The following is a 121896-nucleotide window of genomic DNA, read 5'->3' on the forward strand; positions in this document are numbered from 1 at the left end:
TTGTGACTGGCAGAGGGTCACAGCTAGACGCCCTGGAACATCTGTCTTGATTGCTGGAGTCGGGTGGTGTAGGATACACAGGAGTTTGGATTTCTAGCCGCTTTCCTGTTTTGGTTTCAGACTCAGAGATTGGTGGGTGTAAATCTAGAGCTCTATTTATTCAGGTTTGTTAAAAAAAAAAAAGAAAAGAAAATAAATAAAAATCAGACAGGCAGCTGGAGAAATCCATACCCAAGTTCAACATCTGGGAAATTCGATCGACACCTATCATACGCCAATCCAGACGGCTGAAAATGGAGAAGATTAAGAAAACAAGCAAAAAGGCTGCACGCTCGCCTCACACCTCCAGGGTCAGGGGTTCGATTCCCGCCATGACCCTGTGTGTGTGGAGTTTGCATGTTCTCCCCGTGCTGCGGGGGTTTCCTCCGGGTACTCCGGTTTCCTCCCCCAGTCCAAAGACATGCATGGTAGGCTGATTGGCGTTTCCGTAGTGTACGAAAGGGTGTGTATGTGATTGTGCCCTGTGATGGATTGGCACCCTGTCCAGGATGTACCCTGCCTTGTGCTCCCTGCTCCCTAGGATAGGCTCCAGGTTCCCCACGACCCAGTAGGATAAGCGGTATACCCCCAACCTTTTAGGATAAGTGGTATACCCCCAGCCCTGTAGGATAAGCGGTGTACCCCCAACCTTTTAGGATAAGTGGAATACCCCCAGCCCTGTAGGATAAGTGGAATACCCCCAACCTTTTAGGATAAGCGGTATACCCCCAGCCCTGGCGGTGTGAGGTGAACATGCTAACCACTAATCCACCTTGTATTTTCCCATAACAGCACGCCATGTCATGTTCGATTCCTAACTCATCAACACGTACCGTTGTACAAAACAGTTATTTATATAGAGATGGAAATGTACTGGTCCTTATTATTACTGGAGCCAACTTGGCACCTAACTGGAGATGATCGTTCCTTCCGATGCCCGCTGCTCTCTGTAATCTTCAGTAACGGAACTCGATTTCTCCCGCATCAGCGCACTCAGCAAGTAGCTGTGGAAAGATGTAGAGCTGTTGTGGATAATACGTCTCATTTACAGCCCGGTTGTTCCGAGAGGGGGAGAAAATAGATTCCACACTTTGACTATGACTAATCCAAAATTCAATTAAACCTATAAGCTCAGACTTGAGCTTGCTCAAGGCTCATTCAGAATGTGCTCAGTGCTAGGAGCTGGAAATACAACAGTGGGAATTATGCCGAGTCGATGATCCGTGGTGTCATAGCGTCTCTGCAGAGATATTTGTTGACCATGTGATTAGAAGGCGTACACGACTTACAGAAAACCCACAAAATCAATACAGGGCTCAGCACGAGCGTCCAAGTATCCAAAGTATATTTATCGGCCTGTCGTGTTGAGAGACGATGTTGATATGCGAGGCGCCTTGGCCTTGAAATCGGATTATGAACAAGGAAGAGAAGGTTTTTTTTTGTTGTTTTTTTTTTTTTTTTTAACACTTCATGCAAATCAATATAATAAGGACAGGGGTAATTATTTTATCGGTTAACTTTGGTATAAATATCAACCCAAGGTTCACGCACTACCTCACACGCTACAATTTAAGAATGAAGTGAAATACAGTATACGATCAGTACCTTTTGACTAATATGTTGAACTCTCTATTATGTAAGGAGTAAACGGTTCATGTTGTGCTGATATCCCACCGCAAATTGCTAAGAATGACAGTTTTGAACGTATATTTTTTATCCATTTATAGTTACATTTTATAGTTAGATCCTTCCAGAAATATTCCGTAATCATCTCCTTACAGAAAACGTCACCATTTTAATGCTTACGCGTGATTTTGAACCCGTTTACGTGACGCGTCCTACATACGACTATGGACCGTACAAAGATGACCCGTTTCCTGTCTGATGACAGGATTCGATTTGCCGGTTGTCTTTTCAAAAGCCTTGCGGTTGTGTATGGAAGCACCATTTTCAAACTTTTCCACCTTGTTACTTTTTTTCCCCCCGTTGTTGTTTGTTAAAAAAAAAAAAAGAATGTTTCTTGGCCTGACCTTACAAATCAAGCCCTCGCATCCTGTATAAAAGCAGTTTATTTCGATTATGCGTGTGCATGGTATTTAGCTGAACAACATAATTCTGCTCTGATTGCCAAAGTGCGCGGCTCAAGGTTGGGCCACTTAGCATAATTAGCAAGTACTTTATCACAAAAGCACTCGATCGTGGGCTTGAAAACGTTCCAATTAATGTGAAGTATGTGAGAAGCCCTTTTTTATTGTAGGTCAACAAACTGAGTGGTCGCGTATTCGTCATTGTTTAAAAACCGCCATTACAGAAGAACTTGATTTATACCAGGAAGTATGGAATCTATCCAGTAAATGGAAAGGGAAAAAAAAAACAAAACACAACCCACCCTGAACAACTTGCGTTATAATCTTTATAATTAAGATCGGATCTCCGTGACGTCCGAGATTTATTCTGTAATGAAATTCTGAGTAGGATTTAGCCCTGACTTCATCTCGGCCTAAATAAAGCGATGCGGCGGCACTTTAGTTCTTCAGTCTTTCCAGCGCCGTTACGCTGGTTTGAAAGAACGTCCTGGCAGGAAAGAGACCTCATGGTGTAGAGATGTCTGTAATCCGACGACGACCCGGCGCCGAGTTGCTACTCTTTTGCTCGAATATCACCGTTATTACTCATGCGGTTAGAAATGCCATGGAAGTTTGCGTCACCCTCGCTCGACTCTCCAAGCGCAAACAGAGACGTACAATCAGCCAGGACCAATGCGAATAATGCACTGGATGTAATGCGCTTGTTAGATCACGATCATGGAAAACGCTCCGCGAAAGAACGCCATTCGGTCGCCTCTATCTTCCAGGAAGGAGGCATTCGAGTCATTTGCAAATAAAACCGCCCGAATAAGCGCCCCTCCACCGACACACACCCACATACCTACCCATAAAAGCCCTCAGGATGCAATTGGATGTGTGTTTGTGCGAGATACAGGCTCGCTCGCCACAGCTCATGAGCTCAGAGGTATGAAAGTTGGCACGGTCTGCTCTGACAAGCAACATCATTGACTGTAGAGAAAGAAAGAAAGAAAAAGAGAGGGGGGGGGGGGTTACTTGCGAGAGCTTCCCATCTAACCGTGTTCCCATTTATTACTTTTTCTCTTTAAGTGCAAATCTGTGGCGTTACAAGTGACTTATGGTGGCTGAGATTGTCGGAATGTAGAGCACGCTCAAGGGGAGACAAAGCACTTTGTTTCTGGCATCAAATTATTTAGCATTTTGTAAAACTCCAAACGAGGACGCATTACTTCCTCCATCTGGAAGCACGTTTCCAACACAGCGACTACAGTAACTAAACAGTGCTTCATCACACCAGCCCGTCTCTGATTATCCAACCTCAGCTGAGGTACATAAACATCTCATAAACATCACTTATAGCATGTACGTTAACTCGGATTCGTGGTTTGATGTTGTTTTTCTCTGTTCTCAACCTTTTTTTTTTTTTCCCCCTGCAGACTGATTCGCAGTAACCTGCTGAGCACCGCGTGCCAAGAGGAGCCTAATTTTCAGGATGGCCATTATCAAGCTTTTGAGGCAGCAAACTAATAAGCCTGTGTGAGCACTACGCCAAGCTGACGCTGCTGAAACAAGCAATTTATACTCACTCTGGTGGACGGAGACTCCGGTCAGGAGCCAAGTGGGGCGCCATGCAAAGACAAAGAAGAATGAGGTACAGAGAGGACGGAGCGGTTAACTTTGTTTGGATTGGGCCGATCTTCTATTCCGTCAAATCTTGGATTTGTACTTGTTCATTTATACATTTTTAACCACTAGTGAATTGGGCTCCTGAGTGGTCCGAAAGCGTTCACCATCATAGCCATGCCTGTCTGGGAGTCCAAGAGAGCCTGTACAATCGCCTGTGCTCTTCGGGTACGAGGAGCGTACTCGTGCTGCCCTGTCGATCCCACTGACACTAGACAATCATGGACGTCTGCGAGTTCATGTGAGCACTTTTTGAGCACGTTTGAGCCTTCACCCTGCCTTGTTGATAGCTCGGATATGATAGGAGGACTGGCTGAGGGGAGGGGCGTGGGGGGAATTAGCAGGTGATTAAATTACGGATTGGGAAAATGGCGGAAATTACTACGTAAACAATTATCCAATCACCAACTGTCTAATGCTTCTCCCTTACATTTCAGCAAGCTGACTCTCGACATTTTTTTTCCCCCGTAAACGTAAAAGACAAAAAGTAAGACAGTTTTATTCCACTCATCACGTCTCCCTGCAACTACGCGTTGAAAAATCACATTAAATAAAAATTCATAAAAGAACACCACGTCGTAATCGTTTATCCATTTAGAGTTGCATTCCATGTTTATGAGACTAGTCAGTTCTGCTTATTTCCTGTACATCATAGCAGCTACAACCAAACAAACCAAAAATTAGCTCGATTACCTTCTTTTTTTCCCCATCACAGCGAGATTTACTCTCACTGTCCCCTTTTAAACACTTCTTAGCCATCTTCCCATCTTCCACAATCGTCACAAAAGACGGAACTCAGATGCTCACATGTGCAGTAGTTTTGGCTTTGATTCACAAGACGCACACCCACGCAGCGCTGTGTATTTATTTAACTGACGTCTCGGTAAAAGTAACACTGTGATTCATTAGCATTCGTGACTCATTTCGGAGCAGCATGTTAAACGTTGAAGCGAGGAAGGTGTTTTTGTCAGGGCTGATTTGCAAAATTATAGCCCTGAGAGAATTGTTATGTAAGTATTATGCATAATAAAAATCATCATGGGGAAAAAAAAGAAAGAAAGAAAGAAAGAAAGAAAGAAAGAAAAAAAAAGCAACTCCTACCACTCCTAAATATTGCTCGTATTTGGCTTCAGGTTGTCTGATTGAATCAGTTTTTACCTCACTGTCCATCTGTCCACGTCACCGTCTTTTCTATAATACCCCGAGAGTGCACTTGACCAAGCTGTACAGCTCTGCACTGAACTCCTCGTCATGTCCCGCCTCACTGTTGGTCGATATCGGTCATATAAAGAGGAATTAAACACCCGGTCTCATGCCGTTTTAGGAAAATAACCAACTTTAGCTTGGCGGTAGTAACTCCACATCATCACACTGCCCTGTCGTTGATTATTTTCCTACGACAGCACACCCTAAAGTGTTCTATTCCATAGGGGTTCATATAGAGACTAGAATAAGAACGACAGCCCGTGCTTTTTGTCCGTTTTATGTTGTGGAACGTCTGCGAAATAAGTACGTTCCTGCTCTCACTTGTATCAAAACAGCTATAAACCGTCGTCCCTTCACCGCACCTGTCTCGAACGTTTCTCACCGGAGACTCCTTCCATCAAATCCCCTCGCAGGAAATTCACAAGTTACTATAGAAACAGTCAAGAACGAGCGGTTTAATATGAAGCTGTGAGTTCTAGGTGAGGGCTGCGGTTACAGAGAACTAATCAATACCTTCCGACCAATCAGAATCGAGAATTCGACAACGTCGCGGTATAAGCGGTTAGCGGTTCCGTTCCGCGTGCTTGCACGATTAGGTCGCTTAGTTTCTTGTTCTTAGCTCGGGCTGGGTTTTGAAAATGGACGAACCACCGTGTTGTTGCGGCCCCTGCTTGTGCTGTAAACTAGCTTTGAGCGCGTCATCGGCTACGACTGTACGTCCGTGAACGACAGAACTTCATTGCTTAAGCGAAGGAGACAAAACATTTGGCCATTCCAGCACCTTCAAAACGCACGGCGCACGCTGCTGTTCGGATTATTTATAGAAAGTTTAACGCTGGGAGATGGAACAAAGAGGTCTCGCGGTGTTCTGGGAAATGCCACGTTTCATTTTTCACCCTCGATTCGGGACAAAACATCGCATCACCTGCACATCAGGGAACTAAAAACGCTCTTGATCTATATTGTCAGGCGCTGACGGGATCCCTGCTGCGTCGGAAAGGCAGCAAACATCAGAGTGCCAGGAGGGAGAGGTGGCCATAATGCCAGCTCGGGGGAACTTTCTCAAATACACAGCAGACGGTCTGTTAGACAGCGATGAAAGGGCTTGGGGGGATAAAAATAGAAGTACAAAAAGAAAGCTGTCAGTGGAAAGAAGTTTAAAAAAAAAAAATACAGGAATCATCCAAGTTTGGACTTATGATCTGTTTTTTTGAAACGGACCACAGGCTGTATATCGCCCCATGGTTCTCCACCACACGGTGCCGTCTGGCCTTTCGCAATTACACCGGGATCGCTTTATTTCTTCAGAGAGCTGGAAGTCCTTGGTCAGCCATCAGTGCGTGGATTCTTAATCACTGGCCTTGAGTAAATGTTGCATGGTCTAAAGATATTTTAATGACCTGCCTTGTGCCTACGAAGCTCACAAGGGGGCGAATAGGTGGTTAATTGAAGTGTCACTCAGTCCTGTATCATCCTCCTCTTGCAGGAACGATCGGTGCCTTCCTTTGTGCGTTACAAAGTAAGACAGAGAGAAAAACGCTGACACGACAACACTACAGACAGAATACTACATCTGTATCGAAGGATGAAAACACTCGGTGTTGCGCTTTTATAGGAAAATGATCAGCAACGGGGTGGTGTGGATTATTTTTATATTAACTGCACGTTCCGATGGGATCTAGTCCTTTCACACCACAACTTTCTTTATTCAAGAAGGACACATGGTACGTTTGATCCATTTATAGTTGTGGGACGTTCGTGAGACAAGTTTTCACCCCCCCCCCCCCCCCCATGCAATCAATTTACAGTGTTTATGGTGGCCGAGAAGTGCAAAACAAAACCGGAATCCTAAATCTAAAAACAAATGAACGAATGCGAAAACTAATGAACGAATGCGAAAACTAATGAACGAATGCGGAAACAAATGAACGAATGCGGAAACAAATTAACAGATGCGAAAACTAATAAAAAATGCGAAAACTAATGAACGAATGCGAAAACTAATAACAAATGCGAAAACTAATAACGAATGCGAAAACTAATAACAAACGCGAAAACATAAATGCGAAAACTAATGAACGAATGCCAAAACTAATAATAAATGTGAAAACTAATGAATGAATGCGAAAACTAATAACAAATGCGAAAACTAATGAACGAATGCGAAAATGAAAACTAATGAACGAATGCGAAAACTAATAACAAATGCAAAAACTAATGAACGAATGTGAAAACTAATAACAAATGCGAAAACTAATAACAAATGCGAAAACTAATAACAAATGCAAAAACTAATGAATGAATGTGAAAACAAAAACTAATGAACAAATGCGAAAACTAATAACAAATGCGAAAACTAATGAACGAATGCGAAAACTAATAACAAATGCGAAAACTAATGAACGAATGCGAAAACTAATGAACGAATGTGAAAACAAAAACTAATGAACGAATGTGAAAACAAAAACTAATGAACGAATGTGAAAACAAAAACTAATGAACGAATGTGAAAACAAAAACTAATGAACGAATGTGAAAACAAAAACTAATGAACAAATGCGAAAATGAAAACTAATGAACGAATGTGAAAACAAAAACTAATGAACAAATGCAAAAATGAAAACTAATGAACGAATGTGAAAACAAAAACTAATGAACGAATGTGAAAACAAAAACTAATGAACGAATGCGAAAATGAAAACTAATGAACGAATGTGAAAACAAAAACTAATGAACAAATGCGAAAATGAAAACTAATGAATGAATGTGAAAACAAAAACTAATGAACGAATGTGAAAACAAAAACTAATGAACGAATGCGAAAATGAAAACAAATGAACGAATGCGAAAACTAATGAACGAATGCGAAAATGAAAACTAATGAACGAATGTGAAAACAAAAACTAATGAACAAATGCGAAAATGAAAACTAATGAACGAATGTGAAAACAAAAACTAATGAACAAATGCGAAAATGAAAACTAATGAACGAATGTGAAAACAAAAACTAATGAACAAATGCGAAAATGAAAACTAATGAATGAATGTGAAAACAAAAACTAATGAACGAATGTGAAAACAAAAACTAATGAACGAATGCGAAAATGAAAACAAATGAACGAATGCGAAAACTAATGAACGAATGCGAAAATGAAAACTAATGAACGAATGCGAAAACAAAAACTAATGAACGAATGTGAAAACAAAAACTAATGAACGAATGTGAAAACAAAAACTAATGAACGAATGCGAAAATGAAAACAAATGAACGAATGCGAAAACAAAAACTAATGAACGAATGTGAAAACAAAAACTAATGAACGAATGTGAAAACAAAAACTAATGAACGAATGTGAAAACAAAAACTAATGAACGAATGTGAAAACAAAAACTAATGAACGAATGCGAAAACAAAAACTAATGAACAAATGCGAAAATGAAAACTAATGAACGAATGTGAAAACAAAAACTAATGAACAAATGCGAAAATGAAAACTAATGAACGAATGTGAAAACAAAAACTAATGAACGAATGTGAAAACAAAAACTAATGAACGAATGCGAAAATGAAAACTAATGAACGAATGTGAAAACAAAAACTAATGAACAAATGCGAAAATGAAAACTAATGAATGAATGTGAAAACAAAAACTAATGAACGAATGTGAAAACAAAAACTAATGAACGAATGCGAAAATGAAAACAAATGAACGAATGCGAAAACTAATGAACGAATGCGAAAATGAAAACTAATGAACGAATGTGAAAACAAAAACTAATGAACAAATGCGAAAATGAAAACTAATGAACGAATGTGAAAACAAAAACTAATGAACAAATGCGAAAATGAAAACTAATGAACGAATGTGAAAACAAAAACTAATGAACAAATGCGAAAATGAAAACTAATGAATGAATGTGAAAACAAAAACTAATGAACGAATGTGAAAACAAAAACTAATGAACGAATGCGAAAATGAAAACAAATGAACGAATGCGAAAACTAATGAACGAATGCGAAAATGAAAACTAATGAACGAATGCGAAAATGAAAACTAATGAACGAATGCGAAAATGAAAACTAATGAACGAATGCGAAAACAAAAACTAATGAACGAATGTGAAAACAAAAACTAATGAACGAATGTGAAAACAAAAACTAATGAACGAATGCGAAAATGAAAACAAATGAACGAATGCGAAAACTAATGAACGAATGCGAAAACTAATAACAAATGCGAAAACTAATGAACGAATGCGAAAACGAAAACTAATAACAAATGTGAAAACTAATGAACGAATGCGAAACAAAAACTAATGAACAAATGCAACAACAAATTAACAGATGCGAAAACTAATAACAAATGCGAAAACTAATGAACGAATGCGAAAACAAATGAACGAATGCGAAAACAAAAACTAATGAACGAATGTGAAAACAAAAACTAATGAACGAATGCGAAAACAAAAACTAATGAACGAATGCGAAAACAAAAACTAATGAACGAATGCGAAAACAAAAACTAATGAACGAATGCGGAAACAAAAACTAATGAACGAATGTGAAAACAAAAACTAATGAACGAATGTGAAAACAAAAACTAATGAACGAATGCGAAAACTAATAACAAATGCGAAAACTAATAACAAATGCAAAAACTAATGAATGAATGTGAAAACAAAAACTAATGAACAAATGCGAAAACTAATAACAAATGCGAAAACTAATGAACGAATGCGAAAACTAATAACAAATGCGAAAACTAATGAACGAATGCGAAAACTAATGAACGAATGCGAAAACTAATGAACGAATGTGAAAACAAAAACTAATGAACGAATGTGAAAACAAAAACTAATGAACGAATGTGAAAACAAAAACTAATGAACAAATGCGAAAATGAAAACTAATGAACGAATGTGAAAACAAAAACTAATGAACAAATGCGAAAATGAAAACTAATGAATGAATGTGAAAACAAAAACTAATGAACGAATGTGAAAACAAAAACTAATGAATGAATGCGAAAATGAAAACAAATGAACGAATGCGAAAACTAATGAACGAATGCGAAAATGAAAACTAATGAACGAATGCGAAAACAAAAACTAATGAACGAATGTGAAAACAAAAACTAATGAACGAATGCGAAAACTAATGAACGAATGTGAAAACAAAAACTAATGAACGAATGTGAAAACAAAAACTAATGAACGAATGTGAAAACAAAAACTAATGAACAAATGCGAAAATGAAAACTAATGAACGAATGTGAAAACAAAAACTAATGAACAAATGCGAAAATGAAAACTAATGAATGAATGTGAAAACAAAAACTAATGAACGAATGTGAAAACAAAAACTAATGAATGAATGCGAAAATGAAAACAAATGAACGAATGCGAAAACTAATGAACGAATGCGAAAATGAAAACTAATGAACGAATGCGAAAACAAAAACTAATGAACGAATGTGAAAACAAAAACTAATGAACGAATGTGAAAACAAAAACTAATGAACGAATGCGAAAATGAAAACAAATGAACGAATGCGAAAACAAAAACTAATGAACGAATGTGAAAACAAAAACTAATGAACGAATGTGAAAACAAAAACTAATGAACGAATGCGAAAATGAAAACAAATGAACGAATGCGAAAACTAATGAACGAATGCGAAAACTAATAACAAATGCGAAAACTAATGAACGAATGCGAAAACGAAAACTAATAACAAATGTGAAAACTAATGAACGAATGCGAAACAAAAACTAATGAACAAATGCAACAACAAATTAACAGATGCGAAAACTAATAACAAATGCGAAAACTAATGAACGAATGCGAAAACTAATGAACAGATGCGAAAACTAATGAACGAATGCGAAAACAAATGAACGAATGCGAAAACAAAAACTAATGAATGAATGTGAAAACAAAAACTAATGAACGAATGCGGAAACTAAAACTAATGAACGAATGCGAAAACAAATGAACGAATGCGAAAACTAATGAACGAATGCGAAAACAAAAACTAATGAACGAATGTGAAAACAAAAACTAATGAACGAATGTGAAAACAAAAACTAATGAACGAATGCGAAAATGAAAACAAATGAACGAATGCGAAAACTAATGAACGAATGTGAAAACTAATAACAAATGCGAAAACTAATGAACGAATGCGAAAACGAAAACTAATAACAAATGTGAAAACTAATGAACGAATGCGAAACAAAAACTAATGAACAAATGCGAAAACAAATTAACAGATGCGAAAACTAATAACAAATGCGAAAACTAATGAACGAATGCGAAAACAAAAACTAATGAACGAATGTGAAAACAAAAACTAATGAACGAATGCGAAAACAAAGGAACGAATACGAAAACTAACAAATGTGAAAACGAATGAACGAATCCAACAAAATAAATCCGAAAGCGGCCCGCGTACGGTGCATTGTGACTCCTAAGATATCGGTGCTCTGTAGCGTCGACGTGTAACCGTCGAAAAGTCGAGGTTGAAAAGCTGTGATTTTATTCTCACCCCAAAGGAAACTAACATCAGCGACTCTTCTAAGAGGCTTAATACAAGATTTAATATCACCTGAGACAGCGAGACGCCTTAATAATTAAAGATGGAGCCAGATCAGATATACATCATTCCTGATCATGATCGACAGCAGCACAAATCTTTTTAAAACACTGTTCATGCATTCATATTCAGTACTTTCTATATAGTAGAGTGCATTCGTTTTCGGGCTTTACCATATTAACGTCCCCGTAGGGTTGAGACTCTGGGCCTCGGTGCGCATGAAACAGACCAATTATTCACCGCAGTAGTTCTAAATCCACAAGAGGACATTCTTACAACAGGGTAAACATTGTTACCCATAATCCTCCTTGTTTTTTTTTTTGTTCGTTTTTTTTTTTTTTAGGGACTGCTGTTTATTTGTATTTTTTATAAACACACCTTCATAGTGCCTCGAGATATTCCATCTTAAATAAAGAACACTGGTTTCTTTCGGAGCGGCGAACGCCTGCGAGCCTTTTTGCATAAATTATCCGATCCGTGAAGAGAAAAGGATTCCATCGTCGATATTTGTACAGCTTCACACCACGCTGTTTTTTTTTTTTTCCCCTAACCCCGTCCTCTTGCTCGCTCGCGCGCAACTCTCCACAGACTCTCCACTGCGTTGTTCTTCGAATGCGAGGATTTAACAGAACGCAACGCCGACTCTAGAGGGTTCTAGTTCTTCAGTCAGAGGGAATTTCGACTGAAATCGTTCCACGCATATACACCGTAGCCGAGCGAAATACATATTTATGAACGCCGAGAAGTCATCTCGAGTCATCCGAGGTCCCCGGCTCCGGCTTCGGAAAAGGAAACGTTCTTTAGAACGCTTGGATCGTTTTCGCTCCTGACCTGCGTCAGTGTGTTGCGAGTTGCACGACTTTATTTAACTCTGAAAATCTGCTTGCTGTTACCTAATGTCAAACATTTATTACGGTACGATACATATCAAAGAGTTACACCACAGCGCCGTGGAATCCTGCGTCCCGATTGGTCAGAAGGTATCGATTCGTTTTCTGTAAGGAGACGTTTACGTAAACGTTGACGGAAGGAGTCTCCAGTGTCAGCGCTTTGTGACGGTCAGACGTAACGCTGTAAATCAGTCAGAGTTCACGCCTTGTGCGTTCTCTATAACGTGATGAGCTGAATTTAAAAATAATAATTATATATTTTTTTTATTATTAACTTGATAAACAGGCTGTTTTGGGGGATGAATGTTTCTAGCGTGAGTCATAACTTGTTTCCACTACAACTTTAATAAATAAATCACACTGACCTGTTGTTCATGATTTTCCAGTGACGGAACACTGGAAGAGTTTTAGAACTTACACGACAGCATTATAAAGTCGTATCAACCAGAGCTGTGTCGTTTAATCGGCTGTTAATGAATCATAAAATTCTAATCGCTAAAACATTTAGCACATGCATTATTCAAAGAAATATTCCCTTTTATTTTATTTTTATTTTATTTATTTATTTATTTTTTTTTTTTTTTGCTGCACTTTGTTTGCAGTTAAAACTGACAACCCTGCCAGCTTGATTAGGAATTTCATTGAAATGTTTTATTCATAAATAAATACACCCCCTTTGGTTTCTGGATTTTTAAATAAATGTCTGTTGAATGAATGAAGTGGACCTGTTGAATGAAGAACCTCCAACCTCCACGATTAGGATTTCCAAACAACAACAACAACAACAACAACAACAACAACAAAAAGCACATAGGCTACATGGAGACATGGAAAGAGTTTCTCTGGAGCATGCAAATAATCCATTTAGAAGAGGATCACACACACACACACACACACACACACACACACACTAAACAATAATAAAATGTAAAAAAAAAAAAAAAAAAAAAAGGCGAGACGACAGAGCAAAAGAGGTGATGAAAATGCATTATCCATCCAATTCACTCAACTCTGGAGCTGTGTGATGTTCTACAGGTGTAAAAGCAGGTGTCAATTAACATCACGTGGGTTCCAGGAGTACACGCGCAGGCTTTATTTATTTATTTAAATAAATAAATGTAAAAAAAAAAAAAAATGAGAGCAGAGTTGAAAATGACAGAGTATGACTAATCGTGATCACCAGACTATTTTGGGCGTTTGTTAAATATATATATATTATTTATTTATTTATTTATTTTTAATCCCTGACGAGGTAAGAAGGAGCCATTCAGTGAGTCGTTCAGCGAGTCGGTTCTTCGACAGCGAATCTTTGAGTCGGAACTTGAAAGAATAGTGGAGAGAAAGCAGGCAAACTTGGAACAAACTGAATGAAACTCTGGAAAGGTTGAAGCAGGGGATGAAGGTGGTGATGGAACACTAGAGATGACAACTGGATAACGAAAATAGCTAGATGCATGTACCTAAATGTAAACATCCAGTCTCGTTCGTTTCACCTTAAGGATCAAACTGCTTGACAATTGCATGTAAGTGCATGCTTTAATGGCACTTGAAGCATCGAATGCATCACTGCTATTTGATCGAGTTATTTATTTATTTATTTATTTATTTATTTATTTGTACTGATTTGTTGTTGGCGGCGCGCGCGCACTCTCCTTCCTGCGCCCCAAACTCCGTTCAGGTCCAGAGCATGAACTTAAGTGTAACCCCCCCCCCCCCCCTGCCCCGCGCGCGCCCGCGCTCGTGCGCCTGCCTGTGGGTTTCGCTCCTGCATCCGCGCGCGTCCGTTAACCACCCCCCCCCCCTTCTCCATCCCCCCCGCGTGCGCCTCAGTTAAGCGCTGCTTCACCGCGCGCGACGCGTCTCTCCTCGCCTTCCACTCTCCCCTCCTCTCCTGTCCTCCGCGCAGCGCGTGTGCATCTCTTCTCCTGTCCTCTCGCCGGAGCGCGCGAGCAGAGAGAGTGAGAGAGTGAGAGTGACGGAGCGCGTGGTGCGCGTGAGACACTGCGCGAATCGCAAACCCGCACAACACACCCGAGCTCCACGAGCCCAGTGAATTCTACCGGAAGAAGAGAACACGCATGCAGACGTGATACGGGACGGTTTGGGGTTTTCTGAGAAAGCAGCCCGAAAGCGGAAACTCAACTCCGAGCTCGCGAGTCCGTTCTTCTCCAGAAGAAGAAGAAGAACAAGAAGAGATGTTGTCTCTGTTCTCATCCTTTCTTCTGCTTGTCCTCTTGCTCTCAGGTTTCGGTAAGTGCACGGACACTTCATTCTCCATTCATCATTCATCATGCAATCCATAGCTCTAGTTTGTATTGTGTGTGTGTGTGTGTGTGTGTGTGTGTGTGTGTGTTTTGTTTTGTGGACAGGATTGCGCCTGATATCTTTTGCGCCGCGAGCGCCTTCCTTGTCGTCATCTCCATGTCAGAGGAAAAGTGGCTTGGAGTGAAAATGATTGAGTTTGCAATGAGGGTTGAATGATGCACAATTCAAGCAGTGGTTTGAATTTGTACATTTGTTAGACCATGGGGTTTTTTAAATTTTATATATATATATATATATATATATATATATATATATATATATATATATATTTATTTATTTATTTGCTGGAGGAAACATCAGTGCATATTCTTCTCTAGTCACACCTTCATCCACATCATGCATAAAAAAATAAATAAATAATAAAAACATCAGGTTCAGATCCATATGTGTGCAAATCTCGGCTCTGTCATCTGAAACGTCATTGTAGTTTATGCATGAGATCCACGTCACGGTTCGATTTCTACAACATCTCTGCTGCCTCATATCTCCAGAGTCCTGGGTTCGATCCCAGGCTCGGGTTGCTGTCTGTGCATCTGCTCTTCTCCGATGTCGGTTTCCTTCAGGTTCTTCTCCGGATTCCTCCACCCTCCCAAAATCATACAGATAGGCAGAGTGCTAAATTGCCCCTGGGTGTGTGTGTGTATAAATATGTACATTGTGCCCAATCTGTATTCTGAATTCTCCCGCCTTGCTCCCAGTGTTCCTGGGATAGGCTCCGGATCAGCATGTACGCCAGATGAATCAGAACCAGATTTCATCTATCATCAGCTGTAAAGCGGTATGAATCAGTATCACAAACATGTTCGCTTGCTGTTATTTAGAACTTTCCTTTCTGATAAATGATCTTGACATCCATGTTCAAGTTCATCAGTTCAGGTCTACATGAGGTTTTGGGTATATATATATATATATATATATATATATATTGTGTATGTGTATCATACATATACATACATCAGTGGAATCCAGATACTCGTTAAGCGCTGAGACACTTGCTTCGAATGAAATGAAGAAGTAGAAAAACAATACCCTTTTGTGTGCATGTGTGTGTGTGTGTGTGTGTGTGTGTGTGTGTTACAACTGCATAGTAGCTGAAATCTGAAGTCTGACTCGCATCAAATCTAATCCCAGATACTGATTTTCCTCAGCTTTAGATGTGCATCTGCTCCATATCAGATGCAGATTTGTGAAAAATCTTCAGATTTCTGCTGCTATCCAGTTGTACCACACACACACACACACACATGGGTTTGTTTGCATTGTGATTCCTTTCTGATAGCTGAAACAATGACCTACTTAAATTAAAGTATGTGGTTTTATATATATATAAAACGATATATATATATATATATATATATATGCTCAATGATGCTTACAATACTAGTTTTGTAACTAGCAAGTAGAAGTTTCTGGAAATCAGAATGACTTAGAATTATCTCTCTCTTTCGGGGCGTATTCTTGACACCACAGAAGCCGACATGATCCAAACATCCTGCTGCTTTTATGTATGTATTTATTTATTTATTTATTTTATGTCTTCTTTTTTTTTTTATCTCCTTCCAATTGTCTTACTTTTAAACTACAATTGCTTTTCCTCTCAGCGGCGTTGTTATGTTCTATTTGTTGATCTTTTTTTTTTTTTTTGGTCTCTTTTTTTCTTCCCTTCCCAGGCTCAGTGTGTACTATAGGAGAAGCGATACGCCACTGAGCAAACCCAATTAAAGTGGAACACAGTAGAAAGTCCTAATTCGAAGCTGACACGTGCAATAAAGCTTTTAATGCCGCCTCCGTTCTCAGGCGCACGGGCGCTCTACATCAAATCTCCAGAGAGCGCTTTTATTACAACTTTCACGGGTGTATATGTGCAGAGACGTTCAGGCTAACAGGAGAGGTTTTATAATCCACGTTTCCGAGACATTGAGATGTCGCGAAGGAGCACGAGGGTTGGATTTCACACAGCTGGTTTATGTACGTTCGTATTCATATTCACATTAAGGACGCAATTCAGAAATATAGCTAATCAGTTGTTCATTAAGCTCCTTGCCCAAGGTCTCTCGAGTAATCTTAATTAAGGCAAAGACACCGTAATTGTCTTCCACGCTTGTGTTTTTTTTTTTTTTTTTAAACCTATTTATGTGAAACTAATTTACAGTGAATTTTTGATGTAGCCGTCTCATTATATAATACGTTCACAGCCTCCTTTCTCCAAACCGTTAGCGCTAGACGTTGTCGTCTTGGTGCAAAATCAAAACCAAATCCTGTCTCCGTCTGGGTTTTCAAACACGAACCGGTGACCGCAAAGTCGTGCCATTTAAAAAAAAATTTTTACAGCTTTTTTTCCTACTTCCTGTCCCCTTTAGCGCTTAGAACTTAATGTTTTCGCCTTCGTTTACTCTCGATAATCATAACACGCTCGTGTTAAACTCGCCTCGCAAACGCAGAATTCCTAAATCACGACGATCTCCTAAATCTCCCAGCTCTTCACGTCTGTTTCGTGCGTTGTACGGAGTCAGTCCAGCTTTCTAACGTGTAGCTAGCGCCCTGACTAGCTTGCTAAGTAGCTAGCAGAATCAATAGAGCGAGGACGCAAATTTCGAACGTTTTCTTGGTCGTGGTCCGAGTTCTTAGCAGCTTAAGTTGAAAACTGAATCGGTTAGCAACGCATTGATTTCATGGGCTTTGAAGGGCTATACTTGAACCGCAGCTAAGCTAATAGCCTGTAAGGCGGCAACAGGGATTTACTATAAAGGGAATACTGAGATGAAGTTGATGAGGATTAAATATTGTTAAATATGACTATTTCTATATCGGTGTACTCACAAATGGGGGATATGTTCTGAATATTTCATGTTCTAATTAAATAAATCAGTCGTTCTGCCTGTTAAAGCAGTATTAGGGTCGTACTTTGGAATTTAATGCCTAGGAACTAAGAAAAACCCCGTTTCTGCTCGGACAGTTGCCGAAACCGTCTGTTCACCGAGCGGCGTGAAATCAAAATGGCCGCTCACAGCGTCAACTTTAAACATGGCAGCAGTTCTTACCTTTTAAATAAGTTCTGCTGTACAGTATGTACAAGCATTCATTTTAGATGAATCAACATACACACACTTGTTAAATCTGTTTGGAGGAAAATATACATCACTCGGCACGGTTAGCCGGCTAGCTTGTCGCTAACACGAGACACACCATGGAGGCATCCATGTTGTTTTCCGCACTTTGGCGCTCGGACACGCAGACTCGTAAATGCCGTAATTATGACTTGTATGCAGTATAACAAACGACAAACACGCGCCTTTTTAATTGTCCGGAAAATTCTGGCGTATTTCTTTAAGGATATCACATTTCTTCAGAGACGGATGTTCCCTTACGGGTGTTCTGTGAAACTTTAAGCGATAGCAGGTCTTAGCAGATCTAAGGTGAAAACATTAAGAACACTCTCTAGCTCATAACATACATGTTTAACCTTTTCTATTCCTGGCTCCAGGGTCTTTTAAACCCGGTGTTGAACGAACCGATGTTATACTGGTGCCGGGACCGAATAATAGCATGTACGCGAACTTGCGCTTAAAATAAATACAAATGCTAAAGTTTTTTTGTAAGTTGAACAAAGTAAAGACCTTTAGACCTGGAAAAGCCACGGGACACTTTATTTATGTATTTATTTATTTATTTATTTATGAATGTTTCAATTCGTGACCAAGATGTTCCAGAGACCTGAAGCTCGATAGCTTCAACTGAACACACACATAGAGTATATATTTAGCCTATTAATGCCACTTTTTACAGTTCTTTTGCTTTGTTCTTGTTGTTGTCATCCATTTATAAGCGTTTCCTTAGTTCATTAAAGACTGCACATTGTTCCATGGAAGTGCTTTATCGTAAACACTTTGGATGTATGAGATTTGGAGTGACGGAGATTTGTGTTCGAATCGGTCGGGGTGTGAAAGCAGACCCAGTCGACGCCACGGATATCTCCGCAGCAATAAGACGTTCCCTAGCGTGCTGCGGATGTAGATCCTGCACGTTTCTCCGTGTTATGGCAGATCCACCCGGTCGTTCCCGGCCCTCGTTCTCCCTCTACTCTCGCCATACTCGTTTATTTTATTTGCCTGCGGTGGATTTTTTTTTTAAATGACAGTGAATCGAAGGCATAAACCTTTTAAGAGCATTGCTTGCCTTCGATCCATTGTAGTAACTGTTGAAAAAGTCCTGCACGCAACCCAGGCACTTCGGTGCATTATGAAAAGCTATCAGGTGCACCCGACTGAACGGTCTGCATCTCTACAAGCCTCCTGGGATATCGCCCCCCTCCATCTCGCAAATCCTTGTGTTACAGACAGGGTTTATTTAGCATCTGCTGACAGCACAATGTGAGCACTGTGGCTGGGAAAACATAAGCGCAGGACTTGTTCGTGTGATCCGACACATCTTCCAGAGACCACATCCTCCATCTGAGCCTTTTATCCGTGGCGTGACTGTGCAAGTGCAGAAACGAAAGAGACACTTTGTTGTTTTTTTTTTTTTTTTTTTTTTTTTTTTTTTTTTAAAAAAGATGAAAATGGAAGGACTTTGATAAAGATTTGACTCTCTGCGGACCCCCTGGCGCTCTCTCCATGATCCACAATCACAACTTGATGTCCTTAGTGTAGCCAGAGAGGCAGCGCTGGATTGGATTTCCTGCCATCCTCCTCTGCAGCTCTCTGATTGCTGCTGAGTTCCTGAAGGGATCGTGTTAACTGCTTAAGTGTCAGAAAAAAAAAAAGCGCCGGCGTTGACAGCAGCGCTTCTCCGCCTTTTTAGTTCCTCAGCCCACGCGCTGACAATGCCAGCAATGAGATGATGTCGATGTCCCTGCTGACAATTAAAGCAGGCGTTTATCGGACACGTAGCTGTAGCTCCTCATCCTGCCAAGGCTGGGTTTTTTTAATTTTTTTTTTTTAGGAATTTTGTGTAAAGCTTTTCAAACATACCTTGTAAAGATGGGAATGAATAGAAGCATGGAAACACCATGTATTCTAAGAGTACTGCGTTCATTTGGTTAGTACATGGCTGGAATTTTAGGTGTAAGGAATGAAACGCTCAGTGTCCTGATATCATAAAGAAAATAATCCGTGACGGTGTTAGCGTGGCTAGAAAACCGTGCTTTTATTCCACATATACCACAGCGAATTGCCAACGATTCCATCTGGAGAACTTTTATCCATTTATAGGTACAGTTCAAGTGGTGGAACATCTATGAAGCAAGCGTGTTAGAATCTGTAAAGCGGTTGATTGTGGTACTGGAGACTCCTTCCATAAATGTTCAATTAAATTGTTCTTACACAAAAAACGGCATAATGGCGTAATCTGGTCCGCCATACGGTCGGCTAGCTTGTTCTGAAAACGCTAAAGTTCTCCTCTCTGTGTTCTCGAAACAGATGAAAATGAAGCGCCACGTTCGTCGACGTCGATAGTCGTACTCCGAGTAAGCAGGTACACCGTCTTTCGTTTTCCTGTCACCACGCTGTTCCCTCCCCCATCCGCCTGCTCAGACGGCGCTGCCGGCCGCATCCTCTCTCCATGTGTTTGCGGTTGTGTAATTTGATCCCAGCCCAGACCGATTAGTCCATAAATAAGTCAGGAGAAAATAATAACAGACGAGCAGGAGATGCAGGGGCGGCTCGGTGCCATCGGCTCTCCGTCTGAATCGTCGAGTGCATCTCGGCTGATTACGCCGCAGGTAAAAAAAAATGGCCTCCAAATTGACATGCAACACAAATAAAACGAGCGAGACGAACCATGCGGCAAAGACTATTCAAATCCGAGAGCGAAGTTCAATAATGGGAGTCGCCGAAGACGATTGATTGGAGCTTTCTATCAGTATGCGTCGTAATCCTGGTGTACAAAAGGACCGATTCTGGATGGTGCTTTGAAGGCCATCGTACACATTATCTACAAAGCTCCTATTTGACACAATCTGCCTTGTTTTGTTTCTTTTATCAAAACCTTTCCATTTTCCTCTCCGACTCTTTTTTGAGGTTTTTGTGCATTTGTCACTTCTTTTCTATGCAGCCAGTAATCCGATTGTTCATGTCCTCGTCATTTGCTGGAGGGAGTAGTTTCAAGGAACATCAGAACGACTTTATTCCGCAGCTTTGCGCTCTATATTGCGACAATGAATCACCGAGACGCCTCCGCCGTATTCGTCCAGCGTCGCAATCGGTTGTTATATGGTCTTCCCTGGCAGAGGCTGAGAGAGTAAATAAGCTGGTAAAACGTGCTGACAGCCTTGTTAAATTCTGCACAGGACGAGGTGAGGAAGACGTATTTTGCGTTGCGGGATGGGAGGCACTGTGAAGGATTTGGCTGCTGATTTGATAAGGGCTTCGGTGTCTCTGGGAATTGTGTGACAGAGCTCGGAATTACGGCCAGATTGACTTGGCTGTGTCTCTCCGGTTTGACACTGATTGCGTGATGCAGGAGGCCTGAGAACAGCGATAGTGGCATTCAGAGGTGGGGGTGGGGGCTGGAGGGGGGTAACACTGGAGCACCAAGTACAAGCACCAAGCCTTGTAGAGAAGAGAAGAGTTATCTTGAACGTCTCTGCCTCTGCTTTAACACGAAGGAACAGTGGAATTTGATGGCATATTGTGATGGAAAAGCAAAAGCTACTGCCATGGGAGCTTGTAATAATTGTTCTCTGCATGCAGCTTTGAACTGCATAGATCTGGGGTGGTGGGGGGGGGGGGGGGATGTCATTTCTCTAAAGGACGTCTTTAATAATGTTCTTGCAGCAAAAAAAAAAAGGTTTGCTGTCAAAAGAAGGGAACATTCTGAAATTACTCAGGTCTGCTGAGGTCATCTCAGATTGCCAGAAGTTATGAGGTTCTCTTCTTCAAAACAACTTCTGCCTGAATGAAGGACTACCATTTAAAGAATACTCCACTTTTTTTTTTTTTTATTTGATCTAATATCTCTGCACTGTGTCTGTTGCCATTACCCGAGACGATCGTTTTTAATTTCCTGTCCAACCAAACAACGCAAATCCAATTTGCTGCAAAATGACTTGACGTCTAGGGGTAATAAGTAAAGAATAAAACCTTCAGTGTCACATTGTTCTAGGGGAAAATAAATCAACGGTGGGTTCATCGTACAATTCCAAAGTCGATTCGTTTCCAATAACTTTCCCAATATCTTGATGCATATCGTGTATCGTAGAAACGTCGTGAAATATCGTGCCATGTCGCCTAGCTTTGTTGGCTCTTTTCTCAGTCCATGGAAGTACACTGAACAAATGTTACCTGTGCCAAACAGCAGCAACGGCAATACAACTCTTTCGTAATGTAGTTCTCTAGGGACCTTCTGCTTTGTCTGTTGTTCATAACACACAGTGGTGGCTCAGTGGTTAAAGCTGGGGTGTCCAGTCATATCCAGAAAGGGCCGCAGGGTGTGGGTGTGGCTTCCAAGTGTGGCTTCTGCTTGGTTGGAATGAAAACCTGCGCACACACACCGGCTCTTTCCGGATAAGATTGCCCATCCCTGGGTTAAAGGGTTACTGATCAGAAGGTCAGGAGTTCAAGCCTCAGCACTACCAAGATACCACTGTTGGTCCCTTGGGCAAGGCCTTTAACCCTCAACTGCTCAGTCGTATAAATGAGATCGACGTAAGTCGCTCTGGATAAGGGGGTCTGCCAAATGCCATAAATCTAAATCTAAATAAAATTCCCGAAATGTTTCCCCATCCTACACCATCATCTTGGTTTGTAGAAAGCGTGTAAGCCTACAGTTCCGCCACAGCTTCCTCCCACCCGTAAATGACACCATCTGTACATTGAGAAGGACTTGCTTTCAGTGCCTACGCAAATTGCTGTGGCGCTATAAATTTAATCCTGGCACACTTATAATTCAATCAGCCGCATCCATCGGACCACAAATCACACACCCGAGCCAGGCCACATCCGTTTTGACTCACTCGCTTGGCTGCGGACCAAATCTAAATGGCCCGGCTTGAGCTCGTGAACGATGCAGGACCAGATTAGACGAACGCGAGCTTTTTTACGCCAGGACTTGTGTAGCGAATCTCGTTCCGATGAGTTATGCGTCCTGTGAAGTAAACTCTGATCCCAGCAGTTCTCAGCGACAGGAAATGGGCGATTTGATAAACATGTTGGTAAATCTCCTATATATATATATATATATATATATATATGTATATAAACGGTTGTATATTTTATTCCCAGGACTAGAACACATTCATAGATTAGACTTAGATTCTGGATACGGGTTAGAGACCAGGAATCCAGGAGTGAATATAAACGTATGCCTCAAGTTTGACTGGCATTTGAAACTCATCTTTCATAATCGAGAGCGTGTGTTCCATGAGCATGCTAATTACAAGTCTACTGATTAGCAGAAAAGTTCACTGCCTCTGTCCCTGTTAATAAAAAAACAAGGCACCGGGGACCGAACAGTGGCGTCACCTCCGATTCCTGCCATTAAGCTGTCAGTCATCAGGAAACAATCTGTGATAAGTTAGCATGGGAGTTAATTAGCTCGGTAATTCATCAGCGATTTTCTGTGCACAGCAGGAAAGTGGAGAAGTGCATGACTAACTCACCTCCGAGGTAATTTACACTAACAAAAACAACGTTTCCACATTAATCACCAATACGATTTTATTTTTAACTTGAATAATGCAACGTTTGCATCTGAATGTCTTCAGAACTGCCTCCAGTTTTTTGGTTTTTTTTTTTCTTTTCCACTATTCTCTGATGACCAGCTAATGAACCCTACGCTACACCATTAAGATAGCAGGTTTTGCACATTTGAATATAATGAGATTTCTAACATGGAGTCTTTAGACCATCCAATCAACACAGGATGCACTGATTCCCACAGTGAAACCGAACGTGGTCAGTAGTCACCAAACACTTAGAATGCTGCTCTCTCGCTCCTCTGAACAGGTCTTCACCCCTGCCGTGACTCATTCTTGTGGCCCTCAAGTGTGCACTACTTTCTGAATTCCTTTGAAGGTATGTAGCAAGGAGCTTAGCTACGTGATGTAGACAGGCATGAGGTTCCTGTTTCAGTGCCTCAGGGTTCTTCCACATGATTCTCATGGCACTGCTTTCAACCCATCATGCCTGGGGTTATTGGGAGGGGTACGAGTCGGTGACGGTACTGGTGGTGGTGGGGTCTCGCCTGCTTACTTAGAAAAACCGTACACACGCATACTACATGTAAACAGACAAGCAAATAATATAGTAAGTAAATAAATGCTTATTATTTTCCTTTCAGTAGTTTTCTTCTCTTTCTTAAAAAAAATAAATAAATAAAAACCCCAGGTGCTTTGAAAACCTCACAGACACACAGGTTCAGTAAATACAGAGTGCTGTGCACAAACATCTCTAATGGAAATCAGGTGCAAATTATCATCCCCCGACTTGAGGACAGCAGAGTGAAGGGTGATGAAGTGATGCTGTCGCTGAGCGTGATCATCTTTTCAGGCAGAATCATCATGTGATTACAGCTTACAATCAGACCGGGCTAGCAGTGAGAATACAAGCCAGAGCTTTTTTTTGCGTGTGTGTGTGTGTGGCAAACAACCACAAATTATTATTCAGCGACAAGAAACGTAAGCAAATCCTTCATCACTTGTACATAATAAACTGTTTTTTTTCTTCTTCTTCTTCTTCTTCTTCTTCTTCCCAGAACTGCTTCCACTCTGCAGTAAATCCCAGAGCGTTCCTCAGTGCATGTCGAGTAGTTTTAATGAACAGCCAACAAGAATGATTAAAAGTTAGACCAAATTTGTCTCTCGGTGAACATGAATCGCTTTCCCGAGAACAAATCGGCTCGTCAGGGGATTCATCTGTCATCTCCGTGCCTTTGAACATGAAAACCTTAGAACTTTGGTGGACCACAGCGAGCGCTGGAAAGAGAAGGTCAAAGTTGCAGCCTACAGGAAGGTTGCTTTAGAGCCTGCTGAAACACCCCTGGTCCCGGGGATCTCGCAATATCTTTGTCAGTTTGACGGTGTCTGGAGACGCGGAGACATGGAGGGCAATAATAGAGTTAGGGTAGAGTGGTTGAGTGCAGCTGATGGCAAGGAGAACCTGAAGGTCTAGGGTTAGCAAAGAAATGGGTAATATCATCATCTACGAGTATCTAATACATCCCTGTACCTGACCTCGAATTGAGTGGCCAGATCAGATCAACAAATGGAACGCTTCACTCTTCCCCGAGGCAGCCCGAACCTGTCAAGACATTTAAACATGATGCGATGTGATGTGACAGAGTGACTTTGACATATGTTTCCTTTGACATCATTGCCTGAAGTGGAACGAAGACACTGTCTGTCAATTTGTGCGCTGATAACCTCCAGTTCTACCAGGGACTATGCGGAATTCCTGATTCTTGAAGAATCTTTTCCTCGAAACCGTGCAGCAGTTTGACTGGTGATGCGTCTGGCAGAATGAAGCGCCGAGCTCGGGGAGGCTCATTAACTCTGCGCTGTCAGTAGCGCTGCTCTTTGTTTAACCTTCCCGCCCATGAAGGTTCCAGCCTCCACTTTCACAGTCGGCCCGAGACGACGTCTTCATCTTTGAATTACAAGGAACCAGGGCGGTCATTATCTGCACACATTCCGTTAGTTTGTGCCAGAACGGTGCTGCCCCCATGACAGCGCTGTAGCAGATTTTCTCTCTGCACTTGACCAGGCACATTACACTGACACACTCAAAAGAGGAATTCCCCGTAAAAGTCTTCTCGAATACTAAGGGGGTTGAAATTGCGTAAGTGTAGGATGTGTTTGGTTCCATGGAAATCGTACAGTGGTTCAGAGTGATCCCACGGTTCTATATTTCTGTCTTATTATTTTACGAAAATGTACCATTCTACTACCCCCCTCGTAAGAAATAAAACATGTCGATAATTTAACAAAACGATTGTATTGGTACACTAATACATTTACACTAAAAGGCTATTTGGCATGTATAAACACTAAAAGCTAGACTTGCAAGGCAATATGGAAATATGGATTAATATGGAAAGTTCTCAACAAGCTTCAATTAACCCTTATTAGATGGAGGATTCAGTTATGGCTGGACTGAAATTCATATAATGAATTTTCATTAGTTTCAAAGACTGGTCATGCTCTAGAACACTATCATTATTTAAACCAAATGGGGAAAAAATAACACACTGGTATCAGAAAAAATATCAGAGGTAGTCTATGCAGCTAGATCTACTCATATTTCCACAGACCAACATAATTTGGATTGTACGTTTAACTCTTGAAACAACTTTAGGCCTGGAGTCCTTCTGCTCAGACACTTGACTCGACTCACCAGTTAATTATTAGCTTTACACCTGACTCGACTCGCCAGTTAATTGCTAGCTTTACACCTGACTCGACTCGCCAGTTAATTATTAGCTTTACACCTGACTCGACTCGCCAGTTAATTGCTAGCTTTACACCTGACTCGACTCGCCAGTTAATTATTAGCTTTACACCTGCCTCGACTCGCCAGTTAATTGCTAGCTTTACACCTGACTCGACTCGCCAGTTAATTGCTAGCTTTACACCTGACTCGACTCGCCAGTTAATTGTTAGCTTTACACCTGACTCGACTCGCCAGTTAATTGCTAGCTTTACACCTGACTCGACTCGCCAGTTAATTGCTAGCTTTACACCTGACTCGACTCGCCAGTTAATTCAGGTCTATCAAACTGGGGGACACAGTGGCTTAGTGGTCAACATGTTTGCCTCACACTTCCGGGTCAGGGATTCGAATCCCACCTCCGCCCTGTGTCTGTGGAGCTTGCGTGTTCTCCCCGTGCTTCGGTGGCTTCCTCCGGGTACTCTGGTTTCCTCCCCCAAACCAAAGTCCAAATTATCCGTAGTGTGTGAATGTGCGTGCGGCCGTGCCCTTTGAAAAGTTTTTGCACCCCTGTCAGGCTCCCCGTGACCCTGTATAGGATAAGTGGTATGGAAAAATGAATGAATGGTGTGTCAAATTCAAGATCTGGAGGGCAACACTCCTCCAGAGATTTGTGTTTACACATTTCGAAGGCAACAGATCCAGCCCATGACGTCCCCTGAGAATGAACTAATGTGTTGAATCAGGTGTGTTAAATGAGGTAGAAAGATAAACTCTGCAGCACTGCAGCGCTCCAGGCCTGGAGTCTGACACCAGTTGTTGTAGAGCATGACCATTATTCGAGACTAATGAAAATTCATTCATTAATCGAGTCCATTATTGGACTAGATTGTCCTGACGTAAACTCACTCATAAAAATATTTTATTAGTCCATTTTAAGTTAAGCCTGATCCACCCTGAGCCGTCCATTCAAGAATTATAGGGAGGAATGAGAAAAGTGATACGAAAGTTTTAAGTCTAGCTCTTCCGAAGGCGCATGTTATGGACCCAAGGCAGGGTGTCTTTTGTTAAGGTTGTGGCTTATTGATCAGAAGGTCAGGGGTTCGAGCTGGCACTGTTAGGCCCTTGAACCTTTAACCCTATCTACTCCAAGGGTGCCACATCATGGCTGACGCTGCGCTCTGACCCCAGCTTCCTAACAAACTGGGATATGTAATGTCTATGTAAATATAGTCGTCGTCTTCTTGGGTACTTTGCAAAGACCAGGTACGATCTTTACGGTTCTGTTCATACCGAATAAAGATGGTAGAGGACAGGAGGACCCGGAGTTGTCAGATATACTTCCTATTTCTCCAGCACCAGTCGTAGCTCTCCTGCATTGTCACATCAGCAGTGCTGGGAACATGCCAGTATTCTGAACGAGTGGGATGCAAGTTATGCCTCTGTTATTTCCTCCACATGCCACCAGCTGGAGGAGAAAGGCCCTTTCATATGGCCGTGTTAGCCATGTTGGACAAGCGCGGCTTTGAACTTTGGCTTTTGCTGCCAGGCAACAGAAGCAAGTCAGCAAAACTGTGGCTAAACATGGCCAAGAAGAGGCTGTGCGGTGCATGAAAATGAGTGTCTTTTGGAGTTCAGGAATTTGAATTTGCTCAAGTACTAGGTCTTGCTCTCGTGTTTTCAGGGGAGCTGATAGCTTTATGATAATTAAACGATTAACATATATATTGGTGTATACTGTGTGTTTATTCATGCAAATAAGGTTCAAACAATTAAGTACTGGCTTACTTTAATATTTATTGGCAATGCGGTCATAAATGACTAAATATTTATGGATGAGCCAGTCTGGGGCGAAAAATAGCGATCTGCTGGGTTGCTTTAGTGTAACATGTGCGATGCATATCTTATTCTTATAGGCACAGTCATTCTGAGTTTGCATGTTCTCCCCGTGTTTCAGGGGTTTCCTCCGGGTACTCCGGTTTCCTCCCCCAGTCCAAAGGCATGCGTTGTAGGCTGAATGGCACTTCTAAATTATCCAGTGGGTGTGAATGTGTGTGTTTGTGCCTTGCGATGACTTGGCACCCTGTCCAAGCTGTCCCCCGAAAGCAAATTTTGTCATAAAAGCACTAACTGAAGTGCTAACTGAACCGCCTGAGTTCCTTTAGAGCCGACTCTTGTTTTGACAGATACAGTACAAAGCCTCATATTGTCACAGGACTTTTTTTTATTATTATTATTTTTGGTTTTAATGCCCACCATTCGTCGTCGTCGTCATCACCCCCCCCCCCCCCCCCACTGTCAACTGATATGAAAGCCTGTTCATACATCTAATATTTCTGTAGCTCCTCATGTCATATTTCTGATCCTGTTGCTCCCAGTGCGTTACCTGATGAATGGAAGTGGAGAAAAGAGAGAAAATACTGTACTGTATGATATGAACCATTTGCAGCTGTACAGGTGTCGAGCCCTAAGGCAGATAATGATTTTTTTTTTTTTTTTTTTTGAAAGAAATACCAAAGCGTATATACAGCATTTTCAGGACTGTTTCTTTTTCACTTTTGGCAGGCTGGATTGTTCGTAGACGTTCATAGCTCATGTTTTGTGCAAGTGACCAGAAGGTTGTTGGTCAAATGCTACCATTTGAGCAAGAAAGAAAGAAAGAAAGAAAGAAAGACCGCACTATGGCGGTCGATATGGTATAACTTTTATTTAAAGGTACACCGTAGTTACACCATATATTGTCGATTTATAGTCATACTACTATGAATTCTTACACGTGAGGAAAATCACATTGTACATAAGTCACACAGAACGTGATGCAACAGAGTGAAAGACTGAAATCCCAGAGATTTTCTATTGCGCCATCCACACACGGCAAAACGTCACCGCGTACCTGAAAATCCCTCGCTTTGTCTTTTGACTTTTCACTCATATACTCCGGCACTCCAGCCTCCAACTCGCGCGTTTTGGTCAGAGAGTAATCCGATTGATGTGATTGACAAAGTGTTACAGATACTCAAATTGAAACAGGAAGCTTTTAGGAGACATACTAAACTCCAGATTTTACGCGTGTCGATTTGGACTTCTTGGGAATCCACTGGGAAATGTAAAGGAATACACCAGATGCTGAGATTTTCTAACAATGCCCCCCCCCCTCCCACACACACACACACACACACCCCACCCTGCTGGTTGTTCATCCAGAGAATGTCTTATTGGTCCCTTCCAAGTCTCCATCTACCTGTGACTGAATCGAATCCACTCCAGGCGATGTTCAGCGGGTTTCAGTTCTTTTTAAAGCCTTCCATATGTGTGCTCAAGCTATTTTAACGTGTCCCTTGGTGATGAAGATCTGCTCACAGATGTCTGCATTTAACCAGCACATCTTCAGTCCTGTTTAATCGTGTGCTAATGGCTAATAAGTATAACACCTGGGTACTAAAATGAGCAGTCATTTTTAACTGGTGTTTACGTTTCGAATCCTTTTGCTTTGTTAGCTTCATAATTCGGCTTGGATTCCAACCGGAAGTAATTAAACCGAGCGAAAGGTTACGGAACATCTCCGAAAAATCAGGAGGCTTAGTTTGGGCTAAGTTTAGCAGCTCGCACCTACTGTAGAAAAACACCGCAACCCCAAACACGCTGCATATTTGATTCAGTTTGTGCAGACGAATCGTTTCTCATGAAAGTGGACCGAGACCAGTTCTCTCAGACGCTCCGAGAGCCGAACGTGATTCCTGTGTTCTCACTTGCCTAAAAGAACCCAACGGTGAATGGGGCGAATAGGCACACACCAGGGTTCTGTTCAAACAGACTACCGTACGTATGTGAAAGAAACCACTGAGAATTCCGAGCCATTTATACGATTCAGTTTCATCAATATCAGTTCTAACGTTTTTAACACCAGCGGTAGAAGTAACCTTCCCAAAAACTTTCCACTTAAACGCCGTCGCGAAGACTGCCCGAGTCTACGGGGCTCATTTTCGAGTCTTTCTCATGGAAATCGTATCTCCCTCATTAGCCGTGCTCCTATTCTCTTCAACGTTGTGCCAGCCTCTTGAGCTGGAGACGTCGAGTTCCTTCCGCGCACCTTTTGATGTCTTTGGTGTGCCGTTGGCCGCTTTTATGTCCGTCTAGCCTGCATAAGTAAGTGTCCTTCTTTCAATAAATCTCCAAGCTGTCCTAGTTTGTTCGGCCTAATGAGCAGCCTCTTCATGTTCTCATTTCCATCTGATTAGGTTACACGGCGAGCTCGGATTTGTGACATACAGCCCTTCTTTTGATTTTTCTCTTTAGCAGTTTCCCGTCTGTCGGATACGCGAAGACGTACGTTAGAAACGCAGAAGAATCGAGTCGCACGTCCTTAAGCAAAGTCGTGGGGCGATGTGTAATGCCGTCGGAAATTTGACAGTGATTTAAGATGTTGGGTGAAGCCGAGTGAGACATCGATCACATCATGTTTATAGAGCTGAGAGAAAGTCGGTTTCTCTGTGCAACATACTCGGGGGGTTATGCTTTCAAATTACCACAAATTATATGCGTCTGTGTGTGTGCGTGTGTGTGCGTGTGTGTGTGTGTGTGTGTCCAACCCCAGTACTGACCCTGTCTTTGGAGGACAATAAGGACTTTATTACTGTAGCAATATACATTGGAATGTTTCAAATTGTGTGTGTGTGTGTGTGTGTGTGTGTGTGTGTGTGTGTTTTGTGTTAGGAATATAAAGTTTCATTTTCTGAATTATTAAAGCCACTCGTAAGAGAGGGAGAAAAAATTCAGTATTTTAATTTTAATTGAAAAAAAAATAACAAAACCCCTTTTATTTATTTATTTATTTATTTATTTATTTATTTATTTATTTTGGACTGGGAGGGAATTATTTAATATTAATATATCAATATTAATATTAAGCAACCACATCTCTATGACCATCTCAGGGGGTTCTGTTCACTTTGTGCTGCTAATGAATCCTCATTGGAGGAAGAAGAAGAAAAAAGAAAAAAAAGAAAAAGAGGAATGAATAAATAAATAAATAAATGAATAAAAGCACATTTTGTTAATTACTTCATTTGGAGCTCGGGCACTGCCGAAGCTATTGTTGCCAATTAGGAGAGTAATCGTTGAGGGGGACTGGGCTTGATGATTACCGAGCGTGATCCGTGTGAGCCTGCAGCTATGCTTCCGAACGTTCTGAAGGAGATCCGGTTTTGCTAATGCGTCCTGCTTTTCTCCTAGGAGAATCCCCGTGCTTTCCGTTCTCACCTATCGTCTTTCAGGGACAAAAAAAAAAACGCGACGTCCGTTACGCCCGATCCCGCGGTCCGCTTGTCGCTGTGTCGAAGATTATTCTTAACAGTAATCGGAATGAACTCGCTCTTTTATTCTAAGAGAAGAAGGACTTTTGAAGGTCTTATTTCTGATGGCTCAGCGATCTCGCAGATAATCTTTAGTGCATCGTATTACCGTAGCCAAATTCTTCATTAGTTTTATGAGCCATGCTTCATATTTCACAGAGGCTGAAACGGTTACGGCTTGATCCGGCCGAGTCGTACTCGCCTGGCCGGGAAATTACTCCCCGTTCTACCGGCCCTCGTTATGAGCTTCTTTTTTTTATTAACAGGTGACGCAGAGCGCTATCGAGTTTTTGTCCAATTACAGTTTACCTGTGCAGCGCCTGCTTTGATCTCCCTGCTAGAAAGAAAAGGATTTTCGATAGGGCGTATATCAAAAAGAAACTTTTGTCATGTTAAAAGCGTATATCAAAGAGTCGGTCCACTCCAGGGGAAAAACCGTGAGCCGTCTTTTCTCACACTGCTGCGGTAATTTCGCCTGATCAAAAACAAAAAAAGAAAAAAAAAGAAACTTGCGGAAGTTTAATTGATTTTCTCAAGAGGTGCACCTTTTAGTATTTTCAGCGTGGGTGGATTTCTTTCTTCCATCCTGTTTTTGCAGGCGAAGCCTTCCTTTGCCAGCCCTGCACCCGTACGTGTAATTCAAAGAGATGCGTTGCCGATTTAATTAAGCTTCTTTATCGACCATTAGCATTCACCCTTGAGCATGACATCTAGAAGGTATAGAAATTCATTTTTGCGCTGCGCTGAACGACAAGTGGCTGCTCTCGAAAGGTTTAAACGGTTAAACTCCCGTCTTTTGTGAAGAACAACAGTCGCAATCTGGGAAAATCGATGTCGCGTCCTGCAAGGCAGTGGTGGTCAAATTAACCACATTTATTACTGCTGGGGAAAGTTGCAGTTAGTCATGGAAATATTTGTAGATGTATAAACCAGTCACTCCTGGATTTTGTCCTGGAAACCAACGCAAAATCAAATAAACGCTGGAATATTCGGAGGAGCTCGCGATCTTTCGATATTACCGCGGATTCGGGTCTGAGGCGCGTCATGTGACGTCATCACGACGCGCGTTCAGTCGAAGCCCTCTTCGATTCACGCGCGTCGGACACGAGTACAGCGAAAAGGTCTCGTTTACCGACACGCATCGCGCGAAACTGTGATCTCGCCAGTTCGGAGTAGTTTTTCCATAAATAATAATAAATAAAAAACTCCGAGTTGTATCGCAATTCTTTTTTAAACGCTACGTCAAAAGCAAGCATTTTTGGCACAACAGTCACGAACAACTCGGCGAAAATCCTGTACGGACTGATATAAACTTCATCAGCTGATCAAATTTACTTGAAGGACGAAAATTAAAAGTATAAGAAAGATATCTTCCTCAAATTCAACACTGATTGTAGGTCCTGAAGGTAAACAAGGAACTAAGGAACCTGGGGAAAACGATGGCTAAGGCTAACTAGCAATAATAGTTAGACAAGCCAAGTCAAAGTCAAATGTTAGCTCAAATGTTAGCTAGCATGATGATCATACTACTAGCTGAATGCTAAGTACAGTACATGTAGATGGACAACGTATAGTTTTGGGTCTCGTGGTTTCTTCCTGTTATCTCAGAGAGTTCTTCCTTTCAAATACTGCCTCTGGCTCGTTCACTAGCGGCCCGACATACAGATTTCTGTAAAGCTGCTTGGTAACATGAAAAACGGAATTGAATACGTAGCTGCCGCGATGCACAATTCAAAGTGTTCTTAGTAGCAGATAGTTTCGTTAGATTCGGTAGTAATTAAAAACAATCATTTAAAAGCAGACTTGAGTAAGATTTGTATAAAATAGGTCTCTAATGGTTAAAGGGGTGGAGTTGAATAAGATTCGAATGTTGTTGTGTTTTTCTTGTACAAGTTGAACCCGCCCATGTACGCAAAGCTCCACCCCTGAAACTTGAGTTAGCGTGATAACTAGAGCTACGGTTAGCAAGTCAAGTCACGACACCTGCTGGAAAGCCGAGTTATAAACATGCGACGTCTCCTCGTGATCGTTTATGAGGATGTAAATGAGTGTTGTGGGCGTGTCTATAAAATGACTGACATGACGCAAGAAACATTCCGGACTGGATGACAGGTTTTCAGACTTTTTTGGGGTTTTTTTTTCAGCTACATATTATACTTGTTTTGAGACAACGGCTTTAGCTCTTTTTTTTTTTTTTGGTAATCATTTCTACATAATATCCCACTTTATTAGTGCTAATAAGACGCGAAAGCTGTGGATTATTGCGGCTTTAATTACATTAACAAGACGAAGCCATAAGTAAAGCGCCGGATAAGAATGGTGTGTCAACCGACACGTAGGTGTTAGTTCCTCAACTGTCTCCATGCAGACGACCTTCTCGGAGTAGTTTCCCGTTTCCAAAGTTCACCCATCTGCTGAAGGACGCCGCGGTGTCCGCGGTCGTTCGTTTGCACCGACGCTGACGTATTAACCGTGCTAGTTAACCTCAGGAGTCTGGGTTTGATGCACACGTCACGCTTCGGCAACAAAACTACAAGAAGACCATCATGTGATGCTCATGATCCGTTTCTGAAGAATTCAGATGGTGAGGGAAATTTTATGCATTAGAATCATTATGTTCCTTTGTTTTGATTAACAAAAGATAGTAATAACGGCCGCTCGGCTATAAATCCATTACGGGCTTCTTTCTGAGGCGTCTTTTGTCTCGGTGAAATTGTTAACTCGCCAATTACTGGCGAGTGCAGTCTGTTTATCGTGGGCTAATTGAGTAGGACTCAAGGATACTTTTAATATCCTGCTTAATACCGATTTGTACTTGCTTGCAGTCTGTAGGCGAATCGATGCGGAGTGACACTAATGAACTTGAAGGATTTTACGAAAAGTTGCCCATGGTTACAGTTAGCACGACGGGCTTAGTTAGCAGGTGGAGCTTTGCTCGTGACTTCATTCGTATGATATCCGGCGGATTTCTCTCGGGTTTCGCAATCCCTGCGCGTTTAGCCCGAGATCGGTCCGGTTCTGCTGGTTAAAGGGGACGCAGGTTCGTTTTGATCACTCTGCGTGAAGGATCATCGAAGGCAACGGAGTTTGAGTTTTGCATTGCGGTGGACTCGCGCTCTGCGCTTATTTGCACTCTACCATTGTTCGCCCTCGAAACCGCCGACGCTCATTCTTCTCAGACTGAACATCTCGCTCCGTAGGGAAGCTCAGCGAGACCGCTCCGGCGCTGTATCTCTAAGACACCGTTTCGATTTTCCATAAACATCATCGGGCTTTCCGTGTGTCAGTCATCATTTGAAGCGCTGTGGGAGATCTATGGGGTGGCACTCCGACCTTTACACCAGAACTTGGCCACTGAAAGAAACCCTGACCTTTTTAGGTGCTTAGTCTCAGCAGGCTGTCAATTAACTCCAGCCAAAGCGGAGCGTGTGAATAAAGCTCACCTGTAGGACTGTATATGAAAAGGCCTTTTCTTTAATAAAGTATATTTCCGTTAAGGAACTTGGCGAGGTAACTTTAAGAGCCAGTATCATAAAATAGCAGCATAGACTAGTCTAACATATGATTTTTCTCTCTAAAAGGGAGATATATTCGATGCTTTCCTTCCTATTTTTCTTCTTATTCTTAGCAACGAACCTTTAGCACCTCACTGTTAACGCATTTACTTTGTTGGTTGTTTATGAAAATAATGAACGATCGTGTCAAAAAGCTTACAGAAGTTTTAAAACATTAAAAAAAAACAACAACCCCACAACGTTTTATTTTCTCGCGGTGTACCCACAAATACGTTTGGCCCGCATACTGCAACTGAGACTTTGAATTTGATCTGTTGTGACACCTCCAGCGCTTTTGTATTTTGACGTGTGTACGTACGTGGCTTTCGCTCTTGACGGAACGAGATGGCAGAATTATAGGCCGCCCTGTACAGCGCAGCGAATATAATATAATATAATATAATAAAATAAAAAGGACTGTGCAATGAGGGACATTTCAATTCCTTTTTTTTTTCCCCATATATGTGGACAGCTTTCATCCTAAAATTAGCAAAACACGCTCATTAAATTTTAACACGTAATACTGGGTCAAACTTGTGAATTTTTGACATGTACAGACCTCAGTATTATAAGGATCTCTCTTGGTATTTTGGTCAAAAGCGAGTGCTTGCATTCAACTGTGTTTGTATTTACGGCTTTGGGTGTACATTATGGTTTCTATAGTGACGGCATACATAAGGATTTGTACCTGAGAGTCTTCAGGATGGAGAATGTTGCGGTTTCTCCGTCACATGACAAGCCGATTTATTTATTTATTTCTTTCTTTCTTTCTTTATTTGTCTATTCAAGAGAAAAGGAAAAACAAGATGCTAGCGTGGCAGCAACAGCTGATGTACAGTACGGCATGTCACTGCTATGTAGTCGCGCTAACGTAAGTGATAACAGGAACTAACTCGGACGTTTGAATATTGGATACAAACGTGGATATTTCACCACGTTAAATTCTAACTATAAATGGATAACACGCGTTTAATATGTCCTCCTTTAGTAAACATGAATTGTTACTATTTACCAGCAAATTGCTGTGGTATAAAAAGAATAAAAACACTACACTGTATGCTGTTCTAGGCAAATAATCAACTTCACTTTGGCAACAGTTCCTCTGCTTTGACTTGTGCTGCATGACACGATCCCATCACTGATTATTTTCCTATATTAACACTCCTCATCTTATTTTATTTCATACTTCGAGTTCTGCTAGACGGAACGTCAAACCTTCATCTCAGACCGTCTCCTTATAACACTACGATCACGATTTAAGTCACTCATTTGTGCATCATGTGTTCATATTTCCACTATACGTGCCTTAGACATAGCCCTGTTTCAAAGGCTCATTTCCTTTACGTCAGCTCAGTGTGACTTATAAGGACTGGCGCAAAGGACGGTGTGTGTTTTATTTTTATTTATTTTTTTAGACTCGGCACACTCTTCACACACCGAAAGCTCTACCCGTTCTCTCTTCTTCTTGAAGTGTGCTTCTAACTTGTAAGAAGTATATTTATAACATGACGGATGCTTATTAGATGAATCTATTGGATGAATTTCTAAACAGACTCCAGGCTTATCGGTTTGCAACTCGGCGCCGTGACCCGGATCGCGTACTTCCTGTGAGCAGCACCGATCTGATTCATGTCGCAGTGAAACAAAAACAACAAGTTATCCGTTGCTAACGTCCAAGAATGAAGTAGCCTGATTTTTGAGTCCTGGGATGGATTTAGTGCTTTTGGCAGTATGATTTGACGAAATTGGATCCATTATTCATAATGGAAAGAATAGAAGAAAACAGAATCTTGGTAGCGTTTTTAGACTTTTGGACCAGACTTTAAATTGGCAGGAATTTCAATTCTTACAGGAATCGCTGGCTATAATTGATAGTGCACTATTGCCAATTCAAACGTCTACGAAATTGCACAGAAAATCATTGCGTCTGTCAGTGTTTTGGACTAATGAATCGGAGGTGGTGGAATTCGATACGTGGAAGCTTTTTAAACGCCAAACGTGCTCGTATAGAAGTGGCGGCTTGGGGATTTTTCCTTTAAAAGCTTTACGTTTTTGAACAATTGCCAGAAAAAGAGCCGCACTGAGCTAAACGCCGGCTGTTCTCACATGCTGAGGCATTCTTTCCGTCTCCAAATGGACTGCCAAATGAAACAATTCGCTCTAATTATACGTCATGAGGCTGCCGAACGATTAGGTCGCTTTCAAATTTCACGGCTTTGCAGGTAAAGGAACGCGTCCGAGGTTCCTCCTGCTGAGACGTTGAAACGGCAGCTTGCAGATGATGGTCTAAACGTAGGCGCGACGCTAAACCTCGTCTAGAGTGACGCTTTACAAAAAAATAAATGTTTTGCAAGCAGGTGAAACGAGCCGATATTTGTACGTCTGTAGCACTTAATTACCATCGCTCCCGTTTCCCACACGTGGTTGATTTTCCTCACCTCTCCCAGAGCTGCCCTCCTCATTTAATGCATGAACTTGTGCAATAATAATAATAATAATAATAATAATAATAATAATAACGCCGCTTAATTGCAGAAACGATCATTCCGTGTACCACGCGGTGAATTCGCGAGATACGAGGGAATAGTTGTCGAGAGAAGGTGAATCAAAATAAGTAAGACGTGTAATTACAGCAACATTCAGTACTGTCTGAGAAATGACTTTCAGTATGCGCGTATGGAACATGTATTTTTAAATTTATTTCAGTATAGACGTTTACCGGACTGTCGGATCAGCCAATTATATTGGTATGATTACGCAAATTGCTTACGAAGCAGCGAGCATCCATGCTACATGCTACATGCTACAGTAGAATTATCTGTTTATAGACCGGATACTATATACCGAAGCATTCGCGGTGGGACGGCGCACAAGTGACCGAGAGACACTTTCGGTATCTCACAGTATGCCTTAGTTCTTGGAAAATTGCTGTGATGTAAGAGGAATAAAACACTTGGAACGGTAACAGCAGTTCTGCTCCATCACAGCCCTCCACCACTGATAACGTTTCTATAACAACATCCATCCATCCAGTTTCCATCCTGCTTGATCTACACACCTATCCCAGGGAACTCGGGGCACGAGACGGGGGACGCCCCGGACAGGGTGCCAACCTATCGTAGGGTTCACACCTATCGTAGGGACACTAATACACTATGGACGATTTGGATCGGAGGAGTCCACGGAGCTAACCCCCAAAGCATGCGGAGAACATGCGAATTCCGTTCACACGAGGCAGAGGTGGTATTCGAACCCCCTGCCCCAAGTCCGGAGGTGTGAGGCAAAAATTCCTGATTGAACGATTTCATACTGAAGCGATGTTCTATTTTAGTCCACGTCCTGAGCGTGCAGTAAAACTGCACATTCTACACAAAGGATGGTTTACTACATCGCCCGTGTTTTAGCTCCGAACCGCTCAGCCACGTTTCCCACTGCTGCAGCGTTCCCTGGATCAGTTGGGTGGTTAATTCTGCGGCAGAGTGAAAAAAGCGCAACGCGGGTAAGAGTTGTGCTCGACGTGCGTGTAGGAGGACTTGTCAGGATTGATTTATTAAGTCTAGCTCTTTCCCCAAACTGCTGCTAACTTGTCAGTCATGACAAAATGGATGAGTCTCATAGCTCACTGAATCTCGATCGGCGTTTTTTTTTTTCTTTTTTCCCTGGGATGCAGAAATAAGACGCCCGTTTTCATATAATGTTGCGATTTTGATAAATTCAGCTTCACCGCATATGTAACTGAGAGGCTGGTGCTTCCGCGCAGGTCTTTCATCTTCCTTTCCCTCCATGACCTTGTCAGTAATCCTGCCCAGTCTATCGGTGATCCTCAGGCTGGGGTCATCTTCGGGTCAAACTCTTGCCTTCACCAGGGGTGTTCATGTAACCTTTGCTTCGATGGTCCATCTGCATAAAATCGAGTTCGCTTCTGAAGGTTTGGATTAACATTCAACATGAATTGAATTGAACCGCTGTTAACTTTTTCTTGAATGTCTGATGAGAAATAATACTGATGATGTATAGCTTCTAAAGCTAAACGCCTATTAAATGGCACGCTAATCACGATGGGAAATGTTGATCCTCTTTGCTAGCAGATCAGCAAAGCAAGCTAACACACACCCACCGGAGGTTTTAACGCTGGCCGATCTACAACTTCCTCGAAGCTACTTCCTTATTTTTATTTAGAAGAGTACCGTACGGTACATCCGAGGAATCCTTCGAGCCGATCGTTGAGGTAAATTGCGACTTTATCGCTCGCTAGTCTGAACGTAGGGTAAGCCGATCTCCTTCTAATGCATGTCAGGTAATCGTATAGGTCACGTGACTCACTTCCACAGCAAGGGCCCTAATAGTGTTTCCCTCTAGGATGAAAATTCCCAAACCTTCCATTGAGTGCCAGTCCAGGTCAACGTGTGTGTGTGTTTGAGGCAGTCGATACCCAGCACGTGACTTATTTATAACATAACACTTGCTCATGTATTATATATGATATACGATTCCCTTCTTTTTAAGGATATCTATTCACTTATTGTGGATTGAGTCTAACCTAATTGTACAGCGCCTCAGTTTAACCATACAGCATTAAGAAATGGCGTGCATTTGATGGATGAAGACATTAGGAATGAATTAAAATCCTGTACCTGGCATTATGTAATGTATATTTATAGTTTGTTGTGCCCTCGCGTGTATTATTTGGCTTTCTGCTCATCGATCTGGCAGCAGCTGCACTCTCGCACACCGATGTGTGTTTTCAACCGCACTCAAAAGTGATGGAGGACGTAAATCACGGTCATCAGTACCTATTTGCATGCTCCTCACACCTCCGCCAGGAGAAGCAGATCTTTGGCATAGGAAAGGAAGAGAGATTGCTTTTGATTGGTAGGAGTGGTAGATCATTACGCTGCTTAGACTATGGAGTCCACCTTTCTGGATTTTTTTTTTTTTTACTGTGACCTCTGACCCTATGCGTTTCAGACGTCTGCGAGATGATCCTACACCCGTTACTACAGACGTTTCTTTTTCCTTCTTAAGCGAAAACAATACATTTTTTCTAATGTGAGCATTCACTTACATGCTCAATTTACACTTCAAGTGTGACGAATGACTTCTTTTTTACGCCTTTTAAGTCACTCGTTTCGGGGAGCTTGTGCGGTTAAAGTGAGATGTTGATTAAAATGTATCTGTTCTGTGGGACACGAAACATACAAAAATTAAAAACCTTTAGAAATGCTTTATATATATATATATATATATATATATATATATATATATATATATATATAATATATATATATATTGGCTTTTTACTCTCCCATTCTGTCTGTCTTCACTGAGATTTTCTCATTTGGATTTAATATTAGCTTTCATATTGGAACATTTGACTCCTGTTATGTTTTTTTTTTTTATGACTGTGGATATTAGACTGTTGGGTTTTGGGGGAGAAAAAAAACCAAAACCAAAACCAAAAAAACGCTTGCAGTTGTACCTTTTTAAGAAAGATTCTTTTTCGCATGTTCCAGAAAGATACACTACGACAGAATCTCTGCTTTTATTTCCTGATATTTACATCTAGAGGTGTTCAGTAATTTACAACATGGCACGTCTCGTTCGAACCCACCCATTTTGCAAGTGATCAAAAATACTGGAACGTGTGACTGACCAGGTGTTTTCTTGTTGTCCAGGTGTGCCCTGTTCGATCGATTAGTTCCAACGGTTAATAGCTCAGAACGTCCACTCTCGGTTTTCAACCGAGTTCCACCTGTGAAGACTGCATTTATTGTTCCAAAGGATAAACCAACATGAAGATCAGAGAGCTCTCTATGGGAGAAAAGCGAGCCATTTTGAAGCTGAGAAAAGAGGGAGAATCAATCCGAGGCATCGCACAAAAACATTGACCGTAGCCAATACAACGATTCGGAATGTCCCGAAAAAGAAAGAACCCACTGGTGTACCGAGCAACCGGACATGGAACGGGTCAGCCAAGGAAAACGACAACAGCAGCTGATAACAGAAACATTGTGAGAGCTGTGAGAACCCAGAGTGAGCCTCAAAAGTTCTGGAACCAAGATGAACCTCTACCAAAATGATGGAGAAAGAAAGGATCGGAAACGTACACGCTCGTCTGTGAAACACGGTGGAGGTAGCGTCATGGCTTGGGGCTTGCATGGCTGCTTCTGGAACATTCTCACTAATCTTTATTGATGATGGCGCTCATGATCATGCTTGAGAAGTCTACCGGAACGTTCTGTCCTCCACTTTACAGAGAAACGCATCCGAATTAATCAGGAGGAACTCCATCGTGCAGCAAGACAACGATTCAAAACACACTGCCGACTCAACGCAGGACTTCAGTCATTCGTTCATAAGAGGAATAAACCAACATGATGAACCTGAATCCTAACCAGGAACAGGAACGCAATATAGTGCTAATACTTCAAGCCACGAAACACTAACTATGACATGAACGTTTAATAGTAGAACGTCCTGAGACATCTGTGCTCGGGTTACTTTTACCTGAGGAAGATGTAGCTTGTCACATATTTGTACGAAAGCAATTTATTGATTGGTGTTATTTCACCCAGAAAGCAATATTGTGTGCTATTTAGCCGCCTGCTGTTGTAGTATATATTGAATCTGTCATTCAGGGCAGTCGCTGTGCAGCAATTCATTTGCTATTCCAGGAAAAAAAAAAAAAAACAGCTTTTGCCAGAGGACTGCTTGTCATTAACTTAAATTCCGGGCTCGTTTTTTCATAATTTAGGTGCAATGTTTCAGAATGTTTGTATAAAAGGAAAATAAATAAATAAAGGGATCTCATGAGGCAGAGAACGAGATGAGATGGCTCAGAGTAGTGATTTAAAGTGCTTCAGAGAGCGCACTTTCGTTCATTTTTTTTTCTTTCTTTTCTTTCTTCCTTTCATTCGAAGTCCCTGTTGCTAACTGATATCTTCCCCACAGAAAGAGTATTCCCATCATGCACCTCTCTCTCTCTGTCTCTCTCTCTCTGTCTCTCTCTCGCGCGCGCGCTCTCTCTCTCACCCCTTCTATCTCTATCTTGCTGTCTGGCTTTTGTGGAGCTGACATCGCTAAGTGTTGACCCGCAGTGTCCGTGTCAGAAAAACAGATTTTATTTTGCAGCGAGGTTCTGGATCTGACATAAGGTCAGCAGATGAAAGGCGAGTCAAAAGCAAGTTTCTTGGCAGCACCGGCTGCTACATGTGCTTCGGAACGTGCCTTAATACTTCACAAGAACGTGGCGAGGACGGTGTAGGTGTCTAGTAGTGCGAACGCTGAAGCTGTTTAACCACCGGCTCCCGGATCTCTGTAGACATCCTGACTTTCTTAACTTGCACCGGATTACTTCGCTCGAGTGTTTTTTGCGCTCTAAAAAGTAAAGTTCACGCTTCGGTTTTCCCGCCAAATCCCAGATGGGGTGCTTTTAATTACGGTGAAGATCAAACCGTATCATATCATAGCGGCCTTTAGTTTCTCTGGGCACGCTCTTCAGAACCGATCGTCTCCAGTTCTAACACGAGGTCTGTTCTGCCGCTAAACGAGTCGACGATACAAATGAAACTCTGAATCTTTTGCTTGATTCTTTTTATTCTACAGATGAGAGAAACGCCGCGTGCGGATATTTTGGTGTAATTACGCTCTCTCCGGCTGGGTTTTATCCTGGGTTTTCAAAAGATGACGAAAGATGAGAAGAGCAGCCATTTGAGCAGTCTTCCGCTTCAGAGTCGCTCGTTTTTGCATGTGAAAAGACGTCTCTCCAGCCGTAATTGTGTTTATAAGAGTACGCTTTGGTTAACTGGTTGCAGGCTGGAACATATAGCTATGCTTTCCTGAGGTAAAAGAATAAAAAAATGTCGACCTGCAAATGATTTCCTTCAATCACGAGCATCATTTCCTTCCAAACGAATTCAATAACACATCATGTTCTACTGTCTTTCCTCGTCCGACCTCCACGATGTCCTCGTCTTCCCTCTTCAGTGAAATCAGGAAAGCCATCTCTGCACTCGTTCTCTCCGCAACTCATGCGTCTCTGTTCTCGGTGTTTGGCCGAGATCCAGTCCGGCCCGGTGGTTCATGTCAGCTTGACGCTAGAATAGTCTTCTCTTATCTCGGGCCCTGTAGCCAGGAAGCAGGGAAAGTTTGCGAGCTTGTTTCCAGTTGAACATCAGGCGCATGTCAAACCGATGGTGTGTAGCGTTTTGAACACGCAGGTTCGGTGGAGTTGGATTTATTATCTTGGACAGCAGTCTTCTTGGAGGGAAGCTGAAATTTGAAATAGGTGATGTGGAAACATCATGTAGTCATTTATTTTCAGTTCATTTATCAGGAAATATACAAAGCGGTGGTCATTCCTTACGCATGGCATTCTGGGAAAACCTGTAAGATATCAGTGCAGCTGAATTCTCTCTCTCTCTCTCTCTCTATATATATATATATAGTAGAAAATGTAAGAATGCTTCTGAAAGTATGGTATGATCTTGTTTAACCCTTCATGGTGTTGCCATATGGCAATGATTAATTTATCTCCAATTTGTTGATAGGCAATAATATAAAACTAGTATTTTCTGAGGTAACTAGAAAAAAGGGCTTTAATTTTGACACAACAACAACAACAACAACAACAACAACAAAAAAACCCCATGACAGATGACCAGGAAGTGCTGTTTGCATTTCCTTTTCTGCAATTACATGGCACGGTGAAGGTCAACCCCTTTAAAAAAGTTTGTTAACGTTTCAATATTTAGGCAAAACTACTTAAAGGAAAAAAAAAATCGAAACGCCATCTGAGATAAGTTAACATTTGTTTTTTGTCACTGAAACAAGTTGATATATTTGAAGTATTCTGTTAAGTGGTAGAATGTTATTTGTTGCCATATGGCAACAAGATGCGATAATGGATCTGTAGTCATAATGATAGCAGAAATGATGATACGTTCCAGCGTTGTGCACTGTTGCCATACGGTACCAATTTACCTCAGCGATTTAGATAAAGGGAAGGGGAAACCGAGCGGATTTCTCGAAAAATCCTTTTTTTTTTTTTTTTTGTCCTCATCACTGATAAACAAAAGTAACAGGCGTTTAGAAGTCTGCCTCTTCTGTCTGTGCGGTTACAACAGCAGCCGGAGGAAGTGAGGAAAGAGCAACTCTGCTAATGAAAACGCACTGAAGCGGGTTAAAGCAACAAGAACGAGAGCCAAGTGTCTTCAAGAACAATCCCAGTGTGTGTGTGTGTGTGTGTTGGGGCCTCCTCATTTGCATCTGGCGTACTTAAAGAAGAGGATCTCCACAGAATGCAGATTGCCGCACAAAACAAAAGGACGGAATGGAGTTGTTGTTGTTGTTGTTGTTGTTGTGGTCCCTGCCCAGCATTTTCCCATCATTCCTTTCACTCTGGTTCTCCCCCACCCCCCCCTCCACCACCCGTTTGTTTTCTCCCAAGGAGTTTCCTTTATTTGTTGGACGCCTTCCGAGTCAGTTTCGGAGGGTATTGCGCGTGTCGTCTTTATTGACAGGATTTAGCGAGCCGATCTGGCGAATGCAGATCCATCTCATTAATTACGGCAGCCTTTAATTACGCGCAGATGCCGAACGGAGGAATGTGCAGGTGTGTGTCGCTTAATGAAGGACAGCCGTGACGAGGCACGGAAGCAAAGCGCTGCTGTGCGTTCACAATTTTACGCCGATTGCTACACACTTCGGTGTTCCGTTTGAGAGAGCACGCGGCGTTCTGGTACGATGAGCGACGTGGAGCGTGTCCTGATGGAGAAGGACAAATGACATCATAGTAAGACTTCAGATGAATTTCAGTGTCTATAGATAATTGCATCGCGGCGTTTGTAGTTCCTTCGCCGACCTCATCAATGCCTCGTTGTCTGGCACACCAGTGGTTTCTTTTGTTTTTTTCCCTTCTTTTTTTGTTTTCCCCAGGACATTCCAAATTGCAGTAGTGGCTATGCTCAGTGCTTTTGTGCAATAGATTTCCCCCTCGTTTCTCAGCCTCAAACTGTCTTGCTTTTCTCCCCTAGACAGCTCTCCGATCTTCATGTTCGTTTATCCTTTTAAACAACAAATGCCGTCTTCACAGGTGAAACTAAAGAGAGCCGTTCAGAGCTGTACGATCGACTTAGCAGGACACGCCCGGGTAACGAGAAACACCTGCCAGTTCACCTGTTCCAATATTTTTGTTCGCCAACAAAACGTGCTATGTTCTATGTCGTTTAACACATCTGCACATAAATGCCTGAAACTCTAAACTCTCTTCTCATATTCGTCGACAGAACAATTTATAAATACGTTCACGGAAGCCACGATTTTGTGAGAGTATATTATGACATCATTTGTTAACGATAACGATCTAATGCCGTCATATAAATGTCTGTTTCTGTCTGCAATAGAAAGAAACCTCAGCGTCACGTTCTCGTAAAAAAAAAAAAAAACAACAAAATCCTGTTTATTTCACTTAAAAACACACACATCTTCATTTTCAGCGTTTCTAAAATGACTTTGTTTATTTGCTCGTGTGCTAAAGTGCGAATCTGCCTCATCACTCCGTCAGACGATGATGCGCGTGTCAGGAGAGAGTCACGGCGCGACGTGCTAAAGCGTCGGGTGTTACCGCAAGCTTCTGACTAAGGAATAAAACACAGATTTATTTATATATATTTTTTTTTCCCCCTGCAGAGACCCAATACAACTCGCAAACATCCGTCACATCCGCACAGCAATGCCGCCGCGTTCATTTAACTCCTACAGAGGTTAATGAGGCAGCTGGAATTTCAATTAAATTAATTCCGAGTTCAAACCAGGCAGACAGCAAACCAACTCAGTGGGATTAAAACTAATGCTGGGTTAAACATGCTGGTGTTTTTTGTATTTTATTTATTTTACTTACCAAAACTGGAGAAATACTAAAAAAGTTTTATTCCAATAATAAAAAATGTTGTTATTATTATTATTATTATTATCCATCCATCCATTTTCTATATCGCTTATCCTACTGGGTCATGGGGAACCTGGGGTCTATCCTAGGGAGCATCGGGCACAAGGCGGGGTACACCCTGGACGGGGTGCCAATCCATTGCAGGGCACAATCTCATACACTACGGACACTTTGGACACGCCAATCAGCCTACCATGCATGTCTTTGTCTTTGGACTGGAAACCGGAGTACCCGGAGGAAACCCCCGCAGCACGGGGAGAACATGCAAACTCCACACACACAGTTTTTAATTTCATTCACATCTGGTGTTTCCATCCAACGTGTTTATTTATTTATTTATTTTATTTTTTTTTTTTTACATACGCGATATCCCAAAATTTGGCATAAAAATACATGGATGGAAAATTTTTAAAGTTAAACAGTTCCAGATGCTTCCGTTTAAAATACCCGAGACAACCGATCTCTGCCCTTTCTACAACGTGTTCTCTACAAAAGTGTTTTACGGATGTACACTACCCCGTGTTGTATTATATTCATACAGTAAAACGTACAGCATCGTTCACTTTACAGTAAAACTAAGCACCGAAAGCAGGAACAGAACTCTGTGTAGTGAAATCTTCTCTTGGTTTATGCTCGGTAATGCTAGTCAAGCTTAGCTAGCTAGCCTGACATTTTAAAAAAATATTTTTTACAGATTCTTCAGGTAGGATTTTTATTTATTTATTTATTTTTTAAACCTATATTTGGTTATGAAATATAAACATGGAGTGGTGGGGGGCTTTGAAGTAAAAAAATACTGGTATAAATATCTCCTGTGTAAAAAAAAAAACTAAACAAATGCTATGGTTTTGTACGCTGAAATGTTATAAACTCTTAAATTTACTAAAAGTGGAAGAAAGAAATTCGAAGGAAGCATGTAGGAATGTAGGAAAAATGTAGGAAAACATTAGCTAAGGCTAACTAACAACAGTGTTATTCCCAACCTCCTAAACGTTAGCTAGCGTGCTAATAACTCTGACCGTACGAAACTAGCTGAACGCTAATAGCTAGCTTCTGCAGTTGATGAATACAAAGCGTGTGTAGCAGCAGACAGATTTAGACTTGTTCGGAATTTTGATCCGGCTTAAAAACTTTTGAGTGGATTCCTAAATTGCACGTTTACAAGCTATTTTATTGAATAAAAAAAATAAATAATAAAAAATGATAACGCCCTGATCCAGGTGAAAAGGACATCCATGAAAGTGGAATAAAAGAAAATACTAGAGTTAAGTAGAGGATGAAGTGGAACATTCTGTAATGTGGTTGATGAGAGGAAGCCCGTGACCCGGTCTCACACACACACACACACACACGCACGCACACGCGCGCATTCACGAATCGAGTAGGGCTTTGAGAATGGAACGTGACGTGTCTGCTAGAAGGTACGCGGCATTGACAGGACGGTGCCATTTGTGCTCCGCTCTTCGTGTTCTTATTAAAACTGAATCGAGAGAGGGCGAGCGAGATCGATGTCACTCGGTCCGGAGAGCTGCACGAGCTTTAATATAAACACATAATCCATATTTCTCATCTGGAAAGTTTCGAACCTTGCGGTCTTCACCGTGGGCGTCTCCACGGTGCCGCACTCGTCTAACAGCTCCGAGTCCGTCCGTCCACGTCCTGGCACGGATGAGTCCGTTTTCTGCTCGCCGCTCCGTGAGCGATGGCAGGCTCTGGACAGGCGGCAGATGCGAATTGTCAAGCACTTTGTCGAGCTCCTGAATAGATCCCCGTGTGAATTCTAAACACGTCATGTGCGGAGATTCATGTTTACAGGCATGTCGCTAATAGGTTTAAGTACTAAACTCTTAGCAGTACCACGATACGTTGAAGCGGAAGCTGTAGGCTTTGTTGGCGCGTTGATGCCGCCTCAGCAGACATGTCACACGGACATGTCGTTACTATAGAAACAATGATTGAACTTTGAGACAAGAACTGCGATTTGCGCCTGGTTTGGTTCGGCGTTTAATTTATTCACGATGTCACACACCACAGTAGTGGATAATGCCTCATATGAAAAGTAGACGCTCAGGGCTTTTGGAGGTTTTCATCAATATTTCTTTTTTACCTAGCCTGCTAGGTTTAAAAGCTATCATTTGAACTGATCGACAAGCAAACGGCTCGCACCCCTCCCCTTTTTCCTATCGGCCTGCTCAGCAGCAGCTAAACATGGAGTCACGATACTCTATGTACAGAAACCCAACATCGTCCTGATTAATCTTCGAGCAGGCTTGCGAGAAAGGGTTTAACAATATTAAAACGAGCGCGTTTATATAAAGCCGTGTTAGTGGATTAGCCTGTGATCAGATCGCTGCTAACCAAGAGTTACCAAACTGTCCATGGTGGGTTAGTATGGTGGAGATGTGAGAAGCGGCTGACGGGATGAATATTTCGGACTCGAGCAAGCGAGCACCGCGCCAGCTGGTCATCTTGATTTGAAGTTCCAGCCAAGCGAGTGGAGCTTACCGCAGACCGTATCGATTTGACGCTTTCCCAAGAATCATTTTTTTTGTTGTTGTTGCCCTTTTTAATTCATGCTATAATGACCCCCTAGTGAAGTTGCCGAAAGCTCATTAAGTTTGAAATGAAGCTGTACGCTAAGTCAGAGTAGTCGTGAGCGTGCGTAGCCTCCTGAAAGGGCACAGACTGGGCGGGGAGGGAGGAAAAAGGAGTCACTGTTTTTGTTTTTTTGTTGTTTTTTTTTTCCCCCCTCAGGCTGACAGCGATCCGTTAATTAAGCAACCTAATGGCTGTAATTGCACCCATTCATGGCCCCAGCTGCTGAGGTAATGCTAGGTTTGCGGTGCCTGCCAGGATTCAGCTGTCTCTGAGGTGAAAGCACTCGAAGCCCAGGCATGCAGGGGGTCTGTGTTTGACTTTCGCTGCTCCTCCTGGCTCGTATGGCAGCAGCTGCTCCAAGACATTTTCGCCCACGCCGCCCTGCGCCGTCACCTTACCTGGCACTCCGTCTCGATCTGAAAGACGCCTGCCGAGCGACGAACCGCGGGACAATGCCCGAGCAGGTGCTTCGAAACAAAGTCCAAAAACAACACAAACACTGGCATGTTTTTCTCTCCGAATGCAGATCCGGAGCCAGCGCCAGCCGTAATGTCCTGTTGGCAAAAGATGCATGCTAATTAACATCTTGGCACCGTTGACCCGCTTCGATTCCAAGCTAATCCCAAGCTCAGTTTGAGTTTATCCCAAAATTCAGCACGTCGAAAGGATTTCTGACGCTTTCTAGACCTACGCTTCCGAAAAAGTTGGGACAAGTATGGAAAATGCGAATGAAAACAAAGAGGAGTGATTTGTAAATGTCCTTTGTTTTGTTGTATGTAAACAAAAGTAAACAAAACGTATAAAGACAAGGTATTTGAATTTTCAAAAAGAAATGAAATTCACGAAGTAAAACAGGAAGTGATGCGTTAACGGTGCGTTTTCAATATAGTACAGCGTGAATTGAATTTTCGAACGCTTCTTTTCGACGCTCCATACCGTCCCAGCTTTTTCGGAATTTTGGGTTGTATGTTCAAGTAAACTTTTTGAAGGACCAGTTACTTAAAATTCCTTTCTTACAAGACTGAACGGAGACCGCGTATACCTTTTTTAACGCACGACCGTGAGCTTACGTGATTAGCTTACGGCTATCGACAAGACCTCGATTCGAAGCGGTCATGTCTCGCGCTTTACCGCGTTATCGCTCGGATCACGTGAGATTCGCGCCGTTCCGACTCCACGATGCGGAGAATAAACGCGTGTCACTTGTCGTTGCTTCGCGAGTCTGACCGCAGAGGGTAAATGCGACTGTTTGACAGGAGACGCGTTATAGACGCGGCGTATCCGGAAATACATGGGGGGGGGGAGAGAATGAAGATTGACGTGACCACATGGTGTTGTCGTAGGATCGTGAAGAGATGTCAGTTTGAAGATGAGTCTTAATTGAACAAGAAAATGAAATGGATTGCATCTGTCTGTGTCTACAGATGTGCTCGAAGTGATTCAAATAGAAACGCAGGCAAGATGGAAAATGTGAAAACGACGAATGAGATCATGTTGGGTTTTCGAATGAAATTCCGTGCTATTTTTTTTCCCCCCTTCTACCTGCTGATACTGGTGCAGTGGGATTTATCCCTCGCTCATTCGCATTAAAAAAAAAAAAACGTGCCACTACTTTCTCGCTTACTTTCGCATGCTTTCCTGCTCGAACACACCGATCCGGCATTAATGAGCTGATTAACTGACGAGTAATAAAAAGTTCGAGCGAGAGGAGAATTCAATAAGAAGTCAGAAACTCTTCAGAAGGAAGCGCTGCCTCGTGGAAACGGAGAGTAACCTGCGGTAAGCCATTTCCTGTGGCGTGTGGTAATGAGACGTGGCCGAGAGCGATGGTGTCGGATCGTAACGTGTTCGGGGTTGAGCCGGAGAGCAGGACCGGAGCACTCCGAGCCCTGACGGGTGAGCGCCATGCCGATGAAGCTGTCAGGTGGTGTGAACCGCAAGCTCGCACCGCCGAGACGGGGAGAAGTCCGCCGAGGCTGGAGGAACGGAACAAATACGACCCCCTGGTGTTATCTCATCATCCTCTGACATTCTCAAGACACTGGGGTTTGAGAGAGAAGTGCTGAGAAGGTCTTACAGATAATGGTGTTATTGGCGCACCCGGTAAAAAAAAAAAAACAACAACAAAAAAACAACCCAATACTTTGCAGGGTGACGGAAAGAGATGATCTCGAAGAGATTTTCAAGATGAATGACGGTATATTTAATCGTCTTTAAGCGCGCGGACGTATCGAGACGTCTTCTCTTTTCTAGTGTATACACGTAAATTCCTGCCACCTAGTCGTTATATTCTCGGAGAAAATGACGTGCCTGAGCACTGAAAACAAAACAAGACAGGAAGTCGTCGGCCGATGTTTCCTCTACGAGGAAGACGATATCGTCCGTGACCGCTTAGCGTCGATCGTTCTTTTTTTTTTTTTCTTCCCCTCTCGACACACTTAACAACAACGTGATGACTCTATAAAGCGATTAACGCCGTACGTAGCGTCATAAGTGTCCGTGAGCGTACGCGGGTCCGTTTCCGTTCGTTTCGTTTAGCGTAAACCTGTCACAATATCCGACTGAAATGGAAATTCTGTCCTTAATGTAAATACGTTTGATCTGAGGATGATTTGTTTCGTGTTTTCCAGTGTAGCAGGAGAGTTCGACGGTATGGTGGCTTTACTGGACTTTATTGCATTCGAGCTGTTCTAATATATAGATATACTGTATATAAATATATAAATATATGTACTATGAGTCACGCTGTAACTGCGTGTTGGCTGTAAGTGTCATTTTGTTGCCTGTCCAGTCACGATGAAAGAATCATATCTTAGATATAGGATCGAGGTAAGGGGTATTTTTGTTGTTGTTGTTGTTGTTGTTGTTGTTGTTGTTGTGTCTCTGGCTGTGGAACAAGGAAAGGAAAAAAAATAAATAAAACTATCATGATGGTGACCGCTAGTCTACTGACCGGACTTGTCCACCAGGGTATAAATAAATAAGATAGACTCGTAACCTTTTTCTCAGCGAGGTACTGATTCCTCCACCCTTTATGTGTCGGTTGAGTGTTACATGGAGCCAGTTCGGGAACAATCAACACACATGCTGGGACCTGCAGCTAAAGATACACACCTTTCAGTCACGGTCTGAAGGAAAGACACTTTAAATGTAAAATAAATAAAGAAATAAGTAAGCAGGCGAACTCTCCGGCCTCTGCTGAGTCGAGGCATTTGGCACCGAGGGAGATGAGAGTGGGTTTGAGAATAGATGCTTCACCCAGAGCGAGAATCCTGAGATTCAATTTGGTTGAGTGTGTGTGTGTGTGTGTGTGTGTGTGTAGGGGGGAGGTCAGGTAAATCTGATGCATAGTGCAAAAGCTCAGAGTGAAGGCAGGCTGCATGCTTATTTGCCATCTGTCGTCTGCTTGCAATTTTCTCACAGCTCTTACGGAGGACCGGACAGTGTTTGAGAGTGTGTGTGTGTGTGTGTGTGTGTGTGTTTTCTGCACAAATCATCTCATTTTTGTCCTCACCACACTCCAGTTTTGTGGCTTTGCTCTTACATGATGAAAGAAGACCTGAAAGCTTTTTTTTTTTTTTCTTTTGGTCTAAAATTCGGACCCTGCGTACGACACGTTAAAGACGAGCGCTCGGCCGTTTCTCTCTCGAGACGAAGGTCTTGTTGTGAAAAACCCCGAAGTGATTCAAAGTGAAAGTGCAGCGTCAGTGCAGACAGTGAACGGTCACTCTGTGTGTGTGTGTGTGTGTGTGTGTCTGTGGGTGTGTGTGTGTGTGTGTGTGTGTGTGTGTGTGTGAAAGCAAATCACTGGGAAGTAAATGTAAAGTAAATGGGAAGTAAATGAGGAAATACGTGTGGTTTTCCAAGGTTTACTCAGACTTGTTTTTTTGTTTTTTTTTAAATAAATGAAGAAGTCTAAAAGATCTCATTTATTTATTTATTTATTTATTTAGTTATTTATTTATTTATTTATTATATCAAGAGACGTGACGTCATTGAATGAATGCACATTAAAATAAGATAAAAATCGCAATAGATTTCGCAAGAAAAATGATCTGACAAAAGCGCTTAAAAGAAATAAATCCATCGCACAAGAATTATTTGTTTGTTTGTTTGTTTGCTTGTTTGTTTGTTTATTTTAAATAAATGAATAAATAAAAACGTTTCTGACGAGAACGATTTTGGACCAAATAAATCAATAAGTGCAAATGTATTTTTTAACAGAAAAGACTCATTTAAATACATTATGTATTTATTTATTTATTTATTTATTTATGTATTATTAAGGGTTTTTTTTTTTTCCAGTAAGAAAACTTGTTCTTAATAAATAAATAAATAAATACTACTTTTTTTTTCTAGCAAGGAAAAAAACGTTTCAAATAAATGTCGAACAGGTGGAACATGTTTTGTATTTTTCTCATTATTTATTTATTTATTTATTTACTTACTTACTTATTTTATTTTTAGTTGAAGCATTTCTGGCACAACGCAGTGACTCATCCGTATTAAATAATGACACCTCGTATTAAATAATTAATACGAGTAATTCTGCCCGCTCGGTGACGCTCCGAGTGTTCGCTCTATTCTAGCGGCTTTGTTTCCTCTCGAACGCTTATTCGAGTACAGTTTGAAAATCCAACCAAAGAATAATAAAGTGAATCGAGAACTGTTCATTTTATTAGGAACAAAAGTAGTCCTAATCTCACCGTTAAAGGCTTCGTATCAGTCTTTAAGCCCGGCGCGTATACGGTATACACGTTAATATACGTTAATATACGACGTACAGTATACACGTCGGCCCCCCGGGCGTGTGGATGATTCATGCTGGTAATGGGGTTAATGTTGTTAATGGTAAAAATAGAGATTAAACTGGAATACAACAGGAGAAATGACCAGGAACACATGGGAGCGAAAGCGACTCTGGGGGGGAGGGGCATCCACTTTTTCTCCTCTGTCAATCAAAGGCCAATCCTGGGTGTCTGTGAGGGTCTGTTCGAAATAATCCCCAAACCTCACGCAGCTAAATATATATCTCCGCAAAATGGAAGTGACGTGACATGATATCCTGTGGCGGTAGGATAAAAAAAAAAAAACGCTCGATTCGTTCGTAATAAATAAAACATTTCTTAATGTCGCGATAACGCTGTGTAAACAGACACCCGCTAAATGGAGCACAGGAGTACTGGCAATATTTTCCCAATATCATATGAGTTGGATATCACAATATTTCCTCAAATCGATCATCAGCGCGTGTCTAATGTCCTCATGGCCTGAATATAATACTGAGATTATGGCATTACACGGGGGTTTAATAGGATCCACGCCGCAACAAGTAGCGGCCCGGTCGATAACGCAGGCGGAGCCGCGCGCTCCTGACAGAATATAATAAGAGGTTTGTTTCATTAAATTACTGCGTTTCCTTTTGTAGCCGCACAAACCCACATATGAGTATCGATCCTTCTCAAGTCTGATGGCCTGGCGTTCAGTAGCGATTGCTTAGCCCTGCTAAAACACATCGATTGTTTATGGCTCTGCCTCGCAAGGCTGCACGCCTCCAGCTAAAAAGTTTACTCATTAGATCATTTTAATTCCCGCGGAATAACGATTTTCCCATCGTCTTTCCGTTTCGCGCTCTCGCTCGTCTGAAATAATTAGCGCGTTTGCCCCGATCGTTCATTAAGTATTTGCAAATCGAAAAGGAACGCGTCCGCTCGGCTGCTTGGCGTGCGTGGGCCTCGTCTAATTACAGATATCCGTGGTCGATTCTTGCTTTACGGACCTTTTTATAACCCGTTGTTGTTGTTGTTCTGTTTTTGAACGACATCTCACGCGCTCGTTCTATAAAGGTTCCTTGTCCTTTCTGACACATTCTGTTTGATGGCGTTAAATATTTCTGACATGTTAAAGGCATCTTCCTGGGTGCAGATCATATAAACAAAGCTGTGTCTCCGTCGCCATGGCGACGCCGTTCCAACCTGTAGTCCAGCCGACTGCTACAGCGCATCATAGAAATTCAGGGACGGATAAGAAGCGGAACGTTGGAAGGTTATGGACACCAGAACGATGGGATAAATATGGAAATATTCTTGTTTTAATGTGATACCGTCCCCTCCAAAACTATTGGAACGCAAAAGGCCTATTCGCTTGTTTTTAAGGGTTTGAGATCAAATTTCAGCGTTTATTTTTCCTGGGTTTTAAACAACATAGAGCACAGTCTTGTATCAGAGCGGTCGATTTATAGGCGAGCAAAAATACTGGAACACGCCATTGACTTGGGGGGGTGGGGGCGAAGTAGGCGGGGTTTTCCTTGTTACCCAGGTGTGTCCTGTTAGATTGATTGTTTAAACAATAAATCGCTCTGAACGTCTACGCTTGGTTTTAGCCTTCAGGTTCACCTGTGAAGACTGAATATGTTGGTAAAAAGGATAAACCAACATGAAGATCAGAGAGATGCCTATGGGAGAAAAGCAAGCCACTTTGAAGCTGAGAAGAGAAAGGAAAATCAATCTGACAAACTGCACAAAAACTTTGGGGATAGCCAATACAACAACGTGGAATGTCCTGAAAAAGAAAGAACCCACTGACATCGACATCGTCATCGACGCCGCTGACGGTCAGCGTTATACACTAACTCCAAACCCTCCCCAAATTACATCATCTAGGATATAGTACGTGTTAAATCGGACATGTGTGGGCGGAGACAGCGGTGAGAAATCCTCCAGCGCTCAAAACAGGCTCTTCTCCATATTCAGCTAGTTCGCTAGACACCGTTATAGACAGGAATATGTAGAAATGTCTGCTCGGAACACAGGAGTGAACTTAAAACGATAATAACTTACGACAGCTAGGGCACTTTTGAAAACGCTCCGGCTCGCTGGAAGTACACTTTACCTTGGAATATAATAACTGAAAAGAAGCAGAAGGACGTCGTCATGAAAAGACAACCGTGACAGTCGCGGAGAGACAGAAACGCATCTGTTATGTGAACGTTTATTTAAAAAAAATAAATAAATCTTTATCCGTATGCCATTTTCATTTATTTATTTGTTTGTTTATTATTATTATTATTATTATTATTATTATTACTCCCCTTATATCACCTTATTCTTTTTGCAAATTCCCATTCTGTAGCTGTCTGGCGTGTCTCATTTCCCGTTTTCTCTCCGTCCCCGTCTGCTGTAACGACCCTGCTTTTTTTTCTTTCTTTCTTTCTTTTCTTTCCTTTTTTTCTTTTTGTCGTCTGAAACCTTTTTCGAGATCCTCCGAGACGACTTTATATCTGGTGAGGTATTTATGGAAATGAAAAGCCCAGCACTTATTGAGCTATTTGGCAGTTTCAATTAGACTTTTTTTTTCTTTTTTCCCCACTTTAAGTGTTAGTTTTAATTGCTAAGAGCCTGTCTTGACAACAAGAAGCACATTCACTGACAAACTCGGATGAGTTTCGGGGGAACACGGGAAAGCAATAAACGCAATAAATACACTCGAGCGCAGTAAAATGCGTACTTTGTCTGTCTGATTTAATCGCACGAGCATCGGCTTTGCCGCAGAAAACTGTTTTATTTCTGTAAAAAGCGGCAGAGACGGAAGGTTCGTGGTAAAGCTCACTGCCAGTCTTTGTATTTGCCAAATTGATGAGTCTAGACTGGGTTTTTCCTTAAAATTACTTCTTGCCTCTTGGGACGTGTGAAGGGAACAAGCAGGTCGGGAGATACTGGGCATACTTCACTGCGTAAGCCATTTTGGGACATTTTATTGGCTTTAATGCCAAATAGTCTATTGGGTACGAGTTGATTTTTTTAAAAATGGTTTTATTATGAGGTAGTGGCTGTAAGGATTGGACTTGTTTTTAGTATTTAATCCGTACAATGAATAGCCACAAAAACCAAACCACGTCTTTTGGTTTTAACTTCTACAGAGTTCTTCATTTATTATGAAAGACTAATTTTTTTTTTAATTATAACTGGATGTAGTTAGGAGAGAGCCTTAATCAGTTAACTGCTGCAGGCTTTGCATTTCAAAAAAAACTTAATTATAAAGGACTCTTGGTAACTCAAACTAACTCCAACTAAACTTTTTACTTTTAAACTTTTAATGTAACTTTTCGACTCGTCTGTAATGACCGAGCCGGAGAGGACAAGTACAACGCGGACCGTTGCAGGAAGAAACGATCGTGCCATTTGGATTGTTTCTCGTTCACATAACCGTGTAGGGGAACGTGACGAGGAGCTCCTGATCTTCCTCACGTTATCAGTCAGGACGAGTGAAAACAGATCACAGATCACCTCTTATTGCAGGCTCCGGAAGTTTTAAAGCGAGCAGGTTGACGCTTGTAAAAATGAATACGAGCCCTTAATCCTTCACAGTGATATGTTAAAGAAAGTGAGGTTTTAGCGTTAGTATTATTATTACATTATTTAAACCAATCAGGAATAAGATTAAAACCAGTGGACCCATGAGGAGTGGGATATATATATATATATATATATATATATATTAGGCAGCAAGTGAACAGTCAGTTCTTGAAGTTGATGTGTTGGAAGCAGGAAAAATGGGCAAGTGTAAGGATCTGAGCGACTTTGGGAAGAGCCAAATTGTGATGTCTAGACGACCGGGTCAGAGCATGTCCAAAATGGCAGGTCTTACAGGGTATTCCCGGTATGCAGTGGGTAGTACCTACTAAAAGTGGTCCAAGGAAGGATAACCGGTGACCTGGCAACAGGGTCATGAGCACCCAAGGCTCCCAGAAGAGCTACTGTAGCACAAATTGCTGAAAAAGTTCATGCTGGCTCTGATCGAAAGCTGTCGGAACACACGGTCCTAAATTCCCCAGATCTCAATCCGATCGAGCGTCTGGACAAACAAGTCCCGTCCATTGAGGGCCCACCTCGCAACTTACAGGACTTACAGGATTCGCTCCTAACCAGAACCAGGTGCCAGATCCCACAGCACACCTTCAGAAGTCTCGTGGAGTCCGTACCTCGACGGGTCCGAGCTGTTTCGGCGGCACCGACAAGACGGACGCGCTCAATTTCAAGCAGGTGCTTGTAATGTTATGGATGATCGGTGTATAACACCGTGCAGTGGAATGCTCGATTCTGATTGGTCGGGACGTGCGCATTATTTCCATATAACCGCGCTGTAACACGAACGTGCTCCTTCTCGTATCTTCTCGTTTCTATAGTAACCGCTCATACACAAGGCCTCGTACGGAAGACGCTCCACATAATCTACGACTAATAAGAAACGGATTTTAAGTATAACCTGTATAACAAAATTCATTTTTCTGGACTTAGTCCCTCAGATTACTGTATTTTTATTAATAGATTTTCTCAAATAAGTGCGTTTTCTGGAGTTAATGCTTTGGATAATTGCCCCCCCCCCCCCCCCCCTTCTTTTCCGTAGTCCGTGCTCAGCTTTCAGAGCTGCTGTTGTAGAAACTTCACGAACCCCTTCCGACCAATCACAGACAAGAAATGAAATTAAGTTAAGGAAGTTAAGGAAGAATGAAAATGATGAGGCATTCTAAATCCTGGTCTTCTCAGAGTGCAGGTGAGGTATGAAGGTAACTCCAGGCACATCAAAAAAAGGTTTATCTTTCTGGAGAGGAAAATAATAATCCTTTTTTTTTTTTTTTTTTTTTTTTTTTTTAAATGAGGAAGACAAGAAAGAAGCAGAGAAAGAAAGGTTTATTTTATGGTCGAGTGCATGTTAATTAATTGGTCTTGGCTTTCGATTACGGCTCCCGACACCAACCTGCCATCTGTCCGCGGTAATAAAACTGCAAAATAGTACGTTTCCATTGAAATCTGCTCGTGCCGCTGATTCGGATTTTCAGGCTTTTTTTTGTTCCTTCTTCTTTATAGAGTGCGAGACTCGTGATGTGATGATACACGATGTCCTGCGCGCTCGTTTTAGGCCGTGATGAGGAGAGATGTGACGGACGATAGGCCTCGTCACATTCGAGAGCTAAGAAGAGTCCTACTGTAATGGAGTCAGAGACCTTGGGGTGAAAAAGATTAAAGCTTCGGCTGCATCACATCTCACTGCTGCTATGAGAACATGAGCGTGTGTGTGTGTGTGTCAGAGAGAAACACAGGACTGAATATAAAAGACCCGCCAGACAGACAACACGGTGATCTCTGCTCTGCTTTTACATTTGTTTCGTTCAAAGCGAATAAGAAAACAAACGAGCCTGACAAAACCGAACGAGTTGTGAGTCAGCGTTCGTTTCTTCTGACTCTATCTTTCACGCGTCTCGGAGAAACGGCTCGACAATTATCTGCTTTTCCACCGCCAAACAAAAGCTCGTCAGTTGGGCGTTTGACTTTTTGGCAGGGAAGCAAAATAGTCATTAATTCTGCCACAGAGCAAATGGCTATTTGCTGATATTATGCGCGTGCATTTAAAAAACTCGCTCATTTGCATGCACGGCGGCTAGTTCGAGCTCTCGAGCAACATCAACCCCAATAAAATTTTATTCCTCGGATCGCTTTGAGCCGTGCCCCTTTACCCCGTGGCAACATTAGCATAAATACACGGCCCATTTCTCCAGCGTCTTCGTATCGAACCTCCCACGTTAGGCCGTGTAACTCGCGGGTCGCGATAAATTGCTGAAATGCATTCTTAATGCTGCTGTCTGACTGTATTTCTTACTTTTTCTTATTAGCGGTCTCGCCTTTACCGCCGAAAAATGAAATAAATAAACAAACTTTTAAATAGTTCTAAAGCCGTGTAAACTGAAACTCTGTAAGCTTTTCATCAGGTCGATCTAAATCGGTCATAGTCGCCCACACAGGAACATTTTCTTCTCGGCGCGTGCACCTGAGTACATCAAGCGTCTTTCCCGAGAGCACGATGCAACCGAAGACACACGTTGTAGAACTCCGACGTACACGTTTCCGTGCGTTCGGACCCCTTGAGAACAAGCCCGAGGCGACAACGGCGAAGAAAAAGTCTCGAGAGGAATCGGACTCGGCGCTTCCGAGTCTTCAGGGTGAAATCAGACGGCGTAGATTAGATTAGAAGAATCGAGTCGGACGGTACTACGGTACGCGTGTTAAAAGGATGCCCGGATATATAACGAGCAGATATTCATATCGCCGTCGACGTTCACGGGGAAAGTCGCTTGTGGTCAGAATGGAGTTAACGTCGATGCTTCCTGTGCCGCTTGTGTTTTAAAGGCGGCGGTCCGAGACGGGGTCCTTCGACGGACCGCCGTCTAGACGCACGCCTTTTAAACGTGAGATTTTATCGTGCTTTTCACGTGGAGTAAACGCGATAAAGCCGACGTTTATGTGAATCCGACGTGCTCGCTTTGTAAAGAAAACGCGCCCCATGGGATGAAAGATAAGCTGACCTAGCACTCCTTAGCTCGGGTTATTATTCTGTCTATAAGTGTGTCGCTAATTATTTTATGCGTTAAAAGATTTTAGTCCTCAATATGAGGAATGTCTCTGAACAGCATGTGGAAATGTTTTTGTTTTTAAAGGGATGATGCTATCAATTAAATAATAGTGGCATAGTTATGTATGTAATATTGGCTTCTAATGGCAGTCCATAGTTGTTGTTGTTGTTGTTGGTGGTGTTTTTGTTTTTTTGGAGTCTATGAACTACATATACGTTTCAGCATGGCATATTGTGATCCAGTGACGCTGGATTTAATACTGACTGAATACAGATGTGCACAATATGAAACAGGTCCTGGATTTAATTAGCATGCTTCGAAAACATACTAATTATTAGACGTAACTCTAACGATACAAGATTTACAGAAAGTTACTGAATTCAGTATCCAGTCGAGACTGCGTGTCTGTCCGACGTCGTTTGCTTGATAGGATTATTCGATCTGACACCTCGCCCCTCTGGCTCTTCTCCCTGACCTCCCCAGTCTGCCTCTCTGTGCCGTGAGAGAGTGTATTATAGCCGTGGCTCCGGTGGGCCGCTGCCCTGATCCTAATGCCGTGTGTCAGTCCTGGCACTCGTCTGTCCAAACTCATCCATCACACCACGGCACACTCGCAGTGAAACCTGTTCCTTCCCTCATCCACACGCCGCTGAGCCGTGGATCCTGAACGCACTCGTGATGGGTTCACACACCGTCTACTATCTCACACACACACACACTTTAACACAAGCTCACCTGCCTTGTCTGTACTTTCAATCGGATGCATTTTCGGTGCAAATATTCATCCTCAGCTCATCCGTCGAACGTTTCTGACGATCGTCGACTCTGAGATTAGACAGAAAGAATTTCACAAGTTGTTTGGGAAGTTCTATGCAACACGTCGACGGTTCAATGACGTTTCCTTTCTTTTGTCTCATAAGGCTTTTACAATCAGCTCAATTTAACGGACGAGTCGATGGACAGGTGGATTCACTGAAAGATATAGACGATGGTCTTATTTTACCTGTATATTTTTAGATCGATAAGGTTTTACCTGCGGATTCATTGTGGGTCGGAAACAGCCGGATGTTCACAACTCCTCGAGACAGCATGAGGATGAAAATGATTATAGTATACGGGTCGATATTTCCACGAGGAAAGTTGCGTATATTCACACTAGCTTCTTAAGTCGATTTCTGCATGATTATCCAAAAAAGAAGAAGAAGAAAAAAACAACCCACACCTGTGTGTAGTTCATGTTTCCATGGTTACCAGATGTTTCTTGATTTGAAGTACCTGAGACTGTTTTTCAATAGCGTCTGGACCACTGCCAGAGTGAAAGCAAAACCATGGGCGTGAGTGCTGTCTCTTGATTTGGGTTAATCCAATAATCACTTCTATTGTCCCTTACAAGAATATAATCACTGAGCGTGAGGTAAACCCATACCATAAAAACTAAGAATAATTGGACAATAGTCAAAGTTACTTGGGAACTTGTTGCACAAATATATATATATATACATACATACTCATATGCACACATAATACACACACATACACATATTAGAATTATATATATATATATATATATATATATATATACACACACTCATATGCACACATAATACACACACATATATTAAATAAATAAATACACATATTAGAATTATATATATATATATATATATATATATATATATATATATATATATATATATATATATATATATATATATATATACACACACTCATATGCACACATAATACACACACATAATACACACACACACATATATATATATATATATATATATATATATATATACACACACACTCATATGCACACATAATACACACACATATACATATTAGAATTATATATATATATATATATATATATATATATATATGTGTATGTGTGTGTGTGTGTGTGTGTGTGTGTGTGTGTGTGTGTTGATGGATGATACCCCTTTAGTTTTATTCGTTAGTTGTCCCACTTTTCTTTGTTCTCTAACATTATTAAAAATCACTGAACACAGATGTCTTTTGCACACAGCAAGATCAACTCCAAAAGAAATCATCTAATTCACCAGTGACTAATCCCTCCGAGACCGGCGGTCACTTTGGTCACAGTGGCGAAAGATTCGAGAAGCTAACATGCTGACTCAGTGTGTAACTTTGGTCTGAACGACACAAAGATACGTGGCGCAATACTTGTAAGAACCACAAGATCGATGCTTCCCTACTGAGGGTGATCCAGAATAACAGTGAGCAACCATTAATAATAAAAAAATCCATCTGGATTCTGAACTTGCCCCTAGTACTCATTTCATCCACCATCTCTCCTGGCATGTGGGAGAAATAAAAATAAAATAACTTGTTTTCGTAGCACCCGAATGTTCCTGATGGGGCCCGGGACTGGTTATCGTCACTCTGCTATGAGTCATTCAGCATCAGGCCGGTTGCTCTAATGTTGCTGGAATTTTTTGAGAAAAGACATGTGACACTTTCTTCCATTTGTTTTTCCGCTCGAAATCCCCAGCGATGATCTCAGCAAATGGAACTCTAAAGCTCATGCAGAATGTAATGTAAGCTGTCTAGAGTTTATATATATATATATATATATATATATATATATATATATATAGTCCTTTTACACATCACTTGAGGTTTAAACAAGGTTTTGTGCGCACCACCAGGTGTTCGGTGTAAAAAGCTTCTATACGTCTGTTTCGGTTTAGTTAAGTAAACACTAGAAAAACGTTTACGTGCATACTTTTTCCAGATTCTAATTAAACTCTTATGTATAGCAATTAATAAGGACATCGAATTTTTGGCTATACTTAGAACCGTCTAACTTATGCTAGCTACTTATACTTAATGCTAGCTAAGTTGAACCTACATTGAGAGATATCATTTCACGTTCACCTAAAAACCTTCTCTGTTCAACTTGAGGTTATGTGAGAGCGAGACATGAACACCAGTTGAATCTTGTTGACCGGGTCAGGTTATGTTGAGCTACGCTGACTCTCAGGTACTCATATTGGCGCATATTTTACACCAAGAGTCAATATTCGTCTCGTTGTTACCGTCTTTGACTTCCCAAAATACGTGTACGTTGCTCACTGGTTTGTCTTCCTGCAGCACGTTACTCATTGTCTTTACAGTTTCCGATGTCACTTCACCAATCCGCTGGGTTTTTTTTTTAGCCTCTTCATTTTAGCTTGTTTTTTTTTAATTCTGTTCCTAGTAAAAATCTAACATGCCTTTGCAATTCTAAGCTATGTTTATAAAAAAAAATGGTCATTACTGGTTGTTAGGACTCAAAACTGGAGGGCATTTTTAGTATTTCCGCGACTCTTGTTGACCGGGTCAGGGTATGTTGTGCTAACACTCTCAGGCAGTGATGCCAGGCCGGCTCGCGATCATGTTCGGTTTCCTTATTACCATCTTTTCATTTCCTAAACTCTACACACCTGCCTCACTGTTTTGGCTTTTTACAATGCTCATTTATCTTCTATTTGCACATATATATACATATATATATATGTATATTTTTTTTGACCAGGTCAGGTTATTTTGTTCTACAGTACCTCCCAAGTTGTACTGTTGGTGCATGAGAAGAGTCGCTATCATATCCGGGTTCACTATTACCCCCCGCCCCCCCTTGGCGTCCCAAACTCTATGTACCCGCCTCAATGTTTCGGTTTCCTACATTACTCATTTGCTCAATTTATTGTTTATTTATTGCTCCTTATTTACCGTCCCTTGCGACATCTGCATCTTTTCCTTTTTGCGATTCTTAGCCATGTCTAACATAGATCGACGTCACTGTTATCGGTTGTTAGTGTTCAGACGGCGTATGATCGCATATGCCAAGGAAGCCTAGAGAAGTCCTCCGAGAGTGAGGAAGACATAACGCTCACACAAGAGTTTTGCTGTTTAACTTATGGTCAGTTTTCCATACATTTTGGTGAATATTTTCGGCTCATCTAAAGAGGCACGACGTATTTAGGAACGCATAGTTCAAGTTCCGTTATGAATAGACCAATAAACCAATAAACTTTTTTCTTTTCTTTTCTTTTTTTTTTTTTAAATATATCTCCAGTAGTCCTCCTTTTATTATGCTGTGCATGGCAATGGCAATATATCTCCCATCCCTGTGCTAACACTTTAATTAAAACTGTCTATAGATATAAATCCATAGTGCAGAGTTACCGACTAGACTATACGCTCGTTCAAAATTACTTTTAACTTCAACAAGAGCACTTTTTAGAACTTGAATTAACTCGAGGATTTGCAATTACAACCTCGGTTGAGTGGACGTGAGATCGTTTATGTGTGAAAGTTCACGTACAATAAGCTGTCCTTGAGCAGGTTTGAGCTTGGAGATGTGTTCGGACGACAGCTTTGAAAAAAACGGGTGAATCCAGAATCATATCATCATCGCCAATCCAATCCGGTTAACAACAAACCCCTGGTTTTCCTCGTTGCTTGTTCTCCTAGTTGACCATACTTGAGATTTGAAAATTCCGACGACCCCGACGTAGCTGTATACCGCCAGAAACGACCGATAGTTCATTGTAAACAGAGCTTTACTGGTAGATTTGACAATTATTGCTATGACCCATCAGGATCGTTCGCCTCTGTTCATCAGCACTGGCACGGTTCATTTAGAGAAGTTAATTAGCCAGGGCCGAAGCTGCAGCCTGTCTTGACATATGAGACGAAATCAGCTTCGAGTTGACCTTTAACACAAGCAGCGTTACTCAGTCTCAGCAAGTCCATTAATTGTCAACAATCCATCATACATACCGTACAGTCATGCTAAAATTCGACCCAAACACTCATTAATATCAGGACTAGAAGATGAATGATGATTTCCAATGTAAATTCATTACTAGCTCTATTTTCTGAACTGCTTTCAATTTTGAATTAGCTCTTTTTATATATATATATATATATATATATATATATATATATATATATTTTTTTTACCCTCTTAAGTATGTCAAGAATGTTGTAAATGGAGGAGATTACAGCGTATCGGCTGGCTTTTTTCCAAAGTCATAATCCGTTTAGAGCACTAACGGGTGCAAATTGAATACTATTACTCTGATGATTCATGTAAATACTGCTGATACTGTCAAACCTGCCTTTATTGCATTTGTAGCAGGCAGGCAGGAGATTGGAAGGCTGGAAAAGCTCAGGCTACGGTACACTGCTTAGCTTCTACTTAAACGGAGCTTAACGTGGCCGTCGCTCAGCATGTTTGAGGCAGAAGTAGAGTCACTTTAGCTTTTCCGTATCACCTGTCGATAGTATTGTCGTCTCGAAATCTGCTTTCTCACTCGGCTCGCGGGCCGAGAATCCTTTTCTCGAGGAGACGATCCGAACGTCCTCTGTATACTACATCCGTGACGCTTTCACAGCCCTTCAGATCGGACCCGTTCGACTCGGCTGGTAACGCATCCGGCTTTGTTTTCTTTGTTTAAGAGTCTGACACGAGAAAGGAACGTGTTTATTATTTTAGTACTTCTCTTAACTGCGATCTATTTGCACCCCGATCGAGCGTTTCTCAGATTAGCCCAATTACTTGATGTTTTTATTTATTTATTTATTTACTTATTTTTGCTTTTGTTTCTCGGAAGATTGGACCGCATCCGTTCGAAGTGAGCTGCAGATCTGCGCGACTTTCGGAGCCAAACCCGAGACTCCCTATGATTTTCTTCACACCTCCGTATCCCTCGCCGGGAAAGATCTGGCATGTGAGAATTGATGAAAGCCGGGGCGGATGAAACACAGAGCAAATTCGGATCGTCGTACCTTCTCCAGATGAGGACTTCTCTAGGAATAGTCGCGTTATGAACCGTGGTCTGTCAACGGAAACGTCTCTCGCCGGGACATCCAGCAACCTCAAAGCACCAGAACGTAGCTTTATTACTCTAAAACTAGTTGACATGACAAAAAAAAAAAAAAAAAAAAACACCACGGTTTTCACCCTGGGTCTTTTATCTGAATATTACCTCGGAACGATGATTCGGGACGTTCAGATTAACGCTGTCTTATACAGAACCCGCAGCTATCCGGCCTAATTAACACCGAGGGATGAAAACAGCTTGACATATTTAAAACAAGTGTGTGTCGGAGTTTTCCGGATGTATAGCGCGGCAGCTGGTCGAGTGCTTTAGAACCGGGACGGCGAAATCTCTTTAGCGTGGGAGAGGGAGGAGGAAGCTGCCGAGTTTGACAGAATTCATTATGACGTGATTGCCAGGCTGTTGAGCCCGAGCTAATCACCGAAATGTGTGTGTCTAATTGCTGACTTTCAGAGGCCCTGATGGCAATCACAGGGCTGCAGCTGAATGAAAGATTGAGCTGTGATTTCTGTCTGTCGCTGAAGTTTATTTGGGCATGAAGACTATGAGAATAAGTGCGTGGGGGTGTGTGTGTGGGGGGGGGACGACACTTGGGAGCGTACCGTTCCAGAAAAATCCTCAACAGCAGGTCGGTGGTGTGATGAAGCAGAGTTACTATTGCCACCCGACGTTGGTTATTTTCCTATAAGAGCACGTCCTGTAAGTGTTCGGTCGCTCTTAGACAATTACAGCAATTACAATTTTTAATATGTGGAAAAATGGCATCGTACTTTTTATCCATTTCTAGTTACGTTTAATGTTTGCGAAACGTCCGGAAAACAAGATTATCATCGTAGAAGGTCATTCGTTCATTCAATCTTTTCATGTTATTATGTAAAAAAAAAAAAAAAAACACCAAAAAAAACTACAGGTCATTGTAGTTATATCATGTCACTAAGAAACCGTCATGAAGAATGGCGACACTGGAGACTCCTTCCACGACCGTAAAACGAATGTCTTATTACAGAAAGCTTCGCCGTATCGATGGTTTGTTTTCCGCTGTCGATTAAGCACATCGCCTGCCATGCGAGTCCCCGTGAACGAGCCGTTACTATAGAAACGATAACGTATTAGTAACGTGCGCGTTTAAGATAAACCTGTGATTTGCAGCTGCTCTACTGTCAGGTTTGAGAGATCTTATAGAAGATTGAATCGACACCTCCCGTCCAATCAGAATCGAGAACTCGGCTCGTTTGACCTGACGCTTGTGCCTCGTTCCCGAACGCTTTCGGATCTTGACTCGTTGGCTGCAGCTGTCTCACACCTTCTCTGTTGGCGAGGCTCTCGAGTGAGATTTTCAGAGTTCGGCGTAGAGGCTGAGCGGTGGGTGTTTGCGGTTTCCTCATGCCCTCCCACGTCGTAGAGGATTGTTTACATGGATGAAGCCAAGGGCGCTGCCAAGCACGGTTCACTGCAGCTTGACTAGTGTGGTTATGACACTGCCTGTCGTGCTCCTGCACTCCGAGTGTGTGTTTGTGCGTGTGTGTGTGTGTGTGTGACTCGAACTTCCACACCGATTGACATTTCCATTACTCGCGGTCTTGTGCCTCTGTCCGAGTCAGGTAATACCTAGCAAGGGACAGGTTACTTAACCTGTTCCTGTATCCTATCTGACATTTCAGCCCTTTTGATTTTTTTGCCCCAGGAGGAGAACATTAGAGGGTTTCTCAGGCGCTTTTAAACAATAATTATGAGCGGAGGAGGAAATATACCAAGCTGTTTGCATGCTAATCTTTGTTAGTAACTTGTGATCTTCGGTGATCGCCAAGATTTAGTTTGTAATTAAAATTCTCAGTTTTGCTTTTGGTTAAAACTTCTTCCATCGACATGTTTGCCCACGATGCCGTTCCTGTCGGCTACCTGCTGATAGAGGTGCAGCGAGACTTCAACTTTCATGCTAATATCGCTAATAGTGCGTGTAGAACACTAACTAGCCTCTGCTGTACCTTTAGAGCAGCTGTGTCATATAGCTCCATTGCATTCTGGGACTTCTAGATGAATCCAGCTTTCGCACCAACGTCGCCAATACTTTTATTCTGGAATTCTCTTTAATATGATGTCGAACTTCACTGGAAATTGGTGGGTGAGTAAAGAAGCCCTTGCTCTTGTGTTTTTAGGAGCTAGACCTGAACGTTATCCCTCGTGTTTTGGGATTGCAGAATTTTTTATTATTCTCGGACCAACGAAAACACAGCATCGAGCAAGACCACCAGCACCAGAATCGCTAAACATGTCGCAGATATGTTCTTTATGCGGGAGAAAAAAACTGGAAACGCAGCTACTGTCCATTTTTTATTGCTCAGAATTAAGACACGCTCCTCAAGACAAAGAGCGATGGGTGAATGATAGGCGTGACAAGGAGAGCTTACCGTAAAGAGATTTGTTCTCTCTAGCTAAGCTTTCCCCAAGCACTTCCACCCCACACCCTCTCCCGCCGCGTGTACTGCTACAGAGACTAAGCTGGATCCCGATGAGGATATGGGAGTGCTTTGCGAGGACATTATTCATGATAAGGTCAGCCTGTCAGTTCAGGAGTACTCCGTAATCCTCACTGACTTGACCTTTCCAGCACATATTAGGTCCGTTAGTTCAGCCAGGAGAGCCTCGGCTGTGAGCGAGCTGTCAGCGAGGTCACTCGCCCGTTCAGGGGAAATTGTATCCAGGACCCTTTAGGCAGCGGCTTCCCCAAGCGTGAGTAATTCAGGCCGACTCATTCCTCATCGCTTACCAGCCCACAGGTGAAGCCCACATGTCGGCATGCGAACCTGAAGCCAAGCTGAGCATGTGGTGGGGGCGTGATGCGCACACGAGCCAGATAGTTCCAATTCAAACCAATCAAACTCAATTTTCTGGAAATTAAAGCAGTGGAATCACAGGGGGTTAGACGTAATATAAGTATAAAAACGTATAGACCAGACATCCGGATCAAAACACATTTAATGTGACAGATATGCCGTGAAGTACATTCATTTGTCTTCTCTAAGCACTTTATCCTGGTCAGGGTCGCGGTGGATCCCCGGAACGGCGGGTGTGAACAGGAAGTGCGAATATTCCCTGGATCATACGCCAGTGCACCAAGCATACACACATTCAGGGGCAGTTCATAGTAGGCAGACGACATTTTTGTAGGTGGAACACGTGTCATCCACGGGTCCCTGGTTAGCCAAAGCTCAGGATTGAACTGGGGACCCTTGACCTCTGAGGCGGCAATACATCATTTACACACAAATCACAAGTCCAGCAACCAGGACACGTTTGGTGCGTCAAACTCGTGCATGAATCCGATTGAGTAAATTAGCTCGTATTAGAATATATAGAACAAAAGACTCAACATAACATAACCACAAGCGATGTAGTCTTTTAAGATGATTACTCGTCACACGATACGAGACGCCAGTAATATCTTGGCTAAATGTATCTTCTACGATACAGTGCACCGACAACATTTGCTCCATGTCAGATTATACGATGAAGGTCCTCGTATCCAGTCCAAAGACATGCGTGGTAGGCTGATTGGCGTGTCTAAAGTGTCTGTAGTGTATGAATGGGTGTGTGAGTGTGTATGTGATTGTGCCCTGTGATGGATTGGCGCCCTGTCCAGGGTGTACCCCGCCTTATACCCGATGCTCCCTGGGATAGGCTCCAGGTTCCCCGTGACCCTGTAGTGAGTGGGTCACGTTATGCCCTTGAGGACCTCATGACCGAAGAATCTTTAAAAAATAAATAAATAAATAAATAAATGACGACGTGTGTGATATTTTGTCCGCGACAAAGACGTACTGATTTAATAAAACATCAAACTTGGTCAACGTCATTGCTTAATGTCGGTTAAAAAATACGTTTCGCGCATTGTCCCTGTCTTTGTTGCTGCCGAATCGAAACCTCCACAGCATCACTGCGAGAGGAAGCGAGTAATTCCAGGCTTCCTGTCGCTGTGAGAAACGCCTCGTTAAGTAATATAATGCTCTGTTATGAGTTTACGCCGAACTGTAAAGCAAGTGAGGAGGTGGGGACGGGGCGGGAGGTGAACCGCAGCCTCTGATCGCGTTCCTGCGCTGCAGCGCGTGCTCCCAGATCCCTTTTCTAATTAGCCGTGCTGGATTGTGTTGTGCACTGCCTGTGTGAGACCGACGCCTTGCACACCAGTGTTAATGAGATTGGAACGGTGTGTTGCTTATTGTTGCGCAGCCTTTTTCAAAAAATTTATGAATTTTTTTTTTTTATTATTTTTTTTAACAGCCATAGCTGCAATTATCACTTGTCATGGATGTGCGTAACAGTTGCCAATCTCATTTAGTCATTTGCATTGCCTCCGTCATCCCTGTTTAGCCACGTTTGAGCGAAATATAAAAGAAATCAATTTGTCTCCGTAAACCGATTCTGATTACGCGAGTTGTTGTTGAGAATGTTGAGAATCTTGGGACTTCCCGTGAAGCACCGCTGTAGCCATGGGCAGCTCCGAAGCCGAGAGGGAGCTAGGAAACGCGAGCGAAAGCAGGAGGCCTCGAGTTTACCTGCAACATTATACTCCCTTGACAGTATCTCTGCTGGAGGGGCTTTAAGACGGAGGAAAAAAAGAAATAAAAAACGAGTCCTGCTGCACCGACCAGAGCTAAACACACTCACGAAGACGGCAACGGCAAGAGTGAAGCTCCACATGAGTTGATTCATTTTCCGATAACGGCACATCCTGAAGTGTTTTATTCACCAATGATTCCAACGAACCTTCCGACCAATCAGAATCGAGAATCCGGCAGCACTGTTGTGTAACATATAATATACATGAGATATTTTTTTTTCGAATTGCGCGTGTACGCGTGTGTGACTTCGTTCTGGGACGGCCGAGAGAGAGCGTACGCCCGGACGTACGCTCAGACCTTTCGCAGGTGTAGAAAATGAGGTCAGTTGTTAACCCGACTCTCAAGGAGAAGCAACATTCGGCGGTCCCAAACCGACGCACCTTTCCGTCTGGAGTCACCGGGAACAATACAAACATCATCCTCATCTCCGCGCGGTCGATGATGAAGGGACGCTGTCGGCGAGGTTGTATTCAGGGAACAAGATTAGGCTGTGTAGTGGAGATGATGAACTCTCCATGTCACGCGCTGTTGGCTCCATCATAAGGGCTGATGGGAAAATGGTCCAGTGTGTTCTACTCTGGCTATTAGAGAAGCCAATAAGAGGGGGGAAAAAAACCCAGTGATCCAATACAATACCTGAGCTACGAATATTTATATCATATTATTAGCCCAGATGTATTGTTATTTACTAAATGTACTAAATAACACGGAGCCAAGAGCACCACGAGAATTAATCAGAATTACGAGTGTTAATCCTGGTGATGGTTAATTAAAAAAAAAAACATTTCTGTTTGAGAAGAGCCCCGTGTTGGTACGTAATAAACGATTTGTCTACAGAAGACAAACCGCCTCGCGTCCTTCTTGAGCACAACACTTAAAAAGCCCGATTCAGCGATCTCCATGACCACAGTCGATTGTCCCTGTTCCATCAAACTATAAAAACAAGCAGCGGGTTGGAGACGCTGTAGTCGGAGATCATTAGTGCCGTAGCCGTCGCTTCTTTCCTCTCGGAACCGCTCGGGTTTCCTCGCTCGTGTTTGCTGCTGAATTGTTTATGCGGTGTTGAGAATGTTGTTTTTTTCCTCTCCTCTAACTGAAGACCGACCAATCTCTGAGTCCTGCCGCAGTCGGTAACGATGCACACATGGGAGTCCGGCATCGGGATTCTGCATCCGTGCAGGACTTACTGTCTTCTCTCAGGAAGTCCTACTCTGCCCGTGGAGTTGTTTATATTACCTTATACCTTATACAAAGCTGTCGAATTCTGGCTTCTGATTGGCAGATGTTTCTAGAACAGCAGCCCCAGACCACAAATTGCTGTCGAAGATTCCGCAGCTTCGTCAAACCACCCCGTTGTTGATTATTTTCCTAGATCATTTTAATAATCACGTGTTTTATATAATCGAATCTTTTTTTTTTTCGGATTATTTTCCTCATTTTCGCATCCGTGAGTGCTTTAAAAAAAAAAATGAAATAAAAATGATTCCTTACTCAAATGGGTTATTCAGTCAGCTTCATATTTTCGTTTTCAGATCAACGCCTGTTTGTTTGGGGGTTTTCATTTACATTTTTTATTTTTATTTCTAACAAGGCCTCGTCCTTTATACGAGCACACGACAGTTTTCAACAAAAGAGGATGTCACGTGCGGTGTTTTTTTCTTTCTTTCTTTTTTTTTTTTTTTTTTTTTTTGTATTGCCGTGCTTCAGGGTCAGTCAAACAGTCTCGCAACAAAATCATGACTGGAACTTAAAAAATGCTAATAAGAACTTGCAATAAAGGACGCTTCTTTGCCCAGCCTTGTGGAGGTTTTTTTTTATTTATTTATTCATTTATTTATTTATTTACTTGCTTACTTATTTATTTATTTTTTTTAAAAAATGGTTGCTTTCACGTAATAAAACTTTTTTTTTTTTTTTTTTTTTTTTTTTTAATCAGTTCCTGTTGATATTTAAACAAGCAAACAAACAAATAAATAAATAAAAGGAAAGGAAAAATCGGTAGCTCAACAATAACAATCCAGAAGTTGAAATCCCAGTCGAATAAAATAGAGATGCATGATATTCTGCCTGGCAGACAAACCCGGTCCATGAACCAGAAGGCAACTAGGAAACAAAACCAATAAATAAATAAATAAATCGAAAATTGAAGAGCTGCTGGTAGATTGTACAAAAATTGTTAAGAAGTAAAGATGTACTGCAGGAGCGTATTACTTCAATAGATAAAAAAAAAAAAAAATGATTTGAATAATAACGCGATTTTGGTGATTAAACAAGTCCTGTATTAATAGGAGAAAAGGAACAGCTTCTCCAGCACGGTCCAGTTCATCGCAGCGCTCTGAGGTTGATTAATAGTTGGCTCCGTTTCAGGTTTTAATGGAGAATCCACGATCTCACTCCTTTTGGAAGTCAGTGTGTAGTAATAATAATGAAAGCTGCGTGAACGGGGAAGCGTTCGGTTTTCTGCTACCTGATCTGCGAGCTTTAAGCCGTTTCCAGATGTCTGGCAATCGTTCAAAGTCTTGCTGAGATGGTTTCTTCTTCTTCTCCTGTACTCTACCGTAATTTGCAGGATCCGTCCAGGAATCGAAGTGCGCTCGACTTTCTGTGAAAAGGGAGAGAAGGGCGCCAAACGGACGTGCTTCAGAAACGTAACCGTGACGAGCTAATACGTCATGGATTTCCTGCTCACCCCGCCTCCCCCCAATATATAATCACATGATGTAGAAAGAAAATAAAGGTCAAAAGTTGTTGAATTAATACAATAGGATAGGAATGAAGGACAAGCTGACCTAGCACTCGTCAGGCTACTCTTCCAGCTCTTTAATCCACCACACCAAGATGTTGGATATGACCTGAGTGAAACACTTTGAATAAATTAAGCAGAATTTCCACCTCATTGTCAGTCCATACAAATGAATTGTTGCGTTTTGTCATTTTTGGTTGTAGAACTGTCGGCCATGTTTGTTTATTTCCACTTCTATAACGCTCAATACTCCGTTTTTAACAACATCGAGTACTATCCCTGGGCTGGCGGGCGAGCAATGCTGGCGAGCATTTTCAAATCGATTTTGCGTTCGCGTGATACTTCCAAAACAAACCGTTCAGGTCGACGGAGTACTTTTTCAAAACGTGGGGGGGGGGGGGGGGCCTTAGTCGCATGCTGGGTTTCAGTCTTTTATACCTTTTGGTCAGTGGAGCAGAGAAACGATGATCTCGACGATCATATAAGATGCTCATGGTGCTTCTGACTGCCATGATGTTAATTATCAGCATGCCAAGAAGGACTTGTGTAACATGAGCAGATGGAGTCCAAACACGGCCCCAAGTAACAGCTCGACAGTCTTGTCTTGTTCCTCCCGTCGTTTCTTTTCCCCCCGGCGAGGCGTCTTTCTATTCGAGAAGTCTTTAACACCTCGACAGGCAGACGAGAGCAGATGTCCGTCTTCACCGGAACGATCTCGTCGTCACCCAGAGACGCTCGTACGTCGATTTCCCCGATCAGCCCACTGTAACGATTCTCCTCGAGCCTGCTCTGCTCTAGGCCGTAACCTAGAGTATTCGGATTTGCGCTAGTTGATTCATTTGTGTGAAGAACACAAACACCTCGGATCCTCTGACGACTCATGATGATAATGTTGTTTCTCCAAACTTTCCTGGCCAACAGACAAAAGCCCTTCGTAGCTGGAACAGTTGTTAACCGCTGTGCTAAGAGCAAATCAGTGATCCTTAACTCCAGGTGCAGGAAATGAGGCTTTGTGTGAATTCAATAAGAACATTCATTTGTTTAGATTTGACTTGAGCCCACGGGGGAAGAGGCGTGCAGAACATCAGGACGTAATGAGCGGATTCATCCATCCCGCTGAAGCTCTCATTAGAACCGTCCGTGCTTTCCCGAGCGTCTGGGCTCGTCTTAAACAAAAAGTGTTTGTACAGTATAATAAAGCAATCCCGCTTGGCTTTGAGTGCCACGTTTTCTGCTTTCTGGTTATACTTTTGAGACGGTTAATATGAACACCGAGCTGTCGTGTAAACCACCTTTTTTTTCTTTTTTTTTTGATTATTATTACATAATTTTTCATGCACGGGTTATGAAGTAAAATTCAGTTCTCACCTCGATTAAGTCGTGATTTCGCTCTGGGGTGTGAACAAGTGAAATAAAAATGAATCTGGATCTAAATCATTCAAGTCCAAGAGAAAATGTCAGGCGAATTTTTTTTTTGCTTAAAGCGACAATACGCCGATTTTTCCATTTCACACAATGAATATTTTCTCTTATATAATCCGTTAGAGGACTTTTATTTTTATCATTACGTTATTTATATTATTACAACACTTTTTATAATACACATCACTTTTGTGACTTTTACGGCATACCCATTTACAGTACTGTATATACTGTAGAAGCAGTTCTTTAGTATTTAATCATTTCCTTTATTATTCTTTAACATTACAGTCAATTACAAGCTAATAAAAGATATACGTTTATGAATACATTCATAGCTATTTATTGTTTGTTTTGATTTTTTAACTTGTCAAGATTATTATAATGAGCCGACAAGAATATCAGGCGTTTTTTGTTGTTGTTGTTGTTGTTTTCAATTAACATGTCATTCATTGAGTAATTAGTAAGCACTTTATCCCGAGCCTGTCCCAGGAATACAGGGTATGAGGTGGGAATACACCCCGGATGAGACCGTTCATGACAACGCACCATTCTCAACACATGTTTTTGAGATGCGGGAGGAAACCGGAGACCCAGGAGGAAAACTCAGGGAGAAGACCTGACGGAGTAATTCGAGCTCAGGTTCGATCTATGATTGCTAAGGTTTCCAGATATTCAGAAATAACTCCGAGGTCTTCCTGCTCTCTCTGCTCCTGAGGCTTTTGTGATCAATTTCACCCGGAGCTCGGATCTGCATCTCTGGATTAGCACTCCAGGGCACGATCGCAGTAGCTCTCGGCAGGATCTCGGACCGACGCCACCGTCGTATTTCATCGTACGTGCCATAGCTTCTGTTCGTATCGATCCGCAATAATGACAAATCCTCACGACAAACTTGCACGGATTCTAACAAGCGAGGCGGATCAGCACGGATTCCGTACGTGAAATCTTTTCCAGAGGAAACTGGGAAAGCACGAGCTTTCGCCGTAACGTTTTTTACGTCCCGGACGTAGTCCACATCGTCGTTCTGACGCTTCCCGAGAACGTGAGCTTCGTATTAAAGCGTCTGAAACGGAATCGTGGACGTCGGAATGATTCGGAACACGGACTTCCGTCCGTTGGAAACTTTTTTTTGGAGGAAAATCTTATACCGTGGTTTACATATTTGAAATGCCAGAGCCAATTGGAATTTTTTAATTTTTCCCACGCAGAAAAAGATCGATTTCTCCACAGCCTTGCGTCCTTTTAAACGAAGGACTCTCTGGCTGAGTTATTTATTGATTTATTCATTTATTTATTTATTTGTTTATTTCCCTCCCCAGCACACAATCGTGAATCTATAAAGATTAAAAAGGAAGAACATTTTACAAACGGTTAAGGTTAGGGTCAGAATCAGTGCTGGGTTTCGTCGGACATTATTTTGTATATATGCGGAATTTGGAAAATCGCCGTCGCTTGTTGAATCCGTGGTTATAAATAACAGGGACGTCTTCGCATACAGCCGAGTCTCTTTTCCCTCCTCTGGCTCGTTTCTTCTCTACTCCTCTAGAAGAAGTCCTCGTACAACCCCCGCGTACGAGTACGCATTAGCGCTGCCGTTTTAGTGACGGGATGAAGCTAAACCGATATGAGGATGCGCTAGCTAGATGACAGTTCAAAGGGCGAGAAAAAGACGTGTATAATGCGATTCCGGTTTCTCTAGACGTTTCTCGTGGCTAATGATACGGACGGCCGAGGTTCTCATTAGCGAGTCTCCTTACAGTATATGGAAATGTGCACACTCAGCAGCGAAATGTAGCATGAGAAGGTTTTAAATCCCAGCATTTCTTGTCTAAACGCTCCTATGATTTACGGGTTACGATTAAATTCGAATAAACGATGCCCGTCGTCCCATGGGCATTCCTTTTAAAGCAATATAAGATGGGTTTTTATTTATGAAGACCCCATCGGAGAGCCATATTGAATTTATGACAAAAATCTACCAGAGGAATCTCCAGAGAACCAAACTGTGTCATCTCAAACTGCTTTTACTTTAAAGACCAAAAATAAGAAGAAGAAGAAGAAGAAGAAGAAGAAGAAAAGAGGCTGAGGGGGAAAGGACGAGCTGCTCTGGTAAACAGGAGACAAAGTCTGCCTGAGATGTCAATATGATGTTCAGAAACGGCAAGGAATGTGTTCAGAGCGCAAACGTTTCTCTCCGCTTCATCACCTGTTTCTGTCGACTGTCTTCCTGTTCCTGGGCAGAAGCTGTTCCTGTTTCCTTTCCTTTCTGCTTTAATGAGATAACACTTCACACGCAAATGGGGCACAGTGGAGGTAGAAAGGGATTAACACGTTAAATTGCCACCTTGCAAAAAAAAAATGTTTACCTGAAAGAGCAGGTTCAGTATTTCACAACTCCTTTTCTAAGCTTTGCTACATCCGGGCTCTGGCGTGAGACGATCCGTCGCCGTTATGCTAGCGCAGTATAGCGTGCTGCCTCGTAAGCACTTTCGCGTGTCTAGAACAGCGCTATATGAATGTAAGGAATTATTATTAAGCGCTAATTTGCACACTTTTGCAGTCACAGGCCTGAGCGGGTTCTACTGGTTTCTGTTCGACTGTAATGAATGTCAGACATTCGTTACGTCTACAACGGTCGCTTAGCAACAAGCTAGCGAGCAGGACAATAACGAGTGACAAGCTAGCCGGCTAACGTTAGTGATAAACTTTTTTAAATGTTGATGGTTACCCTCTCAGAGCAGTGATCTGTCAGTGTTCTCGATTTAACTAAGTGTCTGTAGATTACTCGATCTAAAGCCAATACGGTTATAAACTCATTTAAAAGGAGAGAACCTGCCGGAAAAAAACAACAACACACAAGCAATAGAAACGTTCACAGAAATTCTAATGGTTTCCACTACAAACACCATTACAAACCATCAGCTAACCATTAAAACTATTACCATTAATGGTATCCACTTGACATGACATATACATAACCAACAGAAGGCAACAAATTACCAGTAAAGACCCGAGTGGACCGTTAGAGTTTCCATTCAAACCAATACGATTCACATTAAAACCATTACAAATTCCATAACTGGTTTTTATTGTTTTTTTTTGTTGTTGTTGTTGTTGTTGTTTTAAGCAGGGCGTACACTATTTACAGCATGAGAGGCCATGTTGATTTGACGTCACTCTGGAAACGGGGGAAAGAACTGGTAGTTAGGAAGACTATTCCAAGCTGACGAGGTTGAAATGAGTTGAAATTTTCGGTTGTTTTTACGGGTTGTAAGTGGGAAATTACTTTTGAATTATTGCAACTTCGCCTCGAATGCAGCAATACTTTGTATAAAGCAGCGTTAAGCTAGCTTTTGTACTTTGTGTATTTATTTATTTATTTATTTTTAAGTACATAATTGTTGCTCTGTTTAAACGTTCTATGAGGAAACGTATTTAACATTTATGGAAGGAGTCTCCAGTGTCAGTGCTTTGCTTTGGAAGTGTCAGAAGTTTGTTTGTTTGTTTGTTTGTTTGTTTGTTTGAGTCTGGTAAGAGAATAAACTGTTTCGTTTATAGCTGCTATAATGAAAGTGATTACTTTCATTATTTTTTTTTTTCTTCACTTTTAATTCCTGGCTAATTGATGTGCTGGAAGAGGAATGAAACACTCCAGGACGTGTAGTGATTGGAAAATAATCAACTTCTGGGTGATAAGAGTAACTCCGTGAGAGACTCTGCCTCTTTAAGATACTCTTATATCGAATCATGTTACTGACCTGTTTCTAATGAACCTAATTAGTTGCGAAATGTTCCCTCTGGCTGTTTCTTTTTTTTTTTTTTTTTTTTTTAGCAACACTTACTTTTCCAGCCGTTTGTTTCCCCCGTCCCAACTTTTTTGAGACGTGTCGCAGCCATGAAATTCGAAATGACCTCCTCCTCCCCCCCCCCTTTAAAACGGTAAATTTCCTCAGTTTAAACATCTGATACGCGTTCCATGTTCTATTGTGTCAAAATCATCGCATTCTGTTTTGATTGACATTTCACACAGCGTCCCAACTCTTTTGGAACCGGGGTTGTAATTGATGTAACTGATACGACTGTGCTTCAACTTTTTTTCTCTTCTTTTTCTGTTTCAGGATCCTGTGCTGTGTTCATTCAGCAGCCTCATGACGTGGTCGTGGTGGCAGGGCAGCCTGTAACTCTACCGTGCGCTATCACCGGCTATCACGGCATGGTCCTGTGGGTCAAAGACGGCCTGGCTCTCGGAGTTAATCGGGACATGTCAGGTCGGTGACATAACACGACTTGTATTTCATGTCGCCATTCTTTGCACTTCGCTCTGAGAAGGCGTGGCCTTTGTCTTCAATCGAATCGAACGTCACGGACGTAGTAAAATGGTGGTGGGGGCGGGGCTTGCAATTAAAAGAAATTGAAATCGCGCTCTGGAAGTACTGTAGCACAATCGTACACGCTGAAATTTCACGCTTTCGCCTACTTTTACATAATTTCTGAAACGCGCATTGCAGTTGCACATTTGGTGTTCTTAATGAAGTAATTTGGCCCCACTCCGCGTTATTATCTTGTGCATTATAAACCGTGAAATGAAAGAGAATTCATTCCACGCTGTTGTGCGCAGGTGTATATTTCGCCGTAAGGTTCGATTTCTTAAATGTCTGTGGATGTTTGGCGGATAGGCAATTTAAAAAAAAAAAACACGACGACAACAACAACAACAACATCTTAGCATCGACGTGTCTGGAAGTCTACTGAAGAGACCTTGAGGTGTTTTGGAGATGATGAGGAGGAAGAGGAGGAGGAGGAGGAGAGCACTGTCTAACTATTTCTAGATCGCTACAGATCTCCCAACTCTCTCTGAGCTGGGTGGTGAGGGTGAGTGTGAAGGCCATAGCGTATGGTTTACATCACTATCATCCCCAATAAACCATTCATTGAGTCCTCAGATGGGGGCGGGTCATCCTGGAAAAGACCACGCCCATGAGAATGAGTTCATCATGAAATAAAAGAAGGTTGTATTGATTTGCAGTACTGATGCTTGACTCTAGGGCCACAAGAAAGGGTACTACACTGTAGCTTTCCTTGTCACTGTGGTACTACAACAAAACATGCACCTTTTGGTACCTTTAGTACAGCATAGTTAGGTGTATGTAGGTTAACTATGGAGCTTTACTCTAAAAATGAGATTGATGGTCCAGTTATGTTATTAAAAGTACGATGTATCGCCGTTTCCAGGTGAAGGACACCTCCCTAGAGACCTTGAACGGGGCAGTTTAGTACCTTTTTTTTTTTTTTTTGAGCGTGTAGAGGAATCCGATATCTTCTTCTTTTCTTTTTAATGTTAATTTATGCAATAACCCAAATAAAGACACCAAGCACGTGTGTCCTGAACAACACTTCTGCACCTGTGAAGCACAATCCAGGTCAACGAAGCCCATTTTTAATTGTGACAAGAGGAACGCGTATGTTTTACAACAGTATGTTTGCTTTGTTTTAACCTGAAGATTTAGGAAGAAAGACGGGGGGGGTTGAAATCGGAGCTTTGGTGAACGACGCTGTGTGACCCTTTTATCGCCAATCACGAGACACGTACGTTACCGATACCCTTACACCACTCGAGAAAAATATTTTCTTTCAGAATGCTCATTTCCTGATTCTCCGGACCAAGCCGAACACGTGGACACATCGTTCATGCCTGTGTCGCTGACGGTGTGGGAGTCAAGGGGGGGAGGGGCATGGGGATTGGGAGGCGTCCAAAATTTCCCATTTTTCATTTTCTGGACATCTCCGTTGAAAATTTTTTAAAAAAGATGCGTATATGCTAGGTCTACTCCCTAAGACGTACGTGAGGATACGTGATACGAGCACGTCATCCGAACGGCGTCCGAGCTGTGTCGCGCCCGTTTTTGTTCCCCATTCATTCTCTATGTACGTATTTATTCATTTATTCATTTTGTAAATATTTATACATTATGTAAATAGAATTCTTCGATTTTCGAAATCCATACTCAAACCTACATTTCGAACCGGTGCATGCAGTTTTAAATGTTCTATTTAAACGTCTACGTCGGTACGTTATTTAGATCCCTTGAGCGCTCCAATGGAAAGAATACTCATAAAGTGGACTAAATAAAATAATCATCATCTATTAATGAAACTTACGTATCGTCATCATTTTGTTATCTGGACCACATCTGTTGATGACTTGTTGGCTGGGAGAAACTAGTCCAGCCTGTGTGTGTTTATTGATTTAAAGCGTCCTTTCGATGATGGAATAAGTGTCAGCTGCTGCGTTAGCTTCGCCGCAAATTTGTCTTTTTTAGCAGCGGCCTTGGGCGGCGTTTAGTCACGGCCCGAGCTCTTTAATTGAGCCTCTAAGGGCTCGGCTGTCCCGTTCCACTAACTCTGCCTCACTCTAAGCCATGAAGGCATCCCCCTGAGGTGGCGGTTTCATTGGATTGCAGTATAAAGGTGCTGAGGGCTGAAATCCGACGCTTAGCCAAACACTGTGAGCTGCTCAATAACCGCTCCTCTGCAGCTGCTACATGGGATAAACACTTCTTCATTTCTGTGGGCGATCAATGGCTGGCTGAAGGGGTTTCCAAATCGTTACCATGGTGCAGAATGTAGGCGGAGTCTGCTTTAAAACATCCACATTGTGATGATAATCTGGTGGATTGCTGTAATTCTTCATCACGGCCTTCATTTTCAGACAAGATACCACTCATTAACGTACATTAACGCCAAGTCAAGAGTCTTACTCCTAGTACTTGGTGTAAGCCGTAAACGAGTGATGGAAGACTTGTGTTTTGTTGTAATGATAAAGCAGGGCTGGACAAATCATAAATATATTAGTTTGTAAGTAAAAGCTCCCATGTGCTGCCCGATCCTGTCTTTTTGGCCTAAACAATTCTGCTAGAACTTGATAGCTTATGGTTAATGGTAATATAATAACATGTGGCCAGCTAGCTAGCTAGTTAAGTGTATTAATACTGATTAAATGAAGCAAATTTAGTATACGATCGTATTGTTTATCACATCTACCTAAAGTTTTGACTATGATCTAAGGTGTACCGTCCCATCGTAGCAGGTAAATGATCTTATTCTAGTCTAGCTAGCGTCTTTCGGTCTTCTCGATACGTTTAACCTCGAGCATGGAGTAAGCAGGAGAGGTATTTGACAGCCTTAGGTCTTCTTCTCAAGCTTCAGTCAGCTCCGCTCATAAAGCGCCTGGAAATGAACACGGGCTGAACCCGATCACGGTGACACTCGGATGTCTTTCTCTTTTTATATCAGCCTTATTCTTTTAACCCTCTTCTTTCCCTGTTATTGCTTTGATCATCTTTCATCCCAGTTTCCTAAGCCCACTCCTACTTAAATCGTGGCTGAGCTAACACTTAACCTATACCGCTTTTTTTTTTTCCGCAGGTTTATCGGTCTATTTTCACTTCTGACTGTTACAAGAAAGGAAAGTGAAAAATGATTATAATAGGTCCCTACTCTAAGAGGATGATGTTCTGCTTCAGTAGATTTTAAGCAAAACGGAGCCGCAGGACAGCAAATGATAAAAGTTAACTACATTGATTCTAGATGAGACCATCAGCGAAACAGTAAAGCTAATGGGATGTAGGAGTGCACACTGCTCATTTCCACTGAATTAGCATGAATCAATGGGCTATCACCATCATACTGCAGTCCACCTTCTTTAGCTCGGTTTGCCTTCAAGGTACTCGGCAAAGAAAACGTCTGCTTTAATATGCGATCGGATGGCTTTGTAGTACTGGAGGTTTACCTCTTAATGGGGGGCCAAAGTCAGCCAAGCGTTGCGTTGGATTGCTCCATCAAGAACTGTTAGCTTGACAAATATTAAGCAATGATCTTTGAAGTAAGACATTTACTAACAATAGTAGGCACCCCACCACCACCACCACCAAAAGAAACGTTTCTTTTTTAATTAATTCCTCCATCACTCTTTGTTATACGTGCATATAGACATCCAGGAACAGTGCTGATGATCAGTGGTATAAGGCATGGACAATAGGGTGAGAATGAGGTCATGAGTGCCTGAGGTGACTGAGATGAGGTACCTCTGCAGGGTTCCTGGGCTTAATTTCCACAATAGAGTGAGGAGCTTAGCAATCTGGGATAGCCTCAGAGGAACGCCACTAACCCTCAGAATTTAGTGGAGCCAGTTGAGATGGTTTGGGCACCTTACATAGATGTCCCCTGGTCAGATTCTAATAGAGCTGTATCAGACACATCCTACTGGAAGGAGACCCCTGGGCAGACTCAGGACTCGCTGGACAGCTTATATCTTACAGTTGTCTCAATGTCTGGGGATTGAAGAGGAGCTTTCAGGGATGACCAGTCAGGGATGACCATTTCAGGTAGTTTCCACGGCAACCCCCGCAGCAGGAAAATCGGAAGGGAAATGAATGACTGGGTTATACATTTGCATCCGCTGTATGTGGATATAATGACGTTTAATGTTAGTTAACGAGCAGGTTATGACTCATGGAAAAACCTCCTTGTTTTTCAGGCTATCCACGCTACGACGTAGTGGGTGATCACAGCAAAGGCGAGTACCACCTTCTGATCCAGAGGACAGAGCTCGCTGATGACGGAAGCTTTGAGTGTCAAGGCATCCAGGCTGGCATCAGGTCTCGACCTGCTCGCCTCACTGTCCTAGGTCAGTATGATCACTAATACGGTGAAGTTTTTTGTCGGGATGTTTAGGTTTATCGTTTATGGAAGGAGTCTCCAGTGTCAGTGCTTTGTAAGAGTCTCAGAGCTGTCCGGTTAAGGTTTTCGAACATGGGGAACGTCTTCTGACATGCCGAATTATTGTATTATTAACTTCTAGGGAGGGAAGATGATTTTGACCTGCTCTTGTAGAAAAGGTCACAGTTTGCAATAGAATTGCCTGGTACTTATGTGTTCCGGCACCTAAAGTTGAGAAAAATAAATGATCTTAAAGACCAATTTTTTATTTATTAATTTTTTTGGTCCTCATTGCAAAGCAGGTGCTAAGTAATCCGGAATCAGATACGCGTGGAACCTTCTTAAATCGGGGCTAATCAGCTGTAGTAAAAGACCTCAGATATGTTTTCAATCTCCTGTGATTATCAATCAATGAGATTCCGATGTAAATGTCCACCTCCAGGCAGGCAAAACGAGGCCTAATTATCATTATCGATCTCTCCTGCTTGTTAAAGCCATGATGGATTCCAGGGGTATCAGTTCATTATTCTGGATCATGAGCACCAAAGCTACAGCCGAGCAATCCGAAGCCGCTTACTTAGAGGGAAGTGAAGATGTTGGCGATTCCAGGTCCATTAAAATGATTCATTATAGATGAGAGGGCAACCATTTGTTTTTATTCTTAACTTTCTTATGTTTTATTTATTTTTTTCACTGGTCCATTGGCAGGAGAGACAAATCATCGGGTCCTCCGCGGGCATAGCCATTAGCTTGATATTTAATCCCACACAGACTTCTGGGAAGTTGAATACAAAGCTGTGAGCCAAGTCCTCACTGAGGTAACGTAGTTAATCTATCGCTCGTGTCATGATCCAGTGTAGTCTGTCACTTCATTCCCACCGAGGACAGCGAAGCATGACCGCAACTAGAGCAGTCACTTTGTCTTTCTTCTCCCTGACAAGTAAAGCTTAGAATTTGTAGCCCCTGGTTGGATCCTTACAGGGGAAGGCCAATTCTATAGTCTTATACCCGGTCTCCACTAGGGATCACGCAAACTCCAATCCTAGGGCTTCCTCTTCTGTCATCCTAGAGCTTGATATTTAGCTAAATAATTCAATGAGGCCTGTTGGCGTTTTGTGGAAATCCAGTAGACCATCTCTGTAGATAATCCATGGCTGATCTCAGAGTGTTTAATGCTGTCATGTAAATCCGAGCGAGGTTTAGCTTCCCCACTTAAGTGCGATATGACTCCTGAACCTCCAGGCAAGAGCTGACTTGAGTAATCATGTAAGCTTGGCTACTGAATAAGTTTTCCAAGCAGGGACACCTGAGGCTATTTAGATCCCAAGCAAATCCTTTTAGCTTCCATACAAACCTTGCAGAGAAAACATTTGCTCTTCAAAGGGGCATCAGAATGGTGGCAGATTTTTGGACTGTATTATTGGACTCTATAAAAAAAAAAAAATCAATTCCATTCTGATCTGGACTTGACAGACTGTCAAGTCTGTGTGAACGCTACCTAAAAAAACTCTAACTCTGGTGGTAAAAATTTGTCTTAGGGTCTTGTTTAACAAGATGTGGTACTCTGTCCAAATCAGTCGTAATGACAGGAAACGTCAATTCTTTTTGGCCTTTTAAAGCAAATGAGTTATTTGCTTTTCTTGCTTCTTTTCCTTGTCTTTCTGAGATAATGACCGAGTTGAGCTGGGGCGCTAGCTTTGGGAAAGACTGTCAGCAAGCAAACTTTTTTATTTATTTTTTTCTTCCATTTTTAGGTGAGCGGCAAGCCAATATTTGCAGCCCTCACCAAACAATCCTCTCACTCCTCGCCTCCTGTCTGCCTTCTGTTAATATCAGACTGAACATTGCCTCCTCTGTGGTAGATTGATCTAGATAAAAAGCAAACAACGACAGGCTGAAAAGAAAATTGGAGTAGTTCGAACCCCAGGCCTGGATATTGTACTCCTTCTCCTATTTTTCTTTTGTTAAAGAGCCTTTTGTGATGTAAATGCGAGCTTGAGGTGATCTAACTACCCATTCGCAAACACCATTAAACTTTCATTTCCATAAATCGCCACAGAGTTTGGAACAGCTGGTCCTCATTTCTCAAATGCCACACTTTGTTGGCCGGGGCGGCGATGCAGCGGGCGCATCTGCAGCTCCGCTCGTTTTCCACTGACAGCTCCGAGCGTGTAGATTGCCCCATCACGCTGACAGCTATCCTCTAAGATGTACTTTGCTTCCCGCTCCTTGAAAACCCCAAACTTCATATGCGCCAACATCCTGGAATCGCAGTCCCGGAATCACCAAATTTGCCTTTGAAGATCATAAAATCTCAGTGTATAATGGTGTTATGGCATTTGAGGTTGAGAATGAGCTGTAGGAACGGGAGGAGAGGAGGGTGAGCTGTCATACTCTGTCATACACTCTCCTCTGCTATTCCTGTTGTGAAACTGTCACTGTGAGTTGAGAACGGGAAGGAACTCGTTGAGGAGTGAAGAATGTAGACTCGGAGCTGAAAGCATAGTGCCTTGCTTTGGATGTTTTTCTGCTTCTCCACTGGGTAATTTCTGCTTCTTATATAGGTTTGTATATGGCTATGCTTCTAAACAACTCGGAGGCGGAGTCATTCCTACAATGGAGTCTCTGAGTCCACTACTACGTATAATAGCTTTTTTGTTTGTTTGTTTTTAGCTATTTGGGGAATGAAAAAAAAAAACCCTGAGTACTCTATTTATTAGTTATTATCCTGAGTTTATATCCATCCATCCTTCCATCCATCCATCTTCTACTGCTTACTCCTTGTTCAGGGTCGCGGGGGAACCTGGAGCCTATCCCAGGGAGCATCAGGCACATGGCAGGGTATACCCTGGACAGGGTGCCAGTCCATCGCAGGGCACAATCACATACACACTCACACACCCATTCATACACTACGGACACTTTAGACACGCCAATCAGCCTCTGAGTTTAACAGCAGTAGTCTAACAGCAGTTCCCAGGTGGATAGACTTAAAGTTAATTGTTGTGCTAACTCAATTGAGTTTAAACAATTTTTCTAGTATATACATATATATATATATATATATTAGATTTAGTATCTAGGTTATAGATGCGTTGCCACAATTGTTTTCAAAGCCTCCATAGTGTTCTATAGAGAAACCCGAACATTTAATAGTTCCCACAGAGCTACAAACCAGAACCATTAGGACTCGATAAAGAGACCTTTATTTCTAAGAATGTAGACTCCAAGGTCCCAAGGTTCGACGTGTTGAGCGTTCCGAGATGCCTTTCCGCTCGCCGAGCGTCTACAGAGCGGTTCATCGAGTTAGCGGAACCTCCCTGTGTTCTCATTCTCCTCAACGAGGCGTTTTCACCCACAGAACTGCTGCACATTAGATTTAATAGTCCCCCCCCCCCCAGCATAATTCTGTGTGAACTCTAGAGACTTGTTGTGTGTGAAAATTGTTTGACGCGAACTATATCTGGAGCTCCTGTACTGTATGTGCATGATTTTATGCGTTGTACTGCTGCCACGTGATTGGCTGATTGAGTAAAATGCATGAATGATCAGGTATATGTGTGTATTTACCGACTGGGACTTAATGACATCAAATGTAAATAAAAATGTGCTTTTTTCTGTGTTCAATGGAATTATAGTTTGTTCACCAGACTATGCCACAGATATTCACAGGCATTTAGTGTAGATAATGTCTTTAAGTCACACAGCGAACACAACACTGTGAAGTCTCACACACACACACATACACACACATACCCAAGGACACCTCTGAACACTGGTACTGAGCCTCTCAGTTGAGCTTTGTGACAGGAGGATTGGTACACAATGCTTTTCATCACGAGCAAATAATCTGGAATGGGATGACAAACATTGTTTTGTGTAGCGTCGAACAAGTCGGCGCTGCAAGGCCGAGTGCACGTCGTGTTTGTAAAGGTTGTGCGAGCTGTTGAGCGAATAGGACGTGAAGGACGATGTTTTCCGGCCATAAAACGTCCATACAAACCTAACACGCGTCTTTATTCCCGGACCACGTTAATGTTAAAAGAACTGCAGACAGGAGATTGAATGGAATTATTCTATTTCATGCGTTAATAATTTACAGTACATCTACGGAATTTGGCAGACGCGCTCATCCAGGACGATTTACACTTATCTCATTTATACAGTTGAGCAGTTGAGGGTTAAGGGCCTTGCTCAACAGCCCCGCGGTGGCAGCTTGGTGGTGCTGGGATTTGAACTCATGACCTTCTGACCAGAAGTCCAACGTCTTAACCATGAGCCACCACTTAACCTATATATACCGCTATCGCTCTCAGCTGCAAGAAGAGGAATAAAATACCTATTAAAATGTTTTACATAATCAATACAGACCGTGCTCTATCTATTTTACCACGTTACTGGTTTTATTCTTGTCCAGCACTACCTCTTTCCACCATTTCCTACCTCGCATCATCGGGTCGTATCCATTACGCATATTTATCTACAATCATAATAGCATCACTGGGTTGTAGACATGTCCAAGTAGGTGATTCTTTTGTTTTGCGTACATTCTTAATGAATTTGTTTTGCCACCTTAAGCATGTCGCGTTCCTCAACGACAGCATTTAAATACAGTACCGTGCAAAAGCAGTCGTCGGTCATTTACTACTTTAACCAGCGCTGTCTCGGTGCTATGATGAGGCCTAAATCCTGACTGATACATTTCATGAATGTTGTTCCTATGCTGGTACGAGCATAGCTGCTGTGCTACAACCTTTTCTAAGAACTTGGAGATAAAGAGGGGATTTGATTTTGGCCTATAGCTGGATAATCGACAAATCTGTTTAAAGAAACATGTAGGTAAGGGATCTAGTATACAAGTTGATACTAGAAAAATGTTTGTAAAGAAAGCAGCATATTACTGTTAGAGTCAGAGACGACTTTTCAGAAAGAAAAACAACAACACTATGAAGGCTGCCGGCTTTCGCTGCAGAAATAAGAAGCGAGTGCGACAGTCAAAGACTCCAGAAGAACCGAGGCTGGTTCTGCAAGATGCTCAATAACACTTACAGCTCATTTCCTTTCATTATTTCTGAAGGCATGTTTGCTCTACATCGTTTTGTTTTGTTTTTTTGCATGTGCCTAAGACTTTTGCACAGCACCGTATGTTACCCCAAAAACACACACCTTTGCATATCTGGTTCTATCGCTGAGGCTTTCGTGTAGACGGCGTGTAACCCGATCTCGTTACCGCTTGCAGATCATTTGGCTGGAAGAGGAGGCTAATTACTGACGCTTACGTGCATCCGAACGTGATTAATCCCTCTCCGCCAGCTCCTCCTCTTAGAGAACGCATCTCCCGATCAGAGAGCAGCTGCAGGTACATTAGAAAATGGGTCACGTTCCCCCTGACGCCGCCTCCTCTCTGTCTTTTTTTTTTCTTTTTCTTTTTTTACAATGTGAAATTGCTCCATTTTTCTCTTTCCTTCCTTCTTTCACCTCACCTCCGCAGACCGATCAAGTCCGGGAAACGTCCCAAGGGCCACGTGTATCAAGAGGTCAGCGAGAAAAGTAATTTGGTGCCAAGCAGCCGGGCTTGTGTTGGTCGAGTGTTTCTGCTGCTGCGAGCGCCAATTAAACCGGGCCGATTCATTCAGTCCACTCGCCCACTCGGGAGAAATCTATCGACCGGCCGTGTTAAACCGTCAATTACGAGCCATTACGCCGAGGAATATTTGCAAACATGACCATACTAATAATGGTTGAGATGAGGAAGACACTGTTAGGCGACAGTTAGGAGTTGTTGTTGTTGTTTTTTGATGAAGTGAGTTGTCTTGGGTAATCGTTTCATACAATGTCCTAGATGTTCCTCGAACCTGAAGAACGATTGCACATGAGCGGCGAGTCGATACACCGTAGAGGTATTGTTTCGCTTTCGTTTATCACGCAGCGCTCTTGCGCACTTCATCCCGATTGGTCAGAAGGTGTTGGTTCATTTTTGTAGAACGGCAGCTCTGACGGTCAAATCACAGCGCTCGTTCTGATACGCTAACGTTTCTATAGTAACAAGCGGCTCAAGAAACTCGTCGATGTTGTGACGATTAAATTCAAGAGCGAACGGTGAAAGAGCGACCGTTTCTAGCTGCTATAAGTTATTTGCAGTATTAAATGTAACTATAAAGAGATAAAAATAACAATCTGACATTACAATGTGGTAAACTGCTGCGGTATATGAGGAATAAAACGCTCCGGTACGTGCTACAGGGCGGTTTCGGTCACTCCGCTTCATCTCGCTACCCCGTCGTTGATTATTTTCCCGTAACAGCATGCCCCCAAGTGTTCGAATCCTTACTTAACGGTAAAGATTGTCGCTTGCGTATTCGTCTCGCAGCTCGCCACGCTCGATCATTTTTCCTCCCCGGCAAGAATGACTGCTTTCTATGCGAGCGCCATATTTACGACGTTCCGACGCGAGAGCTGCTCGCTCACTTTCAGAAGTGTGCGACTCCCCGAGCTAGAGGAGCCGACTTGATTGGTTCTGTTGAGGTAATTCCGGATAATATATCACCCCCACCCCCCCCCCCCCCCGAGCGTTCCTCAAAGATGAGTCAAGGCCAAACCTGACAAGCCTCTGAGATATATGAATTTCTCGGAATGCCAGTCGACGTAAACGACTCACTCTCACTGCTTTTCCGAGCTTCACTCGACTTGTCATTTTCTAGAAAACACGTGGAAGTTAATATTTACTGTGGCTTTAACTAGAAGTCAGAGGTGTCTGTTCGGGAACTCGGTTCCCCCGACTCCTTCTTCCTAGTGCTCCCTTTTGCCTCCTTCACTCATTCACACCTCTCTCTCTCTATCTCGCTCTCTCTTTCCTGTCTCTCTGGAGTAGTCAGGGTGTGCCACCTGCTTGCTGCCTTTGATTTCGACTTGCCCCAGATATGCTCTCTAATGAGCAGCGTGCTCAATCAATAATTCAGCCGAGTGGGAATGGAAAGCAGAGTGATCAGAGGTGTTTAAAGAGAGGGTCGCAATCAGTGCTATTCAGGACCACCAGGTTGGGTTTTTATTTCCCCCCTCCGTGCTCATCGCTCCAAATGCTTTATTCTGTTTTGAGCTGATGTTGGGCTTTTCTTTTCTATTTTTACGGCCAGACACTACCGCTAGAAATAATGATGATTTGGCTCCAAAATATGATACGATACAAGAATATCAGAGATTAATGATGGGAGAAGATTTACCAATTTGACCCTGTTCACCTGTAGTGTCTTGCCGAGACCATGAGATAACGATGAAGGTACGACGAGATCATGACGCCCTATCCATCCTCTCACCGCGAATCTCATGCGTTATTCATTTTATTCTCCAGTTCCTCCTGAGGACCCCGTGATCATCGGAGCGCCCGTGGTGAGTCTGAGAGCCGGTGACCCGCTTAACCTGACGTGCCACGCCGACAACGCCAAGCCGGCAGCCTCCATCATCTGGATCCGTAACGGAGAGGTGCTCAACGGTGCCATGTACTCCAAGGTATCAGCTGCATCCGCTCTGCATTTAAATCACGGAGTAAAGAGAGGCGCGGTGGGCAAAAACGCCGCCGCTTCCTGAGCCTCACGACCGTTCCAAAGCCGCCGTGCAATCGTCCGCAATTTCACCAGCAATACTGCGTGTGAGGCCGTGCGCGCTGATATTTAGTGAAAGAAACCATCACGTGCTGTTGATTGAACAAAAGGAAATGCGTAATCTTTAACAAGGTGAAGTTTTCCACGCAGGAACGGTTTAAGGAAGGAGTCTCCAGTGTCAGCGCTTTCGTAACTGAAGTAACGCTGTAACTGGAAGTCTTCAGGATCTTAGCTGTAACTATAAACGGATAAAAAGCCGAGTAAAAGGTGCAATGTTGTTCATTAATAAATAAACAGTTGTATTTGCTGTGGTGCAAGAGGAATAAAACAGTTCAGGACATGCTGTTATAGGAAAATAATCAACTCTCTGCATGGTAACAGTGACTCCGCTTCATCGCACCGCCTCAGCCTGGATTATTTTACTAGAACAGCACGACACCGAGGGTTTTATTGCTTTTATTCCTTACGTAACATGCCGGATCGCGTCACGCTGCAGTGAAGCATTATTATTTCACGAAGGCACCGTCTCTTTGTCCTCGGAAAAGGTTAGCCGTGTCAATTTAATGACAAGTGAGAAGTATTTTTCATTTAATCCTTTTTCGAAAGTATTTTTTCATTTAATGACTGGCTGAAGCCTCAGTGTCTCGATTTAAACACAACAAAAAGGCAAGACATTCCATGGCTCTTAATTATAGATGGGTTTCTGGGCAGTTTGCTCGATTTTATATTGTCTGGGTGGAAAAGGGATGCTCTCTGTCTCTCTCGCTTTCTCTCTCTCTCTCTCTCTTGCTTTCTCTCTCTCTCACTTTCTCTCTCTCTCGCTTTCTCTCCCTCTCTCTCTCGATTTCTCTCTCTCTCTCGCTCTCTCTCTCTCGATTTCTCTCTCTCTCTCGCTTTCTCGCTCTCTCTCTCTCGCTTTCTCTCTCTCGCTCGCTTTCTCTCTCTCTCTCTCTCTCGATTTCTCTCTGTCTCTCTCGCTTTCTCGCTGTCTCTCTCGCTTTCTCTCTCTCGCTCGCTTTCTCTCTCTCTGTCTCTCGATTTTTCTCTGTCTCTCTCGCTTTCTCGCTCTCTCTCTCTCGCTTTCTCTCTCTCGCTTGCTTTCTCTCTCTCTCTCTCGCTTTCTCTCTCTCTCTCGATTTCTCTGTCTCTCTCGCTTTCTCGCTCTCTCTCTCGCTTTCTCTCTCTCGCTCGCTTTCTCTCTCTCTCGATTTCTCTGTCTCTCTCGCTTTCTCGCTCTCTCTCGCTTTCTCTCTCTCTCTCACTTTTTTTCTCTCTCTCGCTTTCTCTCTCTCTTGCTTTCTCTCTCTCGCTTTCTCTCTCTCTCTCTCTCTCTCGATTTCTCTCTGTCTCTCTCGCTTTCTCGCTCTCTCTCTCGCTTTCTCTCTCTCGCTCGCTTTCTCTCTCTCTCTCTCTCTCGATTTCTCTCTGTCTCTCTCGCTTTCTCGCTCTCTCTCGCTTTCTCTCTCTCTCTCACTTTTTTTCTCTCTCTCGCTTTCTCTCTCTCTCTCTTGCTTTCTCTCTCTCGCTTTCTCTCTCTCTCTCGCTTTCTCTCTCTCTCCACTTTCTCTCTCTCTCACTTTCTCTCTCTCTCGCTTTCTCTCTCTCTCTCACTTTCTCTCTCTCTCTCGTGCTTTCTCTCTCTTGCTTTCTCTAATTTATTTTATTCACCTATTTATTTATCTACCTATCTATCTATCTATCTATCTACCTATCTATATATATATATATATATATATATATATATATATATTTATTTATTTATTACTTTCCTTTTAGGGTCATTTGAAATGACTCTGTGGGACCCTCTCTCTCTCTCTCTCTCTCTCTCTCTCTCTCTCCCTCTCTCTCTCCCTCCCTTCCGAAGCACACTGGAGAACATCGACTATATGCTCACTCCAAATTCAGATTCTAATCGTTGGTCGTTCTCGTTCCTAGTTACGAGTTTAGTTACTGTAGTAGAAACATCACTACTTTCCGGTCCGGCCCGTATTTGCAAAACGTCTCCTGAAGGAGAGCGCCGTGATATGGAAAAGGCCAGCAAGAGAAATTAACCGCAATGTGCAAATCAAAAGTGGCCAACGGAGAGAAAATAGCTAATGATCGAAGTGCGAACGAATGAATGATCGAACGAGCGAAAGTAAGAACAAAGAAATTACTAAGCTTATACAGCCAATAAATGCCAAGATAAGATAAAATGAAATGAATGAATGAACGGCAACCGTGGCAAAGCTTATAAATCAAATAATTCCCAAGAAAAGTAATCAATTAACCGTTTGATTGATTGATTGATTGATGGCAGCCATGACTAAACTTCAAGAAAACCTAAACAAATGATTGAATGAATGAATGAATGAATGAATAAATGATGACGATGGCCAAGATTATGAATCAAATAATTGCCCAGAAAAAGGAAATGAATGAATGAATGACAGCAATGGCCAAAGTACCCCGAAAACAGAGAGACAGATAAGTAACATGCAGAACAATAATAAGAGTTTCTTTATAATTAATGGTGGCTGAGTGTTGTGAGAATTGTTACACGGCTGCTCCGTTTAAATCAGTGAAAACAAGAAAACTAAAATAATTCATTGATTTTAGTTGCCATCCTTCACATTTTTGCCCTGTCCTTCTATCCTTGCCTTGTATTTCTTTAGGGAACTCTTTCTTCTTCTTCTTTCATGTGAGCCTGAACACTCGGGCGGTTTCGCTGTAAGCACTCTGAGGAGAAATGAACTATGACGATAGCATCTCTTTTGTCCTTTTAAGAAGACACCATGGTGATTTAAATCCCGGGCTATTTGTTAATGTCAGTGGCGTTACACATATCAGACCGAACTCATCTCTCCTCCCTAATGTGCTCTTACGGAGTTCGTTCGAAAACTTTATGCAATATTCGAAACAGAGTTCATGAAAAGAACTTTTCAAGTTTATTATGTGAAGTAGTACTGACTGTGGGAGATGAGCGAGTATCGGAATTCGTCTTTATCGTCTCCTGATCACGTCTCATGTGATGAGTGAGTGAGTGAGAGTCTCAAGCACCGTGTTTACGCCCCTGACGAAAAGGCTAACACGTTGGTTAACGTGGATAACAGAGTCTAGCTAGCATCTTTTCATTTTCACTATATGGGTGACTGTGTTGTGTCAGCATCAGAGTTTTAGAGCAGGTTCTGTTACTATTTCTCTCACTAATTTTTCCCTATACTTTTGTGTTCCTGATTCACAGAAGGTTATCCAGTGTCTGTTCAAGCTAACTCAGTGTTCAAGCTAACTCAGTGTTCAAGCTAACTCAGCGTTCAAGCTAACTCAGCGTTCAAGCTAACTCAGCGTTCAAGCTAACTCCGTGTTCAAGCTAACTCAGTGTTCAAGCTAACTCAGCGTTCAAGCTAACTCAGCGTTTAAGCTAACTCAGCGTTCAAGCTAACTCAGCGTTTAAGCTAACTCAATGTTTAAGCTAACTCAGCGTTCAAGCTAACTCAGCGTTCAAGCTAACTCAGCGTTCAAGCTAACTCAGCGTTTAAGCTAATTCAACGTTTAAGCTAACTCAGCGTTTAAGCTAACTCAACGTTTAAGCTAACTCAGTGTTCAAGCTAACTCAGTGTTCAAGCTAACTCAGCGTTTAAGCTAACTCAGTGTTCAAGCTAACTCAGCGTTCAAGCTAACTCAGCGTTTAAGCTAACTCAGCGTTTAAGCTAACTCAGCGTTCAAGCTAACTCAGCGTTCAAGCTAACTCAGCGTTCAAGCTAACTCAGCGTTTAAGCTAACTCAGCGTTCAAGCTAACTCCGCGTTCAAGCTAACCCAGCGTTTAAGCTAACTCAGCGTTCAAGCTAACTCAGCGTTCAAGCTAACTCAGTGTTCAAGCTAACTCAGTGTTCAAGCTAACTCAGTGTTCAAGCTAACTCCGTGTTCAAGCTAACTCAGCGTTCAAGCTAACTCAGTGTTCAAGCTAACTCAGCGTTTAAGCTAACTCAGCGTTCAAGCTAACTCAGCGTTTAAGCTAACTCAGCGTTCAAGCTAACTCAGCGTTTAAGCTAACTCAGCGTTCAAGCTAACTCCGCGTTCAAGCTAACCCAGCGTTTAAGCTAACTCAGCGTTCAAGCTAACTCAGTGTTCAAGCTAACTCAGTGTTCAAGCTAACTCAGTGTTCAAGCTAACTCAACGTTTAAGCTAACTCAGCGTTCAAGCTAACTCAGTGTTCAAGCTAACTCAGTGTTCAAGCTAACTCAGCGTTTAAGCTAACCGCGCAAGCTAACACTCAATATATTATTATTATTATTATTATAGCCGACAGGGCGCTATTCGAGTTTATCAAATGTTTACAAAGAACTTACAAAGAATTCAAAGCAGAGTTGCAATGATTTAATTATATGAATTTATAATGTGATTTGGGATTGTATCTGTCTGTCTGTCTGTCTTTCTTTCTCTCTTTCTTTCTTTTGTTCTCTATCTTTCTTTTTTTCTTGACAACTCTATCTAGTTCTAATTAACAACTTTATTTCTGTCTTTCTTTTTTTGTCTTGACACGACTATGCCTACTTCTAATTAACAACTTCTTTCTTTCCTTCTGTCTGTCTTTCATTGTCTTTCTTTCTTGACACAACTATATCTAGTTCTAATGAACGATTTCTTCTTTTCTTTCTTTCTGTCTTTCTTTCTTTCTTGACACAACTATATCTAGTTCTAATTAACGATTTCTTTCTTTCTTTCTTTCTTTCTTTCTTTCTTCCTTGACACAACTATATCTAGTTCTAATTAACGATTTCTTTCTTTCTTTCTTTCTTTCTTTCTTTCTTCCTTGACACAACTATATCTAGTTCTAATTAACGATTTCTTTCTTTCTTTCTTTCTTTCTTTCTTCCTTAACACAACTATATCTAGTTCTAATTAACAATTTCTTATTTTCTTTCTTTCTTTCTTTCTTTCTTTCTTTCTTTCTTTGTCTTTCTTTCTTGACACAATTATATCTAGTTCTAATTAACAATTTCTTCTTTTCTTTCTTTCTTTCTTTCTTTCTTCCTTAACACAACTATATCTAGGTCTAATTAACAATTTCTTATTTTCTTTCTTTCTTTCTTTCTTTCTTTCTTTCTGTCTGTCTTTCTTTCTTGACACAACTATATCTAGTTCTAATGAACAATTTCTTATTTTCTTTCTTTCTTTCTTTCTTTCTGTCTTTCTTTCTTGACACAACTATATCTAGTTCTAATGAACAATTTCTTATTTTCTTTCTTTCTTTCTTTCTTTCTGTCTTTCTTTCTTGACACAACTATATCTAGTTCTAATGAACAATTTCTTATTTTCTTTCTTTCTTTCTATCTTTCTTTCTTCCTTAACACAACTATATCTAGTTCTAATTAACAATTTCTTTCTTTCTTTCTTTCTTTCTTTCTTTCTTTCTTCCTTAACACAACTATATCTAGTTCTAATGAACAATTCTTTTCGGTTCTTTCTGTCCGTCTCTGTGGTCCGTGGTCCACGTCCGTGGTTCACGTCTGTCATTCACGTCGATCCGTTGCTGTCGTATTCGTCCGTAGACGCTGTTGCGTGACGGCCACAGAGAGAGCACGGTCAGCACCCTCTACGTCTCGGCGTCCAACATCGAGAGCGGCCAGCGCATCACCTGCCGAGCGTCCAACAAAGCCGCGCCCAACGGCAAAGAGGCCACGGTCACCATCGACATCCAGCGTGAGCCTGAAATTACTTACACACTGGAACAACAGCACAAACATCTGGCTTCATTAACAAATAATTCAATACCGCTCCGTTGTGCCATGTCATGTGTGTGTTTTTTTCCACATTTGACTGTTTTATACCAGATAGTTTGTTATTACCCAGACCGTTGACAGACACGTCAAAGAGTGTGTATTTGCATTTATATAACCTCAACTGTCACTACTCATTCATCTGGGGAAAGAAAAACAACAACAAAAAAAACAAAAACAGATGCAAATATGACCGATTCTATTAGAAAACTTATGATGTGAACAGTTCATATCTGACAAGAGGCATTTTCCTGAGTGTGTTTCAATCCTCGGAGATATTTAGCATGACTAATGCTGCAGTGTGAACCGGGGTGTAAGACGGCGTTTTACTTTTGACAGCTGCATTGTTCCTGGGTTTAAACTCCGCTTCACTCTTTTTCACAGAACTACTAAAAAGTGCTGTGTTTATTTGTAAAAAAAATTTTTATGGCGTAGTCATGCAAAACAGTGCTGAATTTTTCCCTCCGAGCCAAGTCCCCCCCCTCCCCTCCCCTCCCCCCTTTAATCGGTCTTTAATTGACGGAAACGTATTCCGTTATGGGCATGTTGCTGTGGTGGAAGAGGAAACAAACACTTCAGAACGTTCTGTTATTGGAAAATAATCAGCTTCTTCTTCGTCACACCAGCGTGCCGTCGATGATTATCCTATAACAGCAGGACATGCGGCACTTTATTCCAGTCTCCCAACAGTTCCTGCTAATGGACTTCTTCACGCCGGTACGGTATGAGCCATCGGCGCGTTAAATCGTTCGGAAAAGTCTGCCCACGACAGCTTGGGTAATTAGCTCAGGAGTTCTAACACTTCACGTACAAGACCGCTTTATACCGTCTGCTTTATTTGTCCCCGAAAGCGAGCAGAAAGAACACATCGATTAAAAAAAAAAAAAAAAAAAAGGAAAAATAAATAAATAAATAAATAAATAAATAAATAAATAAATAAATAAAAGCCTGGCCGTTAAATGCGTCCCGTCTTCACGTAAAATGTGGACGGCGTTTGCATAATCGCCCTGTTATTTTCAGCAAGCGCTCCCTTTAATCATGTGCAGTTAAAAATAAATAAATATATAAATAATTTTAAAAAAAATGTAAAAATAAATAAATCAAAAAAGTTTTCGAATTCAGCAATTAGCAGGCGAGCCACAAGTCACGGAAATCATAACGCGAAGTCACGCGCATTAAATGGAAAAATTTATTATCGAGCCTTTTTAAAAGCATTCCGTTTTGTTTCTGTGTGTGTGTGTGTGTGTGTGTGTGTGTGTGTGTGTGCATCATTTGTTTTGGGTTTGTTCTTTTATCTACAAAGCGCATTCCTGATTAATGTTTCGTTAGCGAGAGCTGCCCTTGCAGTGTTGGGCTCGCTGTGTGTGTGTGTGTGTGTGTGTGTGAAGCTGATTATTTCCTCCGTCTCTCGCAGACCTTCCTCTGGTGAACCTCTCTGCGGAGCCGCAGCCCATTCTGGAAGGGAATCCGGTCAGGTTTCACTGCTCGGCCAAGGCCAACCCGCCTGTCACTCAGTACAGGTGAGAGCGCACCGGACATCTCCCGGCGGTTTCGACGCTGTTGGCCCGTGGTTTTGTGGCCAGGCCGCTCTGAACGTGTTGCTAGACCTGAATTACGAGATCAGGTTTCGAGCAAACTCGACAGTGAACGTGTTGGAAAGTGGTAATGATTTACCAGCCGTGTATTCATTTTCCATACCGATTATCCTACAAATTGTCGCCAGGGAACTCTGGGTACAAGGCGGGGGAAAACCCTGGATGGGGTGCCGACACGTCGCAGGGCAGATCGCACACACTACTGACTACTAGGCTACAATGCATGTCTTTGATTTGGGGGAGAATACACAAGCTCCTTGTACAATGGGCGGAGGAAAGACTCGAACCTCCAACCCTGGAGGTACGAGGCAAACATGCTAACCGCTAAGCATCCCTTTTGACTTCTACTTGGGTAGTGGTGACGGGGGAGTGGTAGCTTAGCGGTTAAGGTTACTGATCAGAAGGTCTGTGGTTCAAGCCCCAGCGCTGCCAGGCTCTGGGTTCCTGATTGGATAGTTGGAGGTTCAAGCCCCAGCACTGCCAAGCTTCCACTGCTGGGCCCCTGGCACCCCTTGGTGCGAAGGACGCCGTATCGTGGCTGACCCTGCGCTCTGACCCCAACCTCATAACATGCTGGGATATGCGAAGAAAAGAACTTCACTGTGGTGTAATGTCATCTGTAAAGAGAGTTATGGCTGCTAAATACATCTGCCAAATAAAGAACTATAAACTGGATGAATGAGGGAATGAATGGGTTGTGTTGTGTAGCGCAGAATCGATGTAAACATCATGTATCCGTCATTCGACTCCCTCGCCCCGGAATCATTCACGTCCCGTTTAAACACCGCTTTAATAATATAATAAACCGACTCCCTCCGTTTAATTACGGCAGAGAGACGGGATAAATTATTGATGGCGGGAGGAACGCTTCTGGGACGTGGTGTGCACTTTTCCAAATGGATTTCGCGAGCGGAAAAAGTGAAAACAAGCGAGGAGGATGGATTCCATTCGATACCCGATGCGATATTCATGCGCTTACATAAATATTTGAATTACGGTGCGAGGCTCGGCGTCCTGCGTCGTCACGCCTCTCGTATGGGAAACTCTTCAGAATAAAACTGGGTGTTTATGGAGATTAGCGTTGAGTTCGCGTGATTATAGGGAAGCAGTGCAGTTCGCTAATAGTGCGTGATGCGTGATGCTCGGGTTTGCATGAGGGTTTTAGTGATGAGAACGGAAATGGATTCGGTTTCGGTGGAAGATGTTTGCGTTAGTCTGAGACAGACAGACAGAGAGAGAGACAGACGGAGAGGTGGCAGAGAGACAGACAGAGATGGAGAGGTGGCAGAGAGAGAGACAGAGACGGAGAGGTGGCAGAGAGAGAGACAGATAGAGAGACAGAGAGGGGGCAGAGAGGCAGACAGAGATGGAGGGGTGGCAGAGAGAGAGACAGAGACAGAGAGGGGGCAGAGAGGCAGACAGAGATGGAGGGGTGGCAGAGAGAGAGACAGAGACAGAGAGGGGGCAGAGAGGAAGACAGAGATGGATAGGTAGCAGTGAGACAGACAGATAGAGACACAGACAAAGAGATAGATAGAGAGACAGAGAGGGGCAGAGAGACAGAGAGGGGGCAGAGAGACAGACAGAGAGGGAGTAGAGAGACAGACAGATAGAGAGACAGAGAGGGGGTAAAGAGACAGACAGAGAGAGGGCAGAGAGACGAAGAGAGAGACAGATAGACAGAGAAACAGAGCGACAGACAGATAGAGGGACAGACAGATAGAGAGACAGAGAGGGGGCAGAGAGGCAGACAGAGATGGAGGGGTGGCAGAGAGACAGACAGATAGAGAGACAGAGAGGGGGCAGAGAGACAGACAGAGAGACAGACAGACAGAGAGACACAGACAAAGAGATAGATAGAGAGACAGAGAGGGGGCAGAGAGACAGACAGAGAGGGAGTAGAGAGACAGACAGATAGAGAGACAGAGAGGGGTTAAAGAGACAGACAGAGAGAGGGCAGAGAGATGAAGAGAGAGACAGATAGACAGAGAGACAGAGAGACAGACAGATAGAGGGACAGACAGACAGAGAGACAGATAGAGAGACAGAGAGGGGGCAGGGAGGCAGACAGAGATGGAGGGGTGGCAGAGAGACAGACAGATAAAGAGACAGAGAGGGGGCAGAGAGGCAGACAGAGAAAGACAGAGAGACAGACAGACAGAGAGACACAGACAAAAAGATAGATAGAGAGACAGAGAGGGGGTAAAGAGACAGACAGAGAGAGGGCAGAGAGACGAAGAGAGAGACAGATAGACAGAGAAACAGAGAGACAGACAGATAGAGGGGTGGCAGAGAGACAGACAGATAGAGAGACAGAGAGGGGGCAGAGAGACAGACAGAGAGACAGACAGACAGAGAGACACAGACAAAGAGATAGATAGAGAGACAGAGAGGGGGCAGAGAGACAGACAGAGAGGGAGTAGAGAGACAGACAGATAGAGAGACAGAGAGGGGTTAAAGAGACAGACAGAGAGAGGGCAGAGGGACGAAGAGAGAGACAGATAGACAGAGAGACAGAGAGACAGACAGATAGACGACAGACAGATAGAGAGACAGAGAGGGGGCAGAGAGGCAGACAGAGATGGAGGGGTGGCAGAGAGACAGACAGATAAAGAGACAGAGAGGGGACAGAGAGGCAGACAGAGAAAGACAGAGAGACAGACAGACAGAGAGACACAGACAAAAAGATAGATAGAGAGACAGAGAGGGGGCAGAGAGACAGACAGAGAGGGAGTAGAGAGACAGACAGATAGAGAGACAGAGAGGGGGTAAAGAGACAGATAGAGAGAGGGCAGAGAGATTAAGAGAGAGACAGATAGACAGAGAAACAGAGAGACAGACAGATAAAGGGACAGACAGACAGAGAAACAGACAGAGGCAGAGAGACAGACAGACAGAGAGACATATAGACAGAGAAACAGATTGACAGACAGGCAAAGAGTCAGACAGAGAGACAGACAAAGAGAGAGGCAGAGAGACAGACAGTCAGCAAGATGGACAGAGAGACAAACAGACAGACAGAGAGGCAGAGCGATCGAGACAGACAGAAAGACAGACAGGCAGAGAGACAGACGGGCCGCTCAGCTGTGTGTGAAATTGGGATGAAGTGCACAGAATTTCTTCCTCTCCAGCACAGAAAGTCGAGTCTCCCAGGTTTAACCTTGCTCTCAATCATAGCAGGAAAATGAAAGCTCTCCCCAACGACGCGTCCGGATTCAATACACACGGACAAAAGGTAGAATCCGAAGCAAATGGAGAGGATCAGTGAGCCGAGGTCCTAAACGCCCACGAGGGCAAAGTGGGAATGAATCTCCGCCACGCGGATGCACTCTGTTCCGTTTGGGTCAAAAAGTTATATTATTAAATATTATATAATAAGAAATAACAAGAAAAGAAATACATCAATAAGATTTCAAACGCAAAAAAAAAAATAACAATTACGTGGAAATATTATTCAATTAAAATATTACAGAAATATTATTGTTTAGTAATCAATAAAATAATAATAAAATTAATGTATTGAATAAAATAAATAATTTAAATAAAATAAAAAATTCATTTAAATAAAATAAAAATATTAATTTAATATTAATTTTAATAAAAAATTAATTTAAATAAAATATATATGTTTTTGTTTTAAATATTAAAGCAATAATTATATATATATATAAATAATTTTTTTTTAAAAGAAATTTTGTGTTAGATTATGTGTTTGCTTAATTCTCTGAGTATAAAATATATTTTCAACTTAAAAAAAAAAACAAAAGGTTTTTAAAAAGTGCTGGAGTTTGTACATCTCTGTCTGTTTAAAAAATAAATAAATAAATTTCCACCTGTGCGTCGGACTTCGGGCCACATTTTTGTATTTTCATCAATACTTTTAATGTTTAATTGTCTGTGACATTACGCTACACGGGTACGTTTTTTGTTTTGTATCTTGCTGAGCACAGCGCGTCGTAAACGTGTAAATGAGACTCGTTTCGTATCTCTCCGGTTTTCTCCGTTTGCTTTTTTCACCAAGCAGAATTTGTTGCGAGGTGAAATTCTTCGTCTCTTGTTTGTCACCTCAGAAGTGTCTAATGGAGGGGGGAAAAAAAATCAAAGCCTGACGCGAACAGGGTTTAACATGTGCCGTGGGTGGGCCTCTCGTCGCCTCGCCTCGCCTCGCGTCGGGCTTATTTTGGCATGTGGAGCCTCGGGGAGATAGCACGTGCCACCCAGCATGCCTCTTTCCCGCTACAGAATAAAAGCGACAGGGGGGCATCAGTCTCTAGCAGAGCACAATGATCTCTTCTCTTCTGCACTGTTGTCTGGTTTGAAGTTTCGCAGATATACGGATATCTTTTACACGGCGGAGCTGTGTTTACTCGCCACGTCTCTTCCCAGCAGGGCGCCCGTTGCTTTAGCGGACGCCGAAACGTAGCGCGCATACATAGCTTGTACCTAGAGCGACCCCTATTCGTCCGTCAGGAAGCGCGTTCCGTAACCGAGCCGTAACACCGACCAGAAGCGCGTTTAACATGTCAGACGCGCGTGTAATCCGCTTCCGACCGTTTTATTAAAATTTATTTTTGTCGTTCTTAGCATGGTTCGAAAAAAAAAAAAAGGGGGGTTTATAAGACTATCTTAAAGAGCTTGGGAGGAAATTGAATTTTGCCGAGGAGACGTGGAAGGAAAAAAAAAACCAAACACGGTCGCTCCTTTGATCTTCAAACGAAGGTCGTAATCCGCGCCTGATCTTCGTTCTCGTTTACGTGCGGCGGTACGTGACGCGTAATTGTACATGCAAATCTGCTCCCAATTTCCTTTCCCGATTTAGGCGCCGTCGATTGCCAGCTCATTATCCGGGTCTGGCTGAATCCGCTGGAGTTACACTGGAAGTGTTTTTACCGCTTGACATGTAATCTTACGGGACGCTAATACCCGTCTATAGAAAGTGTTTTTATTATTATTATTATTATTATTATTATTATTATTATTTCTTTCCCTACGAGCTCTAGTTCATCATGCAAAAAAATTCTAATAATAATAATACAAAAACTAGAATGTGCTGCATCAAGTGCTATTTTCTAGTCTTACCAGACTAGTGTTGGGAAATGGAAACGCGCTCACCGTAACGTTGGGAAATCGTAAATTCGCCACAGCCGTGCTGTCTAGGTGTGAGGAACGGCTTGATTCTCTCTCCCCCTGTCAATCACAGCGACACTAACCAATCGTGGGTGTCCGTGAGCTCGTGTATGCCGAAGAGGGCGGATAGCGCTTTCCTCGGAGTCTTACGCTGCGCTGTGATGCAGCGGTTTGAAAAGATGCGCTTGGTCGTATCCAGCACGTTCTGCCGTGTGAGTGTGGAGAGAGTTGGTGAGAATGTGATGAAATTATGGAGCAAAATTGATACAGTTACAGTTACAATTATATGATTGGTTATTATTATTATTATTATTATTATTATTATTCCTACCAGCACAACGATCCTTTCACGACGATCATCCGCATTATATTTGCAGTATTTTGCCACCTTCTGTGTTATCAGTCCCCTGGGTTTTTTGGGGGGGTTTTTTGGGGTTTGTTTGTTTGTTTGTTTGTTTTCGGGGGGTTGTATTAGATACAACTCCAGTAACTCATACACACTAAAAAAAACAATCTGGCAACCTCTGGCATGTGGGGTCATTTTAATAATCGAAATGGACCAGCCAGAAAAGTTGCATGTTTGAATACAAGGAACTTTCCAGACGTAAAACTATATATATATGAATATATATTGAATGTAACTTTTAAACTTAAGTCTCAGACTCCAATTCAGCCATTTTTGTTGGGATTCAATCTCACATCTGAGCCATCTGTTAGACCGTCATGTCACTCTGGAGCCCTTTCGTAGAGTCATCGAGACTAATAAGTCCTGTTGAAATAAGTCGTCCTTCCAAAAAGTATTTAAAAAAAAAAAAAAAAAAAAAAAAGAGGTCATTGTATATCAACTGCACAAAGGATAGCCGAGATCCCACTCGACTGATCGAAACTTGCAGGAGTAACGCACTTGGTTTCGCCTCGGAAATCACAAACGGCGGTCCGTCTGCCGACCTTTCGTTCCGTTTCCTTTCAAACGGAGCTCCGGCTCAGGCCGATGTCTTTTTTATTTATCTATTTATTTATTTATTTATTTAAATAATATCCCATCAAAGGGCGTGTGAATAGCTGTGACGGTGCTGGAGAATCTCATAATGTCTGCCCCATTATTCCGGGCGTGCTTTGTTGACGGGAAGAAAACGAAAAGGCCCGAATGGAGAGAGAGAGAGAGAGAGAGAGAGAGAGAGAGAGAAAAAAACAACAACAACGGGAAAATACTTACATTAGACACGTCGCTTTCAGATCTTCACAGAAGCCTGCGAATAAAAGACAAGCGGGGGAATGATGTGGGTGTGGGGGGTGGGGTGGGGCGGAGAAGCATCTTTTGATGTGTTCGTAAGAGTTTTTATTATTTTCGTCTCACAATAGATGGGCTAAAGGCGGCACCGTGATCCGGGACGCGGTTGGAGAGACGTACGAGGTGGCTGTGGATCACTCGTTCTTCACCGAGCCGGTTTCCTGTGAGGTCACCAACGCGCTCGGGAGCACCAACATCAGCCGCAACGTCGACGTCTACTGTGAGTTACGCGTTTACCGATACCGCTCCGTCAGACAATGGAACGTAGCGTTAAGGTTTACGTGACTCGTTGCTGTTACGTGTGCAGTCGGACCTCGTCTGGCAGCCGAACCGCAGTCCCTCCAGGTGGATTTGGGCTCGGACGCCGTCTTTAACTGCGCCTGGATGGGAAATCCCTCGCTCACCATCGTGTGGATGAAACGCGGCCACGGCGTGGTACGCACGACTCCGTCTCAACATCATGAAACAATTAAGCTTCATTAAACTTTAGCACTGTCACGAATAGGTGCCGTAACGCTTCTTAAAATGCCAATTAACAAGATTAGAAATATCACATATGCGCAATCCACACCCCCCTGACACCCACCCCTCCCCCTCCCCCTCCCCCTCCCCCTCGCCCACCCCCCCAGCATGTTCAGTATAATCACTTACTCCTTACCATGACGGATTCAGCAGCATGTGTGCCATATGTTAGCGGATCTCATCTCGCGCATTTGTTCTATTTCAGGGGACTCGGAGCATCTGCCCCTTTTTCATTTTGGTTATTAAGTAAGAACGAGAGAGATGTGTTAAAGGGACGGTGTTAAAGTTTACACATGCGTCTACTTTCCGTTCAGGTGCTTAGCAACGAGAACACGCTGACCCTGAGGGCCGTGAAACAGGAGGACGCCGGGAAATATGTCTGCCGGGCCGTGGTTCCTCGAGTCGGAGTCGGGGAGAAGGTGGTGACTCTTACCGTCAACGGTAAATAGATGTGATCTCTCTCTCTCTCTCTCTCTCTCTCTCTCTCGCAAGAAAGATGATGATGTGATTTGGAAAATCTGTGAACTAAACTGTAACACCGAGCAGATATACGGTCCCTACTGTTTAAATTCATGTGGGGCAGTGGTAGCTGGATTCTGATTGGTCGGAAGGCGTTGATTAGTTCTATAGTACAACATCCATCTGGTTCCATGGCAAAGCAATTCTGCTTGTTTTTATTTCTCACAGAAGGATCCCGTCGTGCTTTTTATCCGTTTGCAGTTACGCTTAATGTTGTAGCATGTCCATGAAACGTGGTCTTTTCTGTTTTCTTCCTCGTGAAGTTAATAATCCAAACAACAACAACAACAACAACAACAAAAAACAAACCGCTACGAAGAAAACACAAACCTGCATGAACTCTTCTGTCCTGAAAACTTTCTCTGACACTGGAGACTCCTTCCGTAAATACCACGTAGACATCCCTTTACGTCACCGTAACCATCATACTGTCGTTTGTTTGTTTTTCTTTGTTCGCATTTGAAAAAAAATAAAGTCAACGTTACACGATAGCAAATTTGTACAGTCATGACATCTTCCGAGACGAGTTTATGTTTTTACACGCTTCCTCCAGTACACGTAGTGCGGAATTTATACGAAAGCTGAAACCGATCCGATCCGATCTGCTCTGAATTCCATCGTTCCTTTGAAGTGATCAATAAATGATGAGCAAGAGTTCGGAGTTGTGCAGCGGGCCTCGAGGACGACGGAATCCATCTAAAAGTATCGGTTATTCCGTCTATCCGGGACGTTTCGCAGACGTCCGGGGATTGAGTGCGTGATCTTGTCAGAAATTCCACCCAGGCGCCCTGGTGCAGGATATAAAATACTATATATATATATATATATATATATATATATATATATATTAAAAACCCTGCGTTTTGTTCACGCTTTGCTAAAGGGCAAGTTTTAGAGTCAGATATGGCAACGCTTATTCAATCAGATGGAAAAGGCTCGTGGCGTGCGCTCGGATCGTTTTGATTTTTGCTGGAAGGCCCAGCGCCCTTGAGCTCCTGCAATAACCTGGTCCTTTCCTCAGCGAGCCAATAAGACGCTTTAATGCTTTTTGAATTCTTTATTTATTTATTTATCCGGTTCCCTGCGTAGTGTTTGGGGACCTGGCTATTCCGTTCCAGCCGAAAACAAATACTCCTGTTCAAATATTTGCGCTGGGCTTGGAAATTTTTAAACAGCCCTTTTTGATGATACGATCTGCATGCGAAGAAAATACATAATTAAGATTTTTTTTTTTTTTTTTTAAAAACAGCCATTTTGGATTTTGTATCGTGGCTATATTAGCGAGATAGATCGTTAATAATCAGCGTGCGTAACGAGTGCGATATTACAGAGCTGAAAGAACGGATTGAAGTGCGGGAACGGATCAGTCGCAGCGTTTGAGCTGTTTAAGCCCTAGCGCGACTGCTGAGTCAGAGAGAATTAGCATCAGCGTGTGATTAGCATCAGGTCAAAACACACGCTTTGAATTGGGGAATCTGGATTCTTCTCTCCTTGGCGTTTCTTTTCTCCATCCTTGCTCTGTAGGAGAAGGGCTGTCTGTAAATAAAAGGACGAATTGTTGTTATTCTGTCTCACGGGGTGTTTGGGAGAGACACGACTTCCTGTTTCCTATTCACGAGCTGTAAATCTCCACATCCTCCATCCCTCCCTCGATTTCTCTCTCTCTCTCTCCCAGGCCGAGGCCGTGAGATAAAGGCGTCTAATTATAGCGCTCATTTACGACGCCGATCCCCCTGTCTGATTTTGTTCAGCTCCCCAGGGCGGAGTCATTCGGAACGCAGCGGCGCTTCTGAAAAGGGCCACGACGCTATCTCATGCCTCCTTGCCGTCTTTGCATCTGTGCGTAATTAAGAAGGGGATGAGGAAGAACATTTGCTTCAGTCTTTTTTCCCTGCAAGGGAATAGCACAGGCCTCCGTGGGAGCTCACCGGCGTGAACGTGAGCGCGAACGTGAACGTGAGCGCGTATATTCCGAGATCTTAATCCAATTAAAATGGAAAATCTGCTGATCTCGGTGGTGCATAACGACTTCAGAGTTGACATTTTGAATCATTTGGGAGACTTTTATTATGGGATTTGAAACGACAACCTTAACGCGAGGTCTTTACGGCCGGTTTCTATAGTAACAGCTCATTCACAGGGGCTTGTATAGTTGTTGATATGGGGAAGTTTCCTGTATGGAGGCATTTATTTAGCGTTCATGGAAGGAGTCTCCAGTGTCAGTGAAAAACAAAGGCCGGTGACAGAATGACTGTTTATTTAGCGCTGTTATGTAAGTCAGAACATTGAAGCGTAACTACGAACGGGTTAAAAAAAAAAAAGAATCAATCTAGCGGGTCCTTATTTGATGGGTGAAAATTTTGTAATCGATGGGCCGAGTTGCCGTGGTGCGAGAGGAATAAAAGAACTTTCGGGGCTGCTAAGAGGAACTCCATCGTCGATTATTTTCCTGCGACTGAATGACAAGACGTGTTTTCTTATATATATATATGTATATATATCTCAGTCATATGCTTGTTGAGTCTCATGTCAGCTCAGTTACATATTTTATAATACAGTGAGAAATAAAAAGGAATAAATGCTCTGAATTTTTATGCTGTGTAGGTGTGGTCCTGTCCCTGCAGGCTGTGTGTGTGTGTGTGTGTGTGTGTGTGTGTGTGTGTGTGTTAGGCACTCACACACTGATTGTCATGCCCGATTTCAGGCCCTCCTACTATCTCCAGCACCCAGACACAGCAGGCTCTGTACGGAGAGAAAGGCCAGATCAAGTGCTTCATCCGCAGCACTCCTCCTCCAGATCGCATTGTGAGTGCCGTTCTCCATTTCTCTCCATTTCTCTCACTCTCTCTCTCTCTCTTTCTCAAAAACACACTGTACTGATACAGACAGAAATGTTACACTGACTATAAGATGGAGCTACAGAGAGGCAGCTTTTGTTCTTTCGCGTTGTGATTACCAAGCCAAGAGGAGGACGTGACACGGCTGTGTGTTTGCGTCCTCGGATATGATTTTTGAAGAGAATGCGGGAGGGAGGGAGGAGAAATACATACAGGAAGGAAGGAAGGAAGGAAGAAAGGATACATGCTAGAAGACGGTCAGGAAAGGATGGAGGGAGGAAGAAAGGAAGGACAAATAGTTGCAGTTAGAAAAGAAGGGCAGAAGAATGGGAGGAAGGATGGAAGGAGGGATGAAGGAGAAATATTTGGCGGAAAGAAGGAAGGAACGATGCTTGCTGGAAAAAAGTAAGGGAAGGAGGGAGGGGGAAAAAGGAAGGACAAATTGTTGCAGTTAGGAAGGACGAATGGGAGGAAGGAAGGAAGGAAGGAAGGATACATGCTAGAAGAATGTCAGGGAAGGAGGGAGGGAGGAAGAAAGGAAGGACAAATAGTTGCAGCTAGGAAGGAAGGACAGAAGAATAGGAGGAAGGAGGGATGAAGGACAAATATTTGCTGGAGGAAGGAAGGACAAATACTTCCTGGGGAAAAAAGTAAGGGAAGGAGGGAGGGAGAAGAAAGAAAGGACAAATTGTTGCAGGAAGGAAGGGAGGGATGGGGGAAAGAACGAAGGACAAATTACTTGCTAGAAGAAAGTATGCATGAATGTATTAGTTTGTTTGTTTGTTATTTTTGCTTACTTGCTTTCCTTCCTTCCTTCATCTCAGACGAATCCCCGGTTTCTCTTTTGACCGATCCCCTCGCTCAACCATCATCGAGTAAATAGCAAACAAAAAGAGAAAGAAAAGCAGAGCGAAAGAGAGAGAGAACACACAGACTTAACGCCTAATGAATTAGTTCTGTATGATTTCCCAACGTCAAAGCGTCCCCTTTTATTAAATCGTCCCGTACGTTTACTGCGCGGAAAAGAAGACGGCTCCTTATTCGTAAAATAAAGCTGGATAATGGCCGGCGATATAGCGCACGGTCCTCTGAAGTGTGGCCGACTTTATCATCCGAGACTAATGGGGTTTAAAGGAAATATGTGTTTCGTCTCTTGAGGAGGTTCAGTGTGTGGGCGCCGAGGACACCGGAAATTCAAAAGTCTAAAAGAAATAACCGTTACATTCCTTACTTTTATTTCTTTTTTCTTAATGTAAGTAAACGACGTGTGTAAGTAAACATAGTGACGGACAGCGGTTGTTATTAGCGTCCGAGCTGTTATTTCATGCCCCGTGTTCAGGCTAGCTGTGCTAACATTTAGCTGCAGGGGGTTTTGCAGGTGTGATATCTGGGGACAGGATGTTAAAATAACTGCTCACCTTTCCATCCTCCTGAGGCGTCACACTCCAAATTGTTCACTTCACATGCTTTTAAATCGCATTTTTACACTGCTTTTCCACATGCGGGTTAGTGTTTAGTCCGTCATAGGCAATATTTGGCAACACATTATTTGCGTCCTCCCTCTGGGCCTTTATAACACATTTATAATCATTGTATTGGATATTTCGAGAGTGTACTGTATCTGCGTCTTACGAGAGCATGGAATTAACCTAGAATCACTTATTTTCGAAGCCATATTTCTAATGAACGTTTTAATTTAAAATTAAAGTGGTAATCAAGCCTTCATTTATGACACAGTTATAAAGCACTATGTATGTATACTGTATAGGTCTCATATAGAGTCTATAATGTCTGATACCTACTGTATATACCTCATATAGTATCTATAATGTCTCATACCTACTGCGTATACGTAATATAGTGTCTGTGATGTCTTAGACCTACTGTATATGCCTTATGCCTCGTCTATAATGTATCATGCCTACTGCAATGCCTCATATAGTATCTATAATGTCTCATATCTACATTATATATCTCATATAGAGTCTATAATGTATCATACCTACTGTATATACCTCATATAGTATCTATAATGTCTCATACCTACTGCGTATGCCACATATAGTATCTATAATGCCTCATATCTACCTTATATATCTCATACAGAGTCTATAATGTCTCATACCTAGTTCGTATGCCACATATAGTATCTATAATGTCTCATACCTACTATATATACCTCATATAGTATCTGTAAAGTCTCATACCTACTGTATATACCTCATATAGTATCTGTAATGTCTCATACCTACTGCGCATGCCACATATAGTGTCTATAATGTCTCATACCTACATTATATATATATCATAAAGAGTCTATAATGTGTCATACCTACTGTATATACCTCATATAGAGTCTGTAATGTCTCATACCTACTGCGTCTATGTAATATAGTGTCTGTGATGTCTTAGAACTACTGTATATGCCTTATGCCTTGTCTATAATGTCTCATACCTACATTATATATATATCATAAAGAGTCTATAATGTGTCATACCTACTGTATATACCTCATATAGAGTCTGTAATGTCTCATACCTACTGCGTCTATGTAATATAGTGTCTGTGATGTCTTAGAACTACTGTATATGCCTTATGCCTTGTCTATAATGTCTCATACCTACTGTATATACCTCATATAGTATCTATAATGTCTCATACCTACTGTATATACCTCATATAGTATCTATAATGTCTCATACCTACTGCGTCTATGTAATATAGTGTCTGTGATGTCTTAGAACTACTGTATATGCCTTATGCCTTGTCTATAATGTCTCATACCTAGTGCGTATGCCTCATATAGTATCTATAATGTCTCATACCTACATTATATATCTCATATAGAGTCTATGTCTCATACTTACATTATATATATATATATATATATATATATATATATATATATATATATATATATATATATCATATAGAGTCTGTGATGTCTTAGAACTACTGTATATGCCTTATGCCTTGTCTATAATGTCTCATACCTACTGTATATACCTCATATAGTATCTATAATGTCTCATACCTACTGTATATACCTCATATAGTGTCTATAATGTCTCATACCTACTGCATATGCCACATATAGTGTCTATAATGTCTCATACCTACATTATATATATATCATAAAGAGTCTATAATGTGTCATGTCTACTGTATATACCTCATATAGTATCTGTAATGTCTCATATCTACTGCGTATGCCACATATAGTGTCTATAATGTCTCATACCTACATTATATATATCATAAAGAGTCTATAATGTGTCATGTCTACTGTATATACCTCATATAGTATCTGTAATGCCTCATACCTACATTATATATATCATATAGAGACTATAATGTGTCATACCTACTGTATATACCTCATATAGTATCTGTAATGCCTCATACCTACATTATATATATCATATAGAGACTATAATGTGTCATACCTACTGTATATACCTCATATAGTATCTGTAATGTCTCATACCTACATTATATGCCTCATAAAGTGTCTATAATGTCTCCTATTTATATTATATATCTTGTATTGTGCCTATAATGTCTCATGCCTACTTTATATGCCTCATATAGTCTCTGTAATTACCTTTCCTGCACAGTATATCAGATAACTGTTGTGTATGCCTCATATAATATAAGTAATGCTTGATGCCTAATGCATATGTCTCATATGGTACTTATAACATCTGATAGATCGTGTATATGTCTCATATAGAGTCTGTAATGTCTCATACCTACTGTGCATGCCTGGCACGAGTAGCTCAGGGAATTTTAGCCTGCAATATCAACATGATAGGAAAGTCCCGGGCTAACTTAGAGATGTAGCAGAAGGTTGGTTTTTAAAATTTTTTTAAAAAAAATAAAAAACTAAACTAAATCTTTATATCTGTTCCAGGCCTGGTCTTGGAAGGAGACGGTCCTGGAGTCGGGAACGTCAGGGAGGTACACGGTGGAGACGGTGAGCACGGAGGAAGGCGTCATTTCCACTCTGACCATGAGCAACATCGTCCCCGCCGACTTCCAGACCATTTACAACTGCACGGCCTGGAACAGCTTCGGCTCCGACACCGAGATCATTCGCCTCAAGGAACACGGTGTGTGTTTGTGTCTAGAGAGAGCGAGTTTAATTTATTCCCGTACTCCTGCCCCAGAGTGATTAAGCGCACCGCCTTGATTATTTTCGAGGACGAGGGCAACGAGTCCCTGGTAAGCTCCTTTACTTGAGTAAATGTCAACAATTTAAGTCTGCAGAATTCCATAATGACTTTCCGATCTCTCATTTATAATCTAATTTCAATTGCCCTAAATCACTGTTTTGTTCACATTTATGAGCCCTTTGAAATATTTATGTGGGATTAGACGGGGCTTTCTCATTCAAACGCTGCCCCATTTTCATTTATTAGCTCCGTCTCGCGAGGAGCGACCGACTCTCCCTGTAGGATTCCTCCGAAGCTGATGTTAAGAAAACCTCGCCTCTATTCTGTCTCAAGTGACGAATGGACTTCAGATTTAGTATTTATTTATTTATTTTTTCTTCTTTTATTCACTGATTACTCCCCCGGGCTCTGTGTGTCCTCCGTAGGGTCCCTGCGCTTGGCCGTCATCATCGGGGTCGCGGTGGGAGCTTTCCTGGCGCTCATCGTCCTCATGGGGACTCTGGGGGCTTTCTGCTGCGCTCGCCTGCAGAGGAGTAAGTGCTCCGGCTCCCCTCCTTCCTCCGTCTCTCTCACTCTCTCTCTCTTTCTCGCTCTCCCTCCCCAGGGCTGATAAATGTATGAAGAAGAACGAGAGCAGCAAGCAGAGCTAGTCCTCACCTCCAGTTTGGAGCACGTCCTTAGAGAGGCGCTGTTGTATTATTTTTTTGGTTTGTTTGTTCGTTTTTCCGTTCCGCGTGACTTGAATCAGGCTTCACGGCGAAATATTAACCCCTTACGTCCTGCCGCGTAGGGAGGGATTGAAACGGAATTGGACACCCTTTTTATTCTCTCTCCTGCTCGATATGCAAACTAAGCAGAATTTTTGCCGAACTGTGCGAAAAAGTAAGGAATAAAACACTCCGTGTCGTACCGTTATCGGAAAATAATCAACAGCACGTCCTAGAGGGTTTGTTTTATTCCTCGATAATCCTCAACGATTCCGCGTTTTGCTTATTGACGAGCGATACATCATAGTATTTATCCATTTATATTTACATTTCACGTTTAAACCTCCTTTTGCTTGTCGTTGATTGGTACAAAGCGCTGACACTGGAGACTCCTTACAAAAATGATTTTTTTTAAACTTGTATAACAAAACTGATATGTTTATCTTTGTTAAATATTAGCAACTGCTGTTGTTTACCAAGCTTAACTTCCTTTTTCTATCCTTCGTTATTTTCCTTTTGTATAAATACATTTTTATATATATATATATATATATATATATATATATATATATATATGTATATATATATATATATATGTATGTATATGTATGTATATGTATATATTACTATACAGTGTATTCTTTTATGTATAAGGTTATATTTGATTTGAGACACAGCCCCGGTCTTGCATGAAGCTAAATAATAAAGGCCTGGTGGATTATTTATTTATTTATTTTGTCCCCTTCTGACCCTATCATATTTATGTGCATGTTTGTCGTTGTGCCGCAGAAGACATGCACCTGGTAATGTCCTCACTGCCCGTCTCGCTCTCTGCTCGCCAGAGAGAACTCTCGAGTGCAATTAAGACTGAAAGTAAGCTCCAGTCGCATGCTCTTTTCTCACTTTTCTCACATTTTTTTTTCTTTCTTTTGTTTCACCCCTGCTTAGCGAACAATTCAATGCACGCCGCTGTAATGGGCTAAGTAGAGCGCTGTGATGTAGTGCTAGACGTTCAGCTGGGATTTGGGAGGCCGGTGCTTTTTGAAGCGCTGAGATGACTGCTCTGACTAATCACTGCGCTGTCTCTCAGGCCTCAAAGGGGTCGTCTCGGCAAAAAATGACATCCGGGTGGAGATCGTTCACAAGGATCATAACGCGGCGAGGGAGACGGAGGAGCACGCGGGCGCGAAGCAGATGATGGTGAGTCCTGCCAGTTCTCTTTTTCCCTCAGTGTTCACTTCCTGCTGCGAAAATCTGCTCGATTGGAGCAAAAAGCTCACGGTGCTGTTTCACTAAGCAAAATACTGAAACCCAGTGTGCTTAGTGCTGTCGTCCCTCTCTTTACTCTCTCTCTCTCTCGCTCTCTCTCTCACTTTCTCTCACTCTCTTTCTCTGTCTCTCTCTCTGTCTATCTGTCCATCTGTTTCTCGATCTCTGTCTGTTTCTCTCTCTGTGTATTTGTTTCTCTGTCTATCTGTCTATCTATATATTTATATCTGTCTCTCTCTCTCCCTCTCCCTCCCTCCCTCTCTTTCTCTTTCTGTCTGTCTGTCTCTCCATCCCTCTCTCTTTCTCTGTCTGTCTGTCTATCTGTCCATCTTATTTCTCTTTCACTCTGTCTGTTTCTCTCTCTTTGTATTTGTTTCTCTGTCTATCTATCTATCTATCTATCTGTATTTCTATCCATTTATCTGTCTGTTTCTCTCTCTGTCTGTCTGTCTGTCTGTCTGTTTTTCCCCTTACTCTCACTCTGTTTTTCTGTTTTTGTCTTTCTGTCTATCTATTTTTCTCTCTGTCTGTCTGTCTCTCTCTCTCTCTCTGCATCCCTCTCTCTCTCTCTCCCTCTCCCTTCCTCTCTCTTCTTCTTTATGTCTGTCTCTCTCTCTCTCTCTCTCTCTCTCTCTCTCTCTCTCTCTCTCTCGGCCGCAGATGGAGCGTGGGGAGTTCCAGCAGGAGTCTGTGTTGAAGCAGCTGGAGGTTCTACAGGAGGAGGAAGAGGAGTTTCAGCACGTTAAGGTGAAGCTGATGACCTGCTCTCGCTCATCCGTCCTCATTCAGCGCACTCGTCTAAGCAGTGTCGTCTCTCTACGCAGAGTCGTCTCTCATAGTCGTCTCTCAGTCTCTCGTCTACGCAGAGTCGTCTCTCTGAGTCGTCTCTCAGTCTCTCGTCTACGCAGAGTCGTCTCTCATAGTTGTCTCTCAGTCTCTCGTCTACGCGGAGTCGTCTCTCTGAGTCGTCTCTCAGTCTCTCGTCTACGCAGAGTCGTCTCTCTGAGTCGTCTCTCAGTCTCTCGTCTACGCAGAGTCGTCTCTCATAGTTGTCTCTCAGTCTCTCGTCTACGCAGAGTCGTCTCTCTGAGTCGTCTCTCAGTCTCTCGTCTACGCAGAGTCGTCTCTCATAGTTGTCTCTCAGTCTCTCGTCTACGCAGAGTCGTCTCTCTGAGTCGTCTCTCAGTCTCTCGTCTACGCAGAGTCGTCTCTCATAGCCGTCTCTCAGTCTCTCGTCTACGCAGAGTCGTCTCTCATAGCCGTCTCTCAGTCTCTCGTCTACGCAGAGTCGTCTCTCATAGTCGTCTCTCAGTCGCTCGTCTACGCAGAGTCGTCTCTCTGAGTCGTCTCTCAGTCTCTCGTCTATGCAGAGTCGTCTCTCTGAGTCGTCTCTCAGTCTCTCGTCTACGCAGAGTCGTCTCTCATAGTTGTCTCTCAGTCTCTCGTCTACGCAGAGTCGTCTCTCTGAGTCGTCTCTCAGTCTCTCGTCTAAGCGGAGTCGTCTCTCAGTCTTTCATCTACGCAGAGTCATCTCTCATAGTCGTCTCTCAGTCTCTCGTCTAAGCAAAGTCGTCTCTCATAGTCGTCTCTCAGTCTCTCGTCTACGCAGAGTCGTCTCTCAGTCTCTCGTCTAAGCAAAGTCGTCTCTCATAGTCGTCTCTCAGTCTCTCGTCTACGCAGAGTCGTCTCTCAGTCTTTCGTCTACGCAGAGTCGTCTCTCATAGTCGTCTCTCAGTCTCTCGTCTACGCAGAGTCGTCTCTCTGAGTCGTCTCTCAGTCTCTCGTCTAAGCGGAGTCGTCTCTCAGTCTCTTGTCTACGCAGAGTCGTCTCTCTGAGTCGTCTCTCAGTCTCTCGTCTAAGCGGAATCGTCTCTCAGTCTCTCGTCTAAGCGGAGTCGTCTCTCTGAGTCGTCTCTCAGTCTCTCGTCTAAGCGGAGTCGTCTCTCTGAGTCGTCTCTCAGTCTCTCGTCTAAGCGGAGTCGTCTCTCAGTCTCTCGTCTAAGCGGAGTCGTCTCTCTGAGTCGTCTCTCAGTCTCTCGTCTAAGCGGAGTCGTCTCTCAGTCTCTCGTCTAAGCGGAGTCGTCTCTCTGAGTCGTCTCTCAGTCTCTCGTCTAAGCGGAATCGTCTCTCAGTCTCTCGTCTAAGCGGAGTCGTCTCTCTGAGTCGTCTCTCAGTCTCTCGTCTAAGCGGAGTCGTCTCTCAGTCTCTCGTCTAAGCGGAGTCGTCTCTCTGAGTCGTCTCTCAGTCTCTCGTCTAAGCGGAGTCGTCTCTCAGTCTCTCTGTGTACTACACAGTACACACTACAGCTTCACACTACACACTACAGCTACACACCACACACTACAGTGAACATGGCGGAGCAGAAAATCGATCGTTTCGTTTAGACTGGACGAACCTCAGCGCCTTTCAGAACCATGTAAGATTCAGACCTCAGCATCATCCTGCACCGGCCTTAGCGAGAGTCTCAGCTGTACATGTTCAACTCCGAGGATCAAACAAGGCTAGTTCCCTAGCTAGCTAACATACCAGACAACTCTGACGCCCTCGCCGGATCGCTACAAATTCAATTTCATTATGTTGTTCCTCGGAGCGCCTGTTTGTGGACAAAATAAATTTAATAATACATTTCTTGTCAAAATGTTACTGCCACGTTTCTAAACAGAGTCGAATTTGATTCTCAGTACTGTCTAACCACAAAAACTAAATATTTGATCATTTTCCATAAATTTTTTATTTATTTCTTTTTTTAGAAAATCCCAATACGCTATCACTAAAACTGTTTTTAAAAAATTTATTTAATTCTTTCTTTTAAGTATTTATTTGCTCCTTCGCTAAATGATAAATGTCTCAGTGGGTCTTGTAGAGAGAGAGAGAAAGAGAGAGAGAAAAAAGAAAAGAAATCAAGCCTTCCTCAGAGCTGTTCGTTGTGAATATTTGACAGCGAGTCCTTGCTCGGTTGTCTTCGGCCACATTTGTCATGATTTCCAAATGACTTTTAAATCAAAGTGTTTGTGTAGCGCTTGGATGAAGCGCTGGAGTGTGATTTATTTCTTTTTCAATCCATTTTTGCTTAAACTGGGAGGTAATAGGGGTCACGCTGCTCTCATGCCTGCGCAGTCCGTCTAATGAAAAGCCAATTAATATCTGCTTCAGGCTTCAGACGACAGACTCGAGATTTTTACACTCGGACGTAAAAGCGAAAGAAACGACGCGTAAACAAACTCCCGACCGCGCGATTAACGAGTAGCAATCGATACAGACATCATTAGTTTTCTGTTTGTCTTATTAATTCTTTCTTTCTTTCTTTTTCAAATGGAACTAGTTGTACACGAGTGCGCGGATTTCGGTTTGTGAACGCCTAAGGAAAAAAAAGAATATGCGAGAAAAACCTTTTGGATTCGTTTTTTTTTTTTTTTTGAACGTCTCTTGGACACGATCTCTCTTATACTGTATGTTTAGCAGTGTACTCTTTCTACAGGAAAACATTCCTTTTCCTAGAATATCCGTATTTACGGAATAATCATTTACACAACATTATTTATGAAACCAAAATAAACGCAGAGGATTTGTTTCAGAAACGCTGATCCGAACCCGAGTCGGCGAGGCCCGTTTAATTAGCCGATAACCAGATTCGACTGTTTACGCTTACGTGCGAAGCGACTGTTTCACGCGCTTAAACCCGTGTAATCTTTTAAACAAGAGCCACGTCTGAGTCTGTTCCGTAATTTTCATGTCACGCCGAGTATAATTAGCGCCGCTCGAACTTGACCTTGGCTTCTCGTGTGTATAAATCATTTCATGGAGCTTATTTTTGGGCTGGAGATAAAGGCAGGGAAACCTGTTTGAATATCCCGCTGTGGGACTCGTACGGACTGTGACGGTGTTTTGGTAGAAGGTACTGTAGTATTCGGCGTCAGAGCTGGGCGATATGACGATATAAATATCGATATTGTCCAATCAATGAAATTATCAATGAAACTGCAGAATTACAGAATTTTATCATTATTATTATTATTTTTTTAAATTGCTGAATTTATTTCTGATTAAATTGTCGCAGTACCGTTCTCTTTATGATTTTTTTTTTCGAAATATTCTTTAAATATATACTTGCATTCAAAAGTAGCCGCTTCGGCGTGAACGCGTCGAAGCTTTAAAATGTGAAAAGCTTCAGATTTTTTCATTGTCACAGTTTCAGATTTAATTGGAAGCAGTTTCTTTGATGTTAAAATATTATTAATATACTTTTTTTTTTTTAATGATGCAGTGTTGAAATTGAATCACAGTGTTTATCGTTAAAGTGTCACAATGCATTCATTTTGGGTTTTTTTTTTTTTTCTTTTTAGTGTAAAATGTAAAAATCTATGTTAAAGTTTAATTTAAGAATAGAAATTTTAAAATAATTTTTCCTCATTTTCTGTGACAAATAATTGTGGTGGTAATAATAATAATAATAATAATAATAATAATAATAATAATAATAATAATATGGTGTCTATGCACCTTTGGTGCTTGGCCCCCTAATAATAATAATAATAATAATAATAATAATAATAATATGGTGTCTATGCACCTTTGGTGCTTGGTCCTCTAATAATAATAATAATAATAATAATAATAATAATAAGATGGTGTCTATGCACCTTTGGTGCTTGGTCCTCTAATAATAATAATAATAATAATAATAATAATAATGATAATAATAATAAGATGGTGTCTATGCACCTTTGGTGCTTGGCCCCCTAATAATAATAATAATAATAATAATAATAATAATAAGATGGTGTCTATGCACCTTTGGTGCTTAGCCCCCTAATAATAATAATAATAATAATAATAATAATAATAATAATAATAATAATATGGTGTCTATGCACCTTTGGTGCTTGGCCCCCTAATAATAATAATAATAATAATAATAATAATAATATGGTGTCTATGCACCTTTGGTGCTTGGTCCTCTAATAATAATAATAATAATAATAATAATAATAATAAGATGGTGTCTATGCACCTTTGGTGCTTGGTCCTCTAATAATAATAATAATAATAATAATAATAATAATGATAATAATAATAAGATGGTGTCTATGCACCTTTGGTGCTTGGCCCCCTAATAATAATAATAATAATAATAATAATAATAATAATAAGATGGTGTCTATGCACCTTTGGTGCTTAGCCCCCTAATAATAATAATAATAATAATAATAATAATAATAATAATAATAATAATATGGTGTCTATGCACCTTTGGTGCTTGGCCCCCTAATAATAATAATAATAATAATAATAATAATAATAATAATAATAATAATAATAAGATGGTGTCTATGCACCTTTGGTGCTTGGCCCCCTAATAATAATAATAATAATAATAATAATAATAATAATAATAATAATAATAATAAGATGGTGTCTATGCACCTTTGGTGCTTAGCCCCCTAATAATAATAATAATAATAATAATAATAATAATAATAATAATAATAATAATATGGTGTCTATGCACCTTTGGTGCTTGGCCCCCTAATAATAATAATAATAATAATAATAATAATAATAATAATAAGATGGTGTCTATGCACCTTTGGTGCTTGGCCCCCTAATAATAATAATAATAATAATAATAATATGGTGTCTATGCACCTTTGGTGCTTGGCCGCCTAATAATAATAATAATAATAATAATAATAATAATAATAATAATAATAATAAATGTATTGTTGAAATGTATAGTATCACAATATGGCCCAGCCTTAATTCTGTGTGTGTGTGTGTGTGTGTGTCATGTGTTTTCAGGATCCGACCAACGGGTACTACAGCGTGAACACCTTCAAGGAGCACAACGCCACTACGTCGGCTGAAGTCCGCAACCCATCCGGATCAGCGACGCTGGGTAAACAGCGCGTACCCACAGGCATGTCCTTCACTAACATCTACTCCACGCTGGGGGCCGCGCCCAACCACCGGCTGTACGACTACGGCGGCCGCTTCGTCCTGGCCATGGGCTCCAGCTCCATCGAGCTGTGCGAGCGCGAACTCAGCGATTCCGGATCCTTCCAGGACGCCCCGTGCGACAGCAGCGCGAGCAGTTACTTCGACAAAGCGAGCAAGGCCTCGGCTTCGTCCTCGACGCACCACTCGCAGTCGTCGTCACAGAACTCGGACCTGACACGGCCGCTGCAGAAGCGCATGCTCACCCATGTCTGAGCATAGAACTCTCTCTGAACCTCGCCAGGAACCACACGTTCCACTTGAAACCTTTGAGATGTTCGACGTCCTTTGCTCGGATGACGCCGATAGTGTGGAACGCGTCGGTATTTTCTAACAAGCAACGACTTTTGTACGTTTTACTGAGCCAGTCGTTTCGCAGTGACGCAAAACAATTCTCATCGAACGTCGTTCCATGACAATCAGGATTCCATCCTTACGCTTCATTTTAGTGTCTTCAAAGTTTTTTGGACATATTTTGAGGAAAACGGAAAATTTCTCGTCAAATGTCATTCCATGACAATCAGGACTCCACCGTCACGTTGGGTTTTGTTTTTTTGCCATTTTCTCCCAATTTTTGATCCTGTTCCAATTTCTCCCCACTCTCTCTGTATTCCCTGTTCCGCATACATGAGAATCACATGCCTGGTATTGGATAGTGCCGCTGTGATTGACAGGGATGAGAAAGGGTGTGCCCCTCCCACCCAGACAGAACGGCTCATCTTTGCTCTCGGACACTAGGCCACGGCTGGCTGTGACGTCGTCAGGATTCAAACTCGCGAATCTCACAACGATTGGACGAACGCTCTTCCAGACTTTGTTGGAGTAGCTGGATCTCAGCCACGGTTCTCCCAGAGAAGCACCAAAACAAAACAAAATCCTGTCCCCAAAATGATTTCATTATTGTATATTCTCTTCCCTTTTTAGGTTCTTCAGCTATCTCTGTGCGTTTAAAACTCATTTGGAATGCATGGCGGATGCAGATCGTGCGATGTTTACATATCGGGAGGAACGCGGAAAACGCCTCGTCTGAAATCGCCTACTCAATGTGAACTCTCTTAACTGACCTCAAGCGCTTAATCTAAGTGTGTACATTGTTTTTATTTTCTATTCCAGCTTTC

At 42.2% G+C, this 121896-nt stretch overlaps 1 protein-coding gene and 1 long non-coding RNA gene across 2 annotated transcripts; both read left to right on the top strand.

The window, feature by feature from the left end:
• Positions 1-55166: 55166 nt before the first annotated feature.
• Positions 55167-59391, top strand: LOC128620895 (uncharacterized). Its single transcript, XR_008388190.1, has 3 exons — positions 55167-57882; positions 58022-58168; positions 58279-59391. It is a non-coding gene; the product is annotated as an uncharacterized LOC128620895 (long non-coding RNA).
• Positions 59392-67747: 8356 nt separating this feature from the next.
• On the top strand, positions 67748-121612 carry kirrel3a (kirre like nephrin family adhesion molecule 3a). The gene is made up of 17 exons (XM_053645855.1): positions 67748-67832; positions 68373-68434; positions 78696-78933; positions 83202-83351; positions 90732-90889; positions 96514-96664; positions 98156-98261; positions 104826-104974; positions 105062-105189; positions 105591-105717; positions 108500-108600; positions 112547-112745; positions 113234-113341; positions 114305-114388; positions 114606-114715; positions 115445-115531; positions 120584-121612. Exons 1-17 carry the CDS (start codon positions 67748-67750, stop codon positions 120992-120994), a joined length of 2454 nt encoding a protein of 817 aa, XP_053501830.1. The 3' UTR covers positions 120995-121612.
• The last annotated feature ends 284 nt before the right edge of the window (positions 121613-121896 follow it).

The sequence above is a fragment of the Ictalurus furcatus genome, chromosome 16, assembly GCF_023375685.1.
Source record: "Ictalurus furcatus strain D&B chromosome 16, Billie_1.0, whole genome shotgun sequence".
Classification (NCBI taxonomy): domain Eukaryota; kingdom Metazoa; phylum Chordata; class Actinopteri; order Siluriformes; family Ictaluridae; genus Ictalurus; species Ictalurus furcatus.

Excerpts from the sequence above, each read along its gene's own strand:
- kirrel3a (XM_053645855.1), top strand. The coding sequence starts at position 67,748 with ATGTTTGCCCACGATGCCGTTCCTGTCGGCTACCTGCTGATAGAGGTG. Across the intron at positions 104,975-105,061 it reads CCGCAACGTCGACGTCTACT|TCGGACCTCGTCTGGCAGCC; the intron begins GTGAGTTACGCG and ends TTACGTGTGCAG. Across the intron at positions 108,601-112,546 it reads CTCCTCCTCCAGATCGCATT|GCCTGGTCTTGGAAGGAGAC; the intron begins GTGAGTGCCGTT and ends TATCTGTTCCAG.